At 46.7% G+C, this 142,908-nt stretch overlaps 9 protein-coding genes across 13 annotated transcripts; 5 read left to right on the forward strand and 4 right to left on the reverse strand.

The window, feature by feature from the left end:
* Positions 1-4,213: 4,213 nt before the first annotated feature.
* LOC120954919 (brefeldin A-inhibited guanine nucleotide-exchange protein 3) lies at positions 4,214-15,136 on the forward strand. Of its 3 annotated transcripts, none has more exons than XM_040375274.2 (8): positions 4,214-4,654; positions 4,779-5,043; positions 5,236-5,369; positions 5,447-6,087; positions 6,930-7,244; positions 7,915-9,585; positions 11,390-11,825; positions 11,901-15,136. In XM_040375274.2, exons 2-8 carry the CDS (start codon positions 4,959-4,961, stop codon positions 14,922-14,924), a joined length of 6,306 nt encoding a protein of 2,101 aa, XP_040231208.2. In that variant the 5' UTR covers positions 4,214-4,654; positions 4,779-4,958; the 3' UTR covers positions 14,925-15,136. The 3 variants fall into 3 exon arrangements, with proteins under 3 accessions (XP_040231208.2, XP_040231217.2, XP_040231201.2); XM_040375283.2 differs by having other exon boundaries at positions 4,214-4,389; XM_040375267.2 differs by having other exon boundaries at positions 4,214-4,376.
* A 3,659-nt stretch (positions 15,137-18,795) lies between these two features.
* On the forward strand, positions 18,796-20,290 carry LOC120948768 (uncharacterized). Its single transcript, XM_040365475.2, has 4 exons — positions 18,796-19,021; positions 19,090-19,456; positions 19,524-19,622; positions 19,699-20,290. Exons 2-4 carry the CDS (start codon positions 19,293-19,295, stop codon positions 20,042-20,044), a joined length of 609 nt encoding a protein of 202 aa, XP_040221409.2. The 5' UTR covers positions 18,796-19,021; positions 19,090-19,292; the 3' UTR covers positions 20,045-20,290.
* Positions 20,291-23,685: 3,395 nt separating this feature from the next.
* LOC120948685 (sodium-dependent neutral amino acid transporter B(0)AT3) lies at positions 23,686-31,930 on the forward strand. The gene is made up of 10 exons (XM_049605426.1): positions 23,686-26,601; positions 26,721-26,998; positions 27,615-28,219; positions 28,302-28,549; positions 28,646-28,753; positions 28,832-29,035; positions 30,011-30,168; positions 30,235-30,498; positions 30,566-30,844; positions 30,931-31,930. Exons 1-9 carry the CDS (start codon positions 26,509-26,511, stop codon positions 30,762-30,764), a joined length of 2,157 nt encoding a protein of 718 aa, XP_049461383.1. The 5' UTR covers positions 23,686-26,508; the 3' UTR covers positions 30,765-30,844; positions 30,931-31,930.
* Positions 31,931-32,338: 408 nt separating this feature from the next.
* Positions 32,339-33,918, forward strand: LOC120948732 (general odorant-binding protein 45-like). Its single transcript, XM_040365412.2, has 2 exons — positions 32,339-33,613; positions 33,750-33,918. Exons 1-2 carry the CDS (start codon positions 32,735-32,737, stop codon positions 33,831-33,833), a joined length of 963 nt encoding a protein of 320 aa, XP_040221346.2. The 5' UTR covers positions 32,339-32,734; the 3' UTR covers positions 33,834-33,918.
* Positions 33,919-34,403: 485 nt separating this feature from the next.
* On the reverse strand, positions 34,404-106,244 carry LOC120948724 (tRNA dimethylallyltransferase). 3 transcript variants are annotated; one of them, XM_040365398.2, is made up of 6 exons: positions 105,907-106,203; positions 100,870-101,007; positions 88,911-89,278; positions 35,340-35,484; positions 35,164-35,267; positions 34,404-35,083 (listed from the first exon to the last, which is right to left on the reverse strand). In XM_040365398.2, the coding sequence occupies exons 1-6, from the start codon at positions 106,198-106,200 to the stop codon at positions 34,501-34,503; spliced, it is 1,632 nt and encodes a 543-aa protein (XP_040221332.2). In that variant the 5' UTR covers positions 106,201-106,203; the 3' UTR covers positions 34,404-34,500. The 3 variants fall into 3 exon arrangements, with proteins under 3 accessions (XP_040221332.2, XP_049461452.1, XP_040221322.2); XM_049605495.1 differs by lacking the exons at positions 34,404-35,083; positions 35,164-35,267; positions 35,340-35,484 and adding an exon at positions 38,504-39,466 and having other exon boundaries at positions 105,907-106,244; XM_040365388.2 differs by lacking the exons at positions 34,404-35,083; positions 35,164-35,267; positions 35,340-35,484 and adding an exon at positions 48,622-49,608 and having other exon boundaries at positions 105,907-106,244.
* Positions 35,866-36,898, forward strand: LOC120948746 (general odorant-binding protein 45-like). Its single transcript, XM_040365438.2, has one exon. It carries the CDS (start codon positions 35,868-35,870, stop codon positions 36,870-36,872), a length of 1,005 nt encoding a protein of 334 aa, XP_040221372.2. The 5' UTR covers positions 35,866-35,867; the 3' UTR covers positions 36,873-36,898.
* On the reverse strand, positions 41,950-43,276 carry LOC120948752 (general odorant-binding protein 69-like). Its single transcript, XM_040365451.2, has one exon. It carries the CDS (start codon positions 42,875-42,877, stop codon positions 42,044-42,046), a length of 834 nt encoding a protein of 277 aa, XP_040221385.2. The 5' UTR covers positions 42,878-43,276; the 3' UTR covers positions 41,950-42,043.
* On the reverse strand, positions 45,805-47,046 carry LOC120948760 (general odorant-binding protein 69-like). The gene has a single exon (XM_040365462.2). It carries the CDS (start codon positions 46,744-46,746, stop codon positions 45,913-45,915), a length of 834 nt encoding a protein of 277 aa, XP_040221396.2. The 5' UTR covers positions 46,747-47,046; the 3' UTR covers positions 45,805-45,912.
* Positions 106,245-116,822: 10,578 nt separating the features above from the next.
* LOC120959691 (filaggrin) lies at positions 116,823-142,160 on the reverse strand. Its single transcript, XM_040383282.2, has 3 exons — positions 139,360-142,160; positions 133,069-135,764; positions 116,823-124,948 (listed from the first exon to the last, which is right to left on the reverse strand). Exons 2-3 carry the CDS (start codon positions 135,749-135,751, stop codon positions 124,119-124,121), a joined length of 3,513 nt encoding a protein of 1,170 aa, XP_040239216.2. The 5' UTR covers positions 135,752-135,764; positions 139,360-142,160; the 3' UTR covers positions 116,823-124,118.
* Between the last annotated feature and the right edge of the window lie 748 nt (positions 142,161-142,908).

Raw genomic sequence — 142,908 nt, forward strand, 5'->3', positions numbered from 1 at the left:
TCTCTACGAGTATCCCGATTCATATTTTGAATGCGCCGCTATTTATCGTTAGTCGTTACTCTCTCTTGACTGTTTACAATTTTTTCTACGTAATAAACCTGTAATCCCTGGGATACCCGGTAACTTTTATACTTGGTTTTCTAAATTTGACAGTTGTTTGAGCAAATTGTACTGATCGGACACATCAATTTTCATACGCCAAATAATTTCCCTTTGATCTTAAGTTAAAAACCATTTCAAAAGATTGGTTATTGCTATATTCAGTCAGAATTATATCAATTAATCAAGTGGCTAAAACCACCACCTACTTGCAAAAATACACGAATATTAGTGTCATTTGGGCTGAAAATTCCGATATTCAACATGCGCGGAGATTCGAGATATGCGGTATTTTGCGGCTGTTTTCGGTCCCCATTAGCAGTGTATCTCGGGGACAATCTAATGATGCTATAAATTGAAGACATAAAGAATCCTAATTTAATTGTAAACGATACATTCTCATGGAGTTTCCCGGACTAATTTCGCTTCTGAAATTTCCTATTGCAATTCAAGAACTGATTCTCTTTCCGGAGCTTATTTCAACTCTGGAGTCAATTCTGATTCCGTTTCCGGAGCAAGTGGCGATTCCCAGGTCGATTTCTATTCCAGAGTGGATTCGGCTCTGGAATTGAATTCGAACACGGAATCGGAATCGTATAGGTTCGATTCCGAGCTCCCACCACTATAATACACCCATATCGGTCCTTGAACTGACCACAAAGCCATACCTATCCTGGAACTGATATTGAACCCATACTAGTCCACGAACCGATCAAGAACTCATAGCTGTCTTGAAACATGTGCTGAATCGATATAAATCTTGGAACTGATCACGAGCCCATGCTGATTCTTGAATCGATTACGTATCCCTACCGATTCTTGAATCGATTACGAACCCATAGTGGTCCTTGAACCGATACTAAGCCCATTCTGATCCTGGAACTGACACCAAATCCATAACGGTATAGAAAAAGTGCCTGATTTTATGCCTTTTTCACACTTTACCTGGATCTGTTTCGAAGGAATTTTAGCTCAATTGGTATAGTGATTTAGTACCACGCAGCCCCATAGTCAATTGGGTCTACGAGGGGACGGGTCCAATACGAGGCTTGAACCCACGACGGACATGTTGTAAAGTCGGGCTAGTTGACGACAGTGCCAAGGGTCGGGCAAGGCCTGTCTTTACCATTAGTGGGCTTGGTTTGCAGTGCTTTATTTATCACGAAATAAAATTGAACGCTGCCGCCAGAGGCTCTCAGGATTGTAAGTCCTTTATATATTTTAGCATCAGTGTGATATCCTATATTTCCCAGTCAATAAACTCTACACGTTGATATCCAGTTTACAATCATCAATCACCCTCTTTATTCTGCGCTCAACCACCGACTGACTCCCTTACTCCGATTGCTGCCTACACTCATACCATAACACCCATACTCAGGGTTCCACAATCAGTAGCAGTGCTGCAAAATGTCACTATCAATGTCGTAAAAAAATCTGACTGAAACAAAATCCATATCAGCGTCACGTACTCAATTGTGATAATCAGAGGTGATACTCATAACGATTGGTGTGACTAATACATGCTCATGACATGTTTGCGACCATCGCTTGGTCAGTCACTATATCACGACTTTTTTTTTTGCTGTGATCAATTTTGCAAAATGTCACTGACATAGTCATGAAAAATTCTGGCTGAAACTAAATCATCTCAGCGTCACGAGCTCCACTGCGAAGATCAGAGGCGAGCCTCAAACAGTTGGTGCGACCATCGCATGCTTGGTGACATTGTGTGCAAATAACTCGTGTTCAATCACATGGTCGCGACATTTTCAGTCGGTGATCATCGCGATGGTCACGGGAGATATGCATTGCGTGCGAGTGGTTCCAAGAAACAAAATGAGCATGTTTTCTCGCTCTGCTTGTCCCGACAGATAATCAAAACAGATAGAGGGAGAAAGCATGCTCATTTTGTTGCTAGAGCCTACGCGCCAAGTATATTCCAAGAATGTCGCGATTATCGCCGACAACAATGTCGTGACCAAGTGAGTGATCAAAAGTTGGGTGCTAAACTAAATGTCACCAAGCATGTGATTGATTCTTCAACTGTTTGAGTATAGTCACTGATCATCTCAGTTGTGTACGTGATCTGATTTGAGCTTCGTTTCAGTCATGAGTGTTGATGATTGAAATAGTGGCATTTTTCAGCACTGTTCACAGCCAGAAAAATATCATCGCGTGATATTCATGACATTTTGCAGCACTGATTCAGTAGGTTGAAATAGATTCCTGAGACGCAATCAGATTGTAGGGTGTGTAGATCCATGGTCAGTTGGAGTCTTGAGAACGATTGGGAGACCCGTGGCCAATAGAAATATGTAGAAACTGCGGGCTTCCCTACTTCACATACTGACAAAAAGAAAAAGTTATCAGGCCATGGATCAACGTGTTTATTTCGAGGTAGTTATTTTACAACCTGAATGTCCACTTTTACACCTTGTTCAACACATCATTATCGACATTATGAGTGAAATGAACTGGTGTTCTTTTAACTATATTTTTTTTGAAAGAAAATGTATGCCTATTGGCCTCATTCACCTCGTATAATTATAAATTTAAATCTAATATCTAACATTCTTCTTTGAAAGCCGTTTCATGCTTAAAGTTACTTCATCCTGTGTGTTCTCGGTTATTATAATTCATTGAATTGATTTGAATTACATTTATTGTCTAGTTTACATATAAAGCTAGTGATAGTTTCTTATGTAGAAGTTAGTGATCGTAAGAAATTCTAAATGTTTTCACTGGAAATCGATGTCTGGCTAAAGTAACAGTGCCGATGTTAGTGTCAGCCGGTCTCGTGGTACAGTCGTCAATTCGTAGGACTTTACAACATGCCCGTCATGGGTATAATCCCCAAATGGACAGTACCCACATACGCCCGACTGACCTGCTATGATGGTTTATCCATTGACCACTGAAAGCTAAGCCCACAAGTGGATACAGGAAGGCCTTGTCTGACAATGGTTGCTGAGCCAAAGAAGAAGAAGATGTTGCTGTCTAGTTGGCAGGCGTTCCACGGTGGATTCTTGGCATTCGGGTAAAATGTGGTGGAAGGCGATAGCAAAGTCACGGAAATTGCACAGTAGTGGGATGGATTTTTGCAATAGCAATGTGTGTAGGGCGTAGAACTGGTAAATAGTAATTGCCATAATGTACTTACAGTACCGAAAAGTCCAGGGGATTAAGAAAGCTGGGAGCCCACATTATCAATCAAATTCTACCGATATCACTTATGCATCGTCTTTGTGTAAGTTGTTACATTTCTGGTAATGAGTTTCACTATTTTCTTGTTCAACACGAGTGGGAGCTTCCCTCACTAGCTGACGACCTCTCAAACATGACCAACAAGGGTTGGTTTCTGTTCGAGGGAAGAATTCATAGAATTTGAGGTGTCGTAGAATTCGGCCTAACGTTGGCTTCGGTGGTCGTACTGGTCACGAGCTCTCATTTGTAGACGGAGCCCACTAAAATAAACGGTGGACCTACAATCATTGGGGATACAAGTTTTCAAAACTGCGGGCCGCTCATCACGCATATCTTCAAACTTGCCACTGCTCTCAATGCCGTTATTTGCCTTTAAACAACGTTGAAAATGATTGCAGGGTTCTTGCAGCAGGACCATTGCTCTTAATCCAATTATTTTTGGGTTGTCTACAACAGTTTGCACTTATTTGTTCGCAATGTTCTATCGCATCACTGCATGTTTAGACGAAACAAAGCAACATGCGTTGCTATGGAACAGGCTTACCGTTTGAGCCCAACAGCCAATTTCAATTTAAAGCTCTGTGCTAATGCCGGTGCGGCTGGTATAAAATAGCAAAACGGTATTGTCAAACGAAAACCTAAAAATATGGCACCAGCAAGTAACAGCCGTTCGAGCGTGCCGTACACTAGAGCAGCAATCTTTTAGCAACCAGAAAGTGTCATCAAGAAGGATGTAAAACATATGTGTAAAACGAATAATAGTGGTCAGAATAAAATGGTCCCGATTCGGCCATCAATTCCACCAATTTCTACACCGGTAAAAAAAAAGAATGTAATGCTCGCTGACAGTTGAACGAATCGATTTTACCTTGCATCTTTGTTAGGGACATGCGCGATGCGCGACCCGTGCCCCTCAGCAGCGAAAACCCCCAGCGAGACCGTTTACATATTGTAGTTTTGTGTACGCGTGATGCAAAAACGCACAAAACCACGGGTGTTTTTTTTTTTGGTGCGCCCTTTTTTGTAGCATAGCAGTAGCAGAAGCAAAAAGGCAACTCAGAAGCTAATCGGTGAGCCTTTACGGTAAACGAATGTGTTGAATAGTGTAGTGCCGTAAGGGTCGTACAAAGCACGCAGGACTTTTGGTAGATGCACTTTTTTTTTGGTTGTTGTACAGATACAGTTTAGAGGAACTAGCACAACACATGACATGTCTCGTGGGAGGCGTATGCAAAAAAAAAAGAGTTGATCCTGCAAAGTAGGAACTAAAGGAGCTGGAGCACTTTTTGGTTCAAAAAGCAACAATCATACACCATTCAACGTACGAAGTAGTGAGCAGGGGAAAAAGGTTGTTTTTTTTTGGTACAATTCGGTGTCAGTAGTGTTCGCAGCTGTGCCGTACATTCGGTCAAGCTATCAACATATTGTACATTTCCCGTCCCGATTGCGCTTTCCCTCCCTTCGCTGTTTAGCTCATCCATTGCATCCTATCGTTCAGCATTAGTGTGATTCGTCATCGATAGCTAGCGACCAGTGGCCTGCGGTGGTGTGTAAATGGCATCGGTCCCAGGTGTTAACTAGCAGCACCAAAACCCGTCTGCTGCAAACGTCTCGCCTTTACACCTGCCCGCTGGTGTGTAGTGTCGGGCAGCATGGAGGAATTGCTAATGTCGATAGTGAAGGAGGCGACGGGCAGCAAGCTGCAAAATCTGAAACAAGCCGCACAAATCGCACACGGTGGGTACGATGCGCCTAGCATATTGCAATGGCGTCACGCGCTGCAATGCAGAGCACGCCACACAATCGATATTGAGCCGCCACCGACCACGGGGCGCAAAAAAAAAAAACCACCCGCTTGGGCCCGCCCCTGCTCCTCCACATGCTATTTGTATGCACTTTTTTGTTTGTTTGTTTTATTTTGTTTTACAGAGAAACTCTCCCGCCAGCATGGTATGCACCGGGATCCGTCCTACGAGCTGCGCTCCGTCTGCTTTACCGCCCTGCAGATGGCACTGGAGACGAAGCGGCCCAAATTCATTACCTACGGGCTGAACGGGCTGCATGTAAGTGGACCCTGTAGCGAGTTTGCGAGCTTTGTCGGAAACGTCACACCCTCTTTCGTGTCTGTACCATATTGTAGCGCATTATACGGGACGAGCGGTTCTTCACCGGGCTGGAGCCGGAGGACGATTCGCTGTGGCTGCCGGCGCAGCTGCTCCGCGCCACCTCCAGCCTCTCGAGTATCGCGAACGAGGACACCGTCGTGAACGTGCTGCGCCTGATACTGGCGATGGCCTGCTCGCAGACCTGCACCCTGAACGGGCGGCTGCTGATCGAGATGCTGTCCAAGTGCGGCGAATGCTGGGAGAACGGGTCGCGCGCCGTCAAGGCGGCCTCGCTGGCCGCCGGCAGCCAGTGCTTGCGCACGTTCTGCGCGTTCCTGAAGGACGAGGCGGAGGAGATTGTGCGGCTGGATCCGACCGGCATCATCAGCCTCGGCATGGCGGCCGCCGTCTACAACGAGGTGATACCGGTGATGCAGTGGCTGTGCAGCCGGCTGGTCGAGCCGGCGACCGGCAGCACGAAGGCGGGCGACGGCGGCACCCCGAACAGCTCGCTGTATCTGATGGAGTGCATACTGACGCTGGTGGTGTCGCTGCCGTCGGACGTGCACGCGAACCCGCACTTTACCGCGTTTCTGTGGCAAAAGTTTTGCCCCACGCTGGCCGCTACGATGGGTTCGCCCGGGCGGGTCAACAAGGACAAGAAGTTTACGTACCGGTAAGCAAGCCCGTTGCAGGTGGTCAGTGGCGGGTTGAGCGGTGGGCGAACTCAGGGGCTCCAAGGGGTTCGGTGGATCGTTAGTTCAGCATGTAACAGTTGGTAGAGTACTGCCGGTGAGGGACTCAGGACTCGAGTAGGACCCTGTGGACTAGTGGTGAGAGCTCGGAATAGGATCTATCCGATTCTAATTCCTTGTTCGGAATCAATTCTAGGTCCAATTCCGATTCTGCAATTGATTCCGATTCTGGAATCGTTTTCGATTCTAGAATCAGAATAGGTTCCTTAATTGGGATCGACGATTGAGGAATTGCAATCAGCTTCAGAATCAGAATTGGCTCATAAATTGGAATTGGCTCCGTTATCAGAATCAGTTCTGAAATTGAAGTTTCAGAAGCGAAATTAGTCCCCGAATCTTCATGAAGGTTAATAGCCTATAAGAAAATTTGCGGAAAATTATTTGTGGCTATTTTGTCTGATTTCGGAGCCGGCTCCAATTCATTAGAAAATTAAATTTCCGGAGGCGACTTCGATTCTGGAGCCAACTCTGATTCCGGACCTACTATCCGGAATTTATTCAAGAAAAAAATCGGAGCTAGCCGGAATCAATTCTGATGAAAACTTCATTTTTTCATTCGGCCACTACCGTGAACGATGGACGTTAGGGCCCCGTGACCCGGAGAACCCTAAGCTAAACTTCTTCTTGTACACCACGTACAGGGAGCCGCAACTCTTTTTACCGCTTAGAGCCCCCGACATGCTATACCCGCCACTGTCATGTCTTCATTTTTTTCAGTTTTTTTTTAATTAGTTGCTGACAATACAATAAACTCTTATTTCAGCGATGCAATACATCTGATCGAGAGCGAAAACCGTGGGTTCTTTACGCGCCCTGGGCTGGATGGGCCGCAGGCTCGCTGTATCTATCTGACGAGCATCCAGCTGCTGCGAATAGCGGGCGCTCAGGGCAGTCTTCGGCCGATGCTGGAGGCACTGTTTCATCGTATGCTGCTGCTGCCGGTGCCGAGCAACCGGGCGGAACCGCTACGCTATGCGCGCGAGATCTTCAAGTCACCGGAGCGACTGATCGATCTAGCCATCATCCTCTATCCGGACAAGACGCAGAGCAGTAGCGACGATATGGCACTCTTCCGATTGTATGTATAGCATCTTCAGACATCCTTAGACCTTCCTTGTTCTTGCTAGTGTTGGGTAAATCTCATTCAGATTCATGAATCTGAATGAATCTTTGAAATAATTCAATGAATTTTTATAGCGGTTGGAAAGATTTATCCGAATGGATCTTTGAAATGATTCAATGAATCTGAAGCTTGGTTGGATATATTTGAAAATCTGAAAGATTCATCGGTCTCAATAGATTCATAAATCTCTAAAGATTCACGAACTTCTAATGATTCATAAATCTCAGTGAATTCATAAATCACCTAATTTTCATGAACCTAGAGCTTCTGCTTATTCTTGTTCTTCTTCGCAACAACTACCAAGCCAATTCAGGGCTTGCCAGACTTCTTGGCAAGTACCGTCAAGTAAATCTTTCTTGATTCAGAAATCTTTGAAGATTCGTAAATCTTTATATAGTATGTTTATGATACCTTGGAGATTTATGAATTTTTAGAGATTCATGAATCTTTGGAGATTCGATTCGAGATTCAAATAACTCATCGCTTAAGATTCATATGAATGCATCTCAAGGAAAGATTCATGAAACCCAACACTACTTCTTTCAGCTCCCTGTTGGTGATGTTAATAGAATAAACCACATAATCTAATGGTCGTTGGTTCTGGTTTTCGCTTCTTTCCAATCAGGGTGATAGACGCGATGGAAGAGTGCGCTGCAGCCTGGCATCACGGCAGTGCCTCTGTGTACGGTGCGCTAAGCTCCAGTGTGGAGTGTGTGGTCGCACTGCTCGAGAGTCTGCAGGTGCTCTCGTCCGGCAGCTACGACGAGTCGCTGATCGGCGATCGCATTGCCGAGCTGGTGAACGAACGGTACGCGGCACTGGCCGATGCGGACTACACCGGGCCCCTCACCTATCAATCGATGACGCGTTTGCCGCCGCCGTATCGGGATGCGGTGGCCGAGCTGCGCCAGAGCGGGTTCGAATCGTCGTCCGAATCGGATGCGGACGGGCCACTGGAGCAGGGCACAATCGATCCGGAGCTCGGTTCGGTCGGTTCAGGCGACACGGAGGGCCCGGAGGACGAGACGCACTCGTCCGGCGACGACGTATCGTCCAAGGCGAGCCAGGGCAACTGGCTGTGGGCGCACATTGACGATTCGGGCTCGAGCGGCCGCTCGGACGGTGACTGCGACCGGCAGCATGCGCGCGAGTTTGCCGCCGTGCTGGCCAGCGAGCTGGTGCCGTCGCTGCTCCGCCTCAAGACCTCGATCGAGATTGACGAGGCGGTGCAGGAGTTTGCGTCGCGCGTCTGCCAGCGCAACAGTGCGACGCGCGGCGACGGCGACTACGGTGCACTGACGGCGCTCAACGCGGACGGCATCTATCTTGCCACCTACTCGGCGCTCCTGCTCGCCCTGCAGCTCGTCACCGGCGGTCACTACGACGATGACGGCGGCGGCATTGACACGGACGGCCCAAAGCCAGCCGCCATTCCGCTCACCGAGCAGCAGTTCGTCACCTCGGTGCAGAACTCCGGCATACTGGTGTACCTGTCGGCGGCGTGGCTCCGCGAGCTGTACCAGTGCATACTGGCGGGCAACCCGCTGCAGGCGCTGACCGCCACCCAGCGGGCGAAAGACCCGGCGGCCAGCACCCACTGTGCCTTGCTCGATATGCTGCACGATGCGGGCGGCACCGGCCCGACCCAGATGCTGTCCGACTGGCAGCGGCTGCAGTCGGTCGTGCGGGTGCACACGGAACCGACGGCGAAGCAGCGCGCGGCCCGCAAGATCGCCCGCCGGCTGCTGACGTGCTGCTGGGACTCGATGGTGGCGGTGCTGACCGCTGGGCTGGGCGAGGCCGACGGGTCGCCCACCGCCCGGCTGGTGAAGCTGTCGAAAAAGACGCTGCGCGTGCGCAAGGAGACGCGCGGCTCGGGCGAAACGCTGTACGCGCTCAGCCTGGACGGGCTGCACGCGGCGGCGACGCTCAGCAACGCGCTCAGCCTGCAGCATCTGGCAGGGAAAATTATCAACCTGATCGCCTCGAACGTGTGCCAGAACGCGGGTCCCAAGATACCGGCGAGCCACGCACTGTCGATGGACGTGGTGCTGTCCGGCGGGTTGGAGCTGGGCTCGCACAGTGCCGACTGTTGGCTGCCGGTCTTTTCCGTCTGTCGGCACGTCACCCAGCTGGAGCACGACCTGTTCAGCTCGCAGAGCAACGCGACCAACGTGGGCAATGCGCCGGGCGTCGGACAGTGCAAGGAGTCGTCCGATCAGCAGTTTGGCAAGGGTGAGACACAGTCGGACCGGCTGCACCTTTCGCCGTACTCGGTCGATGAGGATGAGACATGGTAGGTACCTGAGTTCCTGAAGTAAGTGTAGGCACGACGTTTCAGTACTATACCATTCCTTCCCAAGCCACATTTTCCATGCATTTTGCATTTAAACATGCCTAAAGAATGCTTTATTGTGTGCTAAGCCACTTTTAAGATGTCTTTTGAAGATGCTGAACAGTCTTTAAAGTTGTCTTCTATGTGGCGTTACGTCCTACGCGGACATGCCCGGCCTATACAGGCTATCGAAACTTAATCCATTACCACGCAGCCGGATAGTCAGTTGCTACGGGGGACGGTCTATTGTAGGGTTGAACCCATGACGGAGACATATTATTGTGTCGTTCTAGTTGACGATTGTACCACGGGACCGCCTCGTTGTAAAACCTTTAAAACGCTCTGAAGACGCTTTTAGTCCGCACTATCCGTTAAAACTAAAATTGAAGTTTTTATGGCTGATTTTAATCAACCTGTAATTATTTGAGACTAAGGCATCAAGATCAACTGATCTTATTAAATGCATATTAAGTCTCAGATGAAGGTAACCCGGAATATACTATACAAGCTGTAGTCGAGATTAGGCTTGGCCAATTCGGTTCATTTCCATGAAAATTATTTTTTCGCAAGAAAAATTACTTCATTACATCTTGAAAATTATTTGGCAGACCAGGACCATCTTTATTTCGACGGATAGGACGTTCTTTCTGTGAAGGATCTGGTAATACGGTTCACGTTCATATTTCTATGGGGAAATGAACGACCTGACGTACTAAGGCGTTTTTTATTTCGATGGGTAGGACGTTGTTTTCATAACCAACTCAGTACATTTTTATTTATAAAGAATTGATGAACAGAGATTAGATGAACGTAGGTCATTCGTTCTTTAGGATGAATTGAATGAATCGTACCGTTCTGGATCTTGAGGCACAACTCTAGTTGAGATACGCAATTCACGAAAAACGTGGAGAAACCATGTATTTCTAACTTACCTGTAAGTTGTATTTTGCGGTTTTAGCTATAATATATTTAATTTTCTTGTCGTTTTGTTTGCAGTAGGCTATGTTGTGGCCCCTACATAGATTATTAGTAATGGTTTCAAATGAAGAGAAGATCTTCTTATTTTTAATTGATATCGAAGATATAACCTTTTTATCATGTTGCTCTTAATGTATCAACGATCTGTTAATGTATCAAATCAGTTAAAACGTATTCAAAGAACCGTCAAATTCAGAAATCCACGATTGTAGAAAATGGCGTATATTAGGTATTTCGTGTATCTAGGAGACTGTCTGTACTTGGAGATTCTTAAAAGTTGTTAGTCTGCACAAGTGCTTCCTTATGTTATGCGCTGTTTAAAACATTCTTAGCCACTCAGATTGCACTACAAATCGTCTGAACTTGTGATCAGGAAAGTCCTTCTGATTTTAAGCCAATGGAGTCCATTTTTATTTATATGATTGTTGATTTGTTTTTCGAAGATGAGTCAGCCTTGTTGATATTTTGATAACCATTATTATAACCATTAACCTTACTATAACTTTATAATCATTACTTCATTGCCGTCTCAAGAACATATCCACAGCAGTAGCTTTTGTTAGATTATTTGCGCTTCACATCTTAAAGCTCTAGAAATGGTTTGTAACTACTACTCTTAACAGAGTTCTGTAGATGGACCCTTTCAGTTTTAAGTGAGTTTTGTAAAAGTCTTACTAGACCATACAAAACATTCAAATGAAAAAGAAAGACTTAATGCAATAATCGTGACAACATTCGTGCAAACTATGAGAAGATTTAAAATGTTCCTTGGGGTTTCTTCACACAGTGTCGATGTGTACAGCTTCCTGCAGGCGCCGAACACGAACGCCAACATCAATGTCATCACAATACTGAAGGCATACTCGGCCAACGATGCGGTCAATCTCACGCAGACGGACACGGCCAAGATGCTGTGCGCACTGTCGCACCAGGCCGACGTCCTGTTCGCGGAGGCCGCCGAGCGGCTGAGCCTGCCCGCGCTGCAGCAGTTCCTGAGGAGTTTGTGCCGGGCGTCGCGAGAGCAGCTCTATCGCAGCACCTCGCTGAAGAAGGGCAAAAAATCGTGGTGGCTCGGGCGGCCCTGGAAGGTGAAGAATGATTCGCTGCCGCTGTCGCTGCTGCTGCATCGCGTGGGCGATGTAACGCTGAAGGTGTTCCGCGGTCCTCGCCCACTGCTGCACGTGCTCAAGGTTTGGGCGATCACTGGGCCGCACCTGATGGACGTAAGTACATCCTGCCATCGCGCTTCTTCCCTGTTAATGCTTTAACTGTTGCTTTGCCCCGCATTGACCCCGCAGGCCGCCTGTCACAAGGACCGAAGCATCTCGAAGCGCGCGATCGAGTACATCCACGACATCATCACGGCACTGCTGGTGGAGCAGACCGAGCTGCCGCACTTCCACTTCAACGAGGCGCTGCTCAAGCCGTTCGAGAATCTGCTCAGCATGGACTCGTGCGACATCGACGTGCAGGACCAGATCGTGGCCTGCCTGTACGAGATCGTGGAGGCTCATCGCACCGAGATACGGTCCGGCTGGCGGCCGCTGTTCGGCACGCTGCGCACTGCCCGCAACCGCCCGGTGCATCTGTCCAACATCATCGACATCTTTCGCGTGTTTCTCGAAACGGACAACATGCTGGTGTTCGCGAACGCCGGCCTGGACTGCATACTGTGCCTGCTGTCCTACCTGGAGATCTCGGGCAATGGGCCGGCGGCGGCGACTGACCACGGCCAGTACCCGGCGGCGGCGGCCGCCGGGACCGACGACCTGTCGCTCACCATGCGCTCCGGCGACTTCCTGTACGATGCGCTCAAGTTTCTCGAGCGGTGCGCCTCCATCCTCGACTTTATGTACAACATGCCGCAGTGCCCGAACCTGCACTCGACGTACAAAATCAAGGGCATCACCTACACGCACATCATCGACGCGAACATACCGAACTCGATGGAAAACTTTACGTTCTTCGGGCAGGAGTACCTGCAGAGCACGAACGAGCAGTGCATGATCAGTTACCGGTCGCTGCACATCGACAAGGAGTCGATACGCAAGATCGACGAGCTCGACCGGCCGAGCGGCGTGCTCAAGGTGTGGTTCCTGCTGCTGGACGGGCTGACCAACTCGCTGATCGTCTGCCCGATCGCGCACCAGTCGCCGATACTGCAGTCCATCTTCAAGCTGTTCAAAACGCTCATGATCAGCCCGGGCGTCGAGTTTGGCTTCTACTGCATCAACCATCTGCTGATACCGATGATCCAGGACTGGCTGCGGTACGTCAACAAGGCGCAGAAGAGCTGGGTGCTGATCGAGAAGAACTTCAAGCACTGCTGCTGCATGACCACCGATCTGGTGGTCGACTTTCTCGCCAAATCGCAAACGCTCGAAACGCTGGGCGATCGGGTGGTGATTGGCAGCGAGTCGCTGCTCGGGCAGTCGACCCCATCGCCCTCGTCCGCCCGGGCGGCCACCAGAGCGGCAGGAAGCGACGGAAAGTACCGCAAAACGCCGCACACCGGCGACGAGCCGCCCGGTGGCAAAGCGTCCGGCACGCTGCGCCTGCCCAGCTCGGCCGTACTGGCGCTGAAGCAGCTGCTGCTGGTGCTGATCGAGTGCTCCGCCCAGTCGCAGGAAACGATTGCCCGGGTCGGGGTGTCCTGCATGAAGCACGTCATCTTCTCCGCCGGCTACCTGTTCGAGGAGGAGCAGTGGGTAATCATCGCGTCCGCCATCCATCGGGCGAGCACGGTTTCGATGGCGCCGCTCAAGCAGCTCATCTTCGCGTTCAACCGCAACTCGAACAGCTTCTACGGCGACTGCGCGAACGTGAAGGTGGCGGCACGGCGCGACAGCACGCCGGAGGAGCTGCAGCGCATCCACTCGCTCGCCCAGCAGGTGTTCCTGATGGACACGCAGCGCGATGCGCTCGGTGGACGCAGTCTGCCCGTGCCGCAGGAAGACCGCTCCTACTCGTTTCTGCTCTACCCGCTGCAGTGCAATGGGGCGGCACTGAGCTCGCCCGTCAGTGGCGCCGGCGGCTCTTCCCTGTCGACCGGGATGCCGCCGTCGTACGGGCTGGCGGTCGACTGCTACATCATACGCATTCCGTACCGCAATCTGATCGTCGGCATGCTGGCGAGCCAAATGCTGCTACAGCTGATCGCCAACATCCTGCTGAGCGGGCTGTCGAACGTGCCGAGCGAGCTGAACACCTGCTTCTACAGCAGCGGCGCCGAGGCAGGGCCGCCGGGAGGGGCGACTCCACACAGTGTCGCCGGCGGGTCGAAAACACTGTTCTACCTGGGGCAAAACAGCAAGGAGATATTGCTGCGCGCGCTGCGCCAGTTCCTGATCGGGGCGGTCGAGTTTGACACCCGCCCCGGCCTGAAGTTCCTGATACAGAAGGTGTCCGGCATCGACTACGCGGCCAACCTGTACAAGCAGATGAACTCCTCCTGGATCATACACTACATGGCGCTGGTGGACATGTACCTTAACAACGTGCGCATCCACAGCCTCACCGCCGAGGACGTGCGCTATCTGCTCAGCTCCTGCTGCGACCAGTACGCGGCCGGGCCGCACCCGGCCAAGGGCGACGAGAAGTGCGTCCACTATCTGTTCGCGCTGCGCGATTTGTGGGAGATGATTGCCGACCACTTCATACAGCACCTGGAAAGCGACCGGGAGCGCAGCCGCAAGGCGCACCTTTACGCGGAGGCGGCCGACGAGCCGCTCGAGCGTGCGGCGGAGCATCGCGAACACGGCGGCGACCCCGGCACTATCCTGTACCACTATCCCGACCAGGCGGCCGACGACTGTGGCCAGCCGCCGGCGGCACTGAGGCAAAGCAACGGCACCGCTAGAAAGGCGGCCGGCGATGGAGAAACTTTGGCAGCGGCGGCACGAAGAAGCCTCCCGCATCCGCACCAGCCGTACTATCTGCCCGCTGCCAACGGGCCAACGGCTGCTGGCCAGGAACCGGCGAAAGACTTTGAGCCCGTCTACCAGCAGCAACCGGAGCCGCCTGCGGAACAGCCGCCGGCGCACAGGAGCGCTACCAAGGGTGAACATCCTACAGAAGGCGAGCGGCAGAAGCAAACGATACCGCCGGAGATCGAGCAGCAGCGGGCGCTCAGCATCCAAAAGGACGTGTCGTATAAAACATCCGCCTTAAGACAGCTAATCGTCGCTTCTATTGAGTTGATCAAGCTTCTGCCCGGCGAGCAGTCGGAGTTTCTGCAGCTGCTGCTTACGCCCCGCATCCGGGAGGCATTCCATTTCGTCGAGGAAAAGAATCCGTTCCTCTCGCTGGACGCACAGCATTAATTGAGCTACCGATTTGGGGGGGGAGCCCATTTATTACAACTTTACCGGGGGGATGGGGGCAAGGATACGCTGCTTCACTTAAGTGCTTAAGTGCAACAAAAAATCATTGGAATTGCTACATATTGTGTATATACATATAACGCTCATATTATTGTACGGATTTACCAATTCATGTTGATACAGTCGTGAAATATATTTCTCGATCAAGTGGATTTGTTCGGTGTTCTTCTTGTACGGCTACACGAAAAATGGCTTTTTAATGAAAAATGGTGCACATATCGTACTTTGTTACTGATTAAGAGATAAGGCGGTACTTGGTGGTATTATCACACTTTTTAATAAGCACACGGCACTCTTTGGAATCTTGCGGCTGGTTAGCCTGATGGGTATGGTTCATGATGAAACTTGAAGGCTTGTTAAGAGGGTGTACCGAACTTGGTGGATCTTTCCCAAGCGCCACTGATTAAGTTTAAACTACTGGAACATCAAACATCCATAGAAAAAAACTTCACTGGTCTGCTCAATAGATGGCGTTTTATAATTCATTATTATATTGCTGTCCTTTTCTTGTAAAGTGTTTGTGCGCTACCTGCATCTCATCATGGCATATATAACCTTGTAAATTTCCGTGTGGTTTAAAGAAATGGGTTTTAACATCAACGACCATTACTCAAATCTCACTTGCTTCTGTAAAAATGGTCTAAACGAAGTCTTTTTATATTCCTTTGAGAGTTTAGAGTCGTAGGGTTGAGAGCTTGAGTCGTTTAGAACCCATTTCCTGGTCGTTTAGTGGATTTATGGCACTTGTGCTATAGCTTTTTAATGCATGACATCGGTACAATGTGGCTCTTGCCAATGTGTAAACGACTGACACCATCAATCGTCTTGTGGCTTGTGTGCCAGATTATCTATTAGAAGTGATTTTGATTTCTTTGTAAATTATTTAAAATTCTATGAAAGTTATAAACATTTACAATTCATAAATGAAAATGCAAATAAAACAACACATTTTATGTTGTTTTATGAACACCTTGATTGAAAATAAAACACAAAAAATTATAATCCCCTAGAATGCAGCACAAGGAAGCTGCTTAGGTGCTATTTAGAAGGATCTCTTGGAGCTTTGATGCTGTTTATCTACTGCAAAAAGGCGAATTCAAACAGCGATCTTTGGCATGCCAAAATTAGCTGCTTAGGCAATTGTGCCTATTTGGAATATTTCATCTGTTCATGTTTTACTTTTCGGTGGGTTTTCGGTGTGTCTGGCCTTAATCATCCTACAGATTTTTACAAAAGAGCAATTTAATTTGCATTTTCACCACTTCAACTTTTTGTACAAGGTTAATGTTGTGGGCAGCCGTGCGTGCCGACCCCTGGACTTGCCGTGGCAGTTGCGCTGCCACCGGTCAACGTCCAGGGGGACAACAGTGTGTACACGCACACTGTCGCACACACTAAGCGTGCAAGGCTTAGTGTGTGCCGAGCGCCTAGGCAGAGTGTGCACGAAGGCCGATCGAGCAGGAGCTCTCGGCAGGGGCGCTCGGTGCGGCTGGTGCGCGGCCCATACAGTATACGTTTAAAGTGTTTGTTCATTATGTATTTTATTTATATCGTATGTTTAATAAGTGTTTAAATAAAGCAAAAGTGTTTAAACATAAAAGTGGCGACGAGGATGGGATCCTCCTGCGTAAGGGGGATCCCAGTACGAACCCGCGGACGCCATCGCGATTGTGCATGTCTTTCGCTGCATCATCGCAGCAGCCATCGCGATGGCAAAGGTCCGGGAAGGATTGGGCCGCCGCCCCCGCCAAGACCGAGGCCCCGGATGCCGTCCCATCAAGCGGACAGCATGGGCAGCGCTGCACACTCTCGGCGACGTGTGAAGGTCGCCAGGCTGCAGTCCAAGCAACGCCGGCAGCGTCATCGGCGAGGAAGCTTTCCGCCTTGCTGCTGGGCTATAGGCGAGAGCGTCATCCGCCAGGCTGCAGCCCCAACTTCAGCGGGCGAGGGTCAATGCCGCCCAGCAGTTACAACAGCAGTCGTGCCACTGTGTCCTAAGAGGGCGAGGGATCTATGCCGCCCTGGATGCAGTGTGGAAAAGGGACGAGGACCCATGCCGTCCCGGGTGCTGCCCTGTACTATGGGGGCGAGGGTGTCATGCCGCCCCGGGGGCAGCCACAGTGTCCAAAGAGGGCGAAGGTGTCATGCCGCCCTGGATACAGCACTACGAGCAACAGCAACGCGCAAAGGAAGGGCGAAGGGTCATGCCGCCCTGGCTGCATCGTGACCAAGAGGGCAAGGGTGTCATACCGCCCTGGAACAGCATCATCAGCATCAGCCCCAGCTTCAGCGGGCAGCAGGAACGTGTAAAGGAAGGGCGAGGGTCTATGCCGCCTAGCATCAGCATCAGCAGCAGAGCGCAGCAGCAACAACAGCAGGAACATGTGAAGGAAGGGCGAGGGTCCATGCCGCCCAGCATCAACAACAGCAGCAACAGTGTCCAAAGAGGGCGAGGCCGCCCTGGATGCAACAAAGCATCCGCCGCCGCAGCAGGGTTGTCGTCGTCGGCTCGGCTCAAGCACGACAAAGGGCGATAGCAGGGTGGAAAAAGGCGACGAAGGCGTACGCAGCATCGCCACCGCGGCAAGTGATCGTCACCGTCGTGGAACAAACGCGAGAAAAGGGTGAGAGCGAAGCCGATAAGGGTTTCGGTATCCGTGGTATACCGAAAGCGCTCGCGCCACAGCATCCCCAGTATTCATCAGCATCGGCCGGAGGGTGTCACCACACCGGTATTCCCTCAGTGGAATATTCCGTGTCGGTTCGACCCCTCCGGATAAATAAAGGGGGAGATGTTGTGGGCAGCCGTGCGTGCCGACCCCTGGACTTGCCGTGGCAGTTGCGCTGCCACCGGTCAACGTCCAGGGGGACAACAGTGTGTACACGCACACTGTCGCACACACTAAGCGTGCAAGGCTTAGTGTGTGCCGAGCGCCTAGGCAGAGTGTGCACGAAGGCCGATCGAGCAGGAGCTCTCGGCAGGGGCGCTCGGTGCGGCTGGTGCGCGGCCCATACAGTATACGTTTAAAGTGTTTGTTCATTATGTATTTTATTTATATCGTATGTTTAATAAGTGTTTAAATAAAGCAAAAGTGTTTAAACATAACAGTTAAGGCGAACATTGTCCGTACTCGTTAGTGTAATTTCGATTTTCACTAGCGCATCTGGCGGCGGCCGACCGAAGCATTTTGCCAAACAATTTGGAGCCGCTTCAGAAAATATGTTATTAATCCATGTTTTTTTTTACTTAAACTGCATTGAAAAGGCTTTTTAATTGATAGGTGGATATGTTGTGCAACAATTTCAGCCATTTTCGCACCGAAAAATGATGAAAATAATACTTTATTTTGAGATCCGGCACAGCTATTCCTTTGATGATCAGAAAAGCTTCCACTAGCCGCCGCCAGATGCGTTAGTGAAAATCGAAATTACACTAGCGAGTACGGACAATGTTCTCCGGCCTTTTCGTGTAGTATCATAATTTTTAGCCTCTCCGAAAAATTGCGATTTTTCTCATTTTTTGTGCTTAAGCCGGTCGGGAAATGTTTTGCACTGTATCGAACAATCTGTTAGGATTGAATTTCATCCGTTTCCGTTTCACAAAGCGATAAAAAAACTGATTGAAAATTAGTTACGCAACAATAGCTCGTTCGATGACTCAAAAGACATGTTACGCTAGTTGCCGCTAGATGGCTCTAAATAGCATTAGCCAACCAGTTCCGTGTACCCTTGCTAAATGTCGTATAGTCGGATTTGGTTGCTTGGGTAATTTAGGTTTGACAACACTGCGCATTGCCCAGATGGGAAGCACCGTATGACAGCTAGCCTACAATCGTAAACAAAGTGTGCGTTTCCATCGGATCGTCCTACTTCAGTTGCCGCTCGTGATTTAGATTAATTGTAGTTATTCCAATCAAAAATAATAAAAAAGTATAAGAGCAAGTGCACTAAAATCTCTTCTAGCAGGCAGTTGAAAGGCCAACATGTGCATTTGAGCGATTTCAGCTAGCATGCAGCAAGAAAACAAAGTCCCTCCGGTATGATTACGCCAGCAACTGGATTGCCTTCTGAAGAAGATTTACTAATTGACGATATTTGCCTTCAGGCGGATCAACAAAGCACGTGCTTATACTTGACCCCAAAGCCACAGCGCAGGTGCTTCACGCGCAAGAAACGAGCGGCGAACGACGAATCCCGGCTGTGCTTGCAATCCATCAGCTCGAACGAAAAAACGCCGGCTGCTGAGGCGAAGCGAGAACGATTGGCTTAATTGCCTAGGCCTAGCGCTTTACTGCTTAATGCCGTATAATGACTAAGTTGGAATACCCAGAGAACGAGCGCGAACGAGCGTTGGAAAACGTGGATAAAATGCTTTTTAGGATTGCCTCCGAACTACCGACACTGCTAGGGGGAGTGTGTACTGCCAGCAATGCATTAAAGGACACAAAGCGGTGCAACTTCAGTTCGCTGAGGTAAGCAGTGACAAGGAATGTTTAATCGATAAGAAAGCTTATTAATATTATTTAATTATTTTTCTAGCGCGGTGACAAGCGAACTTCCACCTAGCATCGCCACTGAGCTCCGAATAGCGAATGAGGTAGCAGATAGCAAGCAGTTTTTCCTCTGCACCAAGGGGATGTAAGTTGTTAATACTTTTGGATTTACATCTAAGATACATGGAATGCCATTAGTGACAAATTTAAACCATTTTTAGAGCGGATGCATCCGACAGACTGACAACGCTAATGGCGGAAGCGAAGCAGTCCCGTCGTAAACTCGACCAGTTTCTTGCAATCAACACGGCAGCGGCGGAACAGCAGCAGCAGCAGCTCCAGAGGTCGTGCATTTATCTCGACCAAGCACTGGGCCTACTGTTTGCCCTAGATCTTGAGCTGCACGAGATCAAGCTTGCCGCCAGTGCGCTGTACCTGCATGGACAGAAGGCAGGAGCCGCCCAGCTGCGGGAAACGGAAGGATTGAAAGGCGCGGTAGCACGTCTCGTGGCAATTCTCTCATCAAAGCACTACACCTCAACCCTGGCTACGATAGTTTCACAATAAACCAATTAGCGCATCGCAATTGCTGGTTGGCTTAGAATGTGTTTGATGGCGTTCGTGCGTTGAGGTAAGCAAACTAGTTTTATAGCAAAATTCGACTAGGACGAGCAAACATTTCAAATTGACTCGCACTGATTGCAAGCAGAGCAACAGTGTCATAGCAATTTATAGGTGTGCATAAAGATTGATTTTCCTGTATCGTCTGTAGATTGACATTGGTAGAATTAAAGACATAAAATACCTTTCGAACGATTTTGTAGCAATGATTTAATTTTAATCATGTAGCCATCGGCCGAAGGAACCGGTACTACACAGAGTAAAGAATAAATATAGTTGTTTGTCTTAGTATACTCTAGAAACGTTTCACACAGTCTCTCCATCGCATCTACAAGTGCTTTAAGGTACTGGTTGTCGTTATGAGGGATTTTTTTTATTGTAATTTAAAAGGAAAATAGAATAATTAGGACAACCATTGCTAGATTACTTATGGCAAGAAGTGATAAGATTTTTTCGCAAACAGGCAACGATTTGTATCAGATTTTTTTTTATATTTTAGTTCAAACTATAGTAATTACCCGCATGAGCATGAAATTCGAAATACGCGAATGCTCTCCATTAGACAGCTGCATATGAGTTTTATGAATATTTTTTTTTCAAATCTCCAATTCTCTTGTCAAATTTTACCAACATTTAAAAAGCAGTTTACATAAACTTCGCGCAAAACAACTGTCTTTCAGTAAAATTATTTAGTAAGGGCTAAATAAGCCCCCTAAAGTCGGACACCTCTTATCTTCACGAGATGAATGACTTTGTGTTTTCCCAGTTTACTTTAAAAGCTTATAGGGTAAGCGTACCAATTATGGCTATATTATGTCATCAAGATGCCGATTTAACTGCTGTAAAAATAATTATTAGGAAACATTTTGAAAGTCTGCATGTTTTCTTGATAGTATTTTTTATTTTGACTCTGTGTTTATCGAAATAGTAAAAAAATGCATCACAAGGTACCAATTATGGCTATAGTGTTCCAATCAATTTGCCGCAGCTGTACCAATTGTGACTGTGGCTCAAAACTCGAGGATATTTAAACCAAAAGTCATTTTGTTTTAAATAATAGGCATTGTTTTAAATCATATCAAGTAATAATAAGTTCACTGCAGGCAAATGAGTATGTGAACAGTATTAAAGAAGTAAGTGTTTCAAATATTCGTTTTGTATCACTGGTTGCATTGATAGCCAGGCTCAGTTAATCGCACAATTGATGGATTTAGTCTTCCAAAGTTCTAAAATTTTACTCCATTTTTTAAGTTGAAAATCCATCCTGCAGTGGTGCTGCTAGCAAAATGGTAAGAGATGCCAAACATCTTGGTAACACATTTTCAAAGGGTGATATTTAATAAACGGAAGTGGGCAGCGCGGAACTTCCTCTTCTTCTTTGGCTCAACAACCGATGTCGGTCAAGGCCTGCCTGTGCCCACTTGTGGGCTTGGCTTTCAGTGACAAATTGATTCCCCCCCATAGCAGGATAGTCAGTCCTACGTATGGCGGCGCGGTCTATTTGGGGATTGAACCCATGACGGGCATGTTGTTAAGTCGTACGAGTTGACGACTGTACTACGAGACCGGCTCCCAGCACGGAACTAATGAAGCACAAATGTTTTAAAATCATCATTTTTGAAATAAATAAAAATCCATCTGTGGTTTTAGTACGCAAATTGACTGTTCTAGAGTTCCATCCATGATCGGCGCTATATGCTCAATTGGTACACTTACCCTAATTGTCAAACGTAGCTCCTGCTTTGTCGATCATTTTGCAAGCAGCATAAAATATGTATGTAGCTTTAAATTTGAGTGATGTGCTTGTTATTACATTGATACATTGATATGTTACATTGATCCTGTTTGATATGAAGTTTATAGTTTAACCTTTCCACTATTACTTACATTGCAAAATATCATAAAACTGCATCAATATTTTGATAATTATTCCGGACAGTTTCGAGCTCATGTTTCAAATTACGGACGATTTGAATCATATACCAGACAGCCTTAAAATTCCTTTTATAATCTTCAAATTTACACACACAGACACACTACACTACACACACAGGGACTTGGTATGAAGATATTCAATCAAATCATGCCGAATGTCCGGAATTTGAACCATAACGGTACCATGTTTTTGTGTGCACAACATCCTTTTTTTCTACTTCGCTAGTGAAGCTGACATGCACACAACACTATGAAGAGTGTACATTTTAACATAATAATCAGTTTTACTAGCTCTATATTCGTTAAGACTAGTTTTGTACATTTGTGCATGTGAAAAAAAAACTAAACGATTAAATATAAATTGCAGTATCTATTGTGCTACCAACAGTGGCAGTGAACCCTCTCACGATAAGTACCTTCCGTAACGAGCGATTCTAAATTTTCTACAGAGTTAAAAAGGTTTTTTTGATGAGCAAAGCACATTAGGATGAAGAAGAAAAAAACACAAAATTCAAAACATAAGGAAAGAACTGAAAAAAGAGCACCGCCGGCACAGGTAAATAATTGTTTTTCATTTTCATACAGGGTTTTCCAAATCAGTTTCGAACATAAGCATTGTTATTCACCGCGTGCAAAATGTTATTCCACATCGATCTGACGTTTCCATTGCAATCATAATAAATTTTAATTTCTTCAACATGATTTTCAACACTGCTCAAGCTGGATTGAGTTTGACAGTTCTTTGTGATGTGTTGAAAATCGTGTGTAAAAACTGAATTTTCATTTCCATCCTACATAATATTTTTTAATTTCTTGAGCTTGATTTTCAACACTGAAGTGCGAACGGGTGATGCGATCCGGCTTCAAGCCCCGCGTGAAAAAAGGATGGTAGCAGCCCGTTGAAGTGTTGAAAATGATGCTGAAGAAATTTAAAAAAAATTACACAGGGTTTTCCAAGCCATTTTGGAATTTGCATATAATTATTCACCGCATTCAAGATTTTTTTTTTAACAGCTGTCAAATGATGTATTTGCTTCAAAATGAAATTTTAGTTTCATCCCATGATTTTCTTCTTCTTCTTGCGAGAGGGGATGTATCCTCCTATGTTGTTCAAACGCTTGTTTGAAACAGCATATTCAGAGGCTTACTCTCTCTTGTGAAGACTTCGACTATCTAGAGTCATATGTCTGGCAAATATCCCATGATTTTCAACACATGACAAAGAACTGTCAAACTCAGTCGTGATGAAAATCATGCTGAAGAAATTAAAAATTATTATGAATGAAATGAAGTATCAGATGGAAGTCGATTAACATGTTGCACGCGGTGAATAACAATTTTAACATTTTAAAGCAAAGAACTGTCAAACTCAATCCAGCTTGAACAGTGTTGAAAATCATGCTGAAGAAATCAAACATTAGAAATTACAAACTAATTAAATTAATTGAATTAAATCAGATGGAAATGAAATGGCAGATCGATGCGGAATAACAACATAGAATGCATTATTTTATGCAAAACAACGGATTAAACTCATTTTGCGCTTGCATTGCTGTTTTTTTCTTGTTATGTGTTTAATATTCAAAAACATCATTAAACTATTAATTTATTGACCAATGCTGTACCATATAAATATATCACAATAGATAAGTTTGCCACAAAAAAAGTATCTTCAATACTTTCAATTTGTTTTCTTCAAACGCTGCCAAAGTTGGCCAAACCCTGCAGTTAGCGCGACTGTTAGCATAGCACAGTACAAGCAAGAAATGGTACTCCCACTACTTGACCAGAATACTCCCTTGTAGTGAACTTTTACACAACGGCACAGCACAAGACTTTGTTTTACATTGTGGAGAAAGCTTCACAACAAAAGACACTTCTCTAAACATCGCATCAGGTGCAGTTGCGGTGAAGAAAACCCAAATTCAAATCTGCCAATCTTCTCACCATTTGCGAGAAGGCATGAATTGTGAATTACTTGCAATTAAACATAGCGAGGAAGGAAAAAATTATCACTCCAGAAGTTCTGCCCCTTTCTCGTTCCCGTTGTGCTGCTCTCGTTTTGTATTTCTGCTCTGCTTCGGCGGTCGAACTTCTTCGCTATCGGGTCGGTAATCAGAGCGCTGATCCGAAGACAGTGTTTGTTCGTCCTTCCAGGATTACAGTCTCTCTCTCTCTCTCTCTCTCTCTCTCTCTCTATTTCTCTTTGCTGTAAACCTTTCCTCCCACGCTTGGCGAGAGATCGTCCTGTTTGGTATGCCCACTACGGCACTCTGGCCAAACAACATTACAGGAGCTGTCTCGTGCTCGCTTCCTGCTCGTACACCTTGAACAGTTTTCTCCCCCACAACACACACACACACACACGCACACAGCCACTCTCTTTCTCTCTCTCTCTCTCTCTCCTTCTCTCGCTCGCGACGGCTTTCCCGCTGGAGCAGATTGGCCCCAGGCAGGTCGGGAAAAGCTTGAACTCCCGTCCGTTGGCGCTTACAGTTGCCTTTCGTTTGTCGTTGGTGAAAGTGAACGCGCCCGCGTGTGTACGGACAGGTTGGCCATCGCCGTTTTTTGGGACAGGGGGGGGCTCTTTTGCACCGGGAAAGGACCACCACCACCACTAGCAGCGGTACCACCCAGCTAAGGAGGAAGTCTCTGTCCACTAACCCGTGTGTGCTTCTGTGTCGTTTACCTCCGGGCTTTTGGGGCCAATTGCGGGGATTTTCCTCCCGCCGAGGAAATAAGCCCTGCCGGAGACGGGACAGGAAAAACGGGAAAAATTCTCGCTCGCACAAGTGTCTGCGTGTGTGTGTGTGTCAGTGTACCAATCACATGATCTGCCAGCCCGGAGCGTCGTGCAACAGTCGCGCGGAAACGGGTAACAACTGCGCTGCGCTTTGTGGCCACGCTTGGGGCCACGGGTTTCGCACCTCCCTCCCTCATCAACAGCAATCAGCATGAAGCATGCGATCCTATCAACCAGTACCACTGCACCGAGAGCACCGTCGGATTACAAATCCCAAACGATTTCACCGCGGCCAGAGACACGCAGTGCTCGCGCGCGGAGTGGCGTTAGAAGGCGTGACGCTAGAGGTGTTATGTAATAACACAAAAACCTCTTTGCCATTGCCGTGCAGTACCCAGCGCTGTTCGAGCGTCCTGGAAAGGAAGCTCCTCCTGTACACACAGCGCTGCGTGTGCGATTCTGCCCTCGCCTGCAACCGCGTCGCACCTGTTCGCACCTGTAACGCGATGCGACGCGGTGTTTTGTTGCACGCTGCTGCTGCTGCTGCTGCTGCCGCTGCTCACAAACCGATCATCCCAGCAGCGTTCAATGTATTGATTTTTCCTGACCCAACTACGCGCGAGTCCCGATAATCCGCTCTACTGCTGATGGGCCTGATTTTGGTCTGCCACCGTGGTGCGATGGCGCGTCCATGACGGTTGGGGCTTGGGTTGTACACTGTTTTTTTTTTGTCTTTTCCTCTTCTTCGAACTTTGATGGGAAAAAAAAACCGTTGATTTCGCAACATGGCTAAAGCCCATTTGCCCATTGCCATTTTTGTTTTGCTTTGCGCTGACCCCTGTGTTTCGCGAACGGTTTGTGGGCTTCGCCGCGTATTTCGCCGTACGGACGTTTCGTTTGATACGGATGTGGGGGAAAAAAAAAACAAATTCCATTGCGTCCGTTTGATCAAAGCGAAGGCTTGATTGGACATCGGATTTTTTTTTTTTGTTTGTACTGAAAAATACACTCCCCGTGGGCAGCAGCACGTGTTAGAGATCCTGTCACGTGGCGTGTGTCATGTACCGCCGCCATCGTATGCTTCAGAAGTGAATTTAGAATTTACAACAAAAAAGGGCAGCCGATTTATTGAGATCAGAACGATGTGTAATCTCAGCTGACAGCTCATCGTGCAACACAAGTTTAAGCACAACCACCTTAATAACACCTCGCAACACTCGTCCTTATTTAGCATTTGGTTTGTCATTTTTCTTTCTCTTTTTCTCTTTTTCTCTTGTTTTCTCTGTTTTTCGAATGGTCACACTGCATCAACTGGCAATATATGCACCTATCTGCACACCCGCACACCATTGCACACGCCTGTATTTGCATCTGCACCATCACCACCACGACCACCACCATCACCAGCACAACACGCAGAGTCGTCCTGATCGGTGGAGCAGTCTGCTGGAGCACGCCATGCACGAACTGCCTGCACAGACCTAGCCTGAACGCGTTCCCGCACACACACACACACATACACACCCAAAGTCACACACGCACGCAGTAACCGAGCAGGCGAACGGAACCCGTAACAGAGTTCGCGCGTTTCAGCGTTAGCGACAGCCCTTTGGTGCACACTTCCAGCGCGGGTTCCGTCGCGTCGGTACTCTACCACACCCCCTCCTTCCCCTCCTGCCCGTCTGCTTTCCCTCCCGGCCGCCTTCTCGGTAGCGTGTGGCTGGCGGGTGTGATGGCCAACACTGCCCATCTGTTCCGCAGGCAGAGCTCCCGGGATTTGATCCAGCAGGCGACCGTTCGCAGCCTAGATGAGCTCGAGCTGAGAGTAGGTTCTTGGGGGACGCATGGGGACGGGCACAGTGGCACAGAGAGAGAGAGAGAGAGAGCGACACACATAGAGAGAAAGAGAGAGAGAGCTAACTGTGCGACACATTCCGCTCACAGGAACTACGCAGCCGGCTGGTGCGGGCGGAGAACGGCTCGCAGAATGTGGTGTACGGTGCGACGAACCAGGCGTTCATCAGCGACGATGATCCACCGATGGCGCGCATCCTGGACATTGGACCGTCCGGGACGGGGCCGCCGGGCAAGGATGCGCGCAAGCTCGCCATGCAGGCGTCCATCGTGTCGCAGCAGCAGCAGGAGTCCGCCATCGCCGAGCGACCGGAAGACGAGCGGGAAAGCTGGGACAGCAAGTGGACCTTCCTGCTCGCCACCATTGGGTAGTGTATAGCCCTCTGCTAGATGTCTGCTGCTTCGACTGGTGTTGGGCTTCATGAATCTTTTGAGTGGACTCATTTATGTGCATCTTCAGCGATGAGTGATTCGCATCTCGAATCGAATCCCTAAAGATTCGTGAATTTCCAAGGATTCATTAATCTCCAAAGAATCATGAATCTCCAAGGATTCATGAATCTCAAAGGTTTCATAAATCTCGAAAGATTCATGATTCTCTAAGGATTCTTGAATCTCGAAAGAAGGTACTTGCCAACAAGTCTCAAAAGCCTGACTCTGGCATGAGCACGTAGATTGTTATGCCAAGAAGAAGAATAATAAGAAGCTCAACCTCTGTAGCTGAATCTTTATGAGATTTATGAATCCCTTATGATTCACGAATCCCGGGAGACTCGTGAATCCTTCGAGGTTCATGATTGTTTGAGACTCATGAATCTTTCCAATAGAGATTCAGAATCAAAGATGAATCATGAATCTGAATCAGATTTACCCAATACTACCTTCGACATACGCTGTAGTAAGTCTAACGCTCCGTCTCTCTCTCTCTCTCTCTCTCTCTCTCTCTCTCTCTCTCTCTCTTTCTCTCTTTCTTCCTCTCCCCAGGTACGCCGTTGGGCTAGGTAACGTGTGGCGCTTCCCGTATCTGGCGCAGAAAAATGGCGGCGGTGCATTCCTGGTGCCGTACTTCGTAATGCTGCTGCTGCAGGGCCTGCCAATCTTCTACCTGGAGCTCGCGATCGGGCAACGCCTGCGCAAGGGTGCGATCGGTGTGTGGCACGAGGTGTCCGCCTACCTCGGCGGTATCGGCATCTCCTCCGCCTTCGTCAGCTACATCGTGGCGCTCTACTACAACACCATCATTGCCTGGTGCCTGATCTATCTGCTGCACAGCTTCGAAACGCCGCTGCCGTGGGCCGAATGTCCGAAGCGGCTGTTTAAGAACTTCACCTACGACATCGAGCCGGAGTGTGTGGTGTCGTCGCCGACCAAGTACTACTGGTATCGCGAAACGCTCCAGGTGTCGCCGAGCGTCAACGAGCCGGAGCAGATCAACTACACGGTCGCGCTGGCACTCATCACCGCCTGGTCGCTCGTCTACCTGTGCATGGTGCAGGGCATTACCGAGTCGAGCAAGATCGTCTACATCACGGCCATCTTCCCGTACGTCGTGCTGATCATATTCTTCTTCCGCGGCATCACCCTCAAGGGTAAGCACACTCTCAAGGCCGTGCTGATGCTTCTCGTGCATCACTTAACAACACTTTTTTTTACTTCTTCTATTCATTCAAGGCGCATCGGACGGCATCGCACACCTGTTCACACCACGGTGGGAATCGATTCTGGAACCGGTTGTCTGGTTGGAGGCCGGTACGCAGATTTTCTTCTCGCTCGGGCTAGCGTTCGGAGGGCTGATTGCCTTCAGCTCCTACAATCCGGCCAACAACAACTGCTACCGGGACGCGCTCGTCGTGTCCGTAACCAACTGCTCCACGTCTATGTTTGCCGGTGTGGTTGTATTTTCAGTCATCGGCTTCAAGGTAGCTCGACCTTCCCTTGAATGCATTACTCCGATGCAGAGTTTATCGAGTTTTTTTTTTCAATACCTGTTCTACATCCAACCTCATCGTTCACAGGCCACCTCCATCTATGACAGTTGCGTCGAGGAGCGCTCGGAGATGATACGTCAGAACAAGTCGCACGACCTCTTACCTGTTTGCGATCTGCAAAAGGAGCTGGAAAATGTAACACCCCGCGCTTGCATCGATCAAGTTCATTTATTATAGTAAACGGTTTCGGTTTTTCCACATCTTCTCCTGCAGAGCGCATCCGGTACCGGATTAGCATTCATCATCTTCACCGAAGCGATCAACCAGTTCCCGGCGGCGCAGCTATGGGCCGTTCTGTTCTTTCTGATGCTGTTCACGCTCGGTATCGATTCGCAGTTTGGCACGCTGGAGGGCGTCAGTACCTCGCTGATGGATATGAAACTGTTCCCCAACGTGCCGAAGGAAATGATCACCGGGGTAATGCGTAGCAGAAGATGTGCTATACTATATGAATCACGTTCAATACGTGAAGATTCAATCCAACCAGTCCAATATCCACGATCCCAGAAAATGTACATGATCTAAAGATCCAATCGAGTCCAGCCCAATACCCACTCCAATACCTGAAGATCCAATACCATCGAGACAAATATCCACGATTACAGATCTTGTCCAATTTCTGAAGATCCAAACCAATCCAGTCTAATATCTACGATTCCACAACTCTATGGGGAGTATCCCACCTAATCCAAACCAATACCCGCGATGCTCTAAGATGCCCAATGCCTGTAGATTCAACCCAGTCCAATGTCCACTATTCAGAAGCTCTCTAATACCTCACAATCCACTAATACAATCCAATCCAGTCCAATATCTAGGATTCCACAACATCGTCCATAGTTGAAGCTTTAATCCAACCCAGTTCAATATCCGGTTCAATTGTGCCGGTCTCGTGGAACAGTTGTCTACTCGTACAATTTAACAATATGCCCATCAAGGGTTCAAGACCCGAATGGACCGTACTCCCATATGTAGGATTGAGTATCCTGTTATGGGTAACCAATAAGCCTCCGAAAGCCGCACCCCTAATATTGGTATAAGCAGGCATTGATCCGACAATGGTTGTTATGCTAAAGAAGAAAAAGAAGAAGCTGTTCAATATCCTCGACACCAGAAGATGTCCGATGCATGAAAATCTAATCCCATCGAGTCGAATATCCACGCTTACAGAAGATATCCAATACCTGAAGATCCATTTCAATCCAGTTCGAATATTACAATGCCAAAAGATATCCAATATTTGAAGACCCAAACCAATCCAGTCTAATATCTACGAGTTCTGAAAATGTCCAATACCCGAAGACTCAATCCCATCCAGTCCAATATTCCATGATTCCTGAAGATGACTAATACCGCGCACGGAGTCATTCACATAGATATTTGTTTTCGCAGGCTCTGTGCATGTCCTGTTGTGTACTGTCCCTGTGCTTTGCCAACGGTGCCGGTAGCTACATCTTCCAGCTGATGGATAGCTTCGCCGGCAGCTACACATTGCTTATAATTGCGTTTTTCGAATGCATCGGTGTCAGCTACATATATGGGCTCAAAAGGTTCGTGTAAGCGGTACCGCTCCATTGCTCCGTCCCTTGCATTTACACGCTCCACGTGCTTTTCAGGTTCGCGGACGACATCGAGCTGATGACAGGTTCGCGGCCAAGCCTTTACTGGATGCTCTGCTGGAAGTACATATCCCCGATCGCAATGATAACGATTTTGGTCGCCTCCTTTCTGGAGCTCGCATCCGAGGGCAGTAGCTACCCGGGCTGGAATGCGCTCACCGGTACCACCGATCAGCTCGAGTGGCCGCACTGGTGCATAGTGGTTGCCATCTTGCTGATACTGGTGTCCATTCTGTGGATTCCCGGTGTGGCCATCTTGCGGTAGGTAGCCAGTTTGAAGAGTAGGAGGCTGATTTGATGCTATGGTCGTTCTTTTTTTTTCTTTTAGATTATGTGGCATCAACGTGATCGAAGACAGTGAGCCGGCCTGGTTCCCTTCGGCGGAGCTGCGTGACGTGCACGGTATTGTACCACACGAACCGACCGACATTGAAATATCATTGTTCTGCATACGGGCCGACGGTTCCGAGGGACTCTGCTGTCCCATCTACGGTCCGCGCGAACAGCCACTGGACGAGGAGGAGTAAGCTGGGCCTGCTTACGGTGGGCAAAATGCATGTAAAAAAGAACAAACCATTTCTCTCTACGCTCGTAAGGTACTCGTAAGGTACAGACACAAACACATAACAGAGATCGGTGCGCTATGATTGAACCGTTAAATAGCTGTATTTTTGTTATTGTGTCTGTTGTTAGGTTGACAAAACAGGAACGTCTAACGTACCAACTGAAAGAGCTAGTCGACGCTGAAGCCATACTTACATCCACGTCCACCAAGCAAAGCATCCAATATATATACACACCTTTACCCGCAACACGGCAACGTATACACCTTAGATGGATCTACAGTTGCGTAAAAAGAAAAGCCATCCTATGCTAGCGTTTAAGTATGAATGTTCGAATTTAGTGTTTAAACATAAAAAAAGGCAACACACTCCCACCACTCACACATAAAGACACGGACACTATGCAAAAAGAAGCAGTAGAGAGAGAGAAGAAAACACAAACAATCAAACCATCTAGAACAGTGCAAAACGCCACCCAAGGTGAGGGCGAGCGTAACTGACAAGACTTGAAGATTATACAACAAAAAAACAAAAACAAAAAACGAAAAGAAAATCTCCATTCATCAATTAGCACTGCTAGTCCACCTTGTTGTCGCTAACCTACCGACTTTAGCATATCAATGTGTTCCCAATTGACGGTTATTTAATGTTGGGATGTTCTTAAAAGAATCATACACACATAAACTCCACACACATAGATACACCTAAGTAAGGCAAAGATCAAATTTACGTGCTCTCCCGCGTGCACACTAATAGCGAGTTAGCGAGAGCCGAACGGGCATCAGCCTTATGTTCAATATACGTCTGACAATAATCCTGTTGCCTGATGCCTGCTGCTCCCGGAGGACGCTCCATCAGGATCGTCCGCAAGTGTTCGTTGCTGCATCTTGCTACACGACGAGCGACGTTTCAAACCGCGGGACAGATACGACAATAATGTGCAACCATGACTAATACCATGTTTATCTAGAGAAACAATACTAATCTAAGAGTATTAATTGTTGAATACAGTATACATATTATATATATACACTCACACTCTCGTAGTCACGTATATCTGTACATATAAGTAATTTATAATAAAGGACGACGTTGTAGAGTGGATCAAAGTTGTTGCCAAACAAATTGAAGCTGGTGTAGTGTATAGCCCGATGGGGGTGTAATTCCAGAGAATGTTCATGATTACAATAGTTTTTAAACGGTGGCAATGACAGACCTTGCCTAATTTGTCTTCTCTATTCCACCTCTACATGTACTGTCCACTCTTGCATCCAAACGACGGTTTAGAACATCCTGTATAGAGAAGAAGAAAATAGACCAGCCTAATAAAGCTTATTGCAAGACCGCAAAGCGGTTGTAGCGCCGGATAAGTAAGTAAGTAATGCATTGCAACGAAATACTCAACAATGGCAGTGGCTAACCTGATCACATCGTAGCCAGATGATGACTACGTTCTGATAGCGCAGAGGACCCCCACCAATTCCTGGCTCATTGTGCACTGTCCTCCCGATTCTATGTACACTTCGAGAGCCCTAAAAATTGTATAATCAATTGCAACAATATTATGACGGTTTTACGATATTCTGTGCGTTTTAGGTATTGCTGACTTAATGCAAACATTGGTGTAACGACTTCCGACAGCGTGCTCAGACAAACGTATAGGCAACAGAGACGTGCCAGTTTGCCTAGTCGGACATAGTTTCGTCACAACGACTGTTTCGTCTAGACATCGTTGTGTTTAAGTTTCTATACTGTTCAGAGGTTCTTTATTTCTATTGTTTGATTATTTGGTCGTTTGTTTCAAACGCTTCGATACTTAGTCGCTTGAACTAATTTTGAGTCCAGATCCTAAGTCACTGTTCAGGTATATATGTACCTTAGAGCTTGTGGCGCTTCTAGTCAGTCAGGTTATAGCTTTTCTGTGGCGGAAAACGATGATATCAATTGAACTGAAATACATCACGCTGGCATGTGTGCTGGCTGCTACTGTAACTGCAGGGTCGCACTGCCACAACGACTACTACCAGCTTAAGAGTGTCTCCCAAGCGCAAGAGGAGTGTGCCCGTTACCGGGGCATTCCGTGTGCCCGGCTAGCGGTCTACAACAAGTATATCTACCCAAACGATACCCAGACGCAATGCATGGTACGTTGTATGGGCCTCAACCTTGGCTGGTGGAATGACACGCACGGAGTACAGGAACCGGCAATGCGGAGCTTCTTCCATCCGGACCCGGACGACTGCGACTACGAGCGCCGTACCTACCATTGTCTTAATTCTCAACGTCTCAATCACCCATCACCGCACGTCGATGTTTGCGAACGTGCGTACGAATCCTTCCGGTGTTACTATGAGCAGTACGGCAACATCGTCGTAACGCCGCAGTTCGTCCCACTGAGTGATCTACAGCAGGTAGATGTATTGTTGCAGTGTGCCAATATGCTACCATTAACCGTCGGAAGATCATGCGCTGGCGGTAGTAAACCGTCGAAGCGTGATGTCGATTGTTTAGCGCGCTGTTTTCTACTGAGAAGCGGATTGTACAGTGAGCAACATGGACCACATTTGGACCGTCTGTACGTGCAGTGTAACAATTACGCGAACGAGACTCGTTTTCGTGAAACCACCGGTACCTGCTACCGGCGGCTGAAGTCGGAATGTCAGGACGAATGTGTTCTAGCGGGTCGGTTTTTGCGGGAATGTTTCTATGAAGGAGGAATATCAATAGTTAACTCACTCCCCGCATCGGAAGCATCTGTAGAATCGGCAGGTTCTTTGGGTTCGGGACAAGGATCTGCCGAATTGGGAGAATCTGTAGGATCTGGAGGTACTTTAGGAGAGTCAGGATCTGTACGATCGGACCAACGATCTGCAGGATCGATAGAACTTTTAGAAATGACAGGATCTTTAGGATCGGGAGAAGGTTCTTCGCAATTGAGAGGATCTGCAGCATCAAGAGAAAGTTCTGCAGACATGGAAGGATTTGTACGACCGAGAAAACCTTCAGGATCTTTGGGATCGGCAGGAACTTTAGGATTGGTCGGATCTACAGGAACGGAACAAGGATCTGTAGGAACTGGAGAAACTTTAGGATTGCCAGGTTCTTTAGGATCGGGAGAAGGTTCTACAGAATTGGGAAGATCTGTACGACGAAAAAAACCTTCGAAATCGGTAGGATCGGTAGGATCTGTGGAATCGGAAGAATCTGTTTAATTAGGAGGATCTTACGGATTAGGATTAGCAAAAAAGGAAAGTAAATGTGGAATTGAGGAAACATTTAGATTCGGGAGGACGTTTGGAGCCATTGTCCACGAGTGTTCTTGCCGAATCTGAACGTTGTGCAATCGAAGACGACAATTGTGTTATTAAATTGGACAGAGTAGCTTACACCATCCGACGTGTGATCAAGTGGTAGACAGTGGCTTCTATTCAAAAAGACTATTGTCATTAACAAGGGAGAAATTGTCTATTGGACTGGTAAACTCTGTATATATATACACTCACACTCTCGTAGTCACGTATATCTGTACATATAAGTAATTTATAATAAAGGACGACGTTGTAGAGTGGATCAAAGTTGTTGCCAAACAAAATGAAACCGATGTAGTGTATAGCCTGATGGGGTGTAATTCCAGAGCATGTTCATGATTACAATAGTTTTTAAAGGGTGGCAATGACAGACCTTGCCTAACTTGTCGTATCTATCCCGAATTGGCTACGGAAGGTACCGGACCCGTCTGTTGATCGGTGCTCGGGCTTTTGCTGCGTTTCGTCATCTTTCGATGCTTCTTAGAATGGATGTGAATCTGCCATTGATGCTCGCCGATGAACACCCGCTGACACGTTTCGCAGCGGAATGTACGCTCCGTTTGCAGTCGTTCGCGGTCTGTTGCTATTTTGGGCACACAGGGCACAGGGGACGGCTGTCCAGATTTGATGGCATCGATGATGGCTAACGCCGGATCGGATACCTGCACCTTCCAATGGTCGACATTGCCGGTGTCTAGTGCGTAGATTGGTGGCACCTCGCGACCAATATCGGACAGGAATCGATTGCGGATCCACTGGAGCTGACGGCGGGCATAGCGACGCGTGACCAGTTTCAGGTAGTCGAGACAATCCTCCAGCATGCTCAGACCGGTTGGCTTGGGGCGGGGATGTCCCAGCGACGTAGTACGGTAATCTAGAATCTCGAGATCCTGTTCCGGGCCGTACGTTTCTAGATACTTCACGAACTCCTTGAAGCCTATGGCTTGTAGTATGCCCTGATGGAACTGGCAAGCGCTGTACAGAGAAAACATCAAGATCAAACAACCATTAGGGTGGCGAAATTGACAACACACAGTTATGGTAGTTCAACTCACTCGTAGGGTTTGACGTACGATTCATAAAATGTTCGTATCTCTGGCAGCAGTCCTTGGGCAACCATACTGTCCACCCTCGCATCCAAACGGCGGTTTAGAATATCCTGTATAAAGAAGAATAAAACAGACCAGCTTAATGTATTGCAACGAAATACCAAACAATGGCAGTGTCTAACCTGATCGCATCGTAGCCAGATGATGACTACGTTCTGATAGCGCAGAGGACCCCCTAAACCGCAAGCACCTGGCGCTGACCGTTGTTCCGCCAATTCCTGGCTCATTGTGCACTGTCCTCCCGATTCTATGTACACTTCGAGAGCCCTGGAAATTGTATAATCAAATGCAACAATATTATGACGGTTTTACGATATTCTGTGCGTTTTAGGTATTGCTGACTTAATGCAAACATTGGTGTAACGACTTCCGACAGCGTGCTCAGACAAACGTATAGGCAACAGAGACGTGCCAGTTTGCCTAGTCGAACAGAGTTATGCAACGACTGTTTCGTCTAGACATCGTTGTGTTTAAGTTTCTATACAGTTCAGAAGTTCTTTATTTCTATTGTTTGATTATTTGGTCGTTTGGTTGCACTAGATGCACTAGCAGTGAGCCCATAACAGAAATAGCTGCACAGGTGTATATATACCTTAGTGCTTGTGGCGATTCCATCAAGTCAAACTCTAGCTCCTCGGTGACAGCAAACGATGGCAACAATCAAGCTGAAATACATCACGCTGGCATGTGTGCTGGCTGCTACTGTAACTGCAGGGTCGCACTGCCACAACGACTACTACCAGCTTAAGAGTGTCTCCCAAGCGCAAGAGGAGTGTGCCCGTTACCAGGGCATTCCGTGTGCCCGGCTAGCGGTCTACAACAAGTATATCTACCCAAACGATACCCAGACGCAATGCATGGTACGTTGTATGGGCCTCAACCTTGGCTGGTGGAATGACACGCACGGAGTACAGGAACCGGCAATGCGGAGCTTCTTCCATCCGGACCCGGACGACTGCGACTACGAGCGCCGTACCTACCATTGTCTTAATTCTCAACGTCTCAATCACCCATCACCGCACGTCGATGTTTGCGAACGTGCGTACGAATCCTTCCGGTGTTACTACGAGCAGTACGGCAACATCGTCGTAACGCCGCAGTTCGTCCCACTGAGTGATCTACAGCAGGTAGATGTATTGTTGCAGTGTGCCAATATGCTACCATTAACCGTCGGAAGATCATGCGCTGGCGGTAGTAAACCGTCGGAGCGTGATGTCGATTGTTTAGCGCGCTGTTTTCTACTGAGAAGCGGATTGTACAGTGAGCAACATGGACCACATTTGGACCGTCTGTACGTGCAGTGTAACAATTACGCGAACGAGACTCGTTTTCGTGAAACCACCGGTACCTGCTACCGGCGGCTGAAGTCGGAATGTCAGGACGAATGTGTTCTAGCGGGTCGGTTTTTGCGGGAATGTTTCTATGAAGGCGGATTATTGGGATCTATACCAGTCCCTGGAGGTCTGGGTGGATTAGTAGGTGGATTGACCGGATTAACAGGGTTGGTACCACCTGTAACATTGCAATTGACATCGCCTGGATTAGCGGCAGTAACTTTAACATTGAGTGCACCTTCAGTAATGGTAGGAGCATTGCCAGTACCTCCAGTAATGGTAGGCACATCGGGAGTAGCCGCTAATGTGGGGATATTGTAATTGTCACAACATGCAATAATATCCGTATTACCAGGCAATCTAGGACCGCTATAAAATATTATCCCACTAGCAACAAAAAAGCACAACTAAAAATATGTTCTCATCATCTTAGAGTTGTTCAGAATGTACATGATCTATCTTCTTTGAGGAAAAAAAAACACAAATTCTTTCAACAGCCACAATCGTCTTGGATCTTCACTTCAAAAAGCAAAAAAGATCGGTTTTCATACCCAATCATTGCCAAATTGGAACCATTCAGAAAAGGATAAATTTTGCCTCGACGACAAAGGTCACATATTTTGAAATAAAAGTATCGCATTCATAGTTGTGTATGCTCATTGCAATGGCTTGTTTTATTTTAACACTACTTATACCCTTCAGACATAATACAAAAATCACAAAGCGTCAATTATTACCGGAAAATCGTTTAAAGCCGTGTCAAGCTATTGTTCACCAGACCGGCAGTACAGTAGTCAACACGTACGATTTAACAACATGCCCGTCATGAGTTCAAACCCCGAATTGACCGTGCCCCCATACGTAGGATTGAATATCCTGCTATGGTAATAAATAAGTTATTAAAAGCCAAGCCCACTACATGAAGGCCTTGACCGACAACGTTTGTTGTGCCAAAGAAGAAGAAGAAGAAGAAGAAGAAGGTGTTGTTGGGTGTACAAATCATCAAGCAGTGCACCATGTGAGCAGCGTTCAGGAGAAAAAGGTTCAAATTATGTCATCGAAGAGCTTACAACTGCTATTAAGAGATTGTTCTGAAATCATAAAATGAAAATTCAAGACGTTATTTCAGGTTTACTTCTTTTTTTTGATTTGATAGCTCATTTCTTCCGATAATCATTTAAAATAATTTCATCCATAAGGCTGCCACGGCTAGCCATCCAGTACCCAGTACGGTCGGTCATATTTTTGAGTACATTGTTGTTGAGCTAAAGAAGAAGTTGTGAAGCTCTGTCTCGGTTGCGTGAAGCCCTATCCTTGCGTGAAGCCCTATTGTATGGTAAATGATGATCACAAAAGCTTCGGTTGTTTCTGGTTTGTTAGCGTAACACTTAACTTTAACAGCTTCTCATAAATAATAGTCCAATGATGTCAAATCGCAGCTCCTTGGTGGCCAAACGACAAGAGAATTGGGACTGATCATTCAAAAACTGTGCACAAAAGATGGATTATAAAATGGGCTGTGTGGCACGGAGCGCCATCCTGATGAAATCAAAGATCATCAATTTCATGATCGTAGGCCAACTGCTGATCCTCACCTAAGTCGCAGCACAGAATGGGAGTGTTTGAGCTATACAATCGTGGTATATTACAGGTGGGTAAGACAGGTTTAGTTCCGATAGTATCGTTGCACCGTTTAAGATCGTTGCATAGGCGGAATGCTTAACAAAGGATCGATTTTGAGTAACATACATGTATAGGATTTACAAAGCCTAATTTTAAACGGTTTAGAGGGCGCATATTTGAAGGTGCTTGTCATCCGTTGTTGACTCAAAAACAATATTTCAATCAAACGAATATGAAACAATTTAAATAGTGCGACAGTAAATCAAGAACACAGCAGAACTTAATTCTCAAATGCTTTGTTTTATTCACCTTAAAGCCATGCTGATCGGTTTATCATTCGTTTTTCTTAACGTCCGTAGCACTTGTGGAGCGGGCACGTCTTAACCTTGTTGCAGTAGCAGACGGGCTGGCCGAGGAAAGCCTTGGCAGCGTCGACGAACACGGTGTGGAGCAGGTACTCCAGACCACGCGACTCGCCGAAGCAGTTCTGGAACGTATCGTAGGCCTGTTGGCAGGTGCTCTTCTTGCAAGCCAGCTTCTTCTGGTTCTGCAGACAGGCGACGGTCTGGGCGTTGTTCGGGTTGAACACCTCCTCCTTGTACTGGTAGTAGAGACGCTCCAGCTTCGCGCCATCCTCCACGCTGTACAGTCCACTGCGGGTCACGAACGAGTAGAAGAAGCACAGCGACTCCTCGCCGCTCGGGAAGCATCCTCCAGCAAGGCTCTGCAGGGTGGACTGCGAGACAGCCAGCATACCGAACAGATCGTAGGCGACCTGCAGATCCTCAAGGTAGGAGTTGACCACGAACTGCGGGCATTCGCTCAAGGCACCGTAGTACTGGTAGTAGCATTGGAACGCCTTGTACACCTGGGTGCAGAGGTCATCGTCGCAGGTGTACAGGTTCTCCGCCAGACACGCTTCCGTGCGCTCGACGTTGTGGAAGTCATCCGGGTACGGCACGAAATGTCCGGCAACCATGTTCTTCTGCAGACCGGTGGTGTGGTTCCAGAAGCGCAGGTTGAAGGCAACGCAACGCAGCAGACAGCGAACCTCCTCCACATCGGGGTAGCCTTCCTTGACGTAGCGCAGCAGATCGTCATCGTGAACGCCTTGGTACTCGGCGCACTCAGCCTGTGCCTGGTTGAAGCTCTTCTCCACGACGTAGTGCTGCAGACTGGCCGACACCGAGACGGCGCCTACCGCCAGCACGAAGACCGAAAGTGCAAACGAGTTCATTGTTGCTCTAGTTGCTTGCTGTACACAATTCAGCTGGAACTGCATGCCTTTCTCACTGCCGAGGGCACATATATATACCAAAAGAGGGCTCGACCAACCAAGGGCCACGGTCACATGCGTGTCGTTTAGGCGAATCGTCATGTTCCTCCATTATCGCAGAGTCGTGTGACAGTAACAACAATAACAAAAATAATAATCTCTTTCGAAGTGAGGAACATAAAAAAAGTAGTAGTGAAAAACCGGCCTACTGATTCACACTAGTTATGTCAGCTAGATACCATTTCTCCTAGAAGTACGTGACTTTACCACACTTTTGGTTGATCTAAGGAAAGCTCAACACACACAGAAAGCGTACATGTTTCAATATTAGTTGTATTCCTACTCCACCTTTGCCTCATTTTTTAATCTAGTAAATGATTTTGTCCGAGGCCGATCTCGTAGTACAGTCGTCAACTAAATAAATAAATAAATAAACTCGTACGACTTAACAACATGCCCGTCATGGGTTCAAGCCCCAAATAGACCGTGTCGCCATACGTAGGATTGACTATCCTGCTATGGGGGGGAATCAATTAGTCACTGAAAGCCAAACCCACAAGAGGTAAAGGCAGGCCTTGACCGACAACGGTTGTTGAGCCAAAGAAGAAGAAGAAGAAATGATTTTGTATGGCGCTTGTATGGCGTAGATGTAAAAACAGAGTCTGTGCATTTAAAAACTTGCTTGTTATTACAGGTTGACCCTTAATAAATAAAAATAAATAAATAAGTTTTCGCAGCTGCTTCCGACGTTTTGTTCCAATGAGCCTAATGGTACAGTGCGACTTAACAACATGCTCGTCATGGTCTCAAACCCCTTTATGGATCTGACAATCCTGTGATTTGGTTAATACTACTAGTTTATAATAATTATAAACTAATTAAGTTATTTATAGCCTATCCCATAGGGCAGGCTTACCTAAAATGGCCGCTGCAACAAATAAGAGAATATTTGGAAATTCATAGTTTTGCTATCTTATATTTTATTTTTAAGAATTGTGTAAAAGGTTAAATACATTATCCCCGCTTAGATTCTAATTAACGTAAATAAAATATAAAAATTCACTGACTTTCAAACAGTAGCAATAGTTGGAAATATTACTTTTCAATTTTTCAATTATTCAATTGTTCCAGCTTTCCGCAAAAAGACAAAACCAAAGGTTCAACGAACATGGACGTACAACTCTCTAAAAGAGTGAATTTTGTGCTCAAATAGTACAATATCTCGTACAGTATGCCAATATAATGATTGCAATCGCTAAATTCATTACTAAACACTATTAACTTAAGATATATGACCAATGGAAGACAGAGGGTGAAGTGGCAAACACTTGTTGAGATAGCAAGTTGACATGGAGTCCTCTACTGATCCAAGGTCGAGACAGTAGTATTAGTATTTATATTTAAACATTATTCATTTTCTTCACAAATTCATTACATTGGTTCTGTTAGCTAATTTCCATTTTCACTCCTTAACTCAATACGTTCTGTTTACTTTCTTTTTGTATGCCGTTTTTGACTCAATCAATATGTTGATTATGGAGGACGATTCTACCTTTGGGAAAAATTGTAAAAAAAAAAATACCTGATACGGTCGAGATAACATATTGGCAGTTAAAAGGCGCGAGACCGTGAACGGTTTCGAATACTCCCACTGTAGGCCAAGCCTGCCAATGGGGCTTTAGCGCCGGATATGTAAGCGGGGCGGTCCCGTGGTACAGTCGTCAATTCGAACGACTCAAAGGCTTGCACGTCATGGGCGCAATCCTAGTGCACCGTCCCCCCGTAGCAAAGATTGACTATACGGCTGCGTGGTAATGAATAAAGTCTCGAAAGCCTGTATATAGGCCGGCATGTCCGCGTAGGACGTTACACCAAATAGAAGAAGAAGATGTAAGCAATATAAATGGACAATTTTGTGACTAACATTCGTCTACGAGGTCATGACATATTGAAAAGCCAGCGAGTTTAGCAAAACCTGAATTATAATGGGGCAATACTGTAAATCTATACTCATATATCTATACTCATTAACGATGTAACGCAAACTGGGATCCAGATGAAAAGACATACACTAATGGAGGAATATTAGAAATATTAGAGCCAGCACGTCTACCAATATACACCCTGGTTAATGGTTAAATAAAGTATTTCGTTCAACGTATACGTATAGGATAGTATATTAAATTTTTGTTTAAGCATCATTTTTGTTCGCCACTTATGGCATCGCAAGACACAGTAAACACTTAAATAGTAACGTAGCGCAAACCTTCACTAATTGCAGATGTAAATGTTTGACAATCTACTCCTCCATAGAATTATAACTCTATAGAGCAAAGTCACATGGCTCGAATTGTGCATAGCCTCAGACAAACTGACAAAAGATCAGAACAGGAGGAGAAATCAATGCATCAATTTCTGCTTTTAGCAGTTAGGTTATAAAGTTTGTTATAGTAGTAGAAGCAGTACAACAAATCTCTTGATTTGAGAGGACCAGAACACTAATAAAAACATGCTTGTTTTTCAATTCATTCTATTTTAAGCAATTTATTGATTCTTTTGTCCGATGCAACAAGTCGTTGAATCGACCTGTTTTTCACTGCCTGGTGTAGGTCATGGCAGCATCCTTGAACACAGCCAGGAAGTGCTTGTACAGATCAGTGTTGCCGAAGCACTGGCTGAAAACGTCAGTGGCGTGCTCGCACCGGGTCTTGTGACAGGCCAGCTTGTTCAGGTTGGTGAGGCAGACCTGAGTGTCGGTGTTGTCCTTCTTGAAGGCATCCTCCTGGGACTGAGTGTACAGGTTGTGCAGGAGCGGAGCATCCTTGGACCAGGCACCGAAGCGAGTCACGTACGCGAAGAAGAAGCACTGCGACTCAGGTCCGCTTGGGAAGCATCCTCCAGCCAGCTTGCGGCGGGTGTCCTCCGACACATCCAGCATGTCGAACAGGTCGTAGGCCAGCTGCAGATCCTCACCGTAGTAGCTCGGGACGTACTCGGGGCAGGTGGTGAGCGTTCCATAGTTCTGGTAGTAGCACTGGAAGGCACGGTAGGCTTGCACGCACGGCTCACCGTTGCACTCCTGCGGCAGGTACACCAGACAACGCTCAGTACGCTTGGCATTGTCGCAGTCCTCCGTGGCCGGGACGAAGTAGTTAGCAAGCACGTTCTCGTGGAGCGTACCGTTCTCCCATGCGCGCAGGTTCTCCAGGACGCACAGCACCAGACAGTGGACCTCTGGCTCATCCGGGTATCCTTCACGCATGTAGCGCTGCAGGCGATCGTCCGGCACCTGCAGGTAGACGGCGCACTCAGCCTGAGCCTCCGGGAAGCTCTTCCGAACGAAGTAGTGCGGAAGCGGCGAATGCTCAGCCTGGATGGAGCCAATGATGGCAACCAGGGCGATGGCCGACACAGTGAAGAAGTTCATGTTGGACTACCTTGATGTTTGCTGTACACCAGACAAGTGTATGCTTTTGAAAGCGTTGCGAAGCTTATTTATACGTGAGAGCTGAGCAGGGCACTCCATCACACGCGCGATTCATGCTTTCGCGTTGTCACCGTCATATCAAATGAAGGTACAGAAAAAAATCCGAAAGAAAATGTTTACTCAAGAAACTCGTACTCCGTGCAGAAGATACAGTTACGGTTTTGTTAAGGTTTTGTCTTTAGACCATTGCCGCTGAAGATACAGTTACGGCTTTTTTAAGGTGTTGGTTATAGAGCACTGGTAACTGACTATGTATTTACTACATACCTCAACAAAAATCTTAAGTTCTATGAGGTAGAGATTTTTATAATTTATTGTATTTGTTAAATAAAAAAGTATAACATGGCCTGTCAAATGTAGTACAATTGTCATGCAGTTTGACCATGAAGTATGTCCGTCATGGATCCAAGTCTCGTAAAAAATCCGGAAAAATTAGCTATAATTTGCGATATACTAGAACGGTATTTTATTTCCGTTCCTGTTGTTTTTTTTTGCCCAAGGTGTAGTGGGAAATTTGGGAATTTTACAATATACTATGCCTTTCGCAATAAGCTAAGATAGGTAAGAATTACCACAACAATGACGATGTGACCTTTTGCGCCGATCTATGCTCAACCATCCGGACCGGTTTCGTGGTACAGTCGTCAACTCGTACGACTTAACAACATACCCGTAATAGGTTCAAGCCCCAAATGGACCGTGCCCCCAAACCTAGGATTGACTATCCTGCTATATGGGGTAATCCATAAGTCACTGAAAGCCAAGCCCACAAAATGGTACAGGGCAGGCCTTGACCGAGAACGGTTGTTGTTGTGCCTAATGAAGAAGAAGAATAACATCCTCGACCATCACGCAAGATAAACTTTTTTTAGATAGAATGATTGAGGTTACCATAATTTCCCGAGTTTCACTAATTAGAGTTATGCGAATTTTTAATTTTGACATTTATTATGTCAAATCAGTAGAATTTTCTCCAATAATTGTCAAACGCTAAATAAATTGTATTATAATTGAATGTTATAAATTGCTAAAGAGACAAAAATAATCTAGTCGTCTATACGATCTGTGTTTAATAAGGAATTTAGTGCATAAATGCGCTAAATTAAATAAAAAATAACCATGTATCAATAAAATTTAGGCTGAAGAACGTGATATTCGACGTACGCGAAATTCCAAGAAAATCGGAACACATTATTTACGTAACTCGGAGAAAGGCTGTACATGTAATACTGAAAAGTAGCTATCCTAATTACGCCCCAAGACGAACAAAAGACTACACTATGCATACGACATTTGATTTAATCTATCTACATTAAAACGCGTACATAAATTATTTGTAAATGGTTCATCAATCATCCAAACGATCTATGTAATTATTTTTCAATATTAATATTTTTTGCTATATTGTCAGCACTTGTTGCAGTAACGAGCGATAAGCTTACTCAATGTTTCTTACTACTTTTAAAATTATTTCATTCGATACTTTCAGCGTACGCTTTACATCAAATCTTAAGTTTTATTTTGTTCGGTTACATTCTTCTTTGCAAGCCATTTTCTGCTAGAGGTAACCTCCCAGATATTCTTGTAAAATTTATTATTATTAAATATAAGTTTTTTTTATTTAGAAGGAGCAGTCCGAAAAGGCCGTATTGCTGTTATTGTAAGGTTATTGATATGGATAAATTACAATAGATTTCGATATGGAGATTAGAGGATGGTGTTCATGATGGTGGCAGGAGGCACGTTCCGCGATGTATCCCTGGCATTTGGTTAAGATGTGGCAAAACAGTGATGTCTTTGCCTCATAAACTGTAGAGGGCTAGATTTTGGCAATAAACTGTTATATATGAGGCAAACGTGTCCGATTTCAAAACGTGAAAGCACTCTTTGATCTTGGGGTTATGAGGGATCTCTCCATTGTGGTGTAATAGTTTTGAAGTCCAGAAACCTGATCTGGAGTCAGCAGAACATGATTTGTGATTAATCTTCGGTATATTGATAAGTTGTCAGATGTTCGGGTCACGGATGGATCCAAATTTAAGGTATTATTTTTATACCTGTTTCCAGGCATACTCCGTTTATGAACTGAATAGTGTTTTATAGAAAATTTTATACAATTAGCATGTTGAACATTATATTAAGTGCATGTAGCTTATTTATAATTGAAGAGATATTTAAAAAACAAGCTCTTTTCGCCTTTTTTGCTGATTGCATCAATGGGCGGTACAACAATCTCACAGTTGTATCCACCTGGCGAAGTGTCCACCGAGTAAAGGTGCTAACTAGCCAACGATCTGCATACGTCTTTCTCCTTCTTATGTCAAACTACAAGGAGCAAGGCGAGAAGTGATAGTCTCCCAGGATCGCATCAGCGGCTCCGAACCGCTTCAGTTACCTAGTTACACCGACTGCAATTCCGGTAAAAGTAAGAGTATTATACAGTCGGAACCGTCGGAAACTCATCCAATTTGAGTTATGAAAAGTTGTAGACGTGTAAAGTGCAAAAAGTGATGGAAAGTAAATGAGATTATGAATTAAAAATGAGACACTATAATATTTATGTAAAAGGCTAAAAAAATTTCGTAAAATCTCTTCACGGATAAACATATTGTTTGTAAAACGAGTATATATAGAGATTTTTTGATTTGAAACACTCTTTAAAATATTACAGAATGGTTGACAATGCATGGGAATGTATTAATTCTTTGGATTCAGTACTATGTAAAGGATATTTTCATTTTTTAACAGAACAGAACCGAACAGGACACCTCAAAGTTCAAAGTGATAGTCTAAGTGCCTCAAAGTAGATCAACGAGTAAATCGTGAAACATCTATTTAGTCATTTCTGAGTGGACAGATTGAACCGACAAGTTATTCACACAAAATAGATTAAGATTTTTCATTGATTCATTCAATCTATCGCAATTTATTGGTTCTTTTGCTCTTTAGAACAAGTCTTTTGATCGTCTCAATGCTTATTGCCTGGTGTAGGTCATGGCAGCATCCTTGAACACAGCCAGGAAGTGCTTGTACAGATCAGTGTTGCCGAAGCACTGGCTGAAAACGTCAGTGGCGTGCTCGCACCGGGTCTTGTGACAGGCCAGCTTGTTCAGGTTGGTGAGGCAGACCTGAGTGTCGGTGTTGTCCTTCTTGAAGGCATCCTCCTGGGACTGAGTGTACAGGTTGTGCAGGAGCGGAGCATCCTTGGACCAGGCACCGAAGCGAGTCACGTACGCGAAGAAGAAGCACTGCGACTCAGGTCCGCTTGGGAAGCATCCTCCAGCCAGCTTGCGGCGGGTGTCCTCCGACACATCCAGCATGTCGAACAGGTCGTAGGCCAGCTGCAAATCCTCACCGTAGTAGCTCGGGACGTACTCGGGGCAGGTGGTGAGCGTTCCATAGTTCTGGTAGTAGCACTGGAAGGCACGGTAGGCTTGCACGCACGGCTCGCCGTTGCACTCCTGCGGCAGGTTCACCAGACAACGCTCAGTACGCTTGGCATTGTCGCAGTCCTCCGTGGCCGGGACGAAGTAGTTAGCAAGCACGTTCTCGTGGAGCGTACCGTTCTCCCATGCGCGCAGGTTCTCCAGGACGCACAGCACCAGACAGTGGACCTCTGGCTCATCCGGGTATCCTTCACGCATGTAGCGCTGCAGACGATCGTCCGGCACCTGCAGGTAGACGGCGCACTCAGCCTGAGCCTCCGGGAAGCTCTTCCGAACGAAGTAGTGCGGAAGCGGCGAATGCTCAGCCTGGATGGAGCCAATGATGGCAACCAGGGCGATGGCCGACACAGTGAAGAAGTTCATGTTGGACTACCTTGATGTTTGCTGCGCTAGTGGAGCTGTACTGTTGAGACTGAGTTTAAACTCATATATATATGAACCGCTCACTGGCCTGTCGTCTGCAGTGATATCATGCAGCAGAAGAAAACGCGTGCCTTAGAGTCAGTTTTCACTTAATACATTTCGATAGTAGTTTACTTCCATAAAAAAAAACATTCGCGAGTGTTCATGGGTTCTCTGCAGCTGATAGTAATGTAGGTAGTGCGTGCCGGATAGCGTTTGTCGTTGTTGCGCAAGAGAAAGAATAAGTTTTCGTTGTACACGTAGTTGTGCATCAAAACATACAGAAAAATAAGCATTGAGCTTTGCCAAGGGCATATAGCGTTTCTGCTCTTTGCAGCGACAAAGCACTTTTCCTGTACAGTAGCACATAACCCCATGAAAATAAGACACACAATATGCTCTTATCACTTTTACAATCATTTCCACCATTACATCCAATGTGTACTTAATTGAAATTAAGTGCATGAAATAATACAAGACGAATAAAATAATATAAAAATTGCTCATCACAATTCAGTAATGAAATATATGTTTGATAATACATGTTTGTTAGGCCGGTCATGGGTTCAAGCCCCAAATAGACCGTGCCGCCATACGTAGGATTGACTATCCTGCTATGGGGGGAAATCAATTAGTAAAGGTATCAATTACCAAACCCACAAGAGGTAAAGGCAGGCCTTGAACGACAACGGTTGTTGAGCCAAAGAAGAAGAAGAAGAAGAATACATGTTTGTTATGTGAACTACATCACAGTTTTTCTTTTAATTCGAAATACTTCGCCTTGAACATACGTGTAGGTAAAGTATTATAATATTGAAATATTGAATGAATGAATATAATAATTCATATTATATTGATATGATATGAATATAATAATAACATTGAAAAATAATATCAGAAAGACTTCGATGAGCAATTCATCTAATTGCAGAGCTAGAGTCTTGGCTGATTACTTGCCAGATTTGCATCATTGATGCGACAGGTTCTTTTAGGTTTCTTATTCTTTCCTTATTCGTTTTTAGTGTGGTGATTTTCTTTTCTTTACTCTTGTTCGGTATGCGCTTTGAGGTATTGCTGCATTCTACGGAATGCATTGTTCTTACAGTTTCTACAAGTGTATTTCTCGCCCAAGTTTGAATTTTTATTACTAAAGCATTTCTCAAGATCTCAATTATATATTTAACAATCGTTTTGGTGACTTTTAATAAGTTTTGTAACAATCTATAAACAATATGCGTCATGCGTTTTGTCATGTAGTTTATAGCTGAATAATGTTACACAAATTTTCAGTTTCAATCATCCAGAAGTAATCTCGCTAAGATAGGCTTACAAATTATGATTTACAGCAACAGTTAATAGTTAACTCTCTTGAATCTAGACAATTCTTGCCCTTATTACAATATCTTCCAAATTTTATGAAAGTTTACTGTCTCCATAAGTGTTTGGACCATCAGAGTTCGATCTGAACTATAAGATTCGATCGGAAGTGTCAACAGTCGACTGGTATAGAAAGATTTATTCGGATTCAATCAGAGCAATTCCGATTTGAATCGAGTTGAATACAGAACTCTTTACAGGGTCGATTGAATTTATAGCATCTGGAGTCAAAGTGGTTTTGTAAATCCACCTGGATGATGATGGAATAGTACTAGCTTCTAGTAAAGAGACATTTTAGCTCATTTTATGAAAGAGAAATCGAAGCATAAATGTTGTGGGTAAAATTGAGAAAACAATATAATAGTTATATGAGGAAGTTAACTTCCTAAATGAGGCAAACGCAATAAAGTTCAATTGATAATATTTGATTTATTGATTGGTTCGTGCAAATGAGCAACAGGAATTGGATTGCTCAGGATCAGTCCCATGATTGATGCTCCTTAACGTCCGTAGCACTTGTGGAGCGGGCACGTCTTAACCTTGTTGCAGTAGCAGACGGGCTGGCCGAGGAAAGCCTTGGCAGCGTCGACGAACACGGTGTGGAGCAGGTACTCCAGACCACGCGACTCGCCGAAGCAGTTCTGGAACGTATCGTAGGCCTGTTGGCAGGTGCTCTTCTTGCAAGCCAGCTTCTTCTGGTTCTGCAGACAGGCGACGGTCTGGGCGTTGTTCGGGTTGAACACCTCCTCCTTGTACTGGTAGTAGAGACGCTCCAGCTTCGCGCCATCCTCCACGCTGTACAGTCCACTGCGGGTCACGAACGAGTAGAAGAAGCACAGCGACTCCTCGCCGCTCGGGAAGCATCCTCCAGCAAGGCTCTGCAGGGTGGACTGCGAGACAGCCAGCATACCGAACAGATCGTAGGCGACCTGCAGATCCTCAAGGTAGGAGTTGACCACGAACTGCGGGCACTCGCTCAAGGCACCGTAGTACTGGTAGTAGCATTGGAACGCCTTGTACACCTGGGTGCAGAGGTCATCGTCGCAGGTGTACAGGTTCTCCGCCAGACACGCTTCCGTGCGCTCGACGTTGTGGAAGTCATCCGGGTACGGCACGAAATGTCCGGCAACCATGTTCTTCTGCAGACCGGTGGTGTGGTTCCAGAAGCGCAGGTTGAAGGCAACGCAACGCAGCAGACAGCGAACCTCCTCCACATCGGGGTAGCCTTCCTTGACGTAGCGCAGCAGATCGTCATCGTGAACGCCTTGGTACTCGGCGCACTCAGCCTGTGCCTGGTTGAAGCTCTTCTCCACGACGTAGTGCTGCAGACTGGCCGACACCGAGACGGCGCCTACCGCCAGCACGAAGACCGAAAGTGCAAACGAGTTCATTGTTGCTCTAGTTGCTTGCTGTACACAATTCAGCTGGAACTGCATGCCTTTCTCACTGCCGAGGGCACATATATATACCGAAAAAGAGTCAGATTAAGCTGGTGGCACATGCGTGCCTTTTAGGCGGATCATCATGTTTTTTTGTATCTTAACAACGTGTAAAGATGGGCTAGCGAAGACAGAAACAATATAACAACGTACACATACACGTACATACACACACATCTCACTGGTATGACCACGTTTAGTGCACATTTCACCGATGTGAAGCGTACGTGACATTGTCCGCTTGGACAACTAGTAGAAGCGACGTTTGTACTATATCAAACACGCAGTTTTTCCTTGCCAAGTTAAATCTGCCCAAGTCTCTCCTTACCATTGCCATCCACAGTGCAGCAGTTGCTTCATAGAATGGTAAGACAAAGTACGCAGTTCCAGTGTGTTTAGTGGGTTGTAGTAGTGGGTTGTTTCAAACAGTGTTTCCTAGTGATTGAAAGTTTAACACGATTTCCAAATTGGAAGCTGTTTGTACTCTAGGTTTGAGATGTTAGAAATTTTACTCAAATACAGTTGTTTTTCGTAGAGAACGGGATAGGTTCCATTTCAATTGACTCAAAAAAAGTTGGTCTTTCATCTAGTAACCACATAATTATATTCTATTTATTTGCTGGGGTTTTACCGAGAACCTACGCTCTACATTTTAACTATTTGAAAAAGTGGGCATTTTCATAGCACAACGTATAGATGGCGATTACGTGCACACTTTACGTACTATCCTTAGACATCCAACAACGGGCGAGATAAATCTAATCCTTACTCGCTCTGTGCAATGGAGCTTCGAAGGAGTGTCTTCGGATCATCCAATGTTTGTACCAAACATTATTGCATGCAACATATTTGCTTGCATGCAGATAATACTGTTTTAATGCGAAGCGATAGCATATCCGGAAACAGATGTTCATATCTCAAACAAATGTTCATTGACAGATTAGCAACGAAAAATTTGATGCTCTAATTGTTGACTTCTGAGTAATAACCAGTGAGGGATTTGGGAAAGTGTCTAGCTTCTTTTATTTCAAGTATCCTTACCCTTTGGAACTCTTTGGATACATAAGTGGTAGCCCTAAGAGCTCAGACTTTACAAAAGCTCTGTTGCCTAATAATGAGAAATAGGCATTTGTTCAAACACACTGATTTGTTTTGTTTATTCAATCAAAGAACCATAACCAATAAAAAGCCATATTTAATACTTTGGATTAATTTAGCATTCTCTGTTGGATAATAATCTTTTTGAGAAAGTTTCTCCACTAAATGAAAATGAAAATAAATTCAAATAGAACAAATGATTTTTTTTATCATACACTGTCAAGCCCACGACAACGCAAATTGCCGTGAATTAAATGGTATCCAGAGCTTTGATTATTTAGATGTGTCTTATTGCATTATTATTGAAAGCTTATTGCAACGTTTATTGCATAACATTTGAGCTATTAAAACATCGCAATGCACATGTTAGTTCGCTATTATAGCCATAATTTGTATAATTTGATGCAATTATCGATTTGAACAGCATTTATATTCCATTTCAAAATCGTTTTACGGAAATGCGTCCCTTCACTGATCATGATTTTCAATAAACTGTTAGGTAACTCAATGTGAAATGTTGAACATGACTCCATGAATGGGGTGTATATTTATTACAAAATTAGCAGCAATAAAACAATAAACAAACGCATAGTGCATCTCATGCAATAATGGGTAAATGGTCTAAGTTGCATTCGCTACTAAGCGTTATGAGTGTTTGCCTTTTTTTCTACAATGTGAAATAACGCGTAGGTATCGTATCGCTATGAATATTTGCTCGGAGTCGTAAATTTGTAATAGAAACAAGTCGTTTTTACAATGCATAACCGTGACCGCCTCGTACGATAACCGTAGCCCTCCTCCTTTATCATGTTGTGGTTGCGCTTCATTACGTAACAGTCCGGGTAAAGCCTTTCAATTACTTGACAAAACTGTTATCCAAATACTAGCGAGGTTCCTCGACCTGTTCCCAGGTGGTGTTTGACCCGTTACCCAGGCAGCTCCCTATCTAACCGTTTGCGCTGATAAGATAAGCTACTGATAATAGGGCTGCCGCTGCGGGGAAGCTCACATGCAGCGGAAGGGTAAGTGGCGACCCGTTACGAAGGAAGCGGCCCGCGGGTACGCATTCCGACGACATTCAGTTGTTCGATGTTATCTAAATAGGTTATCACAATCGGCTATTACTCGCCGTGTGCGTGTAGAAGCTGTCCCCGCGCCATCGGCCAGGCAGGGCATCTTTCACTGCGCCGCTAGACTTCCGTCCAGCCAGTACCAACGCCCGGCGCTTTGACGTGAAATGTCAATGCAGGAGAAAACTGGTACCGACCATGAACGATTTATAGCGGAAGCTGTAATAAATAATAGTTGGGGCATGTCGTTAAGCGAGAAAGAGTGGCGGAACGACCAACCAACTGATCAGGTGGTAACGCGGGCATCTATTGATTGGGATCTTTAACGGGTAACTAAATTAAGTTTTTTTAGCTGTTGAACGAAGATCCGTCATGGGTTCAAATATCACTAGGACGGAGCCCTGCATTCGCGTAGCACTTTGACGGACTGACCCGTAATAAGTGTAAAATTCTCTTAGACTTATACGATTAGATTCTTTGTAGTACGGTCGGTATCGTTGCACTGCTAAGAAGACGTTCTAGAAAAACTGGAATAGAGTTTTGTGTAGAACTATTCCCAACAAACTAAGGAGACTTTTACATAATTACTGGTGTTTATATCAGAAATTGGTTCCTATAAATGCAGATTTGTTATCAATTCTTCAGATCTGAAAAGTAGACATCACTTGGAATAATCCCTTCTATCCAGGCTTCGGCTTAGAACAGCTTATCATCCATTTTGCAACTACAGGGACTGCGTATTGATTGGCTCAAACCATACAGCGAACAAATCAGCTGTCAAAATGGAAGTTGCAGCTCAGGTCTAGACGTGTTTCAACAGTTTTTGCGGCGCTGCCTAACCTTCGACGACGATGGAGGTGGTAACGTTTCCCACCCCCCTTCCCCCATCGTCTTCAATAATCCGAAAGGGACTGGGATCCGTATTCCACGGAACCTCTTCTTCTGTGCTTGAAGTCGCCCAAAACCGGCTAATTCGTTTTCTGTTATTTAAAAAAAAGGAAGGCCCTAACGGACGCCCCGACCGATCATGATCGTAGCATAATCGCAAATTGCAACAAAAAGACGCAACATTAGAAATAAAGAAAAATTGCGCTTCAGCCCCGTCTGCTTTGCATTAGGCAATGGGAAGGAGGGAGGGGGAGCAGAAGGCCAGCCAGTGGGGTGCGACAAATGGCGGCTTTCGAAAAGAGCTTTCGAACAGTCAATAATTAAGCCAAAGCGCGGCACACAAACGCACCTAGATCAAATGCCGATCAGCTCGTTCGATACGGGTTTTCTTCTTCTTCTTCTTCTTCTTCTTCTGCGGCCTGCCGACCCCTTTTCCGCAACGCATCGGGCGGTTGGAAGGGGGGTGGAATTATGTTGCCAACATAGTCGACCTTTTCCGCACATGCGTGCGTGTCTCGCACCTTTTGTGCTGTTGCATATATGAGTATCTTGAATGATTCGAGCGAATGATAGGTTGATCGAAGAAGTGTATCACAAAAAAGGGTCTAAGATTATGATTATATTGTTTAACTTACAATATATTTGTGACTCTTATTCTGAAGGACTGACTGTTGCGTAAGGTAGAATTTTATATATTTTCACAAGAATATCATACAACTATTAAGGTTGTATAAATTGAATTAGTTTGATGAGTCTAATAATTCTCTATATTAAAATTTTAGTAAATTTTTCAACATATCAATCTATTTTTTTTTTTTGCTGGGGCGGAAAAAGGGATCTCTACAAAATATTTCGATAAGCGTTACAAGAAACTGCCCAGGAAGGCGTAGGCTCAGAAATTATATCAGAAACTATGCAAATATGAGGTGTTTAGCTGAAAGATGCCGCCTCTTTAGGTCCGGATCTATGGATCTGAGGCGTGACAACGTTTCTCCAACAGTATGGGCCTGGGATCAGTTCCAGAACTGGTATGGATTAGTGATGTGCTCTTTGGAGCGCACCCACGACCCCGATCTGACTACGGCTATTGTTAGTCCAACTTCGGCAAAATCCGAGCCACTAGTTCTGCCCCGAGTTGTTCGGAGTCATCTGGAGTCGTTCGGAGTCGTCTGAAGCCGTCCAGAGTTGTCCGGAGTCGTCCGGATACGTCCGGAGCTGTTCGGAGTCGCCCGGAGACGCCCAGAGTCGTCCGGAATTGAGTCCTACCGATTCCGATTCCGGTCGCCTCCGATCGACTTCAAATGACTCCGTCCCCGGCCGACTTCGGACGACTCTGACTACAAACGACTCCGAACGACTCCGGGCGATTCCGGACGATTCTGAACGACTCCTGATAATGTTGGGCGGACCTACATTCCGGAGACGGTTCCGAGGTTATTGAAGTCGGATCGGAGTCAACTCCGATCACTACTAAGGATTTAGCGATAGTACTGGTATGGGTTTCTGAACTGGTATGGAATCTGGAGCAGTAACAGGGCCTGAGTAAGTTAATGACCAACTCTAAGACATTGAATCAGTGTCAGCTTTGGCACAGGTTATGTTAAACTTCCAGAAATGACAGGGGTTTGCGAACAGTACCAGGATCGATATTTGGTCTGGACCAATTTATCTCAATGTGTCTCTTGGATTTAAACGGCACTGGGGATTTCCATTGCCTTTAAAAAACAACCTTTGATCGCATCCTGTAGCTATGAAATTTTATTGCATAGCCCTGGAACCGGGTCCAAAATTAACACATTATTTATTCAAAAACTCATTTTTTTTTTTGCACAATAAAACGTACCGTTGAAACGAACGAAACCGAACTTTTCCTTCAACCTCACAGCCGATCCGATTCCGAGGTTGCGATGCGTGCGGCATAATACCGCTATTTCGCGACCAGGACAGACAAGCCTCCAGCCGCGACCATCCACCATCGGCTTCGGCAAACTCTCTCTCTCTCCCAGCACCGTCACCCAGCTCGTCATCGTTCCGTCCCCTTCCCCATCTCATAAGGCCAACCTTCATCTTGGTCCCATCGCGCTACAGCTAGGCAGCCGCAACCGTGCAAAAAAGCGAACAGAAAGCGACGAAAATGAAGAAACGCGGTACACGCACAGCACTACTTTGGCAATCGTTTTCGTCTAGACATTATTGCATCGCTATTGCTATTGAAAATAATTAGACAGGAGACCTCGAAGGGATTGTGCGTACGGCGGGGTGGGGTGGAGTGCGTTCGCCCCCACACACCACCCACCCCTCCGCGCTTAGCAAACCGGATACGCACATTTTCGCACTCTTCGTGGTGGCCGCTGGAGCGAATGTTTCGAATGTCTGTCTCCCTGTGTGTGTGTGTGTGTTTGTGTATATATATTAAATGGTAAAGGGGTGGGGGTGTGAGAAAAGCAGTGACTCACAAACGCACGCACGCACGCACGCACGCATGCACGCCCCGCTGCATCCACCGTTCCATAGCCGTGTACAGTGTGTGGCCGCTTCCCCAGGCTTCCCCGCTGGCTCGGTCCCAAAACTTTTTGGCAGCCAGACGGCGAATGATTTGTGTGAGTGTTTCTTTTTCTTCTTCTTTGCTTCTTCTTTCCTTCTTCTTTATTGCAGCCTTCTGTTTTTTTGGCACTATGTGTGACCCTGTGCAAGAGAGCTGTGGTGGCGCATGGCAACAAGTGGTGCTGCTCTGCGCAGACGCGCTAGGCTCTCCAGGCGCGCCGTTGTGTAGCGTCGGGCGTTGGGGCATTTACACACCACCACCAACGAGAAAAAAAGAGTTATAACAATAACCAAACTCCGCTTCTTTCGCGACACCAAAGCTGGGGGGGAAGGCTTTCGGTCTGCAATTGGGAAGGAACGCGCTTTGACCCTCATTCAAGACACGTTTCGTCTGATAGGCTTCCGCTGCGCCAGCCAAGCAAGCAGACAGACATGAGCAAAAAAAACACACACACACAACGGTCAAAAAGCAACGGTTTGACTGCCGAAACTGCCAAAACGATGCTCCCTACCGTTTGGGCCGGACGGGGGCGCTATTGCGTAAAGAGCCCTGTGCCACTCCAGGGGTTTTCGCTTTTCCTTTGTTTTGGAGATCTTTAAATCACCCCGCACGCATGTGTGTTCACGCACAAGAGGAAGAAACAGCGAGCAGTAACAGTAATGGCCGGCAAAGGCGGGTGGAGATGGAGTATGGAGGCAAAAAGCAGCCATGAGATTTCACTATTTCGCGAGCCCCAACCTCGGTCGAAAATATGTCTGCGGTGCGTGCGGGTAGCATCAGTGGTACAACTTTGTGTGTCTGTGTGCTGTATCTTTAACTAATAGCTGTACACTGCTTACAGGAGAAGAAAAAAAAGAGTAATCCTCATGCGTAAAAACTCAAGGCATCTCAAAGCGTACCGGCAGGAGCATCACCGCGAACTCCTGGCCATTGCACAGTGTGCGGCTATGGAACGTTAAGGAGATGCACAATAGGGGTCAAATATCATTAAGCTGTACTGGAAGAAAAATACTCTCACATGGGGCGAAGGTGGAGTGCGTACGATCCCCCACGCTACTTCTGCTCTCCTCCCTTCTCCGTCTAGTACAAAACCGGATACTTCAGCATTTCTCTCTCTCTCTATCTCGTCCGGCCTTGCAGGAAATGGCGCGTCTAAAGCATAGACCATCAAATGCAATTCATTTGATATAAGATTTCTCGCAGCTGAATTCCTACATTCGTACAACAACACTGATGGAGCAATTAAATCATTTCATTTTTGCGTATGTTTGCGTATGTGTATGTATGTTTGCGTTTTCAGTTCTCGAATTCGATTCGTAATGGACAACACAAAGGGCCTATCGTGCAGCACCAAAGTATCAATTAAATTCATGTATAAATGGCAACAGCTTGTGCATATACAATGCAAAATATGTTGCGTGTGCGTTTAAGTTCTCAAATTCATTTTGAATAGGCAAAAAAGAATGCTTGAAAAGAATCCACATTTGACTCTTTTTTTTTTTGGCGAATGGTGTTATTCTTATCTTCTCTATTTAAAAATAATAAAAAAAACAGTTCTATGCACAATATTGTTTCACGGTATTACTTTACTACAAACTAGTGATGGGTAAAGTTGTAGAAAAAAAATCGGCGTCGACTCCAATCCTCCAGCCGTCCGGAGTCGTCCCAAGTAGAAGTTATTCGGAGTCGGAGTCGACCGGAGTCGGAGTCATCCGAAGTCGACAGGCATCAGGCTTAAACTGAAGTCGCAGTCGGTCGTAGACGACTGGAGTCGGAGTCATCTAGAGTCGTTGAGAATCGACAGAATTCGGAGTTGACTGGAGTTGGATTCAACCGGATTCAGAATTAAACTAAAGTCGGAGTCGTCCGAATTATGAGTCATCCGGAGCTGGAACCGGCCGGAATCGGAGTCGATCGAAATAGGAGTTGTCCGAAATAGAAGCAATCCGGAGTTGAAATTGGTCGGAGTCAGTGTCGAAGTTGGCCGGAGTTGGTGTCATCTTGAGTCGTAGTCCTCCGGAATCGGAGTCGTCCGAATTCACAGTTTTCCCGTGTCGGAGTCTTCCGGAGTCAGAGTCGACCGTAGTCGGAGTCGTCCGAATTAGGAGTCATCCGGAGTCGGAGACGGCCCAAGTCGGAGTCAACCGGAATCATAATTAAACTGAAATCAGAGTCACATTGAGTCTGCCAGTATCATGGTCGTCCGAAGTAGGTGTCGCCCGGAGTCGGAATCGACCAGAGTCAGAGTCGACCGGAGTTGACCGGAATCAGAATCAAACTGAAGTCGAGGTCGCCCAGATTCGGTCGATGTAACTCCGGGCAGAACCAGTGGCTCCAATGTTGCCGGAGTTGAAATCGGACTAACAATCATCGGAGTCAGATAGGAGTCGTGGGTGCGCTCCAGAAGGTACATCCCTACTACAAACACTTTGTTTTGCGCGGATCAGCAATAAAGCTTTGTTTAATATTTTTTCCAACAGTTTTTTCTTCAATTGCAAGCATTTCAATCATTTACACGTATAATATTACAGGCGACTACACAACGAAAAAAAAAACAAATAACGTACTGCCCCTGAACAAATCGTAAAAACACCGTCACCCACCGATTCATGCAATAACTTAAACGTGTAGTATGGAAAGCAAAAATTCGCTGATACAAACAAACCGATGTATGCAGTGTGTAAGTTCAAGTTTGTGTACATTTTCCGATAAAATCGAGTGTACAAAAACTTGGCGAAATGTTGCCATTTGGCCCCACGTGCGGGGTGCAATGCGTCACTACTGAACAGCATAATTTTAGTTCATTGTTTACCAACCAGAATTTGGTGACAGCGCAAAAATATGTATAGGTGCATGGTAGCGTTTTGGCTTCGTTCATATTTTGATATTGACATTCAATTTTTTTCTTCCTCTTCTGTTTAATGCACACATAAATGGCATGCCGCTTGGGGTAGTTATCGTAGATGATTTTTTTTGTTAAACATTTAATTTATTTTGAGGTGAAAAGGTAATATGTTTCTACAGAAATCATTTAGCTTACAAAACAGAACAAAACAAAAACTGATTTAACAGCAAAACATTCTGTTCTACACATTTCAGAGCAGCAAAAAAATCTATGATATCGCATCAATTAGTGAATGAACGGAATATCGTTCGGTCGTTGGGACTTTGGGCAACAACAACGACCGTTACCTACGAGTGTTTTCAGCGCTCGATTCGATGATCCGCAGAATGAATTTCAACCGCTACCTTAACCAGCAACCGTGGTCCTTCAGCTGTAACAATAGCCCATTACCAATCTTTGTAAGAAACTGTGGGCCATACTTCTATCGGATTTTGATAATCCAAGTGCCTCATTAGTCGCGCCTCAAGTGTACCAATTGTATGGAATTTTTGTCTGTTTTTTCTTCATTCCGATCGATGCTTGTCAGCCCGCTGTGACACGACCTTAACCCTATGCGCATCATCACAGTTGATTGATGATAGAAAGTATTCAATAAACCATGCTCGTAATGATACGGTTTCGAACAACACAGAGCACAGTACAGTGAGACATCTGCAGAAGATTAATCAGTCCCCGTCGTCCGCTCCTTGGCAACCGGTTCAGGCAGCGGTAGTAAAAATGCGACAAACGTACAAACAGTAACATCGACATCTGCTACACATCAGCTATATGGACAAAACAAAAAACAAATTCACCAAACGCCCCATAGCTCACGAGTCATTAAACAACCAGAAACAAATTAGCTCCTCGTCGTAATAACCTCGCGGGCGCAAAAAAAAAAAAAAACATACGAACATACATACAAAGGCCAGACTTTTTACTGCCGGTTTTGCGCGCAAGTGGCCTTTTAACCCCTTTCGTTTGGAGTATCAAAGAGCATGACAGTTTCGCAGCAGCGGTTCGCCTCTCGCTTAGGACCTCGCGCTCCCATGATGCGCAGCCGTGAAGAGGCTGACCCGAAAGCCACAGCCGCAGACCACCACTTCCGGTTTGCCAAAGCATATAATGGTCGCTTAATCACTCTCCCTTTCTGGCGCGTCCGTCGCGCGGCCAGACAGCCGCCGTCAGCCAGCGCGATGACATCTGGCGTCTGGCATTCGTCATCTTTATCCAGCCCCAGCAGACGGTATTGCATCTGGGTATCTTGGGCCATAAAAACGGCAGACGCGCCCGTTTCTTTCACGCACACCGCGGACACACCGCCGTTTTGCATGCGTGTGTGTCTGTGTGTTTTTTTTTCTTCTCTATTCTGAATTATGTGTTCTTTGAACATGAATGCGTGCGTATCACTACTGTCACCTCGGGTGATATGTGACTGTTAGGCATTGTAGAATTTCTTAAAAACAGAATAAAGCATTTGGTAATAATGCCTGGGAAAGCCTTAGACCAGCGATGTCAAACTCATTTGACCACACGGGCCAAAATGCTACTTAAAATAGTATCACTGGCTAAACTAAAAACTAAATAACATAGGCTTCTGATATTTTCAAACAAATTGTGTCAGCTAACAGGATTTTGTACGCAAAAATAATGGCAATAACTAATTGGGGAGTGCAATAGTGGCATGCAAGTCCTAAAGTAATCTTCGTAATTGATATTATAGCGACCAACATCAGAACCATAAGCTCTCCTGTAGTCTAGCCTAGTCACCTTGGTGCTGCCTCATGGATAGCTTGAAACCGCTCGGAATATCCTATCAAATGTAACACTCGGTTGTGCTGACAGCTCTGATTTCAGCTAATTTCAAACGTTTTGCAGAAGCTTAATGTTCTAAGCTGCAACACATGCCTTGAGACTTAATGTCAAAAAAGGGTCAGAGATTGCGATTTTGATTCCTGTTGGTTGAGCGAATTTGTTATTTCTTCAGAAGTTTTTCAGACATTGCTCTTTGGGTCACCAAGAACTCTGATTGATTGCTTAACATCAAAGGAAAAAGTAATGTTTGAAATATACGGTTTTTGATGAGTTTGAAGCTAATAAGTCTGTTGTCAGTTTCTCTAAAAAAAATCTACAAATATTTACAAATATTAAAAATGTTTAAAAAAAAAACAATGCATCCGGAATTCAATGCTCGATTACAACAACATAAAAAATTTGGTTTTTGTTCTATAACTCAGTTGTTTTTGAATTCTTGGAGTGGAAATAGAGGAAAACATTGATAAGGATGGTCTGACAATTAGTGTTAGAAATCTGCAAAGATGATAATCTCTGGATAGTTCAGGTGTCCGCAATGAACTGACATGCACGGTAGAAGCAGAAATGCAAAATAAAATGTTTGTCTCAAGTAGTCGCAGGCCACATTTGGCACAGTTTGACACTTCTGCCATAGACCTTTGTTGCGAAAAAGATATTCGCACAAAGTACGGGGCTGACTTTGTTAGCAACGCATTGGCAGCATGTTTTTTTCCTTTTCCCTTCTCCAAAAAAAAAAAATCGTTCGTTACCAGTGTCTTCTTGCTTGCCGGCTTCCACGGCACCTCGATACTCGCGCGAGGTAGCACCACCACCGGACGGAAGTGTTTCCCACCCAAAAAAAAAAAAACTAAAAACTTAAAACCGGCCGGCAATGAACATTCATCGTGCATCGTCGTTTCAATTAAGGCAAGCCGAAGCGAACTTCATCACACACACCGGTGGAGCTTAAGCCCCTCGGCCCCGGATACTCCACGTGCTGTGCTGCCAGGGAGACAGTGCCGGTGTGCAGCAGCGAGGGAGCGAGAACGAGAGGCACCGAAAATTGGGGAGGCAAAAAAGGCCGGCAGTTGTCAAAATTGACAAATCGTGCGAACAGCGCGCAGAGGCAGTGGGGAAGAGCGGTTAAGATCGAGTGTACGGATCAAACCGCCTCAGGTAAGGCTCCCCGAACAGGGAAGAATTCGCTCGAAAAACTACACACCACCACTATCACTTACTGCTGCTACTACTACTACTACTACTACTACTAACAACACTTGGTTTGTGGTGTGTTGGTTTGGGACAAACTATTCCACAAGTCCCGCTCATATGATTTGCGCCACCCAAATTGGACGAGAGCTCGATGCGGCCGCCCTATACAAACTATTGCGCGGCCCCGCTCGCTGGGTGGCGCTGACATCTAAGCAGCCCGGGGCTCGCGCGGCCTGGAGGGAGGCACAGGACGCCGTTAGCGCGTAGATCGGTGTCAACAACCTGACCTTGAGCATGTGCGGCATAACGTGCGTGCGTGTGTGTGTGTGTGCGACGGCGCGCTCGTGTGTGTGTGTGTGTTTGATGCGCTGTGTCGTCGTGGTGGTGGTGGTCGAAGCAGGAAGAGGTGCAAAATAACGAGCCGATTCGAATGAAACCAATTTCGGACAGCAGAAAGAGAAGTGCCGCCGAAAAACGTATTAGAAGGGGTGGATGGGGTAGAGGGGTAGAGGGGGGGGGAGGTAGCTGGTGGTGTAGAGTTTAGAGCGTGGTGTGAGTCTCAAAATCGCGCCTACCGATTAGGCGTGGAGTGGCAGGAAGGAATGGAGGGGGCTGCGAGGGGGCCTCGTGGGGATTATCACGATTCGTGCGGGGAGGGGGCGGGGAGTTGAGTCGGCCGGACCGTGCGAGCGCGAATGAGTGAGCGGAGGCGCGCTTGATTACGAATGCGTTTAACAGCTTGCTCAGCTTCGCGCTAAACATTGCGTCGTAGTGCGTATCAAACGGGTATGGGGGGGGGGGGGGGACGCTGGTGCCGCATGGGGTACCGCTTGCGTGAATACCAATATACGCGTACACGCGCCAGACATATTGGTCGGTCTGTGGGCCGCGCGACACTCTGTTAGTGCGAGAGAGCGTTTTTTTGGCTGTTGAATACGCATCCCGCATGTGAGGAGCGAGGGAGCGCCGGAAAAGGGCACAGGAAGTCCGTAAGGTCGCACCAGAACCTGCAAGTATGAATGACTGCTGCTGCTGCTGCCCTCCCTGGCAGCTCCCTGGCAGCTCTCCTGCCCTGTGAGTGGGGGTACACACCTGCGAATCTTCGCGGTCACAGAACCACCGGTATGTGTTCAAGGTCTCCACAGGCTCTTTTCCACTGCTACGCGATGACACCACCTTCCACCGAAATCAGGTTCTGGGGTTTGGGTTTTTTTTTCTCTTCTTTTCGGTTTCTATTAGGGGGAAATGCAAATCAAAATAGTTGAAATTCCTCCCGGTTGCTAGTGTGGCAATGTTTCAGCACTTCTCACTCCACCTCCTCCCTTCATGTCATCCTACCGAGAACGACGCAGTATTGGAGGCCATATCTATGAAAATGAGGCACTTGTGTGAGACATTAGTAGCCTGACACTGATAAGCCCTAGCAACACGCATCTAATCGCTCTGTTTCTGCCGCTTTATCCAGCAGAGTGTGTGTGTCGCATTTGATATTTTTGGATCCAGTTTGCCTACCCCGTTGCTCCGACCGCGTCTAGCGTGCCCTGTAACCTATACCAATGCTGCGGAGGTATTTACGATGTATACGATAATTTCGGCGTAGTAGGCTGAACGGACTCGGCAACGTTTGGAGAGTTCCGCCCGGTCAGTTGAGCATTACGTTGAAGTAGCGAAGATACGCACTATGGTCCGACAATGAAGAATCATTTACCTATTGCCTGCGTACATCTCTTAGACACTGCAGCGTATCTACAACTGCTGTCAACAATTTCAGCGAGCTGACGGTCGGATGAGTTGCATCAAGGTAGATCTTTGGGATTAAAAAGGGGAAAGGTTGGCAGGCACTGGGAATTCCCAGAGTCGCTGGAATTGTTATCTCCTGTCGAGATATGTAAATTTGCTCCAAAAGACCTTAACTTCTACTATTCATAAACTTTGAGTTCCAAGGTTCGATTTTCTGTGTCTTGCATAGGTTCGAGCAAGGACTGTGTGGGAACGAGGTCAAGTAATGTAGAACAATTTGACAAGTAGCCAAATGTTCGTTACAGACAGTTTGACATCTAAGAGCCCTTTTCGATTCAAATTTTAATTGTGGTAAAAATGATAAATCGATCTGGTGATCACAAGAAAGGTACAGTCGTCAACTCGTACGACTCAACAACATCCCCGTCATGGATTCAAGTCCCGAATAGACCGTGCCCCCATACGTAGGACTGACTAACCTGCTATGGTAACAATAAGTCACTGAAAGCCAAGCTCACTTCACTAGTGGATACAGACAAGCCTTGACCGACAGCGGTTGTTGTGCCAAAGAAGAAGAAGAAGATCACAAGAAAATTGTAAATTGGTTATTGCATGTTTCACAAAATGTATTGATGCCTCTTTTAATAATAATGGTTTTGGGTTTGATGAGTTTTCCAGGGCTTTCTGCTGTCAAAAGGCATCCAAGATGACCAAAGCGATTTTGGCTAATACTTAACCTCGACCCTATACAGTCCTTGGGTTCGAGATTTTCCATGTTTTTTGCAGGATATCGAGTAGCTCAAAAGAGTTCCTACTAATGTAGACGCACACGATGCGGTTTGTTGATGAAGAGCATTCTTGGAGAAGAAGTTACCAGCACATCGCCGAAACACATCGCCTAATACATCACATTCATTGATAACCGCGTCTATCGCGGTCCAACTCCTCGCGGCGCGCAGGTTATCGCCGGTACCATGCCCAACCGCCTGTCCCGACTTTGACCTTCTTCGCCGTGGATGAGTGTAAGATGTTCCTGCGCCTTTTGCGTCTTCTTTGGGCGCCAATGTGACACAGCTGGGATTCCGGCTCGGATGTTCGATAAGCCGCTTCAAACCGCTTCAAACTCAACTTCCGGCGCGTTCTTGTTTTGGGATTGCGTCGCCAGTTATTTACGTACACACTCCCGAAACCCCTCTCCAAGCGGCGCCGGGGACCGGGGTCCGAGGTTGTTGCGAGACCGCTTCGCGCACTGAGAAATCAATTTGGCTGCGTAATAGTCAGCGCGTGGCGGTGCGCAGCTAGGCCCCCTCCTTCGAAAAACGCGACCCTGTACGCTGTTGCCTGTTGCGCAAACAAAAGCGGCCCCGAAGGACGAGGTCAAGCGTTGGCGCGCTGCTGGGACGTGAAGCTAAACTTCAGCAGCTCGCAGCATTCCACAATGCCGGCCGGGATTCGATCGGGTGCCCTTTGGGACGCTAACGCTGTGGGAAGAGTTAGTTGCTGTAGCCCCGGTTGTAGCCCCGATGGAACAGCACCGCCGGGGCCAAAGTGGAGTCGAGTTTCGGCTCGCTCGTATGTGGCCATCCCTGCGCGCGGGAGAGTCGCCCGAAAGCGGCCGGCACCATTAATATTAAGACCTTCAGCGAGCCGTGTTTAAGTGTCGGCTGGGAACCCTTTAAAAGTAAGAAGACAACAATTCCCAGTTCAAACACCAGCCGAAAATGAGGCGAGATCCTGTTCGCTTTTGCCTGCTGCTTGATGTTCAAAGAAATGCTCCCCTCATAAATAATGCCAGTTTCATCTCATGTTTGCCGAGACGCGGGCGATACTTTTCGGCACGGATACCTTCGCTGCTGCCTAACTGCTCGTTAGCACATGCCATAAAAACCTCGGCAAAACACGGCGAAAAGGCGCTATTCCATCACGATTGTGATCGCAGATCCCGACTTGATTTTTTTTTTTTTCGTTTTTGCCTCACATCCACACCAACGGAGGTCCTTTCCAGACCAGGAGCGATGCACGCATGTTCGCTCATTCGCGAATTAAAACAGCGCTCGAGGTTTCAACACTCCAGTCACCATCGTCCGATGCAAAAATGTGCAGATAGCATCAGCCATCAGCAATAATGCATCCTTCCCGTGTGCATCCAATCAATTTCGAACGAGATAGTTTGTGAGGAGAAGACGAGACGAGAATTGCCCATTTACACGACAAATGTAAAAGTAAACCGTTCCTGGCGGTGTCCTGATCGCGGTAGCCAATCACTAGCACGAAGAAATTACCTCGCAATAGACATTTGGTGAGCCCATTATCCAGACAAGGTACTGCTATCTTGTCCTTCCTTCCTTGCCGGTTGATAGCAACGCAACGCCAAAGCAAAAAATCTTAAGAACGCCCCAAAAGAGAGGGCAGTGTGATAAATAGCGGTTACTTTGCCCGACGGTTGACTTTCAAACGATCCCTCGGCCTGAATGTAAACATGATTACTGCAGAATTTGGCATCAACAACAGCAAAAAATCATTCTACGACTACGAAACCAGGACCCAAGCCGCTATATACCCATCAAGTGCGTGGACTGCTGGGGAGCGTTTTTTGTTCTTCTCCCCTTATGCTCCCTTGCCGGCTGCTTTGTTGTTCGAACAGATCTACGCTTTACGCTTCTTTCGCCGTGTTCGCTTCCCAATGTCCCAATATTAGAGTGACCCACATCTAGGCGGAGGCAGCGCCGGCCTCAGTCTCAGCCGTTGTTATTATTACGCTTCTTTACGGCAGTTTTCCTTCTTCTTTTTTTTTTTTTGAGCCGGAGTCCTAGCGACCGTCACCGTCTAGCGGTGTAGGAAAAGGTAAAGGTGTCTGCTAAGAAGCGGACAGACTTGTTGATGAGGGTAATCTTAGCTCACGTCTATTGCGTCGTGGCGGCGCTGCTGCTCGGATACCGACGCCGACGACGCCTGTTTTGCGGGACCGGGTGTGGGGCAATGTTTTTGCTTGAAGTAAGGCGCGACCAACAAATCCTTGAGGTCCGGCCAGTCGAAACGGCCGCGACTTTTCTCAGCGTCTAGGGCGCGTTAGCTTCTTTTTCGCGGTGGGGGTTTTTCGCAGCTCCCCCCCCCCCCCCCACTCCCCCCCAACAGTGGACCTACCTGTCGGCACGCTGGGCCTGGGCATCACCGCGTACCGAACGTTTTCGATCATCCGTTTCATCTGAAATGGTCGGTGGTTTCGGTTGCCGGTTCATTTTTTCTCTCTCTTCTGTTTTGCTTCTGTCGCCCCGGTCTGAGTACAATTTAGACCGTTGTTCCTGCTGGTGTTATTATTTCTTTAACCTCCATTTTGTGTGTGTGTGTGTTGTTTTTTTTTTTTGCTGCTCTCTCCTTTTCTACTTTTCTCGTTTATGCTTCTATGCTTCCACTAACCGCACCGAGGTAAAACAAACCCGCGAAATCGCGCATCTACCGTCCCAGGCCCTCCTCCCTTGGGAAAGGGTAACATAACAAACACCTTCGTGAGATATCGCGCGGACCAACCAGCCGGGGTCGACCCAAGCGGCTCGCTGCCTGTACCGCGCGCCGTAATGCATGATTAGCCGCGGTCCCTGGCCGCGACATAACCGCGCTACCTGCGCTTGAGTCTCAGGTGAATATTTCGCGATAAATGTTTTGCCGCGGCAGTTTCTCCACGCACACACGCTAGACAAAACACACCCGGAATGGCATGTTTCGGGACCTGATGATAAGGATCGCGGCTTCGAGAGTGTAGCAACGCGCATAGGTACGCCTCACGGCAAATCGTACGGCCCATAACCGGGGTGGGCCTGTACACTCCGTTAGCAACACTGTTCGCACGGTTCCCGGGGATGTCTGGGGCGGTTTTTTTTTATGCACACATGAACCCAGATGGAAATATATGTTTTTGTAGTATTACTAAAACTTCTACACCGTTTTCGAGCCCAAATAAACAATGTTAATCTGCTTCTGAACATTGTTCAACTATAAGTAAACATTTGACGTCTAACGGAAATTTGAATTCTTCGTTAAATCGTAATTTAACAAATGATACACGTAAGTTGATCGGTTTGCAGCATGGAGATTAGTCTTTTGTATGTGTGCCATTTGTATTACAAAAATAGTTTGAATGTATTTTTCAATAATTTATCCCGATACTTTCAATAACACTGATACAAAATGAATAACTGACAATTAAAGTACTACAAAATGCTCCAAACAATTTTATTACAACAAGACATGTTCATCGAATAAACGCACCCGGGTAATATAGACTTACGTTAATATTGGGGAGATCATAAGTTTAGTTACGATTGAACAAAGTTCAGAAAAGCATCAGAATTTCAGTAGGCCGTCAAATGTTTACTTATATTTGAACAATATTCAAAAGCAGCTTACTTGTGCTCGAAAACAGTGTACAAACAGCGTCACGGTGATTACTCCCTGGAGAGACTTCTGATCCTGTGTTTATAAATATGTTTTGCTGGTAAAAAAGATTAGTTTTTCAGTAATAATTCGCTATCTGAAACTTGAAAGGACACATTCGGTGCCTAAAAGCCCTTGCGAAATGCTTCAACTGAGTATTTTCTTCTCCTTTTTGGTGTACCAGTCACAGGTATATGGACCAGTCGTTCAACTTTTTTTGTCTGATCTTTCCGGGTTGGAGATCAAACGATTGTTCGACTGGTTCCGTCCCGAATACCATTAGACCACTCTGTAGCTCAAAGATGATAAACGAGTATAACAGACAATACGGTTTTATTGGAGACAATGAAGAATCTTTTCCAATTGCTCTGTCGGCGCTAACTTCTACAAGGCCCGCGGCTCAATGCCCATTCTGCGGACTGTGCTCTAACATAATCTTAAGATGCAATGTTTGATGCAGCAACTCCAAACATCGCTTCAACCCTAACCGAAAGCAACACCGCCAACCCTCTTTTGTCGCACTTTTGTGTGATCTAATTATGCATGCGACATTTGCAAAAGCGCTTTTATTGCACGGTCTGATGAGGAAGGAGATCTGGCTCTCCTTGAATGTTGGGATCACCCGTATCCGCTGGCTTGCAAGCGGATCTTTCGCTGGTTAGATTGTCTTATCGCGCAGTGTGATCGAGCGCTAGACAGACAAAAACGCGAGTCAATTAGCTGCTATAATCATTCAAACAGGATTATAATTTTACTACCTAACAATTAAGCGTTTATCTTCAATAAAAGGAATGGGGGGGGGGCGGGACACTGCAACACACGGCCCGAAACTCAATAACAGACTTACATATATGCTTTGCTCCATGTTGCACTAGTTTATTAGACGAAAAAAAAATCCTTCCTCTATTCACAGCGCTGATTAACCTCTCGCAAGGGTCCTCCAGTTCGCTTTGATGTGGGGTCTCCTGCCAGACGCATTTGATGGCGCCTTTTGTTTGGTAAAACTAAACCACTGCCTGCGACTATCACTAACAACATTTTTTTTACATATATAGTAGTTTTAATCGAGTCACTATTGGGGGAGAGAGCGAACAAAAAACTGCCCCAGACGAACCTCCAGACGCAGCGCTATGACACGTCACTGTGCCGCCAGGCTAGGCATCCCTTGTCTACCTGTGGGTCTGTCTGTCGGCCAAACCGTGGGGACCGAACTCCATTCACGTCTAACGGACGTGACCGTGTGTGTGTGTGTGTGTGTTTTGCGCGATTTTGGGGAAGTTTTGCTCAGCCTAATTCGGGCCGTTAAATTCGAAAGCCGTCTCGCGGAACCCTCGCAGCGTCGCTTTTCGGCGGGCAGGTAGCACAGACAGGTCGCAGTCTGCCCGCAGACTGCCCAGTGCGCCACCCGAAAGCACCGCCAGGGCGCTGGGCCGTCTCGCGGCGCGGGTATCGTTTGCTAAATGCCGTCCTCGACTGTCTGGGCTGCACTTTTTGGCAGAGATTTTGCTTGGGGCGGTAGCGCGCGAGACGCGAATCAAACCTTTAACCGGCCCGGTGGTTTTGGTTTTGTTGCTGCGATTGTCTGGTATCTTCCGCTTGCATACATGCTTGGAGGCAAAAGGTTTTTTGTTGTTGTTGTTGCCTTCGTCTCGCGATCAGCAGACGCTCGTGAAATTAGTTTTTGATAAAATGACCCACAACCATAAGCAGTAATACTCAGGTAGATCAACTTTGCGGGTCCGCGGGTTGCAGAGAGAGAGAGCGAAAAAAAAACAGATCAAGTAGCATAAATCAAACTGGCGTTAGACTACGACTGCTTTTGGGCGACCTAACTTGTTTCCCAAAATTGGAAAGTCTGCTCCTCGTTCGGCCATACGTGGACACTTTTTTGTTTGATTCAGCACATTTTATCTCGCGGATGGGAATGGAAAAGTTTGGCTCACTACTAAGCCTAAACCAGAACCACATATGCAAAACAGTGCAGCTAAAAGGGGTCCACCAGCAAAGTGCAAGATAAATGTCCGCCCCGTTGAGCATTGCATCATCGAGGCTGTCTGAGACGGAAATCGATCGAACTGTGCTGCTGATCGAGCTGATCAAATCCATTTAAGGTGTTGAGATTCTGTTCAGCAAACATTTTGCGGGCTAATAATTATACAGATAAAGATTCGTCGATATCCTTGAGCTTCAACACAAAAGTCCAACAGACGACCATCAATGTCTGATGCTCTAAATATCTTCCCTCAACAACAGCAACAAAAAAGAGACACACATCAGACAAGAATAGAAGGAAATCGTTTGCTAATAGGTCGCACCCACTCAAACACCCGCACTAACCTCCAACCCTTTCGGATGGCCCGCACGCACGCGTCCTGAGCGATCAAAGGGCAACGAAAGATCCGGCGTCGTCAAATGCCAGCCACAGACCAACACGCACCATAGACCTAGACGAAAGTGTCTGACATATAGACTCACACACCTCTGCACTCGAACCCGCTCCTCAAGACGGTACAGCGCACTAAAAATTCCTCAATTTGTGACCAAAATACCAACCACCACCCTAGCTGTCACCTTGGCCGATGTCACATTGATTGGATGATTTTGGAGCAGGTCGAATGTGTCGTCATGTAGCGCCGAATATAAACGCTTCTTCCTCTATCATTGTTGCGCAGCGAGAAGAACATTTTCCCCCAAATTGGACGCAAATCCTTGTAATGACCCTAACAACACTTCTACTTTAAAACTAGTCTGACCTGGTTGAAGACATCGAGTTAATTAAAGGGCAAATTGTTTCTGTCATTTCAATTAATTCGACAAATGGCGCATCTTGTAAATGATGCTTCATTGTTTGATAGTAGTTGTTATTTTAATAACACCATAAAACTGTTGACAGATTGTTATGACTCCTCCCACAGTCACTGCAATACTTTTCTTCAGCGGTGAAGACTGTGCATCATCACTAGATCGCTGTTTTACTATCGAATAATTGCTCGGTATTGACGGAAGCGACGTATTGCACGTAAACAGTAGGCCGCAAGATACGCACAGTTGTTGAACACGTAAAATAATCATCGCTCACAACCCAGCAGGCAGGCGACATCGCCTTTGGACCCAAACATTGAGTACGTTGCGGGGGGCATTGCGCGCTTGTGAAACGTGATGAAACGTGAATTTTGTCGGTATTTTCTATGACTTTGGCGGTTTGCAACGTTTCGGTTGCTACTTGCGGCAGCCAACCAGCCCTCAACCATACCACCCTCAGCAAACATCCGCACACATGCCATTCAAGCTTGAAGACAATGAGGAACACCAGAACAGCTTCTTGATCCCGCTACATTCTACCGCGCCCACTTGTGCGACCCCCCCGGTGGCCCCACTCGCTATTTGCGATCAAGAGCACGATTTGAAGAATGAAATTGAAACTGCCAACCGCCGACTACCAGGCGGCTATCGCACCGGAATCGCGCCACCCCGAAAACGGCCCAGACGGCCCGCAATTGCTCGGCCCTTTTCCTGTTTCCGCGCCCCAACCCCCGGCTTTATCACGCCGGCACGTACGGCAGTGTATGTGTATGTTAATGCTTCTTTTTTTCTTTATTCATTTCATTGTCGAGCAACCGAAATAAAAGAAGGTCAACGCCAACGTAAAACGGTTGTGGCGCGTTGGGCGTTTTTGGCGGGATGATTTATAAAATTAATTACATTCACACGCGAGCAAAACTAGCACCAGTCAGGAAGGTAGGTGGGTGGTGGTGGAGGTGGTGGTGGTGGTGGTGGTGGTGGGCCAAAGCAACAGGAGGGGTGCTCGGCTTAACAGGTGGTAGGCGAAAGGGATAGTCGCACGCAATGATGCGCGGTTTGTGCGTTTATTCTGCTCAGACAATGTCTCAATTCAATCCTGGTCACGGCGCCAAAAAATGCAACAGAAACGCAACGAATGGTGATTGGTTTTCTAATTGGTTTACTCTCTTGGGCAACTTTCACCGCTTTAGTGCGTATTCCCGTGTTATAACGTAAGTATTCTAGCCTATTGTTGTCTTTTTATTTCTCTCCTTTCGCCTTGATCACGCATCTGTGAGAAGATTCTGTACAGAATTTCCTCCAAAAGTGGAATTTTGTTTGAACGGTTTTGTTTCATTCATCCTTAGTTTCTTGCAATTACTTGTAGAACCCCGAAAGCGATACAAGATATTTTCGAAATGATTTGCGCAGACAATGTCTCAATTGAATCCTGGTCACGGCGCCAAACAATGCAAAATAAATAATGGAGATTAGTTTTCTAATTGGTTGCGTATTGCTGTGTTGCAATGTACGAACTCTAGATTATTTTTGTCTTTTTATTGCTTTCCATTCGCCTTTCTCTCTCTCTTCTGTAAAAAGATTCTGTACAGACTTTCCCCGAATGGAGTGTTTTGTTTAAACGTTTTGTTTCATTAATTCTTAGTTGCTTGCTATTAGTTGTAGAAACGCGAATGCGTTACAAGACATTTCGAAATGATTTTCATCGCTTCTATTAGAACCACATCAGCGCTAGCTAATCTTTATAACGTATGTAGTGGTTGAAAGCGCTGTAAATGAAATTTGAACGGTACCAATAGCTCTCGCATTATCTCTCTCTCTCTCTCGCGGTAACAAACGCAACCGTTGACATGGCGAACCAGGCGCCGAAATAAATCTTCTTACCGAGTGTGAGACAGGGGGGAGGGGGTATGGGAGGGGGGGGGGGTGCGTTATTTCTGGCACACTGCGTGTATTGGTTCGCTGGCAAACCCCCCCGATTAGCTCACTCCACGCACGCAACGGCGTCGTCACCGCTCGACAGACGAACAAGGAAGTCGAGCGATTTTGGCTCTGCTCATACACAACCCCATATACGGATGCTCGGATGCCCTGTGGGGAGACTTCCTGCGCGAGTGACTGACACTACCCGCGAAGGGTTTTAACTGCCACCCTTTCACCCCCTCCCCCTCTCCTCCAGTCCGTCTCATGTATAGATGGCAAATGATCTCGCAAGCATTTTCCTTTTCAAATCTAATGGCTTGAAGCGTAAAACGATTATTCTCATCGAATGCACGATGGATTTCCATTTTCAAACAAACCAAAAAGGTGGCCCTACACCTATTCTCTATTGCTATCATAAGTTGAAGAGGCCGAAACATACAATAGTTGGGGCACTTTCATTTCTGTTCGCTTGTATCGCTTGTACCACCAGCGTTACTGCTACATTTAATTCGTCGGCATTCGTTGTAGGAGTCAATGGACGGTTCGCCACAGTGTCTCCCCTCCTCTCCCTCTTTCCGCTCTCTCTCTGGTTGGATCAGATGATCGCCACTGCCCGCCGTCGGACAGTTTTACTTACCCGGCAACTTACCGGCGACGCAAAGTGAGAGCGAATAAAATAAACTAAACCGAAACGAACCGCCGGGCGTGTCCCGCCTGGCGGTGGCCGCATCCATCCACGGGTGAATTAGGAAGCGGTCGGAAAATATCGGAAGCTGGTGTGAAAATTAATGCATGCACAGGATGCATACCCGGGGCCCGACCTCACCTACCCCACCCCACCCCTTCAGCTGCCCCGTCCGCGTGCGGCGTTACCATGCGTCACCGGGCGTTAGATGCGTAGATTTAATCTGTTAGACCGGCGGTGCTAAACTCAATGGCACGATCTACGCATTAGATGCTAAATTTGACGCGGATGGATACACCAAGCGAACCAAGCGAGTAAGGGGGGCTGGGGGAAAGGACATGATTGCTACAACTTGTTGGCGTTTTTTTTTTCTTCTTCTTCTTGCGTCTGCGTCTGGCGAACTCTCACCCTACTCGTCCCAACCAGAAAGAGAGCGATACAGAGGGCCAATTTCATTGCGGCCAGCAGTTAGACAACTGGTGGAACAATGGTTGAACAATATTTCATATTGCAGTGGCTCAGCCTAAGGCCTCAGGCTAAGTATATTAAGTCCAGCGTTTACGTAGTTGAAAATAACTTGCTAATATGGAACAAATAAAAGTATGAAAAATTGCACCAATGGCTACCCACTCATGTGTAACGACCCGATTTCTGCTAATTTTTCGCTGCAAAAGGGGGCCATCCTACACAGTTCAGTTAAAGTGCTTCGCGGTCCAAGACTGTACAGGCGGTAGGGAGCAAACAGACCGATCGTTAAACTATTTTAGGTTGCGAATATTCCATCCGCATGAAGTCATCCTGCTCAGTGGCATTGGGTTAGGTCAGCTGTGTCATGCACAGTCCATCAGAGGGCCGCAAGCACACATTTTCAGTGATTTTCGGGCCGCAAAGTTGAACATAAAAACTGCCCCAAAACAGTAACAAAAACATATATTTAAAATTGTGCAAATACCCATCTTTGTTGCATCAACAGCTCAATAGTATCGCCGAACATGCCAACGCCTTCTCCCGAACAATGAAACATCTCGCTGAAAGAGTCAATTATATGCTTGAACAGATCAACAACTCGCTGAAAATGCCAATAATATTACCCGGTAAGAAGCAGGGCTTTGGGATCTGGATTCTTTTAAGCCTTATTCAAAATCCTTTTACCTTAAATGTACTCTTTTTATCTTGGTTTTGATTGCTGATTAGGACATTAGTTCGTCTGGTAGAATGTGAGATGCAAATAATTTCAACTTGATTACAAATAGTGATGGGAATGAAAATGAAGTTTTCGTTGGAATTGATTCTGGGTAACTCCGAAGTTTTCTGGAATTTATTCCGGATAGATGGTCCGGAATCAGTTTCCGCAATCGATTACGGAATTGCGCCGGAATCGGGTCCAGAAGCAAAATCGGCTTCGAAATCAGAGTCAGCTTCGGCAGCTCCATAATAATAGGCGTTTGGGTCCAATGATGCTACGCATTGATAGTCGCAAAGAATCCAGATTTACTTGCAAACGACCCATTCTAATGGAGATTCCCGGATTGATGTCCCTTCTGAAACTTCTTACTTTAATTCAAGAACTGATTTTGAACCTGGAGCTCATTTCAATTCTGGAGTCTATTCTGAATCCGTTTCCGGAGCAAATCACGACTTCCAGGTAGATTCCGTTTCCAGAGCTGATTCTGATTCCAGATCCGATTATGATTCCAAACTCGATCCGGAATCGATTCCGGATTTGGAGTCGACTCCGGAGCCGATTCCAGAATCGATTCCAAATTTAGAGTCGACTCCGGAATTGGATCCGGAGTCAACTCCGGAATCGGCTCCGTAATTGGAATCAGAAATGGCTCCGTAACTGATTCCGAACACTGAATCGGAAACCGGTAGGTCCGATTCCGAGCTCCCATCACTGATTACAAACGCTTTCAATGGGTAATACAAACAGGATATTAAGTGATTTCTTATGGTGGTATGACTATGACAAAGGCAAAAGCGTCTTCAATTGACATCAATGATGTCGCATTCCGTAGGTCCGAAACCGTTCGGAATCGTTCGGAGCATTCCGAAAGCAACTGATGCCTCTACTAGGCAGTCGGTGACGTTGAGTTCATCAAAATCGGTGGAACCGCCTGGAGCCATTTCTGCGATACCGGACAACTCCAACGGTTCCGGATGGCTCTGGAAGACTACGGCGATTTCGGATGACACTGACAGCGGAACTGTCGGTATGATTTGGCCGGAAATGGTTTTGAGCCGAGGGCGCAATTTCGACCCAACCCATACGTAGCTACGTAGCTTCCAAGTGTGTGTATAAAGTACTTTATATTTCTATTTCGTTACTAGACAGTTGGCCCAAATCAGTATCTTTTACGCATTTACAAAATGTAATCGAATTTACCCAAAATTTTGCTTTAATTCAGGATTTAATCGAAATCTTTTACGACAGAGCTTCGATGTAATGTTTCTGAAGGGTCTCGGTTGCTCTGTACGTACGTGTAGAACAAGTTTGTTAGATGCTATGGGTACAAAAATGTTAATGCCGACAAAATCATTGTTCTTCTCAGGCAATCTAATTCACTCAGAAAAAATATAATATTACATGTTTTATTTTGCAATGGTTTCAGCAATTCTCAAAATATTCTTGCAGTCCGCATCCAACATCCAACACGGGCCGCCAGTTTGACATACCTGGGCTAGGTCATTAAAATGCATGTGAATTGCACAAACGAGATAAAATCTAAAAAAAAACGACAAACATTATTGCAACACAGACACCCAAATCAAACCAATTTGTAGTATGTAACCAAACCGACTTTGTTTGAACAAACAACGACATGGAAAAAATAAATAAAAATCATTCATCCAGCTGGTTTACATCTGGTTGCCAACTAACGACGTTACAAAACTTCAAATCAGCCACCAATTTAATGATGATGCTTGCTGGCTTAATGTTTTATGTATGCACCGCTGAATGTGCTGCTCCTTATTAACAAAAAAAGCCCCCTCCTCCCCAACTCCGCAGTTGCTTTTTGCTGTATAAAAATTATCAATTGATATGTATCGCTCACTGCCAAATGTAGCATGACCACGGTGATTGCGCTCGCCGTCCCGCTCGGGTTGGAGATGCTGCCTGCCTGCCTGCCTGCCTGCCTGCCCTCCCCACACAGTGCCACCAATTATGTGTGAATTGGCTGCTACTACCGCTGCCGCCGCCGCACGAACCGAAACGGCATGAAAACGAAATGAAATAAAATAAACCGACAAGTAAACCTCGAACCCTCGGGCCCAGTATGACACCCACTAATTAATTGGTTCATTTTCTGTCCGTAACTTTAGAACGCGGCTGCCCGGGTGGAGGGTTGGTAGTGGGATGATGGTAAGCTATGCTGATGCTTCTACTCTCACGGGCGGGAGGGAGCGGTGGTAGCGAAAGAAAAAGGGAAACAAAAACGACGACGAACAAAAAGCCGAATTTAATTAAACCTATTGCGTGATTTGGCTCAAGAGCGCGCGCGCACACACACTTCCGGGTTTCTGCACCTACTTCTTCTTCTTCTTCTCGTGCACCTTACCCGGCGCGCGTGTGTGTGTGTGTGAGCTTGTGGTGCGTGTGTATGTTGGCGTGATGCTTTTGCAAACACCCGGCAGGGGAGCTAGAAGAGGAGAAGAGAGAAGACGGTCGTGACCCCAAAGGAGCGAGACGGATGGCGGAGGGGGAGGAGAGCCAGTGCGACTCAAGCCAAGTCAGTCAGGTGAAGAAAATTAAGATTTTTTCCTCCTTGCCTCCTTGCACTCCTTGCCTTTTTTTTACACTTTAATGAGGAGAAGGGAGGAAAGGGGAGAGGGGAGGTGTAAAGGATCAGGGTTACTCGGTGTGGAAATGAAGTGGGGAGGGGGGGGGGGGGGGAAGGTGCGGAAGAGCATGGTTGGAAAGTGATGTGATCTTCGCTTCGGTTTTTCTCCACCGGCAATTCTCGAATGGTGTTTCGTTCCACTTGGACGGGCACCCTTTTTTCGTTCGGATGAGGTGGGGGGGGGGGGAGGGGAAGCTTTTCGGGGCAATGGCAACAGTCGGACTCCCCACTCCCCCACCACACGCCGCCCTACAACCATCCGATACAAGCAGTTGGAAAATGGTACGACCAAAGGGGGATGGGAGGTCAAGCGAAAGGGTGAAGAGCGAGCGGGCGCGCGCGCGAGCGAGGGTAGCGACGCTTACGCATAGACACGGCGGCCGCGGTAGGCGTTCGCCATTTGATTTACGCACGAGCCGTTAAACGAGGTCAGTTACTGTAAAAATAGCTCGCGGTTCTTGCGCCACCCCCTTACGGGAGGTGGGGTGAAACGGGAGAATGCTTGGGGCAGTGTCGTCGGTGGCAAGGAGCGGTGGAATCTGTAAGCAGCTCGGAGCGCGAAGCAAACCCGGCGAGGTGGAAGCTACCCAAAAGCGGAAGTAGCCGTGCGGCTGGTGCGATCGAACCGAACCCCCATCCCCTGCTTTTGTTACCAACTCAGCCCGTCTAATTCGGCAATGTCATATTCCCGACGGACTGTTGCCAATCGAGTGTTGCGCCAGGGCTGGACGCCAGTTTAACCCTTGCCTGCACTGCCTGCCACACGAGATTGCGATTGCGCATGTGTACCTGCCTGGCGCTTGCTTTCCCTTTCGCAAAAAACCCGACCCAGATAAAGCGATTGGCGGCAGACCTAAGCATGGGGGGGGGGGGGGGGGGGGATTATCGCTATGAACATGTGTGGCGGGAACCTTTGTTCCTCACCTAAACACAATGAGATTTGTCTATGTATTCCAGCAAAAACGGTGTCTTTATCCATACGGGTCCACTAATCGTTGTGGTTAGGTAATTAAGAAGTAATGTCTGCATGTTGACAGTTTGAAAGCAATCTCCCAGCAACCAATCAACGACGTAAAAAAAAAGAAACAAAAGAATTTGTTTCTCATGGGCAACACAAATGGCCCACGGGATGGGAAATGACGGTAAAAATGCCACTTTGCACGGAGGTTGACAAGAGCTATCAACAAGACTGAAAGCAGCGAACAATCTTGCTGTAGCGGAAGTTGGAACATGAGTGCCATGTTGAGCAATTCTTCCCGTAGCTTACTAGCGCATGTTTGATAATAGGCGATTTTGCTTTCATTGCCATCCTACAACTACCTTTTAACTTATAACTTGTAGTATATTTAATCATTGAAATGAAACCGTCCGTAATGAGCTAAAGTTTAAATGCAAAAATTCTTGATGGTACTGACATGGAATTATGAACGTTCTGGTTCAGTATGTCGAACACTTGCTCCATTTATAACCCAATATTTTGGTTGTTTAAAAACTGAGTTCGATAGCTGTCGTCTTGAGGAAGATGCTCGATGTACAGTTTTGCCGAAAATTTGAATAAAATACAAAATACGATCGCAGTGAGAACAGCCGAGTAGTTTTAGCATTTAGTTTAACCAAATTCTTGGCATGTAAAGGAGGGTTTTAAAAGCAATGAATAAATTTAAGACAATCACAAAAGAGAAGTTAAGAACTATTTGTGTCAGCCTGACTAAAACGGTAGGTACAAGGAATGATAACTCAAACGCTATTCAGGATTGCTTGCATGTAATGGTGATCAGACAGTGTCACTGGAGGAGGGATTTTTTCCAGATACGTGAACAAAATCAGTCGTAATACTTATTGCTTAAATGAACGGAGGATCGGCGAGGACACTCTTGTGAGTTTACTCAGAGTCTTGTACTGGCGAGGAGGTAGGTATTGATGGATCGATTGGAATTGATTGTTGCCGTCTTGCTGGATCCCAAGCGGGCATTTGAGACAACAGCAATACTGTTATTGTTATTAACCTGTGAGTGGTATTAGTATTGTAGGGATAGAGCTCAACTGGTTCGAACACTATTGTACAGGCAGAACCTAGAGAACAATTTTTGGAAACTCTATATCAGACCCTACAGACAATATCCTTGGAGTTCCGCAAGGAAGTGTTCTTAGACCAATTTTGTTCATCATGTACATCAGTGACATGAACCAGGGTTTGAAATCTTGTGAGATCAATCTATTTGCCGATGATACGGTTTTGTTTATCTCGCACAAAGACATCAAGCAAGCGAGAATTCCTGATAAATTACGGCTTAGGTACGAAAAGCTTGCATTAAACGATTATTGGTGCTATTGAATTATATTTCTTTACAATAAAGGATAAATCGAAAGATTTGATAGGTTGCAAATTCGCAATAGTTCTGGGGTGTGTTCGACATACGCCGTTTGTTGTTATCTTTAACATCCTTCGATGGATGTCTGTAGAGCAGAGGATTGTGAATCAGGCCATGATCTTAACACTTAAACTTTTAGCAGGCCTTTTGCCTGGGTATCTGGAAATAATAGTACGGTGGTTCTGAGGATCAACGGTACTGGACACGCAGAGCACATGAGCCTAGGGTGCCCAACTTCTTTTCACAAAGTTCCAGAAACTTATTGATAATTATACTAGCCAGCTCCACATACATGAGGTTCTCCTGCTTTGAAAGTGATCTCTGTACCGCTGAAACTTATCATATCCGTGTCGCAATTGCGTCCTGATAAGTGGTGCGATATATCCATTAGTTGGTTCTTGGCGAGCTATGTAAAGGATGCTAGGGAATATCATTATATTCGATGAAGTTAGACCCGTTTTTTCCTTGAAGGAACTATGTTGGTCGCCTTGGGTATGTGTATGACTCAGTGGGTTCTTCTGAACGTCATCCGATGCCACCACTTGCTAGAACATTCTTGAAGCCTACCTAATAATAATATATCGCAAAGATATAGTATCATCCTTCTCAAACTTGTGTTGGGGTAAGAGGTGGAGACTTATTATCATCATCATCATCATCATCAATTGGAACGATACCAATAAATGAAATGAATGCAAGAAGAATAAACAAGTAGTTAAATAAATAACAATTGTTGGTACATGTTCGTTCCAAAGCTGTTTAAAATTGCTTTCGTTGCGCTTGAGCATGCTGTCAAGGGTTCATCCTAGGGTGAATAGTTACTACCTGTTCGTGGCAGAGAACCGAGCAATAACCTTACTGATCGCTTTTTCGCCCGCTCGAGAAATGGAAATGTATTTTTTTATGAACAATAATAAAACCCATGCAATCCATCGCCGACACGGATCGAACGGATGAGGTAAATCACACGACCTGGGCCGTGGTAACATCGCTCGCGCGGCTCGACAGTTTTATGTGCTGTACTTGGTGCCAGCCCTGCAGCGGTGGGGATTGTTCCAGCAAACGGCCATAAAACAGGTAAGCAGGTTGTACCTAGGCCGTACAAAATCGACTGTTCGAAAATTCTTTCCTTTCTAACATTCGAACGTTCTTCTTTCCATCCGCCGGGGCAATGGATCTATTTTTAATTATTTGTAACTCATAGCTAGCATACAGTAAGTTTACACCCCGGCCGGGTATAAAAAGCCGCCCGCAGTAGTCGTCGACTAGTAAAAGCAAAAGTAAAGCCTCACGCCCAGAGCCTCTCGCAGACCCCCAAAAACACACGACCCCCGGTCGCGACATGGCGCTGCCACAGAGTGCGCGCGTTTAATTTATGATAATTGCACGGTTTCAGTCTCATTCTACTTTTCTCTCAGTTTCCTATCCTTGCCGGGCTGTGAAACGTAACACACACTCACACCAACAACATCAACAACAACAACAACTGGAATTTTCCAAACTACTGCATCGGGTGGTATAGGACAATGATGGGGGGGGGGTCGCTCTGCCCAATTAATATCGTTCCCCATGTCGCACGGCGATGGCATTGAACTGTCAAAAATTGGTGTACCGCAGAGACCACCACCGCCACCAGCAGAGCACCATCATCGTTCATTTGCTCGAGCGCACGAAATGGATCGGTACCGGAACCGGCAGCACCGGCAGGCCGAACGGTTGCCTTAAGACACCATCGGTTCCGCTTCGCCGTCCACGAACGGTTCGTAGCCGGCCGGCCGGCCGGCATGCACTGGATCCGCGTGTAAAACAATAAGACCGGCACACGGTGGCACGGGCTTACTACAGTACAGCCATCGGCTAACAGGGTGAAGAGGTGCAAAACTCAATTAGTGGTAATGGCTGCACCGTACCGGCGGAACACAACGGCCAATGCACCCCGTGCGCAAGCGGCGAACCCCACGGACAACCAGAAGATTCTTGCCCTTTCGAGCAGGGCCCCCCAATCGGGCAAAGTGTTATGGTACTTTATTCATTTTCTTTTATTTTGGCCGGGAAACTCGACAAAACCTTCGCCTCGACTTCCGTGCTGAGCAAGGTGGTTTTTGGTTTAGTCGATGTTTAATTACCCAGTTTCGTCAAGTATTCGGTGACGTCAGCATACATTTAGCAGAAATTCTGAGGATACGATTCCTCTACTTCAAAAAATCAATTATTGGATTTTGTTGGATCTTTTTTGAAGTTTCTACAATAAAAATATAGTCGTTGACGCTAGATTTTGGCTATGAGCCATACATTTTTGACAGTGTGCATACATTTTTGACTCTAACGCACCAATTTTGGTCTGTAAGTCAACATTTTGTTTACTCTCGAAGGAATTATGACAAATTTACCCGGTAATTGAGGAGATGTATGGCAAGAATGATTTGACATTGCAAAAAAAAACTAGAAATCTGTTTAATTTGATTGTTTTTGTAAAAAAGAAGAAATGTAATGAATCCTCAAGCAACACCTGAAAATACATGCCAACATTTTTTACTGCATTAATTGATGTCAATTAAAGTAAATTGTTACATCTTCAATTCTATCAATTAAATTATTAATTACCTAACTCAAATTTATTGTTTTCAGAACACACAGCTTCAGACATTCGATCACATTTGTGTAAACAAAATAATTGGCTTACAGTCGAATATTGATGCCTTAGGGGTATTGAGACACGCTGTCAAAAATTGGAGACAGAAATTGGTGAGTTAGCGCCTAACTTTGGCGGGCAGACATGTACTAACTCTTGCACATCAAATGAGCATACGTCACACGGCTTCAAATACCAGCAGACGCATGCATTCTCCGATGTGTAGTATCAGGATGCATCTTGGTTTGATTTTGATCTTTATATCTTTCATAAATCATCACAAAAATATCTTAAATTAAAAATAATGACCAGTCTTATCGGGTTTTCCTGTTTTTTTCTCCCTCAGATAAAATGACTGTAGGTGCTATTGTATTCTACAAAATGTAAAGCAACAACAAAAAAAAAAAGTAAAATCGAAAGCGAATGCATGCAGATCAATTTCAGCGTTCAAATGCGAAAGTAAAACCAACCATGCAACGCTTCGTGCACGGTGTGGAGCAGTGAAACAAAGTTTTAAGGCGAGCGAGAGTGAGAGAGGGACGAGCTCCATCAGCGTTCTAGGGACGAGTAGAATACGCAAACTGTACATTAACCCTCTCACCACCCCTTCCCATGCTGCTGCTCGGTCGGAAGCGAGGAGGAAGGAAGTAAGAAAATGGAAAAAGTACAGATCAAGAATTACAACAGCAAAAAAAAAAGACGATAATTAACGCACATCACGCTAATCGTCGCTGTTTAATGCAGGTGCTGCGCATAATATACTTGGCTGTACGAAGCTGCCCGTTCCGTGCAGTGCATACGGGAATGGCCGCCCGCCAGGCTCTGCAGTAATTCATCGTGCTCGTCCATATTGCAACGCGCGCGCGCGCGACCCGCCAGAGTTTGTTTTAATTTTCGCACAGCAGAAACTGCAGTGCCACACAGTTGCGGCGGAAGCACTACTCTTTGCAACCACAACCCCCCCCCCTCTCCCCCCTCTTCCCCCACCCCGTGGACATCTTAAGCACCTCTTTATGCGTGCGCTTGGTGAAGTGGGGTTTCGGTTTGACACCTGGTTAAGGCTCCCTCCACGATATGCAAGAATCGAGCCAAGAGGAAGAGGCCACTAATTAACAAGCCGACAGTGGAGGAAACCTCCGCTGCGTTTGGGGTGCGTTGGTGCAGAACGGAAGCGAGCGAAGGGAGCGAAGGCACATTATCATCGGCGGGATGCAACAATGTAAGGTAGAGAGTGGCAGTGGCATCACAACCGACCCCGAAACTTGCCGGCCGATCCCGAATTGGCCCGCTTTTATGCAAGTCGGGCCGCGGCTTTGCTCTCCGCTACGCAGGCTTTTGAGACGGCACGAAGCGTGCTAAAACAAACAAACCAATCACCGGAGCGACACCCGCGGTCCTGGGTCCGCCCGTAAGTAGGTGGCCATTTGCAGATGTGTGCACCTTCTTGTGGCGGGGGCGAGCCGGAAGCTAACGACCTGGATAAACAATGCCACACCACACTATTTGTACGCCCAGCAATGAATGGTGTCTGACATCCTCCCCACCCTTCAGAAGTACAAACAAGAAGGTGGTGAAAGGGGACAAGGATGTAAGAGGGAGTAAATGATGACAAAACGGCATCGTCCGTCAAACCCCCAAGTGCATGGCATCACCACTCCAGTGTGGGTGGATGCGGCCGGCTGTTTGCAAGCGTATGTTTCTTCACATGTTCTTTGTTTCCAATCAAACGCGAACGTGAGCTACCGTGGGCATTGTGTGGGCATGGGAAATATGGCGGGGCGGGGTTGGGCCACACACTTTCCTTTTTCATTCCTTGTTTTTTTTTTTTGCCTTCTGCCTTCCGGTACACCAACGAGGTTTGCGATGGGAGCGGATGGAAAGATTGCACATCACTTGTGAGCACTACAATGTAAGTCATCTGCATGCAACAGAGTTAAGATCGCCTGCAGCCTTTTACATACGTTTATAGCCTATGCTACAGAAATTGCAGAATTCCAAACTAGTTTCAACAACCATGTTCTGACCAAATAGAAAACAATCGTCTGGATCTTCTTCTGTCCGATCTCATCATCTTCCAACATCCAACATGTGGTCCTCGAAAGTACCAAATTATGACAGCGCTCATCAATGTTTGCCGCTGATTCTCCTATAGACAGAATCAACAATGTATAGCTCTAGTATAAAAACTGATAGACCAACAAGGTATTTTATCAAGATTTGGGACCAAAATTTTCTTTTATTTATTTTATTATTTTCTGTCATTGCAATAAAACTTTTAAATAGTTTATACGTGCTGGATGCAAATTTAGAAGACTTCAGCAACTATCAAAATCGGCATAACAATCATAATGCTATAATTACTACTAATTTGTAGTTACCATGTAATTTGAAATCAAGGCATTTTGCCACACACAGTTTATAACGCTAAATAAAACATTCGAAACGACGCTTTACGGCTACTACTGTATGCGGCTCTAAACTCAGCGACTACAACCGCAGAGTAGAATTCTTCGCCAAGTTCTGTTTTGGTCATTGTTATTCTGCTATAACGTTCTTGGACACGAAACTGATTCGATGACATCTTTCTAGTGCATTTGCCTTTATTTTTCCTATTTTCGAGGGCACTAGACGTAACATATATCACATATATAGATGTGGCATATATCTAATTTTCCAGTCACTAACGATTGGCAAAGGCACCAGGCATTCACAAGACGTATGTCAAATGACATTCAAACTTAATTTTTACAGCCATCATATCGCTATAATAGTTAACGCTATAAACGAAACAGTTTTTTTCCAAAATCCCACTCCAAATCCTCCATAAAACAAATTAAAAAAGTCGTCAGTTTACAATACTGGTTTTGGTTCCCAGTAAATTCGGATTAAACGGCAGGAGTTTCGATGTAGCCGAAGTACAAGCAGCACATGATGATGATTTTGATGATGATGATGACGAAAAGAAGTAAAATAAAAAGAAGAGAAGTATGATAAAAACAAGAAGAAGAGGAAGAAGTAGAAGAAGAAGAATAAGAAGAAGAAGAAGTAGAAGAAGAAGAAGAATAAGAAGAAAAAGAAGCAAGGTAGAAGAAGCAGCAAAGAAGTAGAAGAATAAGAATAAGAAGAAGAAGAAGAAGAAGGGGAAGAAGAAGAAGAAGAAGAAGAAGAAGAAGAAGAAGAAGAAGAAGAAGAAGAAGAAGAAGAAGAAGAAGAAGAAGAAGAAGAAGAAGAAATAGAAGCAACATAGAAGAAAAATAATAAGAAGAAGATGAAGAAAATGAATAAGAAGAATACATAGGAAAACAAGATCTCCAGTTAACTCGTTTCCCGATAGCTGTCACTGATTTATTGGAATCCAATCGGCAATTAAGATTCGAAACTAGATTCTGATCCGATTCAACACTAACGAGCGCTTGTGTTCACGCCATGGACCTAGGTTAAGCCGTTGGCTGCTCTAGAGCTCGGCGGTGCCCGTCGCTAAGGAAAAGCAAAAGGAAAAGTGTAACATCTAAAAAGAAAAGAGACCTGTGGCACACACACACACACACACGGTGGGAAAGCCCAGTCATGTGAACGGCGTGCAGAGATCCGGTCTGTTGTGAATCATTGTGCCATCAGCGAGCAACACCTAACCGAGCCAGGCAAGAACAAGATGGCACACATCGCTGCAACAAATTTGTAACGCGGCTGAGCGAAAACATTCCAAACGTACGTCCCCGGCCAATGTCGACTGATTCACCCGCACCGGTCCGGTGACGGGTTTGTGCCGGGAGTAAACAATAAAAAATTGTGCAACAAACAAATGCCGTCAACTCCGCTCATGCGCTCCCAATTCCACCCGTGCACATTTTCCCCGCCCTTGCCTTGTTGGCTGCACTGTTGATAAACAAACCCCTGTTGCACTCCTGTTACCCTCCCCCCCCCCACCCCCCTTCACGGTTGGTGCTGTTTGCCGAGTGGGGTTCGTCTCGGCCCGTCTCGGCTACGAACTACACGGGATGACGAAACATGATTTGCTTGCGCGTGCGCGCCCGGTAGGTTCTGCTGCGCGAAATTACCCCGATCTGCGAGAACGCGCGACCCAACTAGCTAAGCCCAAGATACACACTTTCTCTCGCACTGTGTGTGTCTGTGTTTTTCCTTTTTTTTTTTTGTTCATCTTCGGCCTACTACTGTCTGCATGGTCTGGTGTCGCGGCTTTATTTTTCTATAAACAATACGCATGTTTGAATGTGTGCTTTGCTGCTCGGCTGCGGTCCCAACTGTTGGCTGTTGCTTGCACACCGGTTGACATCGGGAGCATCACCTCTCTCCCTTGTTGACACGGCCACGGGGGACAGTATGCAGGAAAGGGTTGATCGAGTGGAGAATAAAACCAAACGGACAGAAAATACACAACCATGAGACAGACAGGACAGCGCACAAGCGCCTATTGACACAAATGTCTGTCAGGGTTCGATGGTAGAAAGAAAATGATGCACAAATAACAACAAAAAAAACCCCCGAACACTCCGCCTGAATCGGGGGCTATTTTATGTATTAATATTCCTGCCAAGAGTCAATCAACAACAGCAGCAGCAACGATAATAAAAAAAAACGAAAGACGAGAAGCAACACACTGCTCCCGCTTCTCCCTTCAACATGCTTTTGGGGTTGGACGAATGGTGCGCATGCCACACTGCTTAAAATGCAGTGTCCGCCTGTGTGTCTTCGTGCACACTTTCAGCCCACTGCACCTACCGCCGCCCAGGACCGGGCCCACAGGGTGAAGGTTTTGGGTCGATGCCCCCGGCCAAGAGTGCGCGCCGTCTGGTCAATTTGTAACGAGCAGCGGCCCCCAGCCAAGACGGGCGCAAAAACGCAGCCGGCGTCCGAAAGCAATAACTGCGGGCGACAACTACAGCAACAGCAACGAAAAAAAAAGGCAAATAAATCAACCCAATGCAAACCCGAAACAAAGGTGGAGGGGGAGGGGGGGAGCACATGAGACAGGAAAACGCTTAAGGATATCGGTTTTGAGGGGGGGGGTGGTTCAGGACACTTGAGTTGCGGTTTTTTTTTTTGAGCACCTGAGGGACAGAGACGAGGGGCCGGCCTCGATGACGCCCCTCGGTGCCCTCGGAACCACCCGTACGAAGTAGCGCCAATTTCCATTGCTGCAGCCGAGCACAGGAAATCGTGGTACTGCAATGCGTTCGCATGATTTGTTTCGGGCTAATGCAATTAAAGATAATTTTGCAGCTGTTAAAAGCCCAAACCCCCACCCCTCGAATGGCTAATGAATATCGATGGGCACAGGTAGCTTCCGGCTGACGCTAATCGCTCGCATTGACAGATGCATCAGCGATGCACTGGGTGCATGCCTCATGGGGAAGGGGGCATATTATTGGGCTGCTGCAGGAGTTGCGTTTGGTATTTGCATTACATTTCGCGAATAATGAGTTTTGTGTAAGCTGCAGGGTTCGGCTAGTGACTGGCCGCAAGCAGTGTCAAAATGGGCTTTTACGAGCCTGTTGGTGCAGAGGTCCTGGGAATCATCAGGTATAGTGTTGGAGTAAAGGCACCACATTTAAATAAACAAATAAATAAATAAATAAATGTCCGACCTCATGGTACAGTGGTCAACTCGTACGACTTAACAACATGCCCGTCATTGGTTAGATCCCCAAATAGACCGTGCCACCATACGTAGGACTAACCTGCTATGGTGGTTAATCCATAAATCACTGAAAGTTAAGCCCACAAGTAGTGCAGATCTTGACCGACTACGACGGTTGAGCCAAAAGAAGAAGAAGAAGAAGCTCAAACATGTTGGCCACAGTACTGTAGCGCAGCTGACTAGTATATTCAACAGGTACCAGGAGCTGGGGTACTTCCCAGAAAAATGGAAGTTTGATAGAAATATCCCTGTTTTGAAACTGGGAAAAGACCCTTGTTTGGGATCAAGTTATCGCCCTATATCACTACTGGGTGCCCGATTTGAAAGAATAATTTACTCACGTATGCTGGATTATTGTGAACAAAACAACATCATTGCAGAAGCACAGTTTGGCTTTAGGAAGCAGCGGTCGGTCGCGCAACAGTTGGCAAGGCGTGTTGGACGTTGTTGATGCCTCCAAAAGAAGTGATAACAACACAGTCATAGCTCTCTTGGATATAGAGAAGGCATTTGACAACGTCTGGCACGATGGAATTGTCCACAAGCTGAGACTGCCAGGTTTTCCGCCGTTTATTGTCGGGATTGTGCGCGGTTACCTCTCTCGATGGACATCGGCTGTTTACATTGGGTCAGAACGATCTGACTCATATATGAATTACGCGGGTGTACCAGAGGGGAGCATACTTGGTTCCCTGCTATACAATGTTCTCGCAGAGGGTACGGGTGCAGCTCTCGCATTATGCGCGGATGACCCTGCCATTATGTATTCTGCAAAAGCACGAAACCACTTACGGGGAGGATTACAACGGAGACTGGACACTGTTGTCAGGTACCTCCAGGATTGTGGTCAACAATACCAAGACTCAGGCGCTAGCTCTCCCTTACAAGATGGGTATTCAACCGGTTCATTTCAATGCGAAGGTGTGCAACACAAAGATGAATGACATCGTCATCCCGTGGGCTCCTCAAGCCCGATACTTGGGAGTGATTTTTGATAGACGTCTCACATTCAAAGCACATGTATGCTACATTAAAGGAAAAACTTCAATGCTGTTTAGGAAGCTGTACAGCCTTTTGAAAACCCGTTCTGCTATGTCGTTGGAGAACAAGATGATTATATATAATCAAATTGTTCTTTCATCGATAATTCACGGACGTAAAGCTTGGGGCCTATGCTCGAACAGCAACCTCCATGAAGTCCAGAAAATTCAAAATTATTTTTTGAAGACAATTCTCGATTCTCCCTAGAGATTCCCTACGCGACAGCTCCATCATCGTGCAGTACCTCCAATGATCAAAGATAGAATAATGGGCATAACAGCCCAACTACGAGAATGAAGCCATCACTCACCACACGAAATAATTCGAAACATCTTCTCAACTTAAACCAGAACTAAATGAAGAATCAAATTTAGGATAAAGTAGTCAGTTTCTTTTGTAAATACTGCATTTTCCCTCCCCATTCTCAATCTCTATTTCAGTTTAAAAATCGAAAAAATTCTTAGAAGATGAAACGAAAGTCGGATAGTTAATTGCTGCCAGGATGCACTGTTTTACTGTGAGATGGAACTGTGGCAGCATCTTGAAGGGTAATAATGAAACTATGTTTCGTTTCACAGAAGAAACGGTCGTTTAGTTGAATAAGAATAACTTCTAGGCGTATTGAACATGTTTTGCATTTATGAAGCTGAAAACCGGTGCATATTACTGCAGTAAATCTATCATGCTGACTTACCGTATAATCTTCCGCTTGTTGTTGGGATGCAGCCGCTCGGCTGACTCCGGGTCGACCCGCTGCAGGGCCTGGTGCAGCAACTCCGACTCGTGCGCTTCGAGCGATTCACTCGTTCCCAGGCCCGGTAGCGCCTCCAGAAGCCGCTCCAGGTCAGTGGTAGTTCCAGCAGAAGCAGCAGCAGCAGCAGCCACTCCACCGTCCACTTTCGGTTGCTTTGCCTCCGGTTCGCTTTCGGTGGCGCAACGCGATCGCAACCGTTCCCGCTTGACGCCCTCGCTCAGCAGCACCCGCCAGAGGATGCTCTCGATGTAATAGTTGGTGCCGCCCACGATGATCGGCATGCGGTTGGCCGCCAGCAGCGATTCGATCTGTACGCCCGTGCCGAGTGAAGGAAAGTCTCATCCAATATCACAGTCCCCCCACCCTAATCCCGATATAGCACAGAGCTCAGGAAGCGAATGCGTTTGCCACCGGGGGTGTAAATCATTTGCCGAATCGGTTTTGCTAGCGCCCGGCCACGGTGCGTAGTGAAATCTGAAGCCAGCTGTGCCCTGGCGCAATTTACTACTTGTTTGGATTTCCAACGCACCAACAAACAAAGGAAACGCACTGTTCTCGTCCCGCGAGAGGGGTGCCTGCCGATGGCGGACAACGGGCACAAGTGGGGCGAGCGAAACTATGTTCGGAATGTTTACTCCAGCGGCGCGCAGCGTTGAAGTCGCCTTTTTTGGCGATCGAATAAACACACCGAGGTTTTGAATATCTTCCAACCGCAAACGGTCGCCAATACGACGATCCCCGGGCAGTAGCAGCAACGTTTGGAAGATAAACAATATTTTCCGATACCAGTGCGACTACTTTGTGGCCCCTTTGTGTTTCGTAGATCTTACGGCGTCAGAGCGCTCGATTGCAGTGCGGCGCGGACGGTGTAATGGTAGACGGGCCGGCTCCTGTCCAGCCGGGACGTCGTTCGACTCCCAAACTGGAACTTTATTCAGGATTTATGATTGGCTATCCAAGTCCAGTGAATACAAATGAGTGTAGATTGCTTATAATACTACTGATACAACTACTGATTATATACGCATGCCAATAGAACGAAAGATTGACAGGATAAACTAGATTATACCGTAATTGGAATGGAATGTCTCAACGAAGTGTTTTACTTTGTCAGCGAAAACGGAGTAAGTAAAAAACTTGATTCGAAAAGGGGTTTTAAGTTTTGCAGGAACTTCTGTCAAGTAGTCCGGCAGTTTACCCAATGACTTCGTCTGTGTTGTGACACGTCTTCGAACTGGGAATTAACTTAACTTAATCGTTCTCGACATCAAATGCCAAATATTGTAAGATACAAGTCGTCCCTAAGGAATTGACAAATGAAAATAAGTACAAGAATTTATTCGGTATCTGACATTAACTTTGTCCAATATTTTGGTGAGCTCCAATACATTTTGTTTTGAAATTATCGCAAATTCCATTTGAAAACGGTATTGTTTCGTGATGCTATTTATTTTGTAATATTTGTGTTGTTTTTGCTTAGGCGTCTATCAATCAGTTAACGTAACGCTAAAATTGCTCCTTTCTTTTAGAATTGAAACAAAATGATATTTTTGTTAATTTAAATAATTAAAAATTGTTCTATACAGCATTAAATCATGCCTAAGACCTGGGCGTTCTTCTTGATTCAAGTTTGAACTTTAAACAGCATATCGATGACGTTGTAGCCAGAGGAAACCAACTACTGGGTGTGGTTATCCGAACAACTAATGAATTCCGCAACCCCATGTGCTTCAAAGCTGTCTACAATAGTATCGTTCGTTCGGTTCTGGAATATTCGTGCGTAGTGTGGAGCCCAACTACTGCTTCTTCAATTGCTCGACTTGAGGCGATTCAACGTAAGCTCACGCGATATGCCCTACGTCTACTTCCCTGGCAGGATCGCAATACCTTGAACCTCTTTCCGTTAGAAGACACAATGCACAGTGCTCTTTCATCACTGGTTTGCTAAATGGCTCTATCGACTTATCGTCTTTGTTGCATCGAGTCGATATCTATGCACCATCCCGAACACTTAGGTCTAGAGAGACTCTACGGCTCGCTCAACCTCGTTCCAGCGCAGGTTTTTGTACCGTTTTTTGTAATGTAATGTACTGTTACTTATCTTAATTAGGCCATACGGCCCGTTGAAGATTAAACAATAAATAATAATAATAATTTAATCAACCATCTTCCTGGTCCTCCATAAAAGTGTCCACCTTTCTAGGTTTGTTTTTCCCCCTTTGGCTTTAGATACTGTATTATCATGCATTTGGCGTTTCTGTTGCACTTAACATGTGATGCTTAATATGTTAGCCAAGTTTTGCAAAATACGAACAAAATCGGTACTGTTTGCTGGAGTTTCAGCTCCATTTTTTTAGATATCCATCAAATTACGACCAAACCAGGGCTAACTGGTTTAAATCCATCCACAGTTTGTTTTTAACGAATAAGGTTGAAAAACAACTGAATAGGAATTAGACACCTGTTTGCAGCGTTCCAGTTGATATGCTTGCTCGCGTGTTGTCACCTGCGAATCGCATGCCACTGTGATCAGATGCGTAGCTTTACAGTCGTATGTGTGGCATGCTGTCCACTCGCACGACTTAACCACATGCGAGTCATGGATTCAATCCTCGTATCCTCGGCTGCGAGGTACTTAAAAAAATCCCGAAAGCCTGTTAAGACCTGCACAACCGCGTAGGTCGTTTAATCACGAAGAACTCGACCAGAACACCAAATTCAGGAAAAATAATCGCCAACTGAAACCCTTTGAGCTTGTGTGTGTACTTAAAAAAAACCTGGTTGGGGTAACTGTCGAATCAAAGATCTTTGTATGAGTGCAAGAGAGAGCTATGTCTCCAGTGACCTGTGACCTATGATTGATTTTTCCCCAAATTTATCCACTTTTGAATTGAAATTGCCTTATTGCCGTACCTGACGTATGATTTATGCGTGATTTTACCCATTCAAATGGGCAATTTTGGACAATTGTAATGTCCTCCTGCGGCCTCCTGCAAATAGTTCGTGGCAATCATTCTCATAGGACTTCGTAGAAGTACAGCGCATATCTAAGCGCAGAGGAAGGAACAAAAATCGTACCGAAACATAATACCATACAAAAAGATGCTAGACGCAGCAGAACAATATGGTTAGGGGATGGCTTGTCTTAGCTCAAGGACACGGTGCCGTACACGTGTGAGCCGACGTCAATCGCGTACCTCCGATCCAACCTGCTCCGCATAATGCTCACACATTATCCCGTTCGCTCGGATAAAGTAAAGCAGAAAAAAACTACATGTGTTAATTGAATGTTGAAGGTACGAAACCCATCTAGCCTCTAATCAACCCTTCAGAATAAGCACGCACAAAAAATATGAAACAATACAACAGCAACAAAAAAAAACCGAAAAGATAAAAACTCGCTCTCATGGTTTTGGGGCCCGTTGGCCCTGAGCTACAAAAGGATTCACGCTTAAAAGCGGTGCTAGGGTTTTATTGCCGCTGCTGCCTTTTTGAGTGTGCCATCACTCGGTTTGATCCCACGGGGTAAAATGCCAGCGCGTAGCGTATAGACCCGTACCTCAAGCAACTTTACTACAACAACAAAAAAAAAACGGAAAAATAACCGACACACACCGAGAACGAGAGAGATAGAGAGACACGCAGCAACGGCTTGTTAAACTATAAATTAATAATCGCTTGCCCCCGAATACCTTCTCCAGTGCCCTGCGCCACTACTTGCGAGCCGCACACGCCAACCCTTTTACGCTTGCGTATAAAGCGACGCGCAAAATGTCGACGCGTATGCGTTGCTGCGTGTACCCATCCAGTCATCCAACCATTCAAGAGAACCCCAAGACAACCGGCAGCAACTTCAGCCAACCACCAACACCACCACCAACAAACTTAAGAACGATAAAAGCGATCTCTCCTTACGGCACGGCAAACCCCATTCTACCCCTTTTCCCCCGGATGCTCTACGGAGCAAAATGTCTTTGAGGGGTGGGCTTGCGAATGGACCGTGGATCGTGGAGGCGACCAGAACGGCAAGTAAGGTAGCGCCGCGCACGCAACCGGTGTAGCGGAATTTGGGGCAAGAGCGCCACCAACGGTCCAAAGAGTATACCGATAGTTTCGTTCCAATTTTTAGATGTACTGATAGAGGATAGAAGGGCCAATTATGTGACTGGAGTGTTAGAGAAAAAGGGTAAAAAATGCTGGTTTTATGATTATTATGATCCGTGTAAGACATGTCGATTTGTCTCTCGTTTGACATATCTTACTGAACGAAGAACATTTGCGTTACCTAAGACTCATGCGGAGTCCGGCTTTTGTACAACAGCTTTCCATGAGATTAAAGCTACGGAAAGTATTTTACTGTACGGTTTTACACGCTTGTAAAATACCTATTTCGTTTCCGTTCGTATAAATTGATTTTGTTTGACAGTTTTACATTTGATTCAGCTAACCGGCACTTTGCTGTGCTGAACTTCAAATTATTTTATTTTATTTCCTTTGGCAAAATGGGGCAGAAAATTATAGTTTTTCAACCATATCAAATAAGCTCTCGAAACACATAGGAATAAAAAGAGCCGAGAAAATATTTCTACGACCGTAAAGCTGATGAAAACTGAAATTTGGCGTGGGGTTAGTGATTTTTTTTATTATTATCGATTTTCAACACAATTATAATTTATGGGGCAAAAGAGCCACCCCTGGTTGAGCCAACAGTGCCACTATATTTCATGGGCACGGAGCAGTCAAAATGTTTTCTTTGTTGTGGAGTGCAGCGATTGTTGTGGAGTGTCACACATGTAAAAAATCCAATTATCAAGAAATTCTGTTTTATTCATTTCAATTGTTAAGGAAATCCATTTTAAACCAGTTCACTGTGGAAATAGGTGTAACATGGTTCTAAGAAATGAATTAGATTTTGATAAACAGCTTTTGGTGAGTGCATAAGGTGGCACACTTGCCCCAAATTCCGCTACGCGTACATCGCTTCCGCCTGATGTTAATTTATTTTCGGCCACATCGCCGCGTAGCCGCCGCCAACGACGACGACGACGACGACGCAGGCAATCGACGAAGACGACGATATGGTTTTTGGGTATGTGTGTGGCTGTGTGTTTCGCTTTCCTTTTCTAACGCATGAGCAACCGGGCCCAACCTAGACCTCTGCCCCCGTGTACGCGTCGGGCCGCGTCACTCTCGCCACTCCGTCCAACCGACCCGACAGATTGAATTCATCCGAAATAAAACACACTCACACACAGCGCAAAGCAAATTCGGTGCGCAAATTTGCGCAACCCCCCCCCCCCCCCCCCCCCAGCCTTAACCCCCTTGGATACGCAAACGCCGGCTTGGGCAGGCGCAAAGCGTTGCCGGTCGGGGCAAAACAAAAGCCAAGAGGCGAACGTAATGCCCGCGTGCATATGCGTCTTTACTTCCTTGTTCGCTGCCTCTCGCTCTCGCCCCCTTGCTCACTGCGCACCGTGCGCGCTCTTTCGCACTTTTCTCACTCAACTCGGCGTCATCCTCGCCGGTGCTGCTCAAAACGGTTCGGATGAAGCTCGGTACTATTACGCCTCAGTTTCTTCCTGTGCGAAACGCGCTCCGACGGTTTCCCGTACTTCCCCAGTTTTTTTTGTTTTGTTTTGTTTTGTTAGCGTGCACTCCGGTGTCTCATTCCCAACCCCTCCCCCCAGCCTGAAGATGGCAGCAGGGTTCTTGAGAAAAGGGGATGATTTCACGTTGTGCTTCGATTTTTCTCTGCGCCAGCAACTCCAGGGCCAAAAATTCTTCTCGTGAGATCTTCTCCATCCCCTCGGGTAGGGCCGTGGGATGGCATATCCGTACCGACCCCAAAAGAGATCCCAAATATTGTGGTTTGAGCTTCGAGCATTTCCATGGGTGATGTGGGCTGAGTGGCACAGCGTAGTGGGGAAATGTATGAATGGCCACGGCGCCCTCTACCAGACGTATTCAGACTAGAGGCATGAAAGTGAAAAAAGATCATACCTCCGCACAATCATCCCCCCCCCATACAAATCTCGCACATTGGCTGGCTTTTGGTACTCGGTTGTGTTTGTTCTGTATGTTGTTTTGGGGTTTTTTTTTGTGCACTATACTTGTGACTTGTATAATTTGTGGTTTAAAATTGCCCTAGCCCCACGCTTTGCGCAGTGTTTTGCTCCTTGCCGTTCCTTTTGCTTCTGGTTTTAAGCAGCACAGAGCATTGTGGAATACCACGATTCCATCTCCTGCTTTATCGTTCTTTTCGTTTAGTTTCGCTGAACGATGAAGTTATTGGCGCGCTCGAATCGTTCGCCATTCACACAAACCACAAACTGTAAGGGCAAGCAATTTGCGATGTAAGAGCGGTAGTGTGGGTGTGCGAATGCATGCGGTGCGAATGCATCGGGCAATTGCGGGGCGTCTACGACGACAATCGAATAGTAATCGCAAGACGTCCTGCTTCTTCCGTTGAGTGTTTCTGTGCTTTTTTATGCTGAGAAGATCAGATTACAATTAATGATGTAGAACAACTCATGGCTTTAGTTATAGCATTATAATCCAAGTGTATACCGTATCGATAATCATGAAGCTCTCGTCTAGTCTAGTAGGTTAAGGTTCCTGTTGAAGTCTCAGAACTTCTGGAGATAAGGATATTCACTCTTTGCAGTGATTTTAACCAGGCTAGGAGAGTATATATAGGGAGCATCGACAATCGCGAAGCTCTCGTCTAGGTCATGGTCATGGTTCCTTTTAAAGTTCTAGGTCGTCCTCAAATCTTCTGGAAATTAGGATATTCGCTCTTTACAGTGATTTGAACCAGACAAGGAGAGTATATATAGAGAGCATCGACAATCATGAAGCTCTCGTCTAGGTCATGGTCGTGGTTTCTGTTGAAGTCTCAGGTCCTCCTCAAATCTTCTGGAAATTAGGATATTCGCTCTTTACAGTGATTTGAACCAGATAAGGGTTATATATAGGGAGCATCGACAATCACGAAGCTCTCGTCTAGTGTAGTAGCACATGAAAGTTCCCGTTGAAATTCCAGGTCCTCCTTAAATCTTCTGAAGATTCGTATATTCTCTCTTTGCTTTGTGATTTGAACCAGATCAGGTATACAAGGATTTGAATCTTTAGCTCACTCTTTAAACATCTCTTCTTTTCCTTCTTTGCGATAAAACTCACTACCTCTTTGGCCAGACGCACTCCGCAATGAGTCACAGTTTTTGGATACAAATCCACTAACTCTCTGCACCGTTTAGTGACTAACGTCTTAGTCAGAATTCTTCTGAACTTAGCGAGAATAATATGATACATATGAAGCTAAAATTCCTACGCTATTTTTCTTGTGCTAATTCCTACACTGCACACGTACTGCCGAGAATGGTTTGTCAACAAGCAGAATCAGTTACTCGATCGGAACTGGAACTGCATCTGTTCCAGACCCACAAATTTTGTTCCGAGTCGGGAGCAGGTACAGGTACAGTTTCAGGAACGGAGTAAAATTGGGAGCTATTTCAGAATTTGTATTGGTTCAATATCAATTCCCAAACTGGTATGGGTTTAGTATCTGTTCTAGAACCGGTAAAGGTTAATGTTCGGTTCCAGGACTGTTAGAGGTTCCTGCCAAGTTCCAGGACCAGCATGGGTATAGTATAGGTTTTCGGAGTGGAATGGATTCGTGGTCTATTCCTGGATCAGTATGGGTACGTTGCGTAGCCTTGTAACCGAGGCCAAATTAACTAATTATCCCAAATGATTGAATCATAAGAATAGTGTAAATAGTTAAATCCTTCATATAACGTATTCGTGCTGGACTTGGAAGATTTAAGTTGCTCCTTCACTATATTTTTTCTCAATCCTAATTTCTAGAAAAGGTTTTCAAATTAAACATTTTCACGGTACATCGAATAACCTTCTTGCTACTTTCTTTCCCTTCTTCTTGTTCTTCTCCTTCACTTCTTATTTCGCGCAATAAGCATGTAAGAAAATAAGGCATTTCAAATTGGATCTTGACATCGGCGTGCGTTGAATTGCAAAGCTAGTCGCCGATAGAATGGCAATGGGCGGCTGATCCTCGATGTGGCAAGTAAACGAAAGCCATCAACCGGGTTTGGTGGCCAACCGTGCCTATTTGCTTGCTGCGAACGAACGGATAATTGATTTTACTCCAACCCTCCCCTCTGCAACTGCCTAGCCAACAACAAAAAAAAAACACCCATCGATTCCATCCCGGCTGCTGCTTTCGTTCATTCATTCATGATTGAACAAACGAAACAAAATAAAGGAAGGAAAGAAAAAGTACACTTGACCAAAAACGATTGCTAAAATAAAAAGACAAAAAAACGAAGAAAGAAACCCTGAAGGAATGCGTACACATAAAATGGGATTCCACATTCTTCTTGCCGCTTGGTATTCTATCATCCTGCTCCCGTGCGTTGGAAAAGGAAACCATGAGATTAGAATAATGCGCCCTAAAAGCGAAACTGCAATCCAACAAAACACACACACACACACCAAGCGAAGAGAGATAGAGAGAAAATAAGAAGAAAAAGAAGAAGAAGAAAGAAGCTCACACACATACACACATCTTTTTACATTCATTTGCGTCAATCAGCCCGCAGATAGGATGGGAAACGATTCGGCACCTTGTTTAATTAGCATACGCGAAAGATTCTGCCGCGTCCAGCGAGAAACACCCCTGGTGCAAGGGGGGGGGGGGGGGGGGGGGAGAGGGATTTGGGGAAGAGGCGCAAAAACAAACATGAAATTTCTGTTCAGCCTTTCAGTGTCATTAGGCAGGACGTGAAATACCACATCTTAGTTGGTTCTTGCGAAATCTGCTTGTGTCACAGTTGTGCGATGTGTCTTTTTTGTTTGTTCCAATGTAATATTTGATGTTTCCGTCCACTTGCCAGGCCCGGAACGTATGCGGAAACATTCTTTGAAAAAGGGAAGACAGAAAAGGGAAACCCGTTGTGTTGCCACTTTCAGTTTCTGCCGCACATTCTGTCGACCAAGTTGCCATAAAGAGAATGAAGTTAGGTGCAACCCAACCAATGCAGCAGCAACACTATGGAGAGGATTTTGTTGTTGTTTCTCTGCTTGCTTCCTTCACTTTTATGCTTCGAGAAGGTGGCAAGACAATGCAGTACATACATTGTCGCTTGTAGCATGATTAGAATACATAAATCCAATGAGATTTTAAGAGATCAACTGATCGTAATTCCAAGGTGGTAACACATTTATATTTGGGCATGTAGGTAAAGACGGACACTGCGGGAAAGAAGGACACTTCTCATAAATACACGAAAAAGATCATCTTCAAATAATTCCACAATGCAGCATCCAAACTGAAGGTCAACACATTTAAGAACATTTTTCGCATAGTGTATGCAACATTGATTGAATTCACGAACAAAACAAATTTTCCATCGTGCGGTTCCTTGCGGATCTAATTTGACTTCAGCGGATCTTAAGCTCTGTGACGTGCATTGTTAATATTTTCGAAAATTGTATTACATGAATGAGTTGTCGTAATTATTCGGCAAAAAAACTGGCAAAAGAACGAAAATAAAAGCAATAAAAAGGTTGTTTTTGATGGTTTATGAATCCAGGCACCAAAATGGGAAAAACGGACACTCTGGAACGGAACTCTGGAAAACGGCCAAAAAATCGAGGGAACGCACCAACAAAAATATGGGAACCCACCAAAAATAGATGGGAACCAACCGATAAATTGTGGGAAACCCTGTAAGCGAGAAATGAAACACCGGCCAAAATAGCAGTCATGCGGCCAATATTACGAAAATCAAATATCTTGTAACGACTTGGACAACTTTAATCAACAAAAACAGCAAGTACTGGTATTAAACCGGAATAGATGATAGATTCTACGAAATTAAAAATATCAAAAAGTTTAAGCCTCAATGGAAAAAATGGATTTACCTATTAGCAAGTGTCCCTCAAACATACTTTTGTCCAAAAGGAAAGTACATTTTAATTTCCAAAAGCAGCTGTTAGTGCCCAATATTTAAATAATGCTTTAGATTCTGCATTCTACAAGGTGTTGGAACTGCCACTTACAATTCCTTACTCCACCGTTGAATGAATCGTTCGTTGCAATTGGCCAAGTGTTGGTTTATTTACGTACCAGGACGTGGAAAGCAATGGGATATGTTAAAATATTATAAACCTCTTCAATTTCCAACGTTTTTACAGGTGTCCGTTTTACCCGAACATTTTAAAACTGCTCGAAAAAAAAAACATAAAAATCGATAGAATCTTAAAACATTCCATACCTTTTCTGATTAAAAAAAACATGAGTGTAACATAATGTGTGCATATTTTCATGGTCGGTGTATTTATATATTCCCAGATTTGTTTTGCATTGTTCGTAAGGTGTCCGTCTTTACCTACCTTCCCCTAAAGCCCTTCATAAAGCGAGCAAAACTCGATCGCGCTCCCGTGTAGAGAGATGAGGATGAAACAACTTCCCTGCTAGAAGCGGCTACGCACTAGCCTGTGTGCCTAGTAGTTCCTTTCGCTTTCAAACCGTGCCACCCTAAACCGACGACCTCGTGCGATGCGTTTCGCATCAGAACGCAAGCGAAAGTGTTGTCGCGCTGCTCTGCCCAACAGCGCGACGCCGGGCGCACAAAAAAAGTGAAACTTATTAGAAGAAGCAGCAGACAACAACAGCAACAAAACGCCTCTAAGAAACGCCATCATCGGCCAGTAGTATCCAAAAATGTCGCTGCTGCTGCGGAGCCACCAAAACGAGCACACACACACGCACTCCCCGTGGCGTTTAGAACAGGAAACGGCTTCCACAGCACCATACCGGCCATAACCTTACCGCACCTACCACCACCCGCCCCCCCCTTAAACGATTCTACCCGGTACCCTTTCGGCCAAGGCTCGCACGCGAAGGTGGTCAAGCCGCTGGCAGGCTGGTTGGCCACGAAAAAGGCAGCGCGGGGCTAAAGGAAGTTTCGATAAGAAAAAAAAAACGCACAGAAATCATCATTTGCATGCTAATGGTATTTCTCCCGAACGGACGCATCTTCCTTACACCTTCCCCCCCCCCCCCCTCCCCTTGGCCGCGCCGCACCCTCCAGCACTACTGCGAACGATGTGCGCGGCGCTCCATCCACGTTGCGCAAGGGACGAAACGAGGCGACCAAGACGAAGACAATAAAAAAAAATTAAAAAAAAAGACACCAATTTTTGGCAGGTCTTCTACTGCGCCCCCCCTCTTCTACCACCCCCCCCCCCTCCCCCCCCCTCCGCGGCGGCCAGAATCATGGTTCATGAATATTGAATGAATTGGCGACGACAACGACGTCGTTCGAACGTCTTCGAACCGTTTGGTCAGCTACAAGATTGGACCGGTTTTTGTTGTTGTTGCTTTTTTCCTCTTTCCGTGGGTACACGCGCTCCGTCGGCTCCACTCCGGAGTTCACACCACACCCCCTCCCGCCCCCGCCAGTTCGCGCGTTGGCGGTATGTTTCAGCGTTCATGGGGCACAGTGTACACTGTAGACACATTTATTTCGTCTTTTTTTGTGTTGTTAAAGGGCAGACGCAAGCAACAACAAAAAAAAATCATATTGGCACTGCAGGGAACGCCGCCCGACTGATCCCGAGCTGATCTGTGTGTGCAGAGCGTTAACATTTGGTTGCTGTCGTATGGATAGGGTCTGTTAAAGTTGCTGTTAAAATTGTTAAAAAAAAGCCCCAAAGGGCTGGATCATGCTGAAAGCTTTGGGGAAGGATCGTTTGTCAAGAAGCCTTGGGCAGCCATTTGCTCAAAAGGTTTAACGTGTCAAACTATGCGCACGTGCAATCATAATATTCCCGCAACGGGATGAGCTTAAGTAAGTCGTTTTGGGAAAAAGGATACGATCGGCAGGGCGCGCTCGCGGAAATGGGTCACGGTGAAGGCCTGATCGGGCCTAGCCACATCCAGCAGGTGGTGCACCGCCTGCCGCTGCTCCTCCTTCGTCGCCTTGGCCGTTACGATGTCGAGTCCGGTGTAAACCTGCGAAAATAAAATCGAAACTGAATGACAATAAAAAAAAACACACACACAAATCCTGTTTTGCTTCTCCTCGCACACAGTTCTTGTTCTATTCCCTGCCGTTGGGCATAGCCGGGCTCGAAACCAGCAGCGACCATTATCAAATTACACCTTGCCGCCGACCGAAACGCGTGAGAACGCGTTGGGGGAAACAAAAGTACAAATCTTAACCTTTTTTTTGTATTTTTTTTTAAACGAGCAAATAAAAGCCGCTTAGCCCGCCCGCTCGCGCCCGCGACGATGAGTTGAGTTCTCTCCTTGCCGCGCGCAGAAATAACTTATGCATGCGGACAGCCCGAACACCATCGAGCGAGAAAAGCGTTTATATCAATGCTCTTCGCTTCCCCGGAGCAGATCCGATCGCGACCAAGCGCGAGACTAAGTGGCTCGATAATCGGCGCATATCCCAACGCCACCGCCAGCACCATCATCGTCATCGTTCATCTGCGAAGTCATCGACAAATTCCAGCCCCGAATCTTGCCCGACAGCCCCGCGGACAGGCCCGCGGATGGGCACAGTTTTACGACTAGTTTGGGCTGTCAGAGATTTCAAAAAAAAAAAAACAAAACAAAAAACCTCTGGCGCGGCGGCATCCACCTCACGTCCAGGCGTCGTTGCCGCCGTCCAAGCTTTTACGATCCGGCCCAATCGTGCCCGGGATCGACAATCGTGTCCGCGCTGTGGCCGCGGGACATTTCGTCAGCAGCGCTTGTCAAGGTTGGTGATGGCTGATGGCGTGCGATAGGGCCGGCCGGGGGAGGAGGGGATCATCTAATTCAACATAATTTATTCACAACCGTCGGAGCGACTGCAGGAAGGCAGGAAGAGTGTTCTTTTGTTTCTCGCGCACGCACTTGGCTACGCACCATCTCCGGGCAGCGGGCCGGCACTTACGGGCCGGCCCTTCACGCCACCACGGCAAGGTTACGGAAATGAGCGATTTTATCTGTTTCGGGTTAGGTTTTGTCATATTTCATCAATACGCAGCTTATGATGTTCTCTTCCCAGTATGCTAAACTATGGTCGTCTCTCGGTGTAAAAAACGGCTTTATAATGACTATCAATGTGATTCGAGCGGTGTCATATAATCTGGGATGAGGGGGGGGGGGGGGGGGGGATTTAAAGCGTCTAACTGGTTGGTGGATATATAGTGTACACCAAACAATAGACGCGATCGATAGAAAGACGAAAAAAAAACTACACCAAAAGAAACACATGGAGTGCAAAATTAAGCCGGTTTTTATCGTACCATTAAAAATCAATTTACATCCATTCACCGTTGCACGGCGGGGGAGGGGGTTTGTCGAATGGAAGAGGCACCGCGGCTCCCGTAAAGGTCGTTTGTGGTTCGATTGGTGGTCCCGCGAGCACGTGTTAACGATTGACTTAACAAGAGATATTTACACAGGGTGACCAGAATTAAGATTGCATCCAAGTGCATTGTTTTTAGCAGCAAGTACTGCACATCTTGGCATTGCTTAAGAACACGGTCCCGAGAAATGGTCTTGGGAGGAAGCTGGTATAATATCAAACCCTTGGAAGACGACCATGTGAACCCGGCGTCGGCAAAGATCAATTAAAGTTGCAGGAATTTACATCTGTAGCGCGAAAAGAGAGCTTTTTTATTGTACCTCTTCACATCAAAAAACAACCCAACTTAATTGCTCTTATGCCAACTAATAATATCGCCTACAACACTACAAGGCATCAGAAAGTTGCAATAGGTTCAATATTTCATTATGGTGGATTGCAAGCCATATAGGAATCTCAGGAGACGAACGAGCTGATAAACTTGAAAACGATGACAGAACCTCAAACGAATGTAAACATACAATTTCCAGAAGAGATACAATAAAAACATGCAAAAAGGACTTTGAACACTTTTGGTAAAAAGCAGTACAAAAAAATACTTCTCTAACAAATAACGTTCCATCAAATTATCATTCCATCATGGCCAGATCTTCATAACAAACAAAAATCAACAAGTAATAAGACTGCTTATTGGTCGTACCAAACTAACTCACAGTCACATACTTTCAAAACATTCTCCAGCACTCTGCATATACTGTGGCACACACATCTCAGTGCGACATATACTAACAGACTGCAATGAGTACAAAAAGTTAAGGAAAACCTGTAAACTGAACAAAAATATGAGTGAACTTGTATCTGAGGGCCACAAAGAATTAAATTAGCTAATCATCTTTTTGACAGAAAATCCTACCTGGACAATCTATCTTAACAAATAACAACGAAAACAACGTATAAGATAATCAAGTTACATGATATATAGGGCTAAGTTACTGCACAACTCACCACAGGGCAGATTTGGCTGACCAGTTTAGTCTGACGCACCAGTGGTTCTAAGTTACCTAAACAATTTTTCAGAGGCGAAAAAGACCCTAAGAGGTCCAAAACCTCTTTAGTCATATAGAAATCAATGCGTGTGAACAAGTGCAGGTAGAAATTTACATTAGAATGTGAATCAATTGGCTTGTAGAAAGGATTAGTACAGCTACGAGGTTGTGTTTTTCTGTGAACAGTTCTTACTGAATCATTGCTGCTTTGAAACAAGACTAGCGTGAAATGGTTCAAAACTAGTTGCTACTCGCTATTAGTTTCATGATGAGGAACGCTAGAGGCTTTAGAGACCCAATGTGCCTGAAAGCAGTGTACTCCTTGGTAGTTCACCTAATCCCGGAGATAAACTCAGTAATCTGTGGGACGCACTCTGCAGTTTGGATTGAAAGACTTTAGTCGATACAGCGCCAGGTTCACTAGTCTAGCTATTCGTAAACTGCCGTGGTTTGGCCCTACTAAAGATATAAGTTACCGCGACTGACCTTTTTATTAGGATTACAATGCTTACACTATAGTAATAGCCCAGTAGCCCAAGATACTTTTATTGCTAAATTCCTAGCTAACGAGATAGACGCTTTAGACACAACATTTACAATTCCACAAAGTATCAATGTTTGTGCTAGCAGTGCCTCGGTGTCCGCGAGTACATTAATTTGTCTGAATAATCCTAGCATGATGAAGGAAAGATAAAATAACTAAAGAATTACAAAACTACCATTCATTTTTAATTTTGGAGAATCGAGGCCTTCACATGCAAGAATGTATACGAGGGTCTCAAAAAAGTGAGATAATATTATCAGAACTGCTGACAACCCTATGAGATAGCCAGATCCATTTCAGGCCTACAGCAGACCAAAAGCCGAAAACAATTACTGTGCCTAACAATGAATCAGCTGTCTGCTTACTTTAATTTTTTTTTATTGAAATAATGGACTTCTTCTGCATTTTTTTTTATCGGCGCTTTAGAATATTTATATAGTGAATGGAGGAAACGATGCATTGACATGTGAGAATCTTTCAATAAATCTAATCCAAATCTATACAATACATTTCGAGATGCAGTGGAAAGCACTGTAATTCAGCTTTCAAGCAATAATGCGAACAATACGAAGTAGAAGTAATATCAAAAGGCAGTGAAAGGCATAAGCAAGCAAAATTGAAAGTCGTCTCCGGTCCCTGTTTTAAGGTGATGCTTCCCAAGATTCCCATCCGGTATCCGGGACACTCACCCAGATCATCTGCATCAGGGCACTGACGCACGGCAAATGACAGATGGGACACCGCATACATGCCAGAGCCCGCCCAGCCGACCAGGCCGACAACCTTGATCATCGAACATGACTAGCCAAAAAGAGCAGCAACATGAAACAAAAATCGGTAAGGACTGGACCAGGTCAGCGATGAAATCCCAAAAACTAAAAATCACATCGCTCAATACGGTGCATCTAAGCGCTCCGGCCAGGAAGGGTAAATATTAGGAATCGAAAAACAATTATTGACGAAAAGCCGAATCCTCCAGCAATGCTCTCTTCGTTTGACTTAACCGGCACCATATGGTGCCGAGCAGCGGCAGCAGCTTGTTGGGAAATTAATCTCGCCCGGACAGGTGCACGTTGGCTGACTGCGGGAAACCGCTGGAAAACTGTGGACGTCATTGCTTCCTGCCGTAATTTACGTGGCCGTCGTCGGGCGGGGAACACTTGCTGGGAAACGAAACCTTGCCCGGGGCATTCATCAGCGTAACATCTTCGTCGGGATGACGTGATTTCGCACAGACTCGAACACCAGCATGTGCCTGGTGTGGATGATAAATGCGGAGCAAAGGGCGTATATCGCAGGCTTTGAGCGATGCTGGAACACCCTTGAGCAGCAATAGCGAGCCCAGCTCGATCAAGGATAGAGTTAAAATTCGTCAACGGTTCTTGCTGTTCTGTACACTCTTCAACATCCACTACAGCGCTGTGAAGCAGTAGCAGGACACTTCATACTGCGCCATAGTGCTTCCTCGGCGCCCACAATGAGGAAGAGGCGATTACATTTCAGGGCCACCATTGAAGGCCACATCTGAAAATCTTGCGCACGTGTCGTGGGATTCGAAGGAGTGGATTTTTTTTGTTTTTTTGTTTTGTTTCGTCTTGTACCCAACGGTTTCTACGTTTTTAAAAAGGTTCCTCGTTATTGGATTCAATGAGAGCGACTCGCAGAGTGGCGCTAATCGGTCAAATTTATCACTCGACAGCTCACATTTACAACACCTCCCAGGCCAGCAGCTTGACCTTATCGGAACAAGAGAGGGAGAGAGACAAAAAAAACCACAAAAGCTAGAAGGCTAGAGATGCCGCCCGATTCCACTCCCAAATGCCCAAACCATTCATCATTTCAGTGTTTTTTTTTAATTAAATTTAAAAACCACCAACGGTCGCCGCGGTCTCACACGTAAACACAGCTGATTGTACGGCTGCTCGCGCGGCACTCACGCGCTCACGCGCGTCACTCACCTGCATGGAATCGGCACTGATCACCTCGCCGCCGTACCGGGCTGCCAGCTCGAGTGACAGCTTCGTTTTGCCGGTACCGGTCGAGCCGAGAATGACCACAATCGGGGGGGGGGAGGCCATCGCGGAATGGGACCGACGAAACTGGCCACGTAGCGGTACGTTCCCACGCTGGCAGTACACTACTACGCCACGGTTCACACACAGACGCGAAAACACTGTCGAGGCACGGGACGCGCACCAGAACATTACCGAGCGGCAACCACAACAGCACGGCGAATGTTGATGACACCGCATGGGTGAGCTACGCAATGAGTGCCGGGCTACTGCGCGCGAACTATGGGCAAGGGACGACCAATTATCTCGAGGGCGAAAACAGTTGCTGTTACATCATTTCTACACAACAGTTCCAGATTTGTGATTTTTTTTTACTTATTTTTATACAGACTTTGGACTAATTTGCCTCTTTTCATCAGCAATATAAATCTTTTCCTAATGTCTAACAGTCTTCCTTGCAAGCCATTTCCTGCTTGCAATTACTTTATATCGGGGTTTTTTTTCACATTAATAATATTGAAAATTACATAATATACACGGAATAATACATACGATCCATTTGTGCTTTGATTTTATATTTCCGATTGACAGCTGCGATCCATCTATAGTTGGGTATAAATAATAATGCATCTCACAACCTTTTGTTCCTTTGTTTTTTTTTTTTTGTTTTTTTTAGCGAGGAATGGGTCTGGACACTTTCATTAAAATGTAAATCATCGTTTTAAACTGTTTCATCTTTTCTGAATATAATTTGTATATTTCAGCTGAAACCGTCAGCCACATATGACCTATCCTGCTCTTGTATGGAAGGTAATTGCAAATATTGCCGCTAAATGTTAAATGTATTTTAAATAATGATTATGTTTCATTTTTTTTGCGGTGTTATTTGTCGAGATGGCGGCATTATTTGATTTTTGCAAAATAAAATGTCAAAATTCAAGCGTTCAGTATGCTAAAAATTTTCACTGTTTTACCTGCTCTCGGGGTGCTATAATTATAACCGCTAAAACTAGGGTCGAAAAAACTGCATATGCTCGCAAGCTTTAAAATGCGAGAGCAGTGAATGTTAACTCGTATGGCGTGCGAGCCCTCGTGTGCCCTCGCCAATCGCTGTCAATTGCATGACGGGTCAATCGCTTAATTTACAAAACTCTACCTAATGTCTCTAACAGTGTGTTTCAAAGTTGAGCCAATGTTAGAAGTTTTACTGGGGTAAATAAAATCTGGGGCATGTATTCTCAGGTGCAGCCAATGTCTCGAGAATGCTTTATTACATTCATTAGTTTTTTTCACCAAATAAAAAAACAACCGAATTACACGATTTTGTAGTATTTTTGTGATGTAAAACTACAGTCATCATAAATCTTCTCAACCACATGATTTCTCATGGTTTCTTGAAGAGTACAAATTGACCTGTCTTAAAGACAAAAATGCGTTGTAGTGAAACGTTGCTATGTTTGGTAGGATGTCATCATTTCAACCAGCAAATGTCAAACTCCATGCACAAAAACAAGCGACTATTGTTCTTAAAAAACGACATTCATCTGTACTTCCAGAGTACAAAAATCCAGTTCCAAAGTTTTAACCATCGGGCATCCCACAGTGCATCCGTTGCAGGAACTCAGTCCGCCGCTCAGCCGTCCATACTTTGTTGCAACGCACAGAGGCTAGCGGGTACTGTACGGCACCGGCCACACTGCCGGTATATTAATTATGAATCAATCGCAGGCTTCGTGGAACCATATCCTTTTCCCTGCAATCGTGATTTTGTCTCACAGGCACCGCTTGTGATTCTTAGAATTGCTGGCGCTGTTTTGTGCGTGTGTGTGTGTGTGTGTTTGTCTGCATCACCTCGATGAGACTGCGGCACAGCGCATGGCCTCGCACTTGTGCATGCCGAAATAATTTCCAAACGCCGCCCCGTGCTTCCCGGAATCGGGGCTCGCGGTGAATCGAACGGTAAGGAATGCGAAAACACCTTTCCCTTCTTCCGTCGGCCGGTTGTTCAGGCTGTAATAAAATTCTCCGTAAAGCAAAACAACAAGAACAACAGCAAAACCGGACTAGTGGGGCAGCGGTGGAGCTACTACCGGCGAACGGCCCAAGAACACCCAAGCGAAGGCACACAAGCCATCCATCTTGGAGGTTAGAAACTCCACAACATTCTCTCCAGACATTAGACCCTGTGGGGGAGCCGTAGGGAGGCTGAACGGGCGCGCTCGGGCGATTCTGTTCGTGTCCCCGCCGCTACCAAACCGGGCGGGACAGCAAAGCAACTATACACAGAAAAAAAAAGCAAAAACGGATCAAGATAATGGCGAACGATAACGAACACATTCCACGCTTTCCCAAAACCGACACCATCCCCCTCCTTCCTTCTCCTCCTCCCTCCCAGCATACCTTCTACATTTTGTTCTACCATATATGCTGTGTGGACTTTTCCTTTCCATTCCCTTTTCAAATGGCGTTCACCGGTCGGTCGGTTACCAATTTCTTATGCTCGCATTCTCAACCACCGTCCGACATCATGGTTGCATGCGTGTGTGTGTGTGTGTGCGTATGTGTGCGAATTGCACAAGGAAGAAGCAGTAAGCAAAAATAAAAAAAAAAATCGCCCGATTTTACCATTTCGCGCTGCCTTTCTTTCCCTTTCCCAATCCAGGTCCATCCAGTTCCCTTTTTGCTTTACATGTACTGGAAGGCATAATAAGAGGAGAAGATAAAAAGGAAAGAAGAAGAAGCAAAAACAGCCGACAATCTTTACCTTTTCCTTCGCTATCTTTTGCTTTTGGCTGTCCCTCTGCTCCCTGCTTCGGGATCCGCTCCTTGCCACTAAGCCGTTCTACCGTTTTCGGCATTTCGACCTCTTTTATTTGAGGTCGTTTTGCATTACCGAGTGTGTGTGTGTTCTCTCCGCTAAATTCCTGCCTGGGTTATGAGGTGTGCGGGGGGGGGGGGGGGGGGGAGGCAGGTTCTCTTCTATGTTTATATGTTCTGCTTCTCTGTTGCACGATATTCGGTTGCGTTCCTTTTTTTTTGCTCTATCTCTCTCTCTATTTTCTTCCTTGCCTCTTTTTTCTTCTTCAGAGCTCTGTCTTGTCCATTCCTTCACATTCGATTCTTTGCCCTGGCTTAGTTTTGCGTTACCTATCGCCCGTTTTTTTCTTCCATAAAATCCCCCCTCCCCTCCCCCCGCCTCGCCTAGACGTGTTTGCCTCTCCCGTAACACCTATCGTCTCGGGCAGATCGAAATTTTTGCACAGCCACCGTTGCGTTTCCCGCATACCTGTTTTGTGCGGCTGAGACCCTTTGCGGAGCGCGACCCGGCTTTCCCGTCGAAAGGGGAAGCCTCCGGGGCCGAGCTCGGATCCGAATTGTATGCGTTTGCCTGAGTCGGAGTTCGCGTTATTCTATTTCCTTCTTCTCGTACGGTGGTAGTCGCCCGTGTGTGGCCAGTCGTGCTGCCACCAAACCACCTTTTCGTGTAGGTACCTTTCTCCGCTCGATACGCACACACACACAGGCGACGGAAGACGTTCAGCCGGTGGTTTTGGGCACTGGACGCAACTTGGAACTACAGACATGCCGAGAGCGGGAGAGACAACGGCGAAACCATTCCCTGCTTTCGAACCGGAATCATCGCCGGCTTTTGCCTGGAGTTTGCAGGAAACCGGCATACCGCAAGCATAAATCGTTGAAGGTCACACACATCAAAGGAATAGGGGCGCGCAGCGGGGCTGGATGCAGGAGGTGCGAGTGGTACGCAATGCAGAAAGGAAGGATATTCGGAAAATGAATGGTGTTAGGGCATACCGCGCATTGCCTGCCGACGAAGGACGAAAGGGGCACCAATATCAGCAAACCCCCAGCGAATGCTCGTTAGAATTTTGGTGGATTTTGTCTTCCTCGCTTTTTTTTTCTCTCTCTCTCTCTCTCGGCTCAACCTTACTTCTGGAGATTACAGGAGAGCACAAGATGCCTGCCCCGTGTCTGAGTGTCTTTTGTGTGAAGAGGAAGAGGGTTTTTTTGTGTATGTTGTTGTTTTGTTTGAAAGTACCACGAACGTTTGCACGATTTGCGCTGCTGGCATGTACACTGTTGGCGTAAGGTCCCGAAAGACCGGGAACAGGAACAAACACGTTTTGCGAACCTGTGGGAATCTGCGTAACGCAGTAAACACATTCAGAACACTGCTAGTTGTTTGCAATTGAAGAATCAGACTTGGTCGTGTTAAGGCATGAAGGACTAACTGATTTGAACGCATCTCAAGCTGACAAAGGGAATGTTTCATTCTTGTCAGTCTGTGTGTAGTCTTCCAATTATCAATCATCAAATCCAATGAGAATGATAGTGCAACATGAGATGGTGACCTGGATATTAGATCAATAGCAGTTGTTGCTATTGTTTATACAATTAAAGAAGATTTGAACCTCTGGGGACCTCTTTCAACTCTCTTAGGATCTGGATTAGGTCCAGATCTTCCACGGGATCAATTCTGTTTTAGAGACGTTGAAGAATGTAATACATTTTTAGCGCACTATGCAAACCATCTGTCTGTCCAGCTCTCTCTGTCTATCAGTGCACTTTATGCCAACATCATCTCCACACCGTTGAAGTCTTGTCCATGCGAACGAACTCCACTAGTGTGGATGTTCTTTTGCGGTTTGTTTTTTTTTTTTCAGCAATGCCAGTCCCACCCATCCCACACAGACGGAAAGTAATTCTCAGGGGCTCAGACGACTCAGACGGCACACACTTCCTGTGCCGGGCTTCTCCAGACCACCAGCCACCAGCTCCAGCCCTTCGGCCATCATCTCATTTACGCTGCGCTGGGATCCGCATGGCGAGAAATGCAAAGTGCAACCGTGACATGACCAGCAACACTGCGAACCCTGCTGGGAAGGGTCAGTGCTGAAATGCAATCCGAGGGCTGTAACCGAAACCCCACCTTTCCGCGTAAGTTCACCCGGTTTTTTTTTTTTATTTCATGCTTTACCCACCCATTTTCGGAGGAGACGCAATTGTCCGGCGGGTGATGTACCCATCGCCATTGCCCCCCCTCCTCGGTCTACACGGTCCACTTTGCTCCCCCACAGCCAGGGGTGCAAACCAGTGTGAACGTCCTCCCAGAGGACGTAAAGCCTTACAAGTGCCGGGCGTCCGTGGGCACTTCACCGATCGCGTAAGGAGCCTAGGGAAGGCCTCGCGTCCAGACTTTCTTTTCCAGACCGCAGACATGATTGGATGGCACGATGGGAGCGGGTGGATGGAGCAGCCCTTGGAAGAGAATTATCGATTTCACTGGGCGGGATGGGTAAGACGTAAGACAAGCGTCATTTGGAGTGGGGGTTTTCTAGGTTTGCATGTAAGTCTCTAGAAATTTCGCGCCCTTTTTTTTAGTTAGACTCAGCCACTACGATCAACCGTCAAGTTGAAGGGAAATAAAATCTTTCTAGAACTATCACGAAAAAAAAAAACACACACACACACATTACAAACAAGTGCTGTTCTGTAACGTAAGCATACATGTATGTTAAATGTCAATGATGCCCACTGTTCCTAACAAGCGCCCAGGGAAGAGCCTCTCTTACACAAGAACCTCCTGCTGGACCGGCTCCGTAGCCCATTTGGGTTATTGCTTTATTATTTTATAATAGCTCACCGCACGCGATTGAGAAATTTGAAAGTGCAGAAGAGGACCGTCGGCAGCCGAGGAGAGTGTGGTAGATAGATGCGCCACACATCTACCGCTCCGCTCCTGCTGTTGGGCTGGGGATGAAGCTTACAACATCAACCGTGAAGGTCAGTGCCGCTGTACGCTGTGCTTTGGTGTTCACATTTTCGAGCACGGTTTCTTGCGCTGGCTTCCAAAATGGTCGTACGGTACGATTTTGTACGTAGCAAACAAGATCTTCATGCGCTATCCCAGTTGCCAGCCCATCAATTCAGAGATCATCCGTAAATTGAACACAACATCCACCCAAAAGCGTTCGACCATGCCAGTGTTTTGTCAAGAAATAGCCCTGCAGGTTACTGTGCTGCTTGTGTAACTGGCTATGTAGATAAAGTGATTAAGAACCAACGCGAAAATCAACACAAAAGTAAAACTTTTGGAATTTCCTTTTGCCCCAAAAACCCCAAAGTAGAGGCACGGGGTACCTACGCGTATAATAACAGCTAATGCCGAAACGCAAAACCTAATCACGCGCTAATCTATTTCTGGTCCTATAGTTGTACTCGAGGGACAACGCAGGCAACTGCATTGCAATCAGTTGACGTCTTCTAACACGTATTATCGTACGGCGATGTACGCCGAAAATGGTGGCTTTGAAGCGTCAACCACAACAAAGCTGGGAAAGGAATACAAAATAGTGGAGCAGCTATGTGCTCTTGCGTAGCAACACACACGCTCCCGCTCAGTGCTAGAACGGCTGCCTAGAATATGTAATACCTTCGAAAATAGCTCCTACCTCACCGTACGGTCGCACCTTTCCCCCCTGTACAACAACACTTCGCTCCTTAAATTTCCGATAGGCGCACGCCATACCGTTCGGGTGTCTCCGTGTGTATGTCTGCGTTAAAAATAAAGGGACCGTGACAGATCAATCTAAGTTTAGGTCAACGATCGCCAACGATTGTTGGCGACACGGACCCCCCCTACCTTGGTGCCTACTGCTGGCAGACGCTCGTGCCCTGCAGCGGATACAGCAGAGCACTTATCTAAACCGGCCTATCTGAATGTTTGCAGGTCATCATTACCATCGTTTAGCACCCGGTCGAGAACGCGCTAGCGCGCTAGGTGCGTTCGCAGGGCCCATGCAACTGCGGGTTTTGGAGTTGAACTCCCTGGGATCTGTTTAAAAAATTTTTTACGCTTGCGAAGAAGGTTGCAGGCAGCTCTGGATCTCCAAGCCGGGTGGCCGTGTTCGCTTAGATGTCGCCAGTACCGAGGACGACGACAACGGAACGACCGAGCCCCAGTCCCTGTGCGCGCTAACTAAATTTAACTCCGAACTTCGGATCCTCTTGGGGAGAGCGGCGCAACCTGAAGGTTCCAATTAAAATTAGAACCCACACACCCATTGCGTGAGCAGTCATTCTGAATCCCTCCCGACCCCAGGCGAGCACAAGCGCTTCGCTCGTGAAAAAGGGGGTGAGCCGTGATTCTGTAACACGATTTGAAGCTAGAACAGATCGAAGAATGTTCTAGCAGGCGCTGTGCCGTGTGTTTTCTCCGACAGCAAGTTGATACAAGCAGCTAGCTCGGATCTGACAACACACCACCATCTTTGCAGGAGAGCCGTTTTACACACTCCCGAAATCGATACGCTGTTATGAAACAGCACACCGTTGAGCTGCACCTGGAATATAGGCACAATCAACTGTCAATGAGTTTGATTATAGCGCTGTAGGGAAGGGTTCCGACCGGACGGTGTGAGCTGTGAGCTACCGTCGTGCGGGCCTACAGTCGGCGTCGGGACCGATGACGTGAACGAGGCGCGCGTGTAGGTTGCGGGCACACTCTCCTCCGTTTCCCGCGCTACAATCTCGAACGGTCACCACGCGACCAGGCCTTAGCAACTGAGGAAAATCGGGCTGGCGGTGGCGACGGCCTCCATCGTGCAAGCGCGGACTGGCGCCGTGTATTCGGTGGAGGATGAGGAGGGGAAGGGGAGAGGGGGGGGGCAGAGCAGCATGTGTGTAAATATTGTGTGATGATATGCCAATAGCAGGCCGGCCCGTTTCTGTGCCCGTTTCGCAGTGCCGTCTACGAAACACTATCTCGTTTTCCCGCTCCTAGAGAGATCCCCCTTCACCCTCCCCGGCTTCTACCCCTTGCCAGTCCAGAGAGAATGGAAACATTTACACTATCAGTGAATGGGCGACCGTTTTTTTTTCTTCTTTTTTCGTTCAAGATGTGCGTGAAGGAGAGCATTACGAAGTGATGAGGAAGAAAGCGAAGCGTAAAAAAAAGAACACACTCACACACACACACACACAAGCTCTGGGATTAGATGATGGTAGCTGCGACCCAGTGCCACCACCCCTACTTTCCCCTCTGCTCCATCAACCCCCTCCCGCCATCGCGTCCCGCGTGTGCGTCATCGTCAATGCCAGCGGAACAGAATTTTGCTTGGGCGCCTTTGTTACATCACACCCCGTGCCGGGAAACAATTAGACCTTTTTGTCCAGTGTGTGCGTATGTGTGTGCGTGTGTCACACTCGCTTGCACGGGAAAAGAGGAGCGAACTGTATTACACTGCGCATGCAAAGGGACGGAAAAGGAAAAGCTCTGCCGCCCCCGGGGCAGGGGGCTAGTTTGTTTTTCCAAGGTCATTTTCATCCGGGGTTTGCTCTGATTCTTCGGATGCGTTCGGAACGCTGAATCGTTTGAGCTGTGAAATGTAACGGATGCAGTGCCGCTCCTGCTAGGATGGCTGGATGGGATGAAAATGTATGTGGCATTCTTGCCCAGTTCTTGATGAATCTCGCTCTGGTAGTTTAGCTCTGATTCGTGGAGGGGAATTAACCTTTAAAATCAATCCATGAATCTAGATATTACATTTTGAAGTTAAAGAACCTTTTAGTCATACACCGTTTGGATATGCGAATCCGAATGCGGTCCCGTGGTATAGTCGTCAACTAGAACGACTAAATAACATGCCCGTCATGGGTTCAAGCCCAAAATGGAATGGTCCCCCCGTAGCAAGGATTGACTATCCGGCTACGTGGTAATAAATTAAGTCTCGAAAGCCTGTATAGGCCGGGCATGTCCGCGTAGGACGTTACGCCAAATAGAATTGGTGACACGCATCACTGAAGATGCATATCAACTTGGGGAAGCACAATGCTATATTGCGGACCTGCGGAACAGCTTGATTGACCTGACCCATCATCGAGTATGTAGAAAATTCTAAGCAAAATGAGTAGGGTCTGGCACACCTACTATATACTATACTATACTAAAATGATATCAGATAGTTTGAGCCACTCTATAGTATAGTATAGTTTGACCGCTCCTTAGTATCACCGAACATGTCAACGCCTACTTCCGAAAATGCAATATCTCGATGAAAAAGTCAATTATATACAACAAGCCAACCACTCGCTGAACATGTCAATAATATCATCGAAGCCCTTGTATAGCGTAATTTTAAGGTGCCTACATTTTCTATAGATGCCCCGTATCTAAGGAAGGAAAATGGCACGCTCAAGCTGGACAAATACAAACAAAAGGCCTTAGAAGATATAAAGCCTGGGATATCAACAACAACAACAAAAAAACAGCTAATAAAATTGGATTTTGGAATTGAATGGACTTTTTTTTCTTCATTATTATCTCATAGAACTCCGCCAAACTCGGATACCAATCATGTGTAGGCATTTACTTATGAACAGAAGAAAACATTAGCCCAATTTTGTCAGCAGCTACAAAGCTGGGTTTGTTAGTGGCAAATCCACCACCTACAGCAGATCCTCCAAAAGTGCCCAGAGCTCCCTAAGCATCACCTGTTCATTGACTTCAAGGCGGCACCATAGACCGGAATGAGCTATGAAACATCATGCAGCAGAACCACCTTGCTGGGAAGTTGAAGGCCACCATGAACAGGGTGCAGTGCAAGGTGGGAACTTGATGTCGGAATCGTTCGAATCTCACAGGGGTCTGAGGCACTATTGTCGGACTCTCCCGTTCGAAGCGCGGGGCTATACCACGACATCCGTGGCACGATCCTCTACCGGTCTCTCCAATTTCGTAGCCTCGCAGATGACATCGAGGTGTACACCCGGCTCAAGTGCGAAGCGTCGACTCAATGCGACGAAGACGAAGTACCTGCTTGCTGGAGACTCAGACCATCTGGGAAGCAGTGTATTAGTTGACGGCGACAATCTCGAGATAGTAAAGGAGCTCTGCTATCTTGGGACGGTCGTTACTTCCGACAATGACATCAACAGCGAAATCCTTCGAGACCATACGAAATGTGAGATATATCGCAGCATGATTCGCCCGGTGCTCCTCTATGGACACGAGTCTTGGATCTTCCGAGCGGAGGATGCTATGAAGTTTGGAGGAGAAGAATGAACCACGAGCTTGTTGAGGAGTACGGCGAACCCAACATCCTGACAGTGGCGAAGGCTGGCAGGATATGATTACTGAGGCATGTTAAGAGGCCTACTTTACGGCGATACCCAGTTCGGTTTGAGGTGCAGGGGAGCCGATGACTGGATCAGGTGAAGAACGAGTGTCTACATGAATAGGAGGCTGCAGCCAGAGACCTGTTGAAGATCGAGTGCCTACATAAATGGGAGACTGCAGCCAGGGACCTCAAGCATCCTGGAGAATGAATTTTAACGTAGGGTCATCTCCCGACGATGTGCTCTATCGTGATCAGGCCAACAAGAGAGAGACAGAGAGGAGTCGATCTTTCCCGCACTGCAGACTTGGTGCAACAACAACAAAAACACAAAGTTTTATTTTTATTTTTATTTAAATCTTATCGAAATCAATCCAGAAACCGTAGTGTCTCGTACGATGATACATAATGAGTCAAAAAAGCTTTTTTCGACGTTTACAATGGCAAAGGTATTGCAATGAGGAGAATCCAGGTAAGGTGTTAAACTACCCCCACTTACCATAGCGCAGTGAATTCGACATGGCATCCAATCCACCCTTATGCAAGGCGTCAACGCTCAATTTCTTTCGCAGAAGTAGTTCTTTCATTGTCTTTGCTTGTGTTGTAAAGTAGATAAAATGGAAACATTTTTTGTTGTTGTTGCTTTTCGTCCCGATCTCCCTACATACATTTTACTGTAAATAGGGAGGTTTCGGGAGTTCGGCTTGTTGAAAATGGAATTTGGTGTGGTGTGTTTTTGTTTTGTTTTATTTTATTGGATTTTCGTTATAACATTCGCGCGACATTAGTTCAGTTTTGTTTTTAGCTTTTCGTTTTCAACATTGTTTCAACTAACTACCATTCAATCAATCAACCAATCAATCAATGCCTTTCTAACTGCAAACAAATAGCAAGCCCTTACCTTTTTTTTGTCCGATTCATCCATTCCTACCACCTTATTCCGTCTTCTGGCGCTCTTTCTCTCTCTCTCTCTCTCTCTCTCTCTCTCTCTCTCTCTCTCTCTCTATCTCTCTTTTTCTCTCTCTCTCTCTCTCTATCTCTCACACACTCCCTCTCTCTCTCTCTCTTTCTCTCTTTCTCTTCCTATCTCTCTTGTCCATATATATATTTAATGTTTGTTTTAATCCTTACTATCTTGGCTGCGCCCGTTCTCTATACACTATTGCATTTGGGTGTTTAGTTTTCTTTTTTTTTTTATAAACTGCATCAATTGCCTGGCTTATGCGCTAATTTAATTAGCATTTAAGAAATTCCTAGCTTTACACAAAAACGGCAAAAATAAAACAGAAAACGGTTTCGCTGATCTCGTCGGGAGATCAGGTAGCGAGATGATGACTTGGCGTTTTATGACACCCACAGAGTGCGAACAGATCAGTGTGGCTAACAAAGGCAGGAGAGGGGGTGGGGGGGGGGTCGGGTGGAGGGGGAGGTAGTATAATAGTAATGATAGTGAATGCTCCAGCCACACATACCACGGTTTTACGTACTAATCTCAAGTCACAGTTATCTTCTTCCACCCATCATCGCAAACCCCCTTCCCACCCATGCCATCCACTTCCAATTTCATGGTTTGGAACTTTGCGAGCTTTTTCTGAAAGCGTATCAGGAATATATTGAAAAAAAAAAGAAAGAAAATAGATTGCGTGCCCCCAAAAACGGAACACACCCGAAATCTAAACCGTGTGCCTAAACAAGGAGAGAACATTGAACCTCCCCAGGTGGTTGTGTCGTGCGTGTGTTTTTTTAGTGATTCTTAGTGTGATTCTTATTGTACTTGTAATGTTCTGCTTTGCTTCACACTTTGTTTGCTACTGCTTCTCTTTCTCTCTCTCTTTCTATTTGTTTCTTTGAATCTCATTTGAAGTTATTCTATTTCCCTTTTGGGTTGTTGTTACTTCGATTAATCAGTTAAAACAAAACAAAAATCAGTATAGGTAAAATATAGGATACATCCTTTCCCTCGTCGTACACAAACAAAGAAACAAACAAAAAAAACACACACATATATATTGCTTTCAAGTGTCAAGGAAAGAATTCTCCGCAAGCACGGAGAGCACGGAACTTCCGATCCCGTCGTGGGACTATAAATTTAGATAAACAAACAAACAAACAGGAGAAGAAACAAAAACACAATACAAAACAACAAAGCCTGAAACTGGAGCTGTTTTGGTTGTTGTAAAACGGAGTGGCGAGGCGAGCAGTTTTCATTTTGTACGGCGGAAAAGCAGTGCTTGCGTTTCATTACGATAATCAGTAAATGTGTAAAGAAAATCGCTTACAAAATATTAGCATGTTGAGCGAACGTTTTTGCTGCTCGTTCGTTGTTTTTGGTGTAATCCAAGCGTTTATCCAAAACCAAGTAATTATTAAAAGAAATACGAAAAAATGCACTCGAGTTTGTTTTGTTGTTGTTGTTGCAATCCTTTATCGACGCGGAAAGACGCATCGCAAATTGATACGAACTTCCTAATTCGGCATTCCTATGTATGCATAAATAGATATATTTCTTGCATGTATACATATATATATATATATATATATATATATATATACTTCAGCATATGTATATAGATATATTATTATGATTAGGCTTTATTATCTAGATGCAAAGATAAATTGTGTGTATGTGGGTTTGTTTTTTTTTTTAATTCTTCTTTTAGAATGTACGCGATGCAATTCATAAACATGCAAAAGGGGAATTTTACTTCACTGTAGAAGTGTTCGCCGGTAGGGGTTATATAGTGTTTACAAGTAATAATATGTATATAATATATATATGTTATATATAAGTAGGTAAAGCACTGGGGTTTTGTTTCTTTTCTTTTCAATCGGTTTGTTTTGTCCGCATGCAGACACAAAAAGATGACTGTTTGGCTGGCATGGGTTGTACGGCCAAGTGCACGATGGCGACGCACACACACACACACACACACACACACCTGTGCCCCAGCCCCAACCCGTCCGGACCCTTTTCCACTAGGTACACGATCGTTTCTTTTCTTTCCTTTCCGCTTTCACCAGGAGTATTTCTGTTCTCTTTCCGTCTTTTTTTCCCCTAATTTCGCTCTTTCTTGGGGAAGATCGCTTTCTAAGTGAGCCCGCACTAACAAAACCTAATTCATCCACTAATTTTACGTGTGTATGTGTGTGTGTGTGTGTGTGTGTGTGTACGCGCCTGTGTGTTGGTGGTTTGCCCCCCTAGCTCGCTGCGAGGTTTAAGATAGCAAACAAACAAAACTAAAGGACTTTCAGGCCCCTGCTAATATCATTCCCGATGGAGAACATTTTATACGGTTGAACAATTAAACACGCATGTGTTTGGTTGAAGCACATTGAGGAAAATACATTTGCGCAGAAGTAAAAAAAAAAAATCCTCCCGTAGTGAATGGCACAGAACGTCATCCCAACTGTTCTTCTACGAAATCACCCTGCGCTAGAGACGACTTCATACGTTTCAAATCATCAACAATGGTGGTTATTTCTAAACCAAAACCGTAGGTGGCAGAAAACAAAACGGGAGTCCCAGTTTCTTTCGTCCTTTTTCTCCATTTTCTTTTCAAACGCACCGCACACGCCCACATGCACACCCGCAACTCAACACGTCGACGAATATTTGCGAGGAAACGATACCTCACTTCCCGAGCGACAAAACAAAACCAAAACAAAACAAAAAAAAAAGCGAACGAGATTGCAGAGAAGAAAACACCAAATTTGCTTATGTTTTTGAGATAATATTTATACAAAACCAAAAAAAAAAATCATAAAAAATAAAGGTTAACAATTTTGTAAAAAAAAAAACATTTCCTGTTGCCAGTACTATTAGTAGTGGTGCTGTGATAGTAATTTTAGGTAACCTACACGAACAGAACAAAACAGAGAGGAAAAAAAACACGCACTGATCAATATCGAAATGTCTGCCTCGGTTGAAATCTAAGGAAAAGAAAGCTACGCTTAATTACGCTTAGTTTAATTAAAAAAAAAAGAAAAACTCCTATCGCTGCCTTCAGTTTATGTTTTTTTTAAATGTGTATATATTACTTACAACTCTAAGTCATTTGCATTTAAGTCTAACAATAGTAATGATAGTATATTAAAAAAAAAACCTCCTTAAAAAAATAAGAGAAGTACACTTTTGAAAACACATCTAACAGTAGCGCACAAAACTCATCTGCATTGAAGTAGTGTGTGCATGTGTGTGTGTGTGGCTGTGTGTTTGTTTTTTTTTTGTTTTGCCTACGATATTGAACTGGGAGGAGGGCAGAGTATCTTTTAATGTCTTTTAAAGCGCTCTTGCGGGAGCAACACCTAATTTCGCAGCATATGATCCGCATCCCCTTCAAGCACCAACCGTCAACGCTTTCTTGTACACCGGGGTTTCTTTCCCGCACACCATATACCACCATCCACTCACACACACATTAGCGCGCGCACACACACACACACAAGGGGTTGGCGAGCGCAAAATTGACGAGTAGAAACAGAAGCGGAAAGATCAACCTTGCCTATATGGCGACAGCTACCTCTGCCTACGTCCCATTTCCTCCTGGCTCCTACTTCTACTCCCCACTACCCCACCCCCTCCCCCCCTTTCCCCAACACATTTTCCCGGTCTTTCACCTTGATATCCTCCTTCTGCTCCTTTTCTCCTCCCTCACGCACAGTAAAATCAACTCATTCAATAAAAAAAACCTAACTAATTATTTTTGAATGTATTTTTACATTTAAAAAAAAAACAACTGTTAATTGTAAAGTATGTAAAAAAAAAAGGTTTACACTAACATACAACAGGAACATTCTTACACATGATTTATCCTCGCAGGGACAGCACAGATACACACACACAAACAAACAAACAAAAAAACACGCGCACACCAAGGAACGTGGCACCGCAATAGCGGACTCTTCTCTTCCCTCCCCCCTTCTCTCCCTTTCCTCTCCTCTTTTCCATATCTCATCTCTATCCGATACGTCGTTTAAATGTATTTTTTTTTGTTGTTTCTGCCTAACCTAAACTAAACTCGAAATAAACCTTTCTTTTCCGCGTAAAAATATACCAAAAAAAAAGAAACTAATAATAATAATCAGCATGTTTTGTTTAATCGCATTTTGTCATTTCACACATGCACATGCAGATTCTTCTCACGCACTACCATTTATTCCCTTCCCTTGCCCCCCCCCCACCCCCCCTCCCGCCCACAAATCGTAACAAGTAATGAACACAACGTTACAGAGAGGACGCTACCAGGAGGGACACGCTTGTAGGTGGGTTCGCTGGTTCAGAACCTCCTAGCATCGGTATATCCCTCCCGCCAGCAGATCCCTCCATCTCACCGCTCTGCCTATCTCTTCTGCCCGCTTCTTCGGTCCCCTTTTCTTTCCCAACTATACACAGCAGCAGAAGAAGAAAAAGAAAACACTAACCAATATGTACAAGTGTAATAAAGACCAAAAAATGTAATAGAAAATGTTTCCTAGCATTCCCCCCTACCTAGGTTGTAAATCATATTCTAAGCAACAAAATTGTTGTGAAAAAAAATTATGTAAAATACATAAAAATTATGAAAGTATAATAATAATAATAAAAAAAAACAAGATTGCAACATATCATTCGTCAAAAAAAAAAGCTTAACCGAAACGTCTCCTTTCCTTTCTGTACACACACACACACTCGTCTCGTTCTTGCGTCTCTAATAAACGGATCCCGGTTTCCTACAAGCTCCCCGCCATTGTTTAGCGGGGACTCTCCTCCTCTGCTCTGCTCGTGTCAAATATTCGATCACCCCGTGCGTCGCCTTCACACCACCTTTACGACACTTTGAATCAATATGAAAGTTAAAGGACTTTCTTCCTTCGTACATGTTTTGTTTTGTGTGTATGCACATATATGAATATTTATATGTATATATATACGTAAGATAGCACAGTTAATGCATGGTTTGCTAAAGGGGTAGGTAGAGCGTGTTTGTAATATTTGTACAGCTGCGTGTACGCGCACGTCGTATGCAAAGTTAAGGGACCGTAAGTAGTTAAGGTTGTCGTGTTTACACGTCCGGAGAGCAAATGCATTGTTTTTTTTTTTTTTTTTTTTTTGGTAAGTAATGCCTAGTGCAGAACTTCTCGTAAGTAGTTTTTTGTGTGGTTTGTTGATCACGCCCGCAAATGCACTGGCGCCCCAATTAAAAATACCGAAGAGGTACACGACCGTTTGCGTGCAGCGCAAAGTAGCAAAATCGCGCGCATGTGCTTTTCCTGCGCTGCAATCCTTAAATGACAAATACCTATGAAATAGCGCGCCTCCCGTAAGAAGGCTATATACAATCATTGCAAAGATCGTGCATCGTTCGCACCCAGCTCCATTATCTCATTTTCTCATTGTTTGCCTGTTTTTGTTTTTTGCTTCTTTTTTTTTTAATACCTAAAATGCAGCACACTTGCTTGCGTGTATGTGTAATTATGTACAATCATTACCGAAAACATCCAAATAAATGCTGTTTGTTTGTTCTCTCAAATTGCAGCGCCATTTCCACATGCGGGGAGACGGGGGAAAAAAACTACTCTCTCCCCCCCCCCTCCCAATCTCTCTCTCTCTCTTCCCCCATTTTCCCGCGGCGGGGGTGTGGGTGCATCGTAAATCAATAGGCAATAGGATGAAATAAAGTCAAAGAGAGCCAGAGACAGACAGAGAGAGAGAGAAAAACGGCACATGAACTTTGTCCGTCGTCTTACGCTCTCTCCCCGCTGCTGCTCAACAAAAAAAAAAACAAAAAAAAAACATAACGTTATGTCGTAGACTCACGAAGTTTAGTGTATGCAGCGCTCTTACATAATAATACCGCCCAGCAGCAATCAAATGATGCAAAGAGAAGAGGAAGCAAAAACAAAAAAAAAAGAAGGAAAACTTATGTTAAGAAGCACAAAATCCATCCACTTGCAGGAAGAACCAAACCGATCCGGGCCCCTTTCGCCCCAGCCGCTCCCCGGCTACCGGGGTGGTGGGGGCGGTGGGGGAGTTTGAAAATGGGTCCACAAGATCCACCATACCATAACACAGATGTATACATCATCTCCCATCATCCTCCTACCAATCTCCTCAATTCTTCGTTTTTTGTGTGTGTGTGTGTGTGTGAAATGTTCACATTCCCCCTCCTTCAGGCGCTCTCAAAGAGCTCGCGGGGCTACGATAAACCTATTAGTGTAGCAGTTTGCAGTAATGATTATAGGAGGTACTACTTAGTAGAAAACGGCTAGCGAGCAGGGAAAGCGTTTGCAAACTTCTTTCGATCATGCTGCTGGCCTCGTCTGCCTGAATGACCCCACGCGCTGGCGTCCAAGGGGCTGGCATTTGCAAGGAAAGGAAAAAGGCATCCGGCCTTGCACAACTGCCACTGGGATCGCCCCGCACAATGCCAACACCGGCACGATTATCAATCAAAACTGGTCCAAAAATAAACGCAAACATCATTCACTAAGCAGTAACTGTTGCCGTAACCTACGCTAATTGTAATGGCGGATGTGTGCATCCGATAGGATATTTTCTATATACGTAAAAAAAAACCTAAAAAGCTAATATGTTTTAACACGTTAGGCTTCTAGACCTTGTTTACAAACAAACCCCAAAAAAAAACAAAAAAAAAATCAGGAACTATTAGTTTTTTCATCATCTGTACCTTACACCTATCTTCCTACTCTACCCCGCCCGAATCGAAAGTCCTCCTCTGTTCTTCCTACCCTACTGGTTTATGCTAATTGTCGCTCTCTCTCTCTCTCTCCGCCTGTGGTTTCTCTCCATGTAGATGTATAACGAGCAAAAGGCAAAAATAAAAAAAAAATAAAAGAAAATAAACCCAAGGTCATGTGTGCCACTAACATACCCGGCATTGTGAGCGTTGTTGGAGTCGTCGACACACCCTCTCTCTCTCTCCTCTCTGTCTTACTGCTTCTCTCACACCTCCTCTCTCTCTCTCTCTTTTATCTTCTTCCTCCCTCCCTCTCTCTCTCTCTCTCTTACTGTGTCTTTGCTCCTCACTAGTCCACACCGAGCCGCTGGCTGTGGATGGAGGCGCGCAGGTAGCGCACGCGCTCGTACAGCTTCATCTGCCGCTGGCGCAGCTCATTCACCTGCTCGGCCTCCTGGTTCAGCCGGGTGCAGAGGGCAGCCGCCTCACGCAAAATGTTTACCTTGGGCGCGCGCTCCTTGTCGCGCAGCTGCGGTATCTGGCGCTTCAGCTCCTCGAACAGATTCTTCAGCCCGATGCGGCGCTGCCGTTCCAGGTTGTTGTGCAGGTTGCGCTTCTCGACCGTGTCCAGCTCCTCGGCCAGGGCCTGGGCGGCGGTCGAATCGTACCGGCTGCCGCTGCTGCTGCTGCTGCTGCCGTCACCGCCGCCGCTGCGCTTCGAGTGCGACATGCGCATCCGTTTGCTGGCGTTGGACGAACGTTTGCCGGAACTGCCACCGACCGACTGCCGCTTCCGCGATGCGCCGGACGAGCTGCTGCCGGTGGTGCAGGCGGGCGGCGGCGAGGAGGCCGCACTAGCGCCCCCGCTACCGGTCGGCAGCGGCGTGTTGGCACCGGATATCGTGGTGGAGCCGGCCGGCGTCGGATAGATGCCGCCGAGATGGTGCAGGCCCGATCCGGGCCCGTCGCCCAGATGGTGCTGGTGGCGCTGGTAGGAATGGTGGTGGTGGTGGTGGTGATGCGAACCAGCCCCGTACGTATGCGCACCGTTCGGGGCGCCGCGGGACGAGGCGGTGCGTATCTTGCTCGCCACCTCCGACTGCAGCTGGCGGTAGTCGCGCTCGGTCGGGTTGGTCGGAAGGTTCTTGTCGCCGATCGAAACCACGTCGATTTCTTCATCTGCACACAGGGAAACAGAGAATGGGAAAAGGGGGGAGGAAAAGAGGGGAAAAAATACATTAGCTAACAATATTCGATAGTAGGAAACAGATTGCAAAGTTTTATGATCGTAAAAGCATGTGAAAAATCCCCCCCGCAAAAACATAACTGTAAAACTAAATATTTTATATTTCACTTCGATATGTTTACATTAAAAAAATGTAATAAGAAATAAAACAAACGATCCACAAAACTTCCAAAATCCCAGTCGATTCATTGGCAAAGCCAGAAAACACAGCTAGCAGAGCACAGCCCAAATTAGACCGGGTTGCACTGGAACAGCCATCACACCCAAGGGCCTCCGTGGTGCAGCGGTGAGCGTGACGAGCTTCCAACACGGCCGGCCTCGATCGAATCCCGCCACTCGGAGTTTTCTCCTACCACGTTGAAACACTTTTCTGGATTGTCTGTAGCCATGCCATAGAGGTTGAGAGTGTCTTTATACATCTCACTTTCCCTCTCAAGCACTACTCTCTCTATCTCCCTCCGTCTTTTAGAGTGTGTGGAGAATGTAGTTAATCTACTGCGTTGTGTGTGAGATGCTGCAATACACACGGACACAAACCTTCTCTCTAATCATTGGCCGGTTTTTTCTGTCAAAGATTTCTTCCCATCTCGGTTCACAAGACCCCCCCCCCCCCCCCTAACCAGCATAATCTCACACGTTCTTCTCTGTGTCTCGCTGCCTCTCCACTACACCCTTCTCCATATATTGTGCCAACACATGCTGCTCTCCGTGTACGCACAATCTTGTTTTTCTCTTTCTCGCTCACGCTTTCTATCGCTCAGTCTCTCCTCATATAATCGTTTTTCACCTCCCCATCCCTTCTCTCTCTCTCCCTCTCTGTATGTTGCGCGAGCTCTAACGTTTTTGACGTCTATCTCGAGCAGACACACACACCCATCGATAGCACGTTTTGCTCCGCATAGCAACAAGGAGCAAAACCGCTCGGCGGATGCCACGATGTCGCGTAGATGATAAAAAGTGCGTTTTGCTGTCTCTTGCTCCCTCCTCTCGCCAACCCCCTGTTGGCTGTCCCACCCCGCCAGCAGCAGCAGCAGCACCGCAGACTCGCTCGCTCTCTCTCTCTCTCTCTCACACACGCGTCTCTTTCGAATTCCAACACACGAATCGAAAAACCCCGCGCGCGCATTAAATCACCCGCCGAAGCGACGAGGGCCGAGAGAACCGAGTTTTGTGAGAAGCAGACGCGCAAAAAAAAAAGGTAAGATGTGGCGTGAATAATGTTCCGATCCCGAGGTTTTTCGGGGGTATAGGAAAGCAGGGGAACAAATATGTCGCCGACGTATTTTGTGGAGGGAGGGGGGGGGAAGCATACATTGTGCATGTTTCTGTGAAGGGTCTTCTCTGTGGTGGCCGAGAAGTGGCAGAGCGCGATTCGGTGTATCCTTCCGCAAGAGATTCCACTTGGTGGGGGGGGGGGATACACTTATGACAATCATACACTGTCCCTCCCTCTAAGGGTTATTCAAAAGGGGTTCAGAAGGATTTAATATACTTTCTAAGCGATCAAAATTCTTAAGAAAAAAAATCTATTTCTCTTCTCTTTCTATGTGCGGAATTTGGTTAAAAATGTTGCTGCGTAGAAGTATTACCGTATTTCTATTCCTTCCCCTTCTTGCGTCCTCGACACACCCAGCAAACAGACCACAAACACACACACACACACACACACACAGCCACATTTATGTTTGCTGTCGATTTAGAAATCCTTTTCCCACAGCTCTCTTTCGCTCCCTCCCCCGAAAAAAGCCCACACAGATGTTTTACGACCATTTTTCGAGGACACCACTTTAGCCGCCAACGGATACGCGGCTCCCCTTTCTCTAAACTCACACACACACACACACTTGCAAGGCAAAAGCCTCCAACATTCCCACGCTGCTTTCTACGCAGCAGGGCTCCACACACACACACTCCAACCGGTGGGGCGCGCGTGCTGGGCATACATTTTCCCCATATTTTGCCCCCAAATAAGAAATATCTTCCCTGAGGAGCAAGTACGCAATAGATTGTGTATGTGTGTGTGTGTGTGATTGTTGGACTCTTTTGCGCGTTACATTTTTTTCCCCCATCGTGCAGCCTCTGGAAGTTGGCGGTTGCTACGGTTTTTGTCCTTCAATTTTTGTTTTATTTATTACTTCTTCCCTTTTTTCACAGCAAAGCAACCGAAACGCTTGGCTTTCCGTGTTTTGCGCTTGGCCCTGCCGGGCTACACATAGGCTGGCTGGCTGGCTGCTGGCTCCTTTTCCTCCAGTGGGAAATACCCTAACCCAACACAGCCAACCTCGCAGCAGCACGATTAGCACACATTGGCCCCGCGCTTTTGTGCCACTCTAGAGTGCCCCGCGCGCGCCTCAAAGCAGATGAAACCAATCCGGTTTACATTCAGCAAAACTTACTCAACGAAAAAGAAAAAAAAAAACAAAAAGATAGAAATAGGAAGAAGTCGCGCAGCAAAGAAGTAAAGCAGACAAAAGAGAGAAGGAAGAGGTAAACCAAACTTCAAAAAAAAAAACGCAAGATTCGCGGGCAAAAAAAATCCTTTTGAGAAACCAAAACGTAAAGCGTGGAAAAGCGCACGGCTCGGCGGCAGCGCAAAACGGGAGGGAGAGAGAGAGAGAGAGAGAGGGAGAAAGAGCGGGCTGGCAAGCAGCCAAGCAGGGCGGGGCACACACGTTGCAGAGGAATGTTGCAGCCAAAGCCGGGCTCTAAGCACCGGTCCCCTGCCCGGTTCTTCCACAAACACCTCTCCCCCCCCTCCCCCACCTCCTCCCCCTGACCACTCGAACCGAAAGGTTTTCCCCACATGACACACACACGCACTGAACCGACGAGGTGTGTGTGTGTGTTGTGTGTGTCTCATGAATGAAAGTTTAATGGGAAGTGAAATGAGCGACAACACCACACGCACTGCCCATTCCATGCCTTATTGCCCGGAGCTCGTAACCCGTGTTCGCAACAACCCCCACCCGCACCACAACCCCCCTTTGGGTGGTCTTAAAACATAACCAAAAAAAAAAACAAAATCAACCCCAGAGAACGTAAGCGCTGCCAGTCTCAATTGCAGCTAGAAAAGGTTCGTTTTTCCTGTCCTGAATCATCTGCATTGCTTACAGGGTTTGCCGGTTCAATGTTTCCAATGTCAACAACGTTTTAAATATTGTTCAACTGTAAGTAAACATTTGACGTCTAACTGAAATACTGATGCCTTTCTGAACATTGTTCAATCGCAACTAAACATTTGCTTTCCCCTATATTAACGTGCGTTTATATTACCCGGGTTCGTTTCTTTGATGTTCATTTTGCTGCAGTTAAACTGTTTGGAGGTTTATTTTATTTGAAATTGTACTACTTCTACGGTCAATTATTAGTTTGCCAGATATCGCCAGATAAGTTGTTGACAGATAAAGTCAAAATAGTTTTGTAAATGAAGGCACAAACCAAAGATGCAGAAAACGGATCTAGACTTAGGGGTTTCACTTGCTTAGTTGCGATGGAACGAAGTTCAGATAGGCAACTGTATTGCCGTTGGTCGTAAAATGTTTACTCGCAGTTTTTTTGTTGCTTTTTTATTGCGAAAGCTGTCAAATGGTGTACCTTGCATCCCAATACTTGTTCAGCTCTTCCCACATGAACCTTTGAACAAGTCTCTCCAAACGCTTGAGATTGCGGTTTGACAGTGCTTTGCGATGTGTTGAAAACATCAAATGATCAGATACAGTATGTGACAGCAGTTGTTGAAAAACATAGTGCAGGCGGTGAACAATGATGATAATAAAACTCACGAAATTCAAGTACAGAGTTGCCGAGTCAATGTGCAATGTCAACCACTTTTTTCATTGCCTGCGAAATGTGTCTCAACAGCTGTCAAATATTGCAACTGATGCACACAATAGTAGTTCCGATCTTTCGCATGATTTTCAACGCATCTCAAGCTGGATTGAGTTTGACCGTTCTTTGTGATTGTGTTGAACATCATGTGTAAGAACTGAAACTTTATTCTGATGCGAGTGCAATGTGTGCTGCAGCTGTCGAAAAACATCTTGGAGGCGTTGAATAATGATTCGGCACATTCGGCAAGTGACTTGGCAAACCCTGCAAGCAGTGCTGCGACATCGTTGTGCGTGTGTGTTATGGAGCATTCAATGAGGGTGTGGCCTTGTGTGGCGTTCTTGCAAATTATGGACGTTTTTTTTTTCTAAATTATTATTCATATAAAATCTTGGGCTCAATGACGTCGTATTCCGGCTAAGCCAAACAGACAGGGAGAGATCATTAATTTCAAGCGATTGTCGTCGAATGACTGTACCGGGTTTTTTCTTCTTCTTCTTCTTCTTCGAACAGATTCGCTTGTGTTAATTTGAAGGCGCCGCGCGTACCGTTGGAAGAGTGTAACCGTTCCCCATGTTTCTTCGGAAGTGCACAATGGAACTTCCCAGGATTGCAGGAGCTTCTTCGGAGCGCAAAAAAAAACATTAAAAAAACGCTCTGTAGCTCTCTTCAACTACTACTGGCCCTTTCCCCCTTCCCCTTTCTGGCCTGGCTACACAAAAATCGGCATTATGCAAACCGGAAATAATGCCCTCCCCGCCCCTTCCCCGTCCGCCCGTCACGAGGCACTATGTCCTTGCGGAGTGCGCGCGTGTTGACCATTTCTGGTTCCTTTCGGTCCATGCGCACTTGGAATTGGTAAACTCCAGAAGGCACACAGAGAGAGAGAGAGAGAGAGAGAGAGAGAGAGAGAGAGAGAGAGAGAGAGAGAGAGAGAGAGAGAGAGGTGGTGAAATGGCAGCAGACTACCCCAAGACGAAATACTTCTTTTACCCGTCCTCTTCAAGAAAGAGAGAGAGAGATGGCGACCGCGTCCTTCCTCTTCCTTCCGCGAGTCCTTTTTGCGGCCCTGCCGTCTCGAAGGCGCGCATGAACTCACACACCCAGCACACAAAGGGGAAGGGAGGCTAGTGACCTTGAACCCAAAGACCCCCTTCACATCCTCTCCCCCCCCCACTGGCCGTCGGGAATATGATGGTTACGCACGCACTCAGCAGAAAGAAAAAAAAAACAGGAAAAAAAGAAAACCACACGCATCTATACACGCACGCGCCATGCTTCGCCCGAGAAAAACCATCGAAACTTCCCTTGTTTTTTTTTGTTGTGTTATTTAATTTTACGTCTCAGGGGGCAACCACCACCACCACGTGTGCCGTGTACCGCGCCACGGTGTGTCCTTGGGAGTATTCCAAACCACTTTTCCTGTCTATTTTTGGAGTCAGGGGGGGAGAGGGGGGAGGGGGGATGAAAAGAAGGGGGGGGGTTTGTGCGCTAGCGTAACGGCACTCACACACACACACACACGCTGGATTTTGAAGATGATGATAGTGATGACGTAATCGAAGGGACAACGCATCACCACTCTACTCCCCCCCCCCCCCCCTTTGGCACACCAAACCAAAAACGCATCAAAAACCTGCTGCAAACACTATGCCCCGAAGGGAGGTGGGGGGTATTGCGGGTCCCCACCCTCAGGCACCCATCAAAAGCCCCCACCCAGCAGGCTTCGGTACGCACACAGTTAGAATATTTATTAACAAACACTGGCAAAGGGGTTTTTACTTTCTTTTCCTGAAAGGGGGAAGGGGAAGGGGGGGTTGGGGGTGCGTTTTGCTGCAGTTGGTACATCCGGATTTCCTGCCGCCCTTGCGCTCCCTTCCCTCCAACAACGCGCAGTGTGTACGAAACCGCCGCGGTTCAACGAACTTGGCCGCCGCCGCCGCCGCTTGAAAAGTGAAAGTATTCGAACAGATTCTACACATTTGCCGGTGGTCAAGCTGGGTTGGCGAGGGGATGCTGGATGGCTGATAAGAAAGGCAAACAGACAGACATCACACGGAGAGAGAGAGAGGGAGAGAGAGAGAGAGAGAGAGAGAGAGAGAGAGAGAGAGAGAGATTTAAGGGTAAAGAAAGAGAGTGAGGACCCGCATTGCGCCAGCACGTACTCTTTTCCGCATTCCGCAGCATGCTGCTGTATATGCACACAATGCTCACAACGAACCATTATGCCATCAGGACATTGATGCTGCAAAACATTAATGCCGTGCAGAAAGAAAAGAAGAAAAAAACTATATGCTCACTGTTCAATGTCATTCGCTGCGTGTTGGTAAAAAGAAACAAACACACATAGAGACAAAAACCTCAATTTTATTCAAATTCTGCGAATCGGCTTTGAAGGGAAGCGCACTTTTGCGTATTTAATATATAATACGTTTTGCCCAACCACTTCCAGGGGGTTCACCATTGAATGTGCTAATTGATATGCACTGCACGCGCGGCTAACAACCAAAAAAAACGCACCAAAAAAAGCGCAATTCTTGGAATTCTTGGAAGACTCGGTGCGAGCAAAGGTGAACCGGCAGTTCACTCGCATCCCGGTGGGCGGAGAAGAAAAATTATGCGAGAAACTATCCGTCTGCAGCCGGGGCTCCGGGGAGAATGAATTTTCCAATACTCCAACACAGTTAGTGAACCAAAAAAAACAAAAAAAAAACAAAAAAAGGAGCGAAAGAAAGGCAAAAAAGGGACCGTCGTTTGGGACTGGCAGAAGACCGTTGACCCTGAAACCGGGCAACCTCAACCGCCCCACCCCCGCCCCAGACTCTGTCCAACGAATTCGTACGCACGCGCCATTGTGTCGGTGTGTGGTGCCGCGGCTTGTGGGCGACGACCGTCCCCCACTCCTGGGCGTATGCGTTTTTCCACCCTGCCGCAGACACACACACACACGTGGTTGCAAAAGGAACGGCAGAAGAGGAAGAGGAAGAAGAAGAAGAAAGCTCCAGCTCTGGCGCATGCTCCCGGCGTGTCCTGTTTCTCTCTCTCTCTCTCTCTCTTTTTCTGTGTGCGTGTGTGTGTGTGTGTGTGTGTGTGAGCCGGATTGTGGGCAAGAAGGTTTCCGCAAAACGCAATACAAGTTGTCCTAGGATGGAAAATTTCCTCCCCCCCACCCTTCACCGTCCCCCTCCCAACACCACCCAATCACACCCCACAGTGAAGTTGAGCGGGAGCGCAAACAGGACCGGCGGGCGGAGGAAAATTCCGCCTAAAACACACACACACACACACACACACACACACACACACACACACACACACACACACACTGCGTACTTGCACCGGCCACGCCTAAAACAGGCGCGCGTGACGTCATTTCTAAGGGTGAGAAAACCCCCCACGCACTCACATTCCGGTCGAATCGAAAACCACGCACACACACTCCTTTTTCCGGTGTTGGCGAGTTGGGAGAAAAGTTATGGATTTTATTATTTAAAGACTTTTCCTCGTTTTTGTTTTTACCGAGCACACACCGCGCGGCGTGATTCATTCATCTCATGCTTGGCGACCCACACACACACACACGCGCGGATGAGTCGGCGGCGATGGCACACAGTGTGCGAGCAGTGAACCGCCGCTTCACACACTCACCAGGCCAAGCTCACCATCGCTTGAGGCTCATCTCATCTCATCTCAGAAAGCAGGCATGTCAAACCCCCCGGTTTTGTTGTTTCCGTTGCGTTTTTTGTTGTTTTTGTTTTTGTTGGCGAAAGTTTGGACCGTTTTTTGATACGCAAAATGATGGATTGAAACTTCTTGTTTTAAGATTTGGCGTTTATTTGACACACACACACGTTTGAAACCGGTTTGCGTTACCCACAGATTGCAAGATGTTGTGCTCACAAAAAAAAATACCTTTCACTTTTCTTTGTTTATTAATGCTTCTTTTGCTATTTTTGTTTATTTAGAATTCAACGCACCACACGTGGACCTCCCCCCCTTTTGCAGCAGTCAATACAAACACAAATACAAGTGATGCACCACTTTGTTTAAGTTTTGGCGCCAAAATTATCCACACCTTCTCTTGCATGGGTGGTGTAATACACTACTGGCAAGAGAGACCTGGCGGGATAGTGTGCTGTGCGTCCCAAAAAGGTAAGCAAAATTGTAAAAAAAACGCTAGAAAGAGATGGAAAGCAACGAAAGCGAAACGAAAAACGAAACTCACCGGAATCGGACGGCGTCTGTACGCCGAGCTCGTTCATGTTGTAGCCACCCTTCGGGCGGGTGTAGCTGTGGTCGCCGAAGTGGGTCGCCTGGTACGGTGGCGAGCTGTTGTTGCTGCCCGGCTGCTGCTGCTGCTGTTGCTGGGAGCCGCCAGAGGGCGCTCCATTCAGGGCGCCGCTCGCACTGGCCGATTTCGTGGCAGCCTTGAGGGTGGCCGCGCCACTGCCAGCGATCACGACCGTGCTGACGCCACCGCCGCTCGCAAGCAGATGATGGTTGGTGGTGGTGGCGGCGGCGGCGGCACCCGGCTGCTTCTTCTGCTTCTTGCCGTTCTTGTGCGCCTCCACGTCGTACGGGCGGTAGGAGGTGGCACGGGCCGCCGCTCGCCGGTGCTGGTGGAGCCGGCTGTGGTTGCTGTGGTACCGGTGGCGAGCGCCCCGCATCCGACTCCGGCCCGCACCACCGTACAGGCTGGCATTGCTGGCGTCCTCCTCTTCCTCCTCATCCTCCTCCTCTTCCTCTTCTTCCTCTTCCTCTTCCTCATCTTCCTGGGCGCCCTCCTCCTGCCCCTTCTCGCCATCCTCGTCGCTCTCGTCTTCGTCCTCTTCCTCCTCCTCCTCGTCCTCCTCCTCTTCGTCCTCCTCCTCCTCGTCTTCCCAGGGGAAGGCGGAGCGGGCCGCCCCGCTCTGCTGCTTCTCGTACAAGGCCTCCTCCGCCTCGAGCTGCTTCAGCGCGTCCTCCTCCTCGTCGTCCTCGTCATTTTCACTGATCCAGCCGCGCGCCGTACCGCCGATCCGCCGCCGGTGGGCGTACGGGTGCCGCCGCTTGCGCTCCATCCCGCTGCCGCCGGGCGAGACGAGATGGTGGGACAGCTCCAGGCTGCTCCAGCTGCACTCCTTGCTGCAGGTGGCATGCGCACCGCCGCTCAGCTCGCCGCCGCACGGTGCCGACGAGCGCGCCCCTACATGCTGCTGCTGCTGCTGGTGCTGCTGGTGACGCTGGCCCGCTGACTGCAGACCATCCTTTGCAGCAGTGTCGGCCGGTGAGCCGTGCTGCAGCAGCAGCATCGAGTTGCTTTCGCCCTCGATCTCGCGCAGATCGATCAGCAGCTGCTCGAGCTGGCTGTCCGGCGAGTCGGGCCGCAGATGCAGCAGGGACGCGTGGTGATGATGATGGTGGTGGTGGTGGTGGTGGTACGGATAGCTGCTGAGCGGGCCGCCCATACCGAACGGGTCGTCCAGCATGTACAGCTGCTCCCGCAGCTGCTTGCTTCGCAGCTCGTCCAGGCTGGACGTGTCCTGCAGGTAGTTGTAGTAGCACTGGGTCGTGTGGTTGCCGATCACGCCTATACTGCTGCTGCCGCTGCCGCCGCAACTACAGTGACTGCTCAGCCGACCGCTGGACGACGTGCCGCTCCCGGTGCGAGATTCGACCGAGGTGCTGGAGGTAGGGCTGCCGTTACTGCTACTGCTGCTGCTGCTGATGCTGCTGCTGCTGCTGCTGCTGCTGCTGCTGCTACTACTGCTACTGGCGAAGCTACCCGCACTGGCGGACGACAGTCCCGGGGCGGTGGAGGTGTGCAGCAGGCTCTGCTGGTTCGAGCCGATCGTGCAGGTGGCGACCAGGTCGAGGTTATGCTTGAACTCGAGCGGATCGTCGTCCAGGCTGAGCGGCGTGTCCGGCCGGGCGTGGTTTTGCGCCGCCACGCTCCGCGCCTCCAGCTCGCGCGCCGCCAGGAAGGAGCCGCGCGGCTGATGCGGCACCCGCACCATCCGCACGCTCTGCTGCTGCTCGTCGCTAGCGCCACCCTCGACCGCACCGGCCGAGCTGTCCGACGACGACGGTGACGGCGGGAACGGGCGATAGTTGAGACCGTGCACGAGGGAGGGAAGCTGCTGGTGCTGTTGCTGTTGCTGCTGCTGCTGCTGCTGCTGCTGACGCTTGATGAGGAGGGAGCTACCGGCCGGGATTTGGGCTGAGCTTTGGGTCGCCTTGAACGGCGTTAGCAGACTGGTTGCCGCCGGCGCGGTCGCCTTAAACCCAACGGCCAGCGGCCGATTGGCGAGCACACTGCTGCCGCCCACGCCGCCCGGCACCTTCAGCTTCTCGCTGGCCGCTTCCACGGCTGCCGGCGACTCGCCTTGGGACTTGGGAATGTCCTTGGAAGGTACGCGCGAGAGACTGGCGGCCACCGACACTGCCACCTGCTGCTGCTGCTGCTGCTGCTGCTGGTGCCGGTTCTGGCGGGCACAGCCACCGCAGCCCGCGTGGCTGCTCTTCTCCGGATGTGACTGGTCGGCGCACATGCCGGCCCACATGCAATCGTGCCGGATCTGGGTCTTCTGGTCGGGCAGCCCGAGATGCGTTTCGAAGAAGGAGATGCTCGGGGAGAGGGGACTGCTGCTGGTGCTGAGGCTGCTGCTGCTGCTGCTGGTGGCGGTGTTGCTGCTGCTGCTGCTGCTACTAGCGGTGCTGCCGAAGGTCAGCGCGATCGAGCCATCGCCGCCGAGCAGGAGGCCGCCGGCCGCCCCACCGGTCACGCCGCTGCTGCCGGCCGCCATGCCGAAGTCGATCAGCTGGTCCAGCCCGATTTTGGTCGGATCGAGCATACCGAGCTCGTTCGTGTCGGCGTCATCCATCGGCTCCATCTTGATCAGATCCCAGTGGTGCTGGGCCGAACCCATGGCGCGATGCGGTCTGCAAGGGGCAACAGCAAAAATGGGTAGAACATTAAAGGAACGGCCCAACAAATGAAGAAAATATAAAATCGCACAACGAGACACACACACACAGACACAGAAGGGAAAGGGAGACTTTCAATCCAGTACACATAAAGGGCACACCAATGAGTCAGACACATCCGCACGCCGGGAAAAAAAAACCGGTGGAAGCATGAAAAATGCATGAAAATAGAATTAGTTATTGCAGATGTACTGGTACGTACAGCACACACATACACACATCACGCGAAACGGACCGATCAATACATCCGGAATGCGCACACACTTGTGTTTATGTGTTGGTTCAGACCGCGGCACACGATCATAGTAACAAATCACTTCCGGGGGGAGGAGAGCACACAGCACACACAACAGCCGCGAGACGTAGCGCAAAAACTATGTAGGAGGCGGGTGAGGGGGTTGTAGGAGGGGAAAAAGAACAAATGGAGATTTATCTGTGAATAACGTCATCATTGCTCAGCATATGGGCAGAGAGGGGGGTGATGCTCGGAAACACTTAAGATGAAGTCTCAACTACTCGGGAAGGTGATGATGATGATAGGGAGGAGGAGGTCGGTGGGTGTTGTTCCGGTGAATACACAATTGCTCATCGCCTAAACAACCCTTTGTACACTTTTTGCAGTTTGTCTCCCTCCCTCTATGTCTCTCTCTGTTTTCTTTCTCTCTCTCTCTCTCTCTCCTTCTCTCTCTGTCTCTCTCTGTCTCTCTCTCTGTTTCTCTCTCTCTCTGTCTCTCTCTCTGTCTCTCTCTCTGTCTCTCTCTGTCTCTCTCTCTTTCTCTCTCTTTCTCTCTGTCTCTCTCTCTGTCTCTCTCTCTGTCTCTCTCTCTGTCTCTCTCTCTGTCTCTCTCTCTGTCTCTCTCTGTCTCTCTCTCTCTCTGTCTCTCTCTGTCTTTCTCTGTCCCTCTCTGAATCTCTCTGTCTCTCTCTGTCCCTCTCTGTCTCTCTCTATCTCGCAGTCTCTTTTCCTACGTCTATCTGTATCGCTCTGCGTCTCTCTGTGTCTCTCTGTGTCTCTCTGTGTCTCTCTGTGTCTCTCTGTGTCTCTCTGCGTCTCTCTGTGTATCTCTGTGTCTCTCTATGTCTCGCTATGTCTCTCTCTATCTCGCCGTCTCTTTTCCTACGTCTATCTGTATCGCTCTGCGTCTCTCTGTGTCTCTCTGTGTCTCTCTGTGTCTCTCTGTGTCTCTCTATGTCTCGCTATGTCTCTCTCTATCTCGCCGTCTCTTTTCCTATGTCTCTCTGTGTCTCTCTGTGTCTCTCTGTGTCTCTCTATGTCTCGCTATGTCTCTCTCTATCTCGCCGTCTCTTTTCCTATGTCTCTCTGTGTCTCTCTATGTCTCTCTTTATCTCTCTATGTCTCTCTCTGACTCTCTTTCTCTCTCTCTGTCTCTCTATGTCTCGCTATGACTCTCTGCCTCTCTGTCTCTATGACTGTGTTCTCTCTCTATGACACTTATCTTTCTCTCTCCTTGTTTCTCTCTCTCTATTTAGTTTTCTGCCACTCCCTTTCTCTTCCATTCTTAACCCACCAAGAATGAATCGCGAAAAATCCCAATGACTCATTCCACATGCCTGCCAATCGACTGGCAATCAGTGAACAACTGTTCACAAGTTGTTGAAAAGAGTTGTTCCCAAAACCCCCAAAACAAATCAAACGATTGGTTTCAGATCATTTGAATCGCTTTGTTTTACACAGACACACATACACACCCACAACTAAGACCGGATCGATCGGGCAAAAAGGCACGATTCAGAACCGTTTGGCCCTTCGAACCGGATTGAGCAGCGTGACGTCACGAGAGTTTCATAAAATTGCACAACTTTACGGCGCAGCGGTGATAAGCAAAGAGCGCGAGAGAGATTGGGTTTTCCCGTTGACCCTTCGCCAGCGCCTTCCCAGCCCAACCGCAAAGCCCACCTCTCCTATCAACATCAAAAATAAAAGTGGGTGGGTGATGAGTAAAGGGCAACCCAATGTGTGTGTGTGTGTGTGTATTATCTCACTCTGAGCCCACACGAACACGCGCGCACATTCATCTCCACCACACCATCAACCCGCAACGATGACGCCGGCTATTCCGGGTGGACGTATTATTAAATAATGAGCAATGAGCAGGAAATGGGCAAAGGCAAAGACAAAAACCACCAACTGCACACGAAATACAAACACCGAGCAGCGCGCGGAATGACGCTGCCTTCCCTTCGTTGGCAAGTGTTGCGAAATTCTTGCGAATTCTGTTGCAATCCAACACACACACACACACACACACTTTCAAGGGAGCCCTTTAGCAACCTGCCTCCCACCAGCACGCAATGGCATTTTGCCGGTATCCGTTGCAATACAGGATGCACTTCTAAATAGTTGCGATTTAAGCCACACACACACACCAACACTTTTCCATGCTCTTTCCCTCCTCCCGGTAAAAACGGGAAAAGCTGCATTATTCTAACGATCTTCCTTTCTCTTTTTGTCTCTCTAATAACTCTGCTACATCAGTCACCGGTGTTAAGATGATGCGATTTTTAGCGTCAACAGCTACTGATTTAAATTTGTACCTCGTTCGGGATGGAAAGAAGACGCATCAACAAGTCATCCGCCCACACAAACACCCACCAATATGCCTGAATGGTGGGAAGACGGTAGGGAGGGGTACAGGATAAACAAACGTAAAAAAAAAACAAAACAAAACACCGGCACACTCTTGCTTGCGCTGGGCTAAAAACAATGCAATTTAATGCAATGCACTGTATTGATGCTCGCTCTCCCTCTCTCCCACACACACACAGCTGCTATTCGCACTGCACTGTGTGTGTGTGTATGTGTGAGGCGCAGCTGCATTTTTCACACACCACGAAGTAAGTGACCACAAAAAGAGGAGAAGAAGAAGGAAAAAAAGCGCAGTGCAGTTGCGTCTTACGCCAACACACAAAAAAAAACGCCGGCCGGCCGGCATCATTGCAGCAAAACCCGGCGTGAGCCAAGCGATGGTGGTGGTGAGAGTGGCTGCGTGCAGCGTGAGAGCGAGAAGGCCCGTGAATCAGAGCGACACGCACACGCTCACAAACACACACCTGAGCGTGTTCGCATGCATCCCTGCCTCCCTTCGTGCACCAGCCTGCCTGTAGCAGTGTGGCGTGAGGGAGGCGCTGACGTCGAAAAAATCGCAACCACACGCGTAAATTCCATCGCACCTCTGTGTTTGTGTGTGGGTATGATCGGACCGGATTGATAGCTAAAATGATTTGAAATTGATGTTGGACATCGTGATAGTGCGCAGGGTTAGCAAACAAGTAGCACACCCTGCCGTACAAATGAGCTTGAACAACGTCTGCTGAGCGTAGGTGTAGACACGTACTGTCAAATTAAAAAAAAAAAATGGTGCACAAGTGCAAATTGCGACAAATTTAATTAAAACAAAAAAACGCATCAACACACAAACTCTGCTGTTGAATTTTGTGTCCCTTTGTTGCCTCTGCGCGTGTGTGATGAAAATTGATAACACTGTAGATGATACGACACAAAGAAAGAAAGAAAAAAACCGGTACTCACCTTTTTGATTTGAATTCACAAACAGCTACAAGTACGCGCGCACTAACGTCGCTTCCGTTAAGCCTCTTATCCAGGTGCACACACACGCGCGAGTGAAGAAAAAAAAAGTCTCGCACCGGAGCGAAAGGACGCCCTTACTAACGAAGGACGCACAGACACACACACACGCACACAGGGGGAGCGCGCTCGCGTACAGGAATTTAATCGATTTACAGTTACTTGAGCTGCGTTTGATCTCCTTTTCTTTCTCTCTCACACACTCTCTCTCTCTCTGTCGCTCGTGCGTTAGGTGCTGGGTGGATTTTACTATTCCAGCTTTACGCACACCCACACACACACACACAGGCACACAATAACAATGCGGTTGATAGTAGCGGCGCGGTGATCGACGACAGGTAAGATGATAGAGCAGCACACACAGGGTGTGTTTTTGTTGTTGTGTGTATGTATGTCGATTCGATGGACGATATTGTGCTCGCTTATCTCTCGGGCATCACACAAAAAAAAGGGCAGTTTTGAACGCCTAATTTGGCTGTGTGTAAGATGTATTAGATACACAGCTGTCGTGCGTGGAGGTCGTGGGGACACTTTCTTCCTTTCTTTTTTTTTTTTTTTTGTTCACTCAAATTTAACGCACACTCGCAACCGAGCGCCGACTAATTTCGTTTGATTAGGCAGAGATTTGCGCATGATTTGCCTTCTGCTGTGCAAACACCCCGAATGTTTGATTGTTGGGCGGGTTTCGAGTTTGATAGTAGAGCGCAGTAGGGGCGATCGCGCGAACGGGTCCGGCACAACTGGAGCACACCAACACACGCACGCACACACACTCACAACGCACGCACCGAGGCGCATTAGCTGGGGCGCAAAAAGGTGTAGGAGCAGCGCGTGTGCACTTGGTTAAACACTCACACGCACAAACAGTATTCCAGGGCGATAAGCACCACAATCGCACAATTCCACACACACACGCGCGCGCACAAACACACACACCCGCGGCACACCTACACAGCCTGGCTGGCTCACTGCTTACGCGTGTGTCCACCCACGCGAAACACTGCGGAGGGGGGTGGATGGGTGGGTGGGTGGTATTTGTTGGTGCAAAGCCGAGCTTCTTCTCGCGCAGGCGGTGGCAGCTGTCCCCTACCGCTGCTGCTTGTCGCAAAAAGGGCGGCGCACACACTTACAGGGTTCTGGCGGCGGCGGTTTCACTTTCCTTGGCTCTGGCTGTCCGTGCTATAGTGTGCGACATCTTCCCATACGACATGGGGGAGAGGCAAGGCCGAAACGGCAAACAAACGGGGTACAACTCCCGAGCGGTGAGATAATGACACGGTCACGGGATTTTATTCACTTTTGGGGGGGGGTGGGGTGGGTAGCTGTTGATGCCGGCTGCTGCTGCGCCATTCGGTTGATTCATACGCGCGCACAAACACACACACTCACACACACACACACACACTTGTTCCAATACACCCCAACTTTGGGGGGGTGGGGGGTGTTTGGGGAGGAGGTAGGATGGTGTTGGCGTTCCGGGAAATTTTGTTTTTCTGTTCGAAAGCTCTGCTGCCCACTCGATCACAACAATATGTTTTAAATCAGCAAAGCAGAGCAAAGTTCACACACACACACACCGGGTGCGGTGGACGGTTTTTCCGCACTGAGTTTTGGCGGGACGGGGGGGGGGGGGGGGGGGGGTGGTTGGTTGAGATGTTCCACCCTTCTTGTATTTTTTTTTTTTTCAAAACCACAGACACACTTCACTTGCAACTAGAGAACCGTTCTAATTGCGGCACTGTTTGTTGGGAGTTGTTGGGGCCAGGCCACGGTTGACACGTTTGATGAGCTGGCTTGTGTTCGTTCTTAGTTCGCTGTTGGCAAAGGAATGCTGTCCTCGACGTTTGGACGAGCTATTTCCTCACAGATAGTCACAATAGTTACACACGCGCGATTGCGAAGCGTTGGATGTGTGTACGCACAATCCCCGGATCCGACAACTGTTGCCGAGCTGCCGAAGGGCACTCTAATATATCACTGGGCTGAAGAAATAGGGCGCTCTCCTATATGCTTTTCTATCGCAAACCTGCGCCGCGCTGCAGGTTTGTGCTGAACCGTTTTGCCGGGTTTATCGTACCGGCTGCCGATTGCGAAAACGGTAGGCGAGCGCGCGCGCGCCAAAAAATGTGGGAAAAGAAATGTTGGGGCGATTGTGTTTCACTCCAGCGAGCGGAGAGCGACCGCGGTCCGTGTCCGGCTGCAGCGGTAGTTCGAAGCAAACTGATCAAACTGGCGGTCCGCTTGCGATTGAAACCTGTGTTGCCGGCTGCGCTGTCCGAAGTGTCCGCCGGTCGAAGCCAGTCGGGACTCGCTACGCTCGCTCACCCGTCACGCACACACACGCACTCGGAAAGGCAGGCCTCACGTGTAGCTTTCTGCCCTCTCTCACTCACACTCTGGCCCTTCTGTCGGTACCTTTTTACCCTCCTCTCACTTGCTCACTCTCTCGATCTCTCGATCTCTCTCTCTCTTGGGCGCTTTCTTGTACGCGGCATCACTCCTGGAAGGGAGGATAGTGTTGCCGGGGAAACGGAATTATTACCGCTGGTATTGTACGGGTGCGCGCAAGGGTGCGGGTTGAACACTATCAGCCAGTTGCGTTGGGTCTGGCCGGTGCGGGGAGCATTTCTGTTTGCTCCCATGTGTGTGTGTGTGTGCTGCTGTAGAGCCATCTAATACCGGCAAACGCATTAAAAAGTATCATATAACGCGACGTACGAAAAAATCGCAGCAGTGCAATATTTTCCCAGTTAGCAAGGAACTGACAAACTATCCCGGCTGCGTGAGACTCAATAGGTCTCGAAAGAAGCAGCAGAGGAAGAATTTAGCAGTGATGCATTTAAATGCAATTAGAGGCGAAAGAACTCCGCAGGAGCCAAAGCCTCTCTAAACCATACTAACAACAATTTACAGGGTTTTCCAATTGAGTTTAGACTAGCCGCATACTTTTTTTGAATAGTCGCATTAGATTCTTGACTAGCATCCTCTATTTTTGATCACGAGCAATGGATTATTGACTAGGAGCAATTGATTTCAGCAGGTCCTTGCATGATAGCCTAAGAGCGTCGCGTTTATAACACCCGGTGTGACAGATCGACTTGAATAATAATCTGTGGATATTATTTAATTTCATCCGCTCATTAGTTTAACGCGTTTGTTTTACTACTATATATCGTCCACCAAATGAGATATATTTTATCTGATAGGTGTTTGGTGCTATTGTTTTGATTTTATTAGCGCACAATACAACACAAAAGCACTTAACGGCTGAATTGAAATATGCAGTAGTGAACCCACAGGCATAACCTAACCAAAAGCTAGATTAAGCAAGTTTTTCAGAGTGACCATATGTAGTTCTATCGATTTTCGATCGAATATCGGTTTACAATTGAGCACACTAAAACTCAGTTTTTCTAACCAAAAATCAAATATTTTTCTAAGTATTGACCGTTCAACCATAAAATTGGAGTTTAATAAAATTTATGAGTGAAT

This window comes from Anopheles coluzzii, chromosome X (assembly GCF_943734685.1).
Source record: "Anopheles coluzzii chromosome X, AcolN3, whole genome shotgun sequence".
Lineage (NCBI taxonomy): Eukaryota > Metazoa > Arthropoda > Insecta > Diptera > Culicidae > Anopheles > Anopheles coluzzii.

Excerpts from the sequence above, each read along its gene's own strand:
- LOC120954919 (XM_040375274.2), top strand. The coding sequence starts at position 4,959 with ATGGAGGAATTGCTAATGTCGATAGTGAAGGAGGCGACGGGCAGCAAG. Across the intron at positions 7,245-7,914 it reads GATATGGCACTCTTCCGATT|GGTGATAGACGCGATGGAAG; the intron begins GTATGTATAGCA and ends CTTTCCAATCAG. Across the intron at positions 11,826-11,900 it reads CTGGGCCGCACCTGATGGAC|GCCGCCTGTCACAAGGACCG; the intron begins GTAAGTACATCC and ends TTGACCCCGCAG.
- LOC120948768 (XM_040365475.2), top strand. The coding sequence starts at position 19,293 with ATGACTAAGTTGGAATACCCAGAGAACGAGCGCGAACGAGCGTTGGAA. Across the intron at positions 19,457-19,523 it reads TGCAACTTCAGTTCGCTGAG|CGCGGTGACAAGCGAACTTC; the intron begins GTAAGCAGTGAC and ends TTATTTTTCTAG. Across the intron at positions 19,623-19,698 it reads TTCCTCTGCACCAAGGGGAT|AGCGGATGCATCCGACAGAC; the intron begins GTAAGTTGTTAA and ends AACCATTTTTAG.
- LOC120948685 (XM_049605426.1), top strand. The coding sequence starts at position 26,509 with ATGGCCAACACTGCCCATCTGTTCCGCAGGCAGAGCTCCCGGGATTTG. Across the intron at positions 28,754-28,831 it reads TGCAAAAGGAGCTGGAAAAT|AGCGCATCCGGTACCGGATT; the intron begins GTAACACCCCGC and ends CTTCTCCTGCAG. Across the intron at positions 29,036-30,010 it reads CGAAGGAAATGATCACCGGG|GCTCTGTGCATGTCCTGTTG; the intron begins GTAATGCGTAGC and ends TTGTTTTCGCAG.
- LOC120948732 (XM_040365412.2), top strand. The coding sequence starts at position 32,735 with ATGATATCAATTGAACTGAAATACATCACGCTGGCATGTGTGCTGGCT. Across the intron at positions 33,614-33,749 it reads CTGCCGAATTGGGAGAATCT|CATCAAGAGAAAGTTCTGCA; the intron begins GTAGGATCTGGA and ends GAGGATCTGCAG.
- LOC120948746 (XM_040365438.2), top strand. The coding sequence starts at position 35,868 with ATGGCAACAATCAAGCTGAAATACATCACGCTGGCATGTGTGCTGGCT.
- LOC120948752 (XM_040365451.2), bottom strand. The coding sequence starts at position 42,877 with ATGAACTTCTTCACTGTGTCGGCCATCGCCCTGGTTGCCATCATTGGC.
- LOC120948760 (XM_040365462.2), bottom strand. The coding sequence starts at position 46,746 with ATGAACTTCTTCACTGTGTCGGCCATCGCCCTGGTTGCCATCATTGGC.
- LOC120948724 (XM_049605495.1), bottom strand. The coding sequence starts at position 106,200 with ATGCGGTGTCATCAACATTCGCCGTGCTGTTGTGGTTGCCGCTCGGTA. Across the intron at positions 101,008-105,906 it reads TCAGTGCCGATTCCATGCAG|GTTTACACCGGACTCGACAT; the intron begins GTGAGTGACGCG and ends TTATTTTCGCAG. Across the intron at positions 39,467-88,910 it reads AACAAGCGGAAGATTATACG|TGAGAAAGGCATGCAGTTCC; the intron begins GTAAGTCAGCAT and ends TGCCCTCGGCAG.
- LOC120959691 (XM_040383282.2), bottom strand. The coding sequence starts at position 135,751 with ATGGGTTCGGCCCAGCACCACTGGGATCTGATCAAGATGGAGCCGATG. Across the intron at positions 124,949-133,068 it reads ACAGACGCCGTCCGATTCCG|ATGAAGAAATCGACGTGGTT; the intron begins GTGAGTTTCGTT and ends CCCTGTGTGCAG.